General features: G+C 38.0%; 4 protein-coding genes and 1 pseudogene across 4 annotated transcripts in view; 1 reads left to right on the forward strand and 4 right to left on the reverse strand.

Moving 5' to 3' along the window:
• Window positions 1–10608, forward strand: part of LOC131823110 (olfactory receptor-like protein OLF4) — an 11351-nt gene extending 743 nt beyond the window's left edge. The window contains exons 1-3 of the mRNA XM_059159088.1: window positions 1–160; window positions 7143–7311; window positions 10499–10608. The exon at window positions 1–160 is cut by the window's left edge and continues 743 nt beyond it. Coding sequence (XP_059015071.1) covers window positions 1–160; window positions 7143–7311; window positions 10499–10608 — 439 coding nt within the window. The remainder of the gene's footprint in view (window positions 161–7142; window positions 7312–10498) is intronic.
• A 5322-nt stretch (window positions 10609–15930) lies between these two features.
• On the reverse strand, window positions 15931–60611 carry LOC131823111 (olfactory receptor-like protein OLF4; annotated as a pseudogene).
• Window positions 60612–70721: 10110 nt separating this feature from the next.
• LOC131823112 (olfactory receptor-like protein OLF4) lies at window positions 70722–71690 on the reverse strand. Its single transcript, XM_059159089.1, has one exon. The coding sequence runs from the start codon at window positions 71688–71690 to the stop codon at window positions 70722–70724; it is 969 nt and encodes a 322-aa protein (XP_059015072.1).
• A 21666-nt stretch (window positions 71691–93356) lies between these two features.
• Window positions 93357–94426, reverse strand: LOC131823663 (olfactory receptor 7A17-like). The gene is made up of 2 exons (XM_059160271.1): window positions 93518–94426; window positions 93357–93380 (listed from the first exon to the last, which is right to left on the reverse strand). The coding sequence occupies exons 1-2, from the start codon at window positions 94424–94426 to the stop codon at window positions 93357–93359; spliced, it is 933 nt and encodes a 310-aa protein (XP_059016254.1).
• Window positions 94427–116169: 21743 nt separating this feature from the next.
• LOC131823661 (olfactory receptor-like protein OLF4) lies at window positions 116170–117123 on the reverse strand. Its single transcript, XM_059160269.1, has one exon. The coding sequence runs from the start codon at window positions 117121–117123 to the stop codon at window positions 116170–116172; it is 954 nt and encodes a 317-aa protein (XP_059016252.1).
• Between the last annotated feature and the right edge of the window lie 27056 nt (window positions 117124–144179).

A 144179-nucleotide genomic window follows, 5' to 3' on the forward strand; every position in this document is an offset into this window, starting at 1 on the left:
CTCCTTATTTTATTTTACGAGCCTAGGAGCGTACTTTAGTTCTGCTGCTACCCAGAGCCCCCACTCAATTGCAATAGCCTCAGTGATGTATGCAGTGGTCACACCCATGCTGAACCCCTTCATCTACAGCCTGAGGAACAAAGACATAAAGAAGGCTTTGATGAGATTCTCTAGGATGACAGCTCTAAAAGGGACAATCACCCTGGAGTTGAATAAGTGCCCATAATTGCAAACCCCAATGACTGTGCCAAATGTTGAGATATTTTGATCTGATTATTTAAGTAGAACATACCCCTTTTATTTTTCCCTGGAATTTCTATTTTTTTTTTTAATTTTGACCTCTGTGTACTTATATCACTCACTTTATTAAGCTTTATGTATCTCTGATACCCAAGAGATTTTCCCTTCATCGTTTTCCTACTTTCTTAATATTTTTACTAACTGTGGATGTGAAATTTTTTGATATTATCAATTATTTCAAATGACCACATGGATTGTTATGAACAATTCTTCGCAAATAAAATATATCATAGTGAGTATTTTTTCTTTTGATTGACTGACTACTCCTATTGAAAATGTATTCTTGGCCATTTATATAAGTTTATAACAGAAATATCTGAGACTGTAGTTCCCTTTTGTGACCATCATTCCTTTGTATATCACTACATTAACTGCTGTTCCTGAGAATGCAGACTTCTGACATATTGAATGTTACAGCTGATCATGGGGATTTTTCTATACACTAGGATCCTGTTGTTACAAAGCATGTTGCCACCATGCCTGCCATAGACACTGGCAAAATAAATGATAATAAAATACATGTCTCCAAGTGGAATCTACACAGGAAGACAAATATGGAAAAAAACGGATTGACATAATATGGTCTAGAGTCAAACTTTAAGGATGATGAAGCAAAATATTAAAGTATACATTTATTGTTATGCAAAATATTTCTTTCTCACACTTCCTCTACCTATTGAATTATTGAATATCAGGGTCCATTTATAAGGTGTATTTATTATGATGAAAGACTGTTTTTATTAAACTATTTTCTGGTTTCTTGTTGAAAATTTCCAGTGTGGAATACAAATATGATTCCTTCCTTTTCTCTAAACAAAATATCTCCCACCATTTGAAATTTTGCTATGTAACCTCAAAAGGGGCAGTGAACAAATAGCATCAGTATCATCCATTATATATTATCCTCATAACCACAGGATGACTCACCAGCAAGTTTGGAATTCTGTCCAGGATGTCACAAATTTTGTGCAAATATACATGTCCTTCCAGTCTTTCCATGTTACCTCAAAGGGTTCTCAATGGACTCACTTTTTTAATCCAGTGACGTTCAATAAACTTGAAAAACAGAATAATCATGAAGGTGACTTTTGAGTATCAGATCTTTGTTGTGTACAAAGCATATAATAAAATTATATAATGTCTTTATTATTGGAGAGAATGGAAGGGTAGGGAGTTGTTATCTCTCCAGGGCTCCTCATGAGTCCTTAGTCAGGTGCAAATCTCTACTTTGTGTTTCTAAGACTTACCCATGAGGTACGTGGCTGTAGTGCTCTTCTGTCTTGAACAATATAGGTCATTTACTCTTTTTATATGTGTAAACTCATCTTCTAGGTATGAAAAAAACCAATAAGTTTATCAAATGTGAATTGTATTAGTCTAATTATATGAATTATATAATTATGTTGAATATATATGATGCAAATATACATAATTATATATTATATATGAATATATGTAATATGAATATAATTATAATAAATATAATTATATGAATTATATTATATGAACTTTTGCTTTTTCAGGGTTGGAAGACAACTCTCCCACTCTAGTAGGTGTGACTTAGCTAACTATGCTCCAGATATGACCCTGATTAATGCACCCTAGGATTTTAAATTTTATGAATACCTTGGAGCATTATTACATGTGATAAAAGTATATATTTAAGTTGTACAACTTTAGGAATTAAAAAAATTATTGAAAAGTGACCAGTACACATGCAATGATTACATTTCCATAGAAATCAAGAAAGTGCACAATAAGTCAAACTGTTTTGCTATACAATTGTTAGGGTGTAATCTCTCCACCTCTCATTTTCTTGGGAGCACCCTGTGGAATCATAAACATGACTTTAAGGGGTATTGTGAGAAAAGATGAAATGTGTGGAAGTACTTTTTTCACCAAAGTATGTTCAATAGTAGGGTTGTGTGAATTTAATTCTATGTTTATGTATACATATTTTGTTCAAACACATTCACATGCATATATATACATGCAGAACACTCCTAACATTCACTATAACTAATTACACCTGTCTATTGTGTTGAAAGAGAGCTCGAGAGAAACTTGGAGCCTAAAGAAATGAAAAGGATGAACTTTGGCCTTCACAGGATATTTTAGGAATGGTGAAATATAGACAAAATTTTTTTTTTTAATTTTTTATTTTTTATAAACATATATTTTTATCCCCAGGGGTACAGGTCTGTGAATCACCAGGTTTACACACTTCACAGCACTCACCAAATCACATACCCTCCCCAATGTCCATAATCCCACCCCCTTCTCCCAAACCCCCTCCCCCCGGCAACCCTCAGTTTGTTTTGTGAGATTAAGAGTCACTTATGGTTTGTCTCCCTCCCAATCCCATCTTGTTTCATTTATTCTTCTTCTACCCACTTAAGCCTCCATGTTGCATCACCACTTCCTCATATCAGGGAGATCATATGATAGTTGTCTTTCTCTGCTTGACTAATTTCGCTAAGCATGATACGCTCTAGTTCCATCCATGTTGTTGCAAATGGCAAGATTTCATTTCTTTTGATGGCTGCATAGTATTCCATTGTGTATATATACCACATCTTCTTGATCCATTCATCTGTTGATGGACATCTAGGTTCTTTCCATAGTTTGGCTATTGTGGACATTGCTGCTATAAACATTCGGGTGCATGTGTCCCTTTGGATCACTACATTTGTATCTTTAGGGTAAATACCCAATAGTGCAATTGCTGGGTCATAGGGCAGTTCTATTTTCAACATTTTGAGGAACCTCCATGCTGTTTTCCAGAGTGGCTGCACCAGCTTGCATTCCCACCAACAGTCTAGGAGGGTTCCCCTTTCTCCGCATCCTCGCCAGCATCTGTCATTTCCTGACTTGTTGATTTTAGCCATTCTGACTGGTGTGAGGTGATATCTCATTGTGGTTTTGATTTGTATTTCCCTGATGCCGAGTGATATGGATCACTTTTTCATGTGTCTGTTCGCCATCTGGATGTCTTCTTTGCAGAAATGTCTGTTCATGTCTTCTGCCCATTTCTTGATTGGATTATTTGTTCTTTGGGTGTTGAGTTTGCTAAGTTCTTTATAGATTCTGGACACTAGTCCTTTATCTGATATGTCGTTTGCAAATATCTTCTCCCATTCTGTCAGTTGTCTTTTGATTTTGTTAACTGTTTCCTTTGCTGTGCAAAAGCTTTTGATCTTGATGAAATCCCAGTAGTTCATTTTTTCCCTTGCTTCCCTTGCCTTTTGCGTTGTTCCTAGGAAGATGTTGCTGCAGCAGAGGTCGAAGAGGTTGCTGCCCGTGTTCTCCTCAAGGATTTTGATGGATTCCTTTCGTACATTGAGGTCCTTCATCCATTTTGAGTCTATTTTTGTGTGTGGTGTAAGGAAATGGTCCAATTTCATTTTTCTGCATGTGGCTGTCCAATTTTCCCAGCACCATTTATTGAAAAGGCTGTCTTTTTTCCATTGGACATTCTTTCCTGCTTTGTCGAAGATTAGTTGACCATAGATTTGAGGGTCTATTTCTGGGCTCTCTATTCTGTTCCATTGATCTATGTGTCTGTTTTTGTGCCAGTACCATGCTGTCTTGATGATGACAGCTTTGTAATAGAGCTTGAAGTCCGGAATTGTGATGCCACCAATGTTGGCTTTCTTTTTCAATATCCCTTTGGCTATTCGAGGTCTTTTCTGGTTCCATATAAATTTTAGAATTATTTGTTCCATTTCCTTGAAAAAGATGGATGGTACTTTGATAGGAATTGCATTAAATGTGTAGATTGCTTTAGGTAGCATAGACATTTTCACAATATTTATTCTTCCAATCCAGGAGCATGGAACATTTTTCCATTTCTTTTTGTCTTCCTCAATTTCTTTCATGAGTACTTTATAGTTTTCTGAGTATAGATTCTGTGTCTCTTTGGTTAGGTTTATTCCTAGGTATCTTATGGTTTTGGATGCAATTGTAAATGGGATTGACTCCTTAATATCTCTTTCTTCTGTCTTGCTGTTGGTGTAGAGAAATGCAACTGATTTCTGTGCATTGATTTTATATCCTGACACTTTACTGAATTCCTGTATAAGTTCTAGCAGTTTTGGAGTGGAGTCTTTTGGGTTTTCCACATATAGTATCATATCATCTGCGAAGAGTGATAATTTGACTCCTCTTTGCCGATTTGGATGCCTTTAATTTCCTTTTGTTGTCTGATTGCTGAGGCTAGGACCTCTAGTACGATGTTGAATAGCAGTGGTGATAATGGACATCCCTGCCGTGTTCCTGACCTTAGCGGAAAAGCTTTCAGTTTTTCTCCATTGAGAATGATATTTGCGGTGGGTTTTTCATAGATGGCTTTGATGATATTGAGGTATGTGCCCTCTATCCCTACACTTTGAAGAGTTTTGATCAGGAAGGGATGTTGTACTTTGTCAAATGCTTTTTCAGCATCTATTGAGAGTATCATATGGTTCTTGTTCTTTCTTTTATTGATGTGTTGTATCACATTGACTGATTTGCGGATGTTGAACCAACCTTGCAGCCCTGGAATAAATCCCACTTGGTCGTGGTGAATAATCTTTTTAATATACTGTTGAATCCTATTGGCTAGTATTTTGTTGAGTATTTTCGCATCTGTGTTCATCAAGGATATCGGTCTATAGCTCTCTTTTTTGGTGGGATCCTTGTCTGGTTTTGGGATCAAGGTGATGCTGGCCTCATAAAATGAGTTTGGAAGTTTTCCTTCCATTTCTATTTTTTGGAACAGTTTCAGGAGAATAGGAATTAGTTCTTCTTTAAATGTTTGGTAGAATTCCCCCGGGAAGCCGTCTGGCCCTGGGCTTTTGTTTGTTTGGAGATTTTTAATGACTGTTTCAATCTCCTTACTGGTTATGGGTCTGTTCAGGCTTTCTATTTCTTCCTGGTTCAGTTGCGGTAGTTTATATGTTTCTAGGAATGCCTCCATTTCTTCCAGATTGTCAAATTTATTGCCGTAGAGTTGCTCATAGTATGTTCTTATAATAGTTTGTATTTCTTTGGTGTTAGTTGTGATCTCTCCTCTTTCATTCATGATTTTATTTATTTGGGTCCTTTCTCTTTTCTTTTTGATAAGTCGGGCCAGGGGTTTATCAATTTTATTAATTCTTTCAAAGAACCAGCTCCTAGTTTCGTTGATTTGTTCTATTGTTTTTTTGGTTTCTATTTCATTGATTTCTGCTCTGATCTTTATGATTTCTCTTCTCCTGCTGGGCTTAGGGTTTCTTTCTTGTTCTTTCTCCAGCTCCTTTAGGTGTAGGGTTAGGTTGTGTACCTGAGACCTTTCTTGTTTCTTGAGAAAGGCTTGTACCGCTATATATTTTCCTCTCAGGACTGCCTTTGTTGTGTCCCACAGATTTTGAACCGTTGTATTTTCATTATCATTTGTTTCCATGATTTTTTTCAATTCTTCTTTAATTTCCCGGTTGACCCATTCATTCTTTAGAAGGATACTGTTTAGTCTCCATGTATTTGGGTTCTTTCCAAACTTCCTTTTGTGGTTGAGTTCTAGCTTTAGAGCATTGTGGTCTGAAAATATGCAGGGAATGATCCCAATCTTTTGATACCGGTTGAGTCCTGATTTAGGACCGAGGATGTGATCTATTCTGGAGAATGTTCCATGTGCACTAGAGAAGAATGTGTATTCTGTTGCTTTGGGATGAAATATTCTAAATATATCTCGGCTCCTCCGGGCCGGAGACCAGGAGGCCGCCGTTTGTATTCCCGTCCTCTGGAACTCTACGGAAAGCGCTCAGGGAACAAAAGCTCCTGAAAGCAAACCCGAGCGGATTACTCACCCCGGCCCCGGGTAAGGGCGGTGTAATTCCGCCTGGGGCAAAGACACTTGAGAATCACTACAACAGGCCCCTCCCCCAGAAGATCAACAAGAAATCCAGCCGAGACCAAGTTCACCTACCAAGGAGTGCGGTTTCAATACCAAGGAGAGCAGCAGAATTCCAGAGGAGGAGAAAGCCAAGCACGGAACTCATGGCTTTTTTCCTGTGATTTTTTTTAGTCTTGCAGTTAATTTAATTTTTTCTTTTTCATTTTTTTTTTTCTCGCCTTCGGGTAAAATTTTTTTTTTAACTGTTACCTTTTTCTTTTTTAACGATTTTTTACTAGTTTATCTAATATATATATATTTTTTTTTACATTTTTCTTAGGTGTTTTCTTTTTTTAAAAATTCTTTTCTTTTCTTTTCTTTTTTTTTTCTTTTTCTTTTCTTTTTGTTTTTTTTTTCTTTCTTCCTTTTTGAACCTCTTTTTATCCCCTTTCTCCCCACTCACGATTTTGGATCTCTTCTAATTTGGTTAAAGCATATTTTCCTGGGGTTGTTGCCACACTTTTAGTATTTTACTTGCCCCTTCATTTACTCTTATCTGGACAAAATGACAAGACGTAAAAATTCAACACAAAAAAAAGAACAAGAGGCTGTACCGAAGGCTAGGGACCTAATCAATACAGACATCGGTAATATGTCAGATCTAGAGTTCAGAATGACAATTCTCAAGGTTCTAGCCGGGCTTGAAAAAGGCATGGAAGATATGAGAGAAACCCTCTCGAGAGATATAAAAGCCCTTTCTGGAGAAATAAAAGAACTAAAATCTAACCAAGGTGAAATCAAAAAAGCTATTAATGAGGTGCAATCAAAAATGGAGGCTCTAACTGCTAGGATAAATGAGGCAGAAGAAAGAATTAGTGATATAGAAGACCAAATGACAGAGAATAAAGAAGCTGAGCAAAAGAGGGACAAACAGCTACTGGACCACGAGGGGAGAATTCGAGAGATAAGTGACACCATAAGACGAAACAACATTAGAATAATTGGGATTCCAGAAGAAGAAGAAAGTGAGAGGGGAGCAAAAGGTATACTGGAGAGAATTATTGGGGAGAATTTCCCCAATATGGCAAAGGGAACGAGCATCAAAATTCAGGAGGTTCAGAGAATGCCCCTCAAAATCAATAAGAATAGGACCACATCCCGTCACCTAATAGTAAAATTTACAAGTTCAATGACAAAGAGAAAATCCTGAAAGCAGCCCGGGAAAAGAAGTCTGTAACATACAATGGTAAAAATATTAGATTGGCAGCTGACTTATCCACAGAGACCTGGCAGGCCAGAAAGAGCTGGCATGATATTTTCAGAGCACTAAACGAGAAAAACATGCAGCCAAGAATACTATATCCAGCTAGGCTATCATTGAAAATAGAAGGAGAGATTAAAAGCTTCCAGGACAAACAACAACTGAAAGAATTTGCAAATACCAAACCAGCTCTACAGGAAATATTGAAAGGGGTCCTCTAAGCAAAGAGAGAGCCTACAAGTGGTAGATCAGAAAGGAACAGAGACCATATACAGTAACAGTCACCTTACAGGCAATACAATGGCACTAAATTCATATCTCTCAATAGTTACCCTGAATGTGAATGGGCTAAATTCCCCTGTCAAAAGACACAGGGTATCAGAATGGATAAAAAAACAAAACCCATCTATATGTTGCCTCCAAGAAACACATTTTAAGCCCGAAGACACCTCCAGATTTAAAGTGAGGGGGTGGAAAAGAATTTACCATGCTAATGGACATCAGAAGAAAGCAGGAGTGGCAATCCTTATATCAGATCAATTAGATTTTAAGCCAAAGACTATAATAAGAGATGAGGAAGGACACTATATCATACTCAAAGGGTCTGTCCAACAAGAAGATTTAACAATTTTAAATATCTATGCCCCCAATGTGGGAGCAGCCAACTATATAAACCAATTAATAACAAAATCAAAGAAACACATCAACAATAATACAATGATAGTAGGGGACTTTAACACTCCCCTCACTGAAATGGACAGGTCATCCAAGCAAAAGATCAGCAAGGAAATAAAGGCCTTAAATGACACACTGGACCAGATGGACATCACAGATATATTCAGAATATTTCATCCCAAAGCAATAGACAAAAAATTTTTGAGTAGAACATCTGGCTTTAACTTTAACAGTGAATCACTTTGCCTATCTTAATTTTCAGAGTCCTCAAAGACACAACCACACTGGGGCACCTGGGTGGCTCAGTGGGTTAAAGCCTCTGCCTTCAGCTCAGGTCATGATCTCAGGGTCCTGGGATCAAGCCCCAGGCTCTCTGCTCAGTGGGGAGTCTGCCTCCTCTCTCTGCCTGCCTTTCTGCCTACTTGTGATCTCTGTCAAATAAATAAATAAAATCTTAAAAAAAAAAGACACAACCACACGGACATTTATGCAAGGAGCTCTTCTCTATGCCATCTAATAGGGCTTAATATCTCCAAACTGAATTTAGATTTTTCTTCTACTTCAGATAGAGTTTTAACTCAAAGTGCCCTTACTCAAGGAAATTAAGTGAATGAATTGAGAGGTTTAAATTCAGTTTCTTCAAAGAAAATTTTATTGGGGAGATATCTTTGTTCAATTTTCTATTACTGCTATCACCAATACCTCACTGAGGGTTTAAAAAAAAACAAATTTACACTCTTCCAGTCATGAAGGTCAAACCAAAAATGAGTCTTATTGGGCTAAAATCAAGATATCTCTGCAAGACACAGAGATAATAAATTCCTGGCTAGTTATGTGATTCTGGGTCTCTATATTTTCTCCACAAAAATGCAAGTCCTTCCCTACTTGGTATCTGAAGAAGATTCTCCTTAGAGCCACCTTTTAACAGTTTTACAAAATAAACTGGAATAACAAATGATCATGAATATTGATGCATAACAACTCATCCTGAAAGCAAATGGCCTGCTTTAATGTTTTTAGGATCAATTGGAATTTTATGGTGGTGAGTTGTTCTAATATCTGTTGATCTCCTCAAGATTCTTGAGTCAGCTGTGTTTCAGCTAGGGGAGCTCTGATTATCTTCACAAGGCATTCTGATAAACCTGGGGCTTGGCTAGCTATCTATGGCTAGCCCAGGGTTGCCTTGACTTGGATAAGTGGGCTCTGTTTCACATGTCCTCACTTCCTCTGGCAGCCCACCTGGCTTAATGGGTTTTGGAGGCAGAGTTCCAAGACAGAGCAGAGAAATGCACCAAGGCTCTATGGTCCACTATCACTCCCATCATATTTTTCCAGCCACAGCAAATTAAAAATACTAATCTAGCCCAGATCAAAATAGAGGAATAGTTTTCACTACCTGCTGAAAGGTGCTGCACACATTGTCAAAAACATGGCTATGGAGAAATATGGGGATGTGAGGCCATCTGTGCAAACAGTCTACCACTGGTGTAAATTTTAATCAAAGTTTTCATGACCCTGTCCACCTTCAGCAGTGAAATGATCTCAGAGAAGACACTGAGATTAAGTTAGGTGTCCACTGGGAAGGTATGGAAATTCCACTCCAGAGGGTCAGGCTTTTCTCTAAAGGCAATATTTATTCCCACCTCATTGCCTGTTGATAACCATTCCTAGTCTAAGAAAAGATCAAAGAAATAAAAGTTTTTCTTTCCATATGCCTCAGAAAGATCAGTACCTCCTTTATAACTCAATGACTGATGGAGCTAAGAACTATTGTATCACTGATGTCGTCTTCATGGTATCCTTATGCATGCATCCTTATGCAGATACTGTTTTCCTATTGATTGATCTTCCCATTGACATATTCATAATGGTTTTCATCCTGGTATAGTGTCTTGTTTTTTATTGGAGAGGGTTCTGCTGGAAGGAGGTAACATCTGAAATGCAAACAATGGCTCAACTATGGTTTAAAATATCTCGTTCTGGGAATCTGGATTCAAAGACGATCCTCGGGAGAGATTAGAACCCATTTTGATCCAAGACACATTAAAAGCCAGGGTGAAAACTAACTTACAATTTCAATACCTTGAAGTAGACAGGAGTTTTTACTTCCAAGAATATTATCCTTTACATGTTTTTACATCCAAGAATATTATCCTGGCTCATAATCAAGAATGGAGACAGTCAGTATTGTACTCATTAGGATTCAATAGGGTGGAAACCTGTTTTTGGAGAAGATCATGACCTCTTTCTCTCTCACAGACACAGACACACACAGAGAAACAAACAGAACAAAAGAAAACAAAAAACAAGATACCATATGACAATTGATAACAATTCATACGATGGTTGGATGTTGGTGAAGCTCTCAAACTTGTGCCACCATTATCATTGTGACCAAAAAACTTCTGAAGGCCATGTGGTGATCTGTGAAAGATTAATTACTACTGTTAAAACCATGGTGAAACGACAGCAGCAGCATATCCACAAGGAATTAGAATTGTACATGAAACTTTTGATTTAAAAAAGCATCCTTACTCAATTTTTGTAGCCACATGGACGGACTGGAAGAGATTATGCTGAATGAAATAAGAGAGTCAGTTATCATATAGTTTCACTTATTTGTGGAGCATAACAAATAACATGGAGGACAAGGGGAGATGGAGAGGAGAAGGAGTTCAGGGAAATTGGAAGGGGAGGTGAACCCTGAGAGAATATGGACTCTGAAAAACAATCTGAGGGTTTTGAGAGAGTGGGGGGTGGGAAGTTGGGGAAACCAGGTGGCGGTTATTAGGGAGGGCACGGATTGCATGGAACACTGGGTGTGGTGCAAAAACAATGAATACTGTTACACTGAAAAGAAATAAAAATATTAAAAAAAATTAAAAAGCATTCTTTGATTTATAAACATGAGCCCACAATTTTACATGACAGCATTTGACCTCACATGCATGTCAAGAGCCACTAAAGCAAAGTTAATTGGGGATACTAAATTCTGTCATGTCCATTATAGTCACCAGAATTTTATCCAGCAAACTACTAGCTTTTTCATCATCATTTGAAACTTTTTAAAAGAAATAATGTATTTTCCCATTAAGAAACAGTAATTGGGGAGATATGAACAAGTTATATAGTCAAATAAATGACAAATTTTATAAAAGTGAAGTATTTAACCAGAACTAGAAGAAAATTATTAATGCTCATGATGCAATTTTGCTTGAATAAAACTTATGTTTAAAAAATTAAATGCATGTAGAAGACAGGTTTAGGAATATTTTTCTTTATTTATCCAGTTTTATTGAAATGTAATTGGCATATAAAACTATGGTGATCTCATTGCTCCAAACCCCAACCACCGGCAAATATCAAACTACTGTCTGTTACTAGGAGTTCAGATTTCTGTATTTCACATATAAGTGAGATCATACACTACTTGCCTTTCTCTGACTATTTCACTTAGTGTAATGCCCTCAGGATCAATCCATGTTTCAACAAAGAAAAGGATGCCTTGTTTTATTTGTTGAATTCCATTGTATGAATGTGCCTTCATTATTAATTCATCTGTAGATGGATACTAGGCTGTTTCCATAACTTTTCTATGGTGAATAATGCTGTAATGAATGTAGGGTACATATATCTGATATATTCACAAATATGTGGCAAGTAAACCATGCCAACCAGGACAGCTGATGGGTGAGTGAAGAAACCAAAAAAGACATTTAAAAATCTTGACTCAAATGAAAATGGAAATACAGCTTATCAAAACTTATGGGATTTTGCCAAAATTGCTTTAAGAGAGAAGTTTATAGCAATAAATGAGCATATTTATTATTAAGAGATCTTAAGTAAATAACCTAACTTTATGAGTCAAAAAACTAGAGAAAAGAACAAACTAAGTCCATAGCAGCAAAAGAAAAAAAATTTAAAAAAATTTCAGAGCATACAGAAATTATATATAGACCAGAAAAGTAATAGAAAAATTTAACAAAGCTAGGAGCCAAAGTTTTGAAAAGGTAAGAAAAGGAAGAAGGTGCAAATAAATAAAGAAGCAGTTGGGGCGCCTGGGTGGCTCAGTGAGTTAAGCCGCTGCCTTCGGCTCAGATCATGATCTCAGGGTCCTGGGATAGAGTCCCGCATTGGGCTCTCTGCTCGGCAGGGAGCCTGCTTCCTCCTCTCTCTGACTGCCTCTCTGTCTACTTGTGATCTCTGTCTGTCGAATAAATAAATAAATCTTAGAAAAAAAAGAAGCAGTGGATGTCTGGGTGGCTCAATTAAGAGTCTGACTCTTGGTTCTCACTCAGGTGATGATCTCAGTATCCTGAGATCAAACCCCACTTCCATCTCTATGCTCAGCATGGAGTCTGCCTCTGTCTCCCTCTCTCCCTTCTCTTTGTCTCCTTTATGAATAAATAATCTTCAAAAAAAATTCTTAAAGTTTTTTTTGTAAATAGCATAAGTTGATATCTTACAACCAATACCACAGAAATAACAGAATCATAGAGACCACTATGAACAAGTTACTCTGAAAAAATGGACAACCAAGAATACATAGATATATCCCTAGAAACATTTAACCTACCACAAATAAATCAGGTAGAAATAGGAAATATGAAAAAACCAATAATGAGTAAGGTGATTAAATCAGTAATCATGTGTCTCCCAGCAAAGAAAATAAATACAGGGCCAGAGAGCTTTGCAGGTGTATTTTACTACTCATTTAAAAAATAATTAATAAAAATAATTCTCAAGACTTTCCAGAAACTTAGAAAGGAGAACACATTCTCTAACTCATTTTACAGGACCAGCATTACCCTAATACCAAAACCAGAAAATGTCTATACAAAAAAAAAAAAAAAGAACTATAGACCAACATCCCTGATAAACATAGACATGATATTTAAAAAAAAAAAAACAAAAACAAAACCAAAAACATTAGCAAACTGAATTAAACAACACATTGAAAAGATTATGTTATGATCAACTGGTACTTATCCCTGGGACACAAGGATGGTTCAACACAAGCAAGTCAAAAAGTGTAATACACCCCATTAATAGCATGAAATATAACAATCTTATGATCATCTCAATACATGCAGAAAAGGTTTTGACAAAAACAACATACTTTCATGAGTTAAAAAAAATCTTCAACAAACTAGGTATAGTTGAGGAGGAACATACCTCAACATAACAGAAGAACATATCTGACAAACCCACAATGACGTCATACTCAAATGGTTAATGGTTAGAAAACTTTTACTCTGAGATCAGTAACAAGACAAGGTGTCAACTCTCACCATCCATTCCTATCCAACATAACACTGCAGGTCCTAGCCAGAGCAATCAGGGTAAATAAAGAAATAAAAGGCATCCAAATCAGAAAGAAGTAATAATGGAAGAAAGGAAGGAAAGAATACAGAGAAAGAAAGAAAAAGAAAGACAAAAAAAGAAAGAGAGGAAGGAAAGAAGGAAAGGAAAGGAAGAAAGAAAGAAAAGAAGGGAGAGGTAAAATTGTCTTTATTTACCGATGATAGGAACTAAATATGAAAATCCTGCAGACTCAACCCTTTAGAACAGTCTCCATGATAAACCCCTAGTCATGTGTAGAATTGTTGAATTACTGTAATAGTTGTTGTACTGTTGTACTGAATATATTCTTCTGTATGTTGATTTTGTGTCTTGCACCAATAAAACTATGTGGAATTGAAAATGACACTTGTGGTAGACCTTTTGCAGAGATGGCCCCCATTCACCACTTATCACTGAATCCATGTACTTTGCAAGGTGAATGTGAAGCTCCTTACATTGAGAGGTAGAATATATTTTTTCCGCCTTTGAATCTAGACTGAACGTAACATTTTATTTGCCTTGCCTAATAATGTATGATGAAAATAACTGTGTTTCAAGGGGCCTTGGTGTGTTTCTCCTGTTCTCTTTTAACCCTGCCTCTGCTATGTAAGTAAATCTAGGCTATTCTGCTGCAGGAGGAGAAATAATGTGAAGCAGAACCCAGAACCCAGTTGCTCTCACATTGGCCAAACTAAACCAGCATACCACCAGCAAGCACCCAAAATGTGAGAACATGGCCAGAATTAGCAGGGCATTTTTGGTGGGCCCACAGCTGACAGCATGCTCATGAAGAGACCAGGAGAGACAGAAAGACTTTTCCATCATAGACTCCCATAAAATTAAAATATATATGATATATATATATATATATATATATATATATATATATATATATATCATATATTGTTTCATTTTGGCTTGGCTTATTATACAACAATAGCTGACTGATTCAATAATCAATGTAAACAGAACTGAGAATATTAATAATCTACTGCTTCTTATTTTTGACATTTGTTCTGATATTTGATAGGAGTATGCATAATGGCCTGGTTATTCATATTTATTTCAGATAACTGTACTGAAAAGTGATTACTATTGAGATTCTTTTCTAGGTTACTGGTAGAAGTTGGAAAGACCTGTGTGTTTTTGCAGGAATAATTTGTGGGAACTTCAGTAACAAGTTTTCATTCCCAGACATTTATGAGCAGAAATTCCAGCTCTTTTCTGAGTCATCTTAGATCATAGTATTGGAGAGAGTTTATAATATAACAAAGAAATTAATGACAGAGTAAATACACTTATTGTTCACTCACAATACAACATTTATGACAACATTTTTAAAAGGGAAGAATTTAAGTTTAGGGCAATAGAGGGAGTAACATTGGTAGGTAGCACTGGAAATTTTCAAATGGAAATCATCCAATTAAATAATATAAAATCTGCCACCAAATTCTTCACTCCAGTTAAAACAAACAAACAAACAAAAAACCACCTCTAAACATGGATACCAAATATCCCACATTTGAGTAGATGAGTAGATGAACATCAGCGAACACAGGTTTTCTGCAATAAAATATGGTGTGATAGAAAATTTTACTGCTTCATATTTCGGGATTTCTCTGATACTGAGCCACATTTAGTCACTTCATTTATGCAAATTTGTCTTTCTGTAGATCACACTTGAAGGGTGTTTTTGTTTGTTTGTTTTTGTTTAAGATTTTATTTATTTATTTATTTATTTATTTAACACAGAGAGAGAGAGAGCAAGCACAAGATGGGGAATAGCAGGCAGAAAGAGAGGGAGAAACAGAGCAGGGGGAGTCTGATGTGGGACTCAATCCCAGGACCCCAGAATCATGACTGAGCCACCCAGGTGCCACTTGAAGGGTGTTTGGATAAGCATTTTTTGTCTTATTCTTCTCAGTACATTCTTCTTATTCTTCTGTGCCTGAGATACTGTGTATGCTGAGCTGATAAGAGAACAAGATCCTCTTGAGAATCATGAAGCCCCATGACTAGTTACAAAACAAACTAGTAGGTTAAAGTCTATATTATCAGGAAAACCATTTATGGTAATATAGTAGAAAGGAATGGCAGACAGAGAGTGAAAAACTGTGATCTCAAATTTCCTCTACAATAATATTATAAAAATGGCCTCAGTTGCCAAATGTAGTTTATTTCATCAAACTATGACAGTTCATCACCCTTGAAGCATGTATGAATCCCTAAACTGTTTCTGATTCGAGGTTGAACCAACTTCAGAAATTAAGAAAACAATAGGAAAAATTGTTGGCTATCAGAAGGAGCAGAGAGTTTAATAAAGCAGTTGAACTTCAGAAAAATCTGAAACTCTAGGATATAAATAGAGGGATTAAGTTCATCTTTCAGGATCTGATTAAAGAATCACAATTTCTGGCTGTTAAACATTAAGGCTGAAATCACAGGTATTTCTTTAAAAATGGTCCTTTAATGACTTCACCCTGAAAAGTACATTTAGAGCCTAGTTTATGTCTTTGTTCCTTAGGCTGTAGATGAAGGGGTTCAGCATGGGAGTGACCACTGTGTACATCACTGAGGCCACTGCACTTGTACGGGGGCCCTGGGTCTGTGTAGCAGCAGAGCTAAGGTACACTCCTGGGCTCAAACAATAAAATAAAGAGACAACTGAGAGGTGAGATGCAAAGGTAGAAAATGCTTTGTACTTTCCTTCTGCTGTTGAGATCTGATATGTGGAGGAAACTATCTTAAAGTAAGAGTAAAGATTCCCAGCAAGAGGACCACCACCCAGCAGGATAGCTGCAAAATAAATCACCACATTATTCAGAAAGGAATCAGAACAGACAAGTTATATCATCTGATTGAGTTCACAGAAGAAATGGGGAATTTCCAAGACTGTGCAGAAAGACAGCTACAACACAATTAGGTTTTCTAACAAGAAATGAAGGATGCTTATGATCCAGGATACCAGGCAGCAGTCCACAGAGCTGGGGGTTCATGATGACCATGTAGTGCAGGGGGTGACGGATGGTCACGAAATGGTCATAGGCCATCACAGTCAGGAGGAAGTTGTTCAAACCTACAAAAGATATGAAAACATTCATCTGCATGATGCAGACTTCATAAGTTATGACTTGGCTCTGACTCTGGATGTTCCACAGCATCTTGAGGGTGGAGGTGGAGGTGAAACAGATGCCTACAAAGGACAAGTTGACAAGGAAGAAGTACATGGGTTTGTGGAGGTGGGAGTCAGAGGTGATTGCTAGGATGATAAGCTGGTTCCCAAGTTTGGTGACCAGGTACACGGAGAGGAAAAGCTGAAGAGGAAGGGCTGCAAATCTGGTTCCTCTGAAGGTCCCAGAAGAAGAAATTCTGAAATTTGTGTATCGTTCTATAGTTCCATGTCATTGATATAACCAGCAAAATAGACAAAGAACATGACACAATCATGCATTATTAACCTGGCAGGTGAATTATTGTTTATTTTCTGCACTCAAGAAATTACCGTTTCTATTTAGGTATGGAACATGATAAAAGCACTAAAATTAGGAACAGAAGGAACTATCTCAACATAAAGCCATTTATGAAAACCCACAACAAAGATGATACTCAATGGGAATACAGTCAACATTTTTCTTCTTTGATCAAGAACAAGACAAAGATGCTCAGTTTCAAAAGTTCAAATCAACATAAAACTGAAATTTCTACCCAGAGCAATTAAGGAAAAATAAATAAATGGCATCCAAAATGGAAAGTAAGAAATAAACTTGTGTGTGCAGACAGTATGATCTTATAAGTAGAGAATCCTAAAGTTGCCACAAAAACAGTAATAGAACTAATAAACTAATTAGCCAAGTCACTGGATACAAAGCCAACCCTCAAAAAATCAGTTGCATTTCTACATATGAACAGTGAACATCTGAAAAGGAAATAAAATAATTCCATTTACATGACATCCAAAAGATTGAGACTATCACCTCACACCAGTCAGAATTGCTAATACAAAAGATAAGTAGTAACAAGTGTTGGTAAAGATGTGGAGAAGAGGTAAGACTCGTGCACTGTTGGCGGGAATGCAAACAGGTTCAGCTACTGTGGAAAACTGTATGGAGATTCCTCAAAAAATTAAAAGTCAAACCCCCTCCTGGTCAAGTAATGCTGCTTCCCAAAGAAGACAAAAACACTAATTTGTAAATATATATACACCCAATGTTTATTGCAGCATTGTTTACAATAACTAAGATATGGAAGCAGCCAAGGGTCGAGTGATAGATGAATGGATAAAGATGATTGGTTTGTAGGTATACATACAGCAGAATACAGCCATATTAAAGAATGAGATCTTGCTTTTAGAAACAACATGGATGGGTTCAGAGGTATATTAAGTGAAATAAATCAGACAAAGACAAATACCATATGATCTCGTTTATATGTGTAATCTAAAAAACAGAGCAAATGAACAGACAAATACAAAGAAAAAAACTGGTACTTACCAGAGGGTAGGCACTGAGGGAGAAGATATTTGTTATTAAGAGGTACAAATGAGATCTTGCCATTTGCAACAACATGGATGAATCTAGAGGATATAATCTTAAGTACTGTAAGATGCTTAGATTTGGAGCATGCATGGTCTCTAGTGACACATTCCCTATCTAATAGTCTAAAGTGTCTAGACATTGCTCAATGTCCCTGGGAGGAGAAAATTGCTCCCAATGGAGAATCAGCATTTTAACTCAATCTCAAAATATTTTTATATAATTGATATAATAGTAATTTAATGAGAAAGAATATGAAAAATCCTCAAAAGTGTGAATGACCCAGCCATACCCTGAAATATTATGCAATCACTGAAATAATGAATTATCATTATACTGGCAGACAAAACTGTAAGGTACTGCAGAGAGAAAAAGCTACCAAAAACAAAAACAAAAAAACTTTGTACAAGAGTTTAAGACTATTTCCAATGAGCATAAGATTATATGCAAGAACTTGTATAAAAGTGGGAGTTGGGGGAAATTGGAAGGGGAGGTAAACCATGAGAGACTATGGACTCTGAAAAACAATCTGAGGGGTTTGAAGTGGCAGGGGGGTGGGAGGTTGGGGGAACCAGGTGGTGGGTATTAAAGAGGGCACAGATTGCATGGAACACTGGGTGTGGTGCAAAAATAATGAATACTGTTATGCTGAAAATAAATAAGAAATAAATTTATAAAAATCTTAAAACTCAAGAGGATAATAACCAATAAATAAATAAATAAAATAAAAAGGGCACCTGGGTGGCTCAGTGTGTTAAGTCTCTGCCTTTGGCTCAGGTCATGATCTCAGGGTCCTGTAATCGAGTGCCATATCAGGCTCTCTGCTCAGCAGGGAGCCTGCTTCCTCCTCTCTCTCTTTATCTCTCTCTCTCTGCTTGCCTCTAGGCCTACTTGTGATCTCTCTCTGTTAAATGAATAAACAAAATCTTTAAAAAAAGTGTATGAACATTTGTGTGTGCATAATATAAAATGTAAGTTTTAAAAAGAAACTAACTGCTTATGGAACAAAGAATAGCAGTAGGAATGAGAATAGATTGGGTATGGAGCTATCTCAAATAACAGTCTGAAACACAAAGACAATATAAAATTAACTTTATAAGGGGCACCAAATAGTATTAATATAATGACATCAACATGGCTCACTAACTCAACAATTAAAGTTCTAAAGACTTGAAAACGATGGCGGGGAGGTGTCTGTCTCAATGGTACAGCATGTGGCTTTTGATTTTGAGGTTATGAATTTGAGTCCCATGAAGGGGTATAGATTACTTTTTAAAAATTTAGAAAAAAAGGAATATAACAAAAAGTCTTTTAAAAAGTGGGGAGGATATGGTCCATTTATACAATGGAATATTACACAGCCATCAGAAAGGATGCATACCCAACATTTATATCAACATGGATGGGACTGGAGGAGATTATGCTGAGTGAAATAAGTCAAGCAGAGAGAGTCAATTATCATACGGTTTCACTTACTTGTGGAGCATAAGAATAAAACGGAGGACATTAGGAGAAGGAAAGGAAAAGTGAATTGGAGGAAATCAGAGGGGGTGATGAAGAATGAGGGACTGTGGACTCCAGGAAACAAACTGAGGGTTTTAGAGGGGAGAGGGGTGGGAGGGTGGGTGAGCCTGGTGATGTGTATTAAGGAGGGCATGTATTGCATGGAGCACTGGGTGTGGTGCATAAACAAGGAATCTTGGAACACTGAAAAATAAAATGAAATAAAATAAAGTAAAAATTTTTTAAAAAGTGGGGATGAAGAATTATCTAACATTATAATTTCATCTTATATAAAGATGTATTAATTCATATTTGTTTAGGAAGAAAAAGTGAGCATTAGTCAAATGATAAAGAATACCTTTCAAATGAGGGCTGCAAATGATGTGACTTTGAGTGAAATAAGTCAAGCAGAGAGAGTCAATTATCATATGGTTTCACTTATTTGTGGAGCATAACAAATAGCATGGAGGACAGGGGGTGTTAGAGAGGAGAATGGAGTTGGGAGAAATTGGAAGGGGAGGTGAACCATGAGAGACTATGGACTCTGAAAAACAATCTGAGGGGTTTGAAGTGGCGGGGGGGTGGGAGGTTGGGGTACCGGGTGGTGGGTATTATGAAGGGCACGGATTGCATGGAGCACTGGGTGTGGCGAAAAAATAATGAATACTGTTTTTCTGAAAATAAATAAATTAATTTATAAAAAAAAGAAATAGATCTAATCACAAAAGGCTGAAAGAATAGGAAATAACAGAAGTGTGAACACATGTTGGAAATATGTATAAAATGTGATTTAATACTTCAAATGATGCCGAAGAACTTTCTACACTTAAACAAGCAAGAGGGAGGAGGAAAATATGACCTAATGATAGGTTTGAGCAAAGTATATTAACTTTCCTACTATCCTCTAATATACCTACACATACATAAAGGATCTAAAGGTCAAATGGCAAAGTTGGTGGGAAAACTCCAATTCTTATGTTTGAAAAAATGCAATCAAAAACAGGAATATAAACACTCCAACCCCACCAAAGAAAAGCAGAGAACTGTCACAGACAATTTGCAATATAGAAAGTAAACATCTAAGAAGCCCACAGATATAGCCATTCTCACCAGTAAGGAAATAATTGCAATGTCAAGCTATTTTAGTATATCCCCTCTCACCTATTAAATTAAAAAAATAATTGATTGGAATGGCCAGCATGAAAAAGGGCACTGTGAATTGTATGTCTCATGATCCATTGGTCTGTATCATTCATCAATATCTGGACACACTCAAATTATCCCTGGATCAAAATGAGTAAAAAGAATGCTGTCCCTTGAGCACATACCCTGTTTGTAGCTAATACCCTACATTTCTATTATCCTTAATTGCAAAGATTCTAGGACTGGTGTTCTACTTTGATGAGACCACTCTCTGAAACCCATCACCACTCTTCCATCAGCACTAGCTAATCCTCAACAATCCCCCCTACCTGGCTAATTTCAGTGTTTACTTTTTACAATTAAAAAATATATTAATAATTTATTCAAGCAGGTCTACGACAACAGTGATATGCCAGTGCTGGGCTAGGGTAGATTGCCTCAGGTGGCTTCAGGTAAATATTCTTACATCATCATCATCATTATTATTATTACCCTACACTAGTCCTTTCTTGTAGTACCTCCTGGGTTTCCAGACTTATCTGCATGAGGGTGCCTGTGTGGACATCCAAATTCCTCCCTCGATGGTTGATGATGGATATTAGGCTCTGTTTTCAAACAATGTAGCAGGAGTCTTCACCCAGACTTACAATTCCAGAAAAAGCCCATGTACCTCTCAGCCAAAGGTTGCACCTGCTGAAGGACAACAGCAGAAGAGATATTTACAGCTCCCTATCTGCTCCTTAGATATATTTCCCACCTGTTTCTCCAACCCCTGGTCACATCATCTCCCATAGGACATTGGTCTGCACAGATAGGAATTTCTTTCCTAGTTTCTTGTTGCCAAGACACCAGCTTACCAGTCAGGAGAATCTAGTTATTCCTCTTCCCTGAACTCACCTGCCTCCCACAGAGCTAACTTCCTAGCACCTTACCCCAACCCAGGGTTCAAGATTTCTCCAAATCTAAGACTGAAGGGTTTTCCTTTACTAGGATCCTTGGGTCTTGAGAATATTGACTCACGGTGTGGGTACAACACTGGTATCTCTAGTTGATTGCAATTCTCCCCTTCAAGAGATGAACTGTATTCCTTTGGCATAAAACCATGAGGACTACAGTTTTGCCTTCCATGACACTTTTGCCAAAACAGTTAAGAGTTCAATGCTTTAAGATAAATTAAGAGTTGTGACATCTTAATACAAAAAATATTGTATTAATTAAAAGATATATATCTATATATATAGAAAATGGTTAATATATACATTATATATATATATGAAAATGGTTAAGGGGCACCTGGATGGCTCAATTGGTCAATATATATAGATATCTATCTATATATAGATATCAATCTATAGATATAGATTGATAGATCTAGATCGATCTATATCTATAGATAGATTATAGATCAATAGAGCTAGATCAATCTATAGTTATAGATCGATTTAGCTCTATCTTTCTATCTAGATAGATATCTATATATATAAATATCTATATATAGATAGATATATCTATATATCTAGATCTATCTATCTATCTAGATACCTATCTAGATAGATATATCTTTCAAGATAGATATATCTATCTAGATAGGTATCTAGATAGATCTAGATATATAGATATGTCTATAGGTTCCCCAGCAAGCTGTGCAGTTAAAAATGGTTAAGGGGCACCTGGGTGACTCAATCGGTCAAGCCTAAGACCCTTGATGTAAGCTTAGGTCTTGATCTCAGGGTAGTGAGTTCAAGCCCCATATTGGGTTCTGAACTGGGCATGCAGCCTGCTTAAAAATAAAATAAAATAAGAAGTGAGTGAGAGAGGTCATTGGGATTGAGGAGCACACTTGCTGTGAAGATCACAGGGTAATGTAAGAAAGTGTTGAATCTCTAAATTGTACATGTGAACCTAATATTTCACTATATGTCAACTAACTTGAATTTTGTGTGTTTGTGTTAGGGGGGTGAAACAATTTACTTTAAAAAGTGTAAGGACAAAGTGAAGCAGAACTAACTTGAATTTAAATAAAAACTTAAAAAATAAGAGTATCCTGGGGTACCTGGATGGCTCAGTTAAGAGTCTTCCTTCAGCTCAGATCATGATCCCCAGGTCCTGGGATCGCATCCTATGTCAGGGTCGGGGTCACAGTCCCTAATCAATGAGGAGCCTACTTCTCCCTCTCCATCTGCCCTTACCCCTTCCTGTGTTCTCTTGCACTCTCTGTCAAATAAATAAAATCTTTGAAAAAAATGAGTATACTTAATGAATACTGAGAAATTTATAGAATTGTTGAAGCATTATATTATATCCCTGAAATGAATAAAACACTTTATGTTAATTACTGTTAAATCAAAAATGTTTTAAGGCAAAATAAAAATAAATAAGAAGACAAAAGAGAAAAAAAAAAGATTAGCTATGATTGTCCACAGGGGACTAAGGTAATCACAGTGGACTTTCAAATGTTGATGAGGAAGACAAAAATGTTGGTGTTGGAGAGACTTTCAAAATGCTGCCATGTTGGGTCTGAAGGTGGAGGAAGAGCCAGGAGCCCAGGAATGCAGGCAGCCAGCAAGAAGACTGGAATTGGAAAGGACATAGATTCTCCCTTGAGCCTCTGGAAGGAGCTCAACCCTGCAGACATCTTGCTATTAGCCCAATGAGACTTCTTCCAAGCTTCTGCCTCCATAACTGTAAGAGCACATATGGGTTTGTTTTAAGCAACTAGTCTGGGGATATTTTCCAGCAGCAGGAAGAACCTCATATGGACATAGTCAAATTATTTGAGGATATTAAATTTAATATTTCCAATTCATTTGTAGCTTTCCTTCGATGAGGGCAATTTACATTTAAAGAAGCCACATTAATTAGAAAAAAAGTAAATCAATTTGGAGACATTCTGTCCCATCAGCTGGTATAGTGAATTTCTTGCAGCATAAATGTGAGTGTGGTCTGACTCTGAGGCCTTTGAGGCAGTGACATAGGAAAGGAACTTATCACTATAATTAAGGTCATTCATTATAATTTACGTCTTTGTATTTCTGCATCTTTCATTTCACACGCATTAAGCTCTCAAGTTCCCTTTCAATAAAAAAGATGAGATTGTAAATGCATCTGTGTGCACAAATGTGAGTGAGCTTATTTGAAAGAAAATGTGTGCAAACACACACATATCTAAGACACAACCAGGTACCCTCAAATGTTTAATTGAGATAAAATAGGAAGTTCCATATATTTTATTCATTCCCCACGATGTCCATATGAAGTTATGGTCAGAATCCCACATAGCTTCAGAAATAGAGAAAATGGTGCTCAGGATGGTTAAATTTTAATAATCACCTAAAAAAAGTAAGAAAATTTTATGTATACTCTAAAATTACACACAAATAAAAACTTGCACTACATGTTTTCCATGTTCGTGTAGCTCCTTTAATTCACTAAAGCATGTCCTTTACATATGCAGGTTATTGTGTGTAATTTTACTCCAAAGATTAATTCAGTAGAACAAATATAATGGTGCATGGCTATGGGTAGGATCTAGACCACAGGTAGCTGATTCTCATTCATATTTTTAATTTGCTATCCCTTAGTATTTATGATAAATATTAGGAAAAGGAAGTTATTTCATGTACCAATAAAAGAGTCATACTAACAGTTAGCACTGGACGTTTTCAAATAGAAACAGGATTATAATTCTAAATTATAAAACATAGGACACACTAAGAAATTCTTCACCTCAATGAATAAACCCACTCAATTGCTGGTACCAGACATCTATATTTCAATAAATAGAGGCGCAATACAAAAAAGTATTTTGGATCATAATAAAATGCATGGTTTAGAAAGCTGCACCCTTGTAGTTTTTAATTTTTTTATTTCTTTAATGCCAGTATAATTAACATACAGTGTTATATTAATTTCAATTGTATAACATAGATTCAGCAAATCTATACATTACTCAGGGCTCACCAAAATAAGTGTACTCTTAATTCCCATGACCTATTTCACCCATTCTCCCTCCTCCCCTCTGGTAAACACCATCTCCTTCCTCATAGTGAAGAAACTGTTTTTTTTTTTTTAACCTCCTTTTTTTTTGTTTGTTTGTGTATTTTTTTCTTAAATTCCACATGAGTGAAATCATTAGGTATTTGTCTTTCTCTGGCTGACTGATTTCACTTAATATTATACCCTCTTAATCCATCAATATTGCAAAAGCCTACATCAAAGTGAAAAGCTTCTCCACAACAAAAGAAAATCAACAAAACAAAAAGACTACATACTTGGTAGGGGGGACAAGATGGCGGGGAAGTAGGAGGAGGTGCCTTTTCAACTTGTACCCCAAAGTGAGCTGATTACCTACCAAAGAACTCCAATCACCCACGAAATCAGCCTGAGATCAGAATTATACACATCTGGATCTCTAAAGGGGGAAAAGACGCCAGTGGGCAGGTAAAGCTGAGTGGGAATGGCAGACTGATATCTAAAGATAAACAAAACGGGGAGGGAGCCACCAGAAGGGACCAGTTGGAAAGTAATACCCCAATAGGAGCAGCATTAACTTGGAGACTGGTTGAAAGCACTCCAAAAGAGCAAAGGATCGCGGGGGGGTGGGGAAATTGTGGGTATCAGGACAGCTAGGAACAGGGACTTAAGTCCCCAGTCCCAGGACAGCCTCCCCTGTCACTGAGGCAGAGAGAGTGCGGTGGAGAAAGGAGCTCTTGGTCCCTAAGCCACCAGTGCACCAAGAATGCGTGGGGTCCATTTCCTGTGAGGGGATGGGAGCCATGCCGGGCGGCAGAATGTGGGAGCCCTGCTATAGAGCCCGAGATACTCCCCTGAGAGAGGTATAAAGGCCCAACCAGTGCCCTTTGATACATGCCATTGTTTCAGAGCCTGCACCAAACTCTGCCCCCAGAGAGGTGCGTGAAGGCCCAGCCTGGTGCTCCCTCGGACCTACACCCCATTCTCAGAGCCTGAGACCCATGCGTGAACCTCAACCTCCCCTGAAATTGGTGCATGCAGGCCAGGCACTCTTAGACCCAGAAAACCAGGCACTCCTAGCCCAGGCCAGCGGAAAAATCTCAGTGCATGATTGCTGCTTGGAACCTCTCTGGCAGTCTGGATCTGCCCAGACAGCTGCCACTGCCTTGGCTTTGGGTACAAGCAAAAGATCCTACGTCCACAGGGACGGCGACTTGGAACCTTCTCTGCCAGCAGCCAAGGGGGAACTTATTTAGGCTCTGCAGCCAGACTGAGGCTTCTCTATGAGAGGGAGATGAGGGTGTGGTTTGTTTTCCTCTAAAACTACAAAAACCATCAAAAGTTTTCAAAGTGAGAGGAAAAAAAAAGTGAACAAACATAAAAACCACCAGAGAACAAAAGCCTTAAAAAAAAAAAAAAAACAGTTTTTTTCAGAGCCCATCCTCTTGAGAGGGTCAGGAGGACTTAAGTCAGGGAACATCATTGACTGACAACCATGTGGAAGGCCCCTCCCCCAGAAAAGAAACCAAGAAAGAAAAAAACAAAAAGAGGGGAAAAAAAAGGACTATGAGAGAACAACCACTACTTCATAGGAAAACTTTTATTTTTCATTCATTCTCACTATTCTGGTTCATTTTTTTTTAATATATATATAGGTATTTTTTTAACCTAATAACCATCACAGTGAGCTGTCCAGTACATCAAATTCCATAGTAACCTTCTAACCTGAACTTTTTGATACATACACCAGTTTTTCTTTTGCATTTCTATTTTTAAAATTCCTTCTTTTTTTAAATTTTAATTTAGTTTAGTCTAGTTTATTCCTTTTTATTTTTATTTTCTAATATTCATATAGAGTAAAACTTCAAAGTAATACCCTTTCCCCAATCAATACTAGCCCTCTAGGTAAAGCAATTTTTAATCCCCCTTTATCTTAGGAAAGGTGAGTCCTTTAACAAAGGTATCAAGATACTACCAGGAAGAATCAAAACAACCTTCCTCAAACACACTGAGAATTTAAAACCACTCTCCCATCTTTTTCTTGCACAAGTGTTTCTGTGTTTTTGTGTTTGTCCTGATAGTATATAAATCTTACACTTGGGGTTCTTTTTGATGAGGTTCTTCTTTTATTTGCATATATATTTTTTCTATTGTCATATAATTTTATCAGTCTTTTTGTTTGTCTGTTTTTGTTTGTCTACTTCATACATCTTACCTTGGGGCCAATCTGGGCTGAACCTTCTCTTTCATCTTCCCTTTCATTCCTGTCTCTCTCTCTCTCTCTCTTTTTTTTTTTCCTTTTTCTTTTTTTTTTCTTTTGTCTCTCGTTTGGGTGGGTAATCCTGATTGCTCAGAAGTGTTCCAGGGTGCACATTGACTGCACCACGGTTAATACATCCAGCTACATCTGTTCAGTCATCTCCCACCAAAATGACTAGGAGGAGGAATGCTCAACAGAAGAAAAATGCAGGAGATGGACCTTCTGAAACAATAGCTAGGTTGGAGAAAGCCATGGATGACCAAACAGAATTGATTAGGGCTGAGCTGAAAGCGACCAGACAGAATGTTCAAAATGTTAGGGTGGAGCTTCAAGGTACCAGGGATGAGGTTCACAATGCTCTCAATGAGTTCCAATCTAATCTAAACTCTCTCAAAGCTAGGGTAACTGAGACAGAAGATAGAATTAGTGATCTGGAGGACAAAGAGATAGAGAGAAAAGATAAGGAGGAAGCCTGGAACAAACAGTGTAGAAGCCACGAATACAGAATCAGGGAAATAAATGATACCATGAAACGTGCCAACGTCAGAATTATTGGAATCCCTGAAGGGGAGGAGAAAGAAAGAAGTCTAGAAGATAGAGTGGAACAAGTCCTTTATGAAAAATTTTCCAATCTCGTGAATGGAACCAGTGTTCATGTACTAGAGGCTGAACGGTCTCCACCCAAGATTATACATTCCAAAAAAACATCACGACATCTGATAGTCAAATTGAAGAATTATAATTGTTGTTATAATCTCTTGAAAGCCGCTAGGGCAAAGAGGCTCCTTATGTACAGAGGAAAGCCCATCAGAATAACATCAGTCCACAGAGACCTGGCAAGCCGGAAAAGGCTGGCAAGATATATTCAGGGCACTAAATGAGAAGAACATGCAGCCAAGAATACTTTATCCAGGAAGACTGACATTCAAAATGGATGGAGAGATAAAGAGTTTTCAAGACCAACAAGGCTTAAAAGACTATGCAACCACCAAGCCAACACTGCAGGAAATATTAAGGGGTTGTTCTATAAAAGAGGAAAAGCCTAAGAATAGCATTGAACAGAAATATAGAGAAAATCTACAAAGAAAGAAAGACTTCAAAGGTAACACGATGTCAATAAAAATGTATCTATCAATAATCACTCTCAATGGGAATGGCCTAAATGTGCCCATAAAACAGCACAGGGTTGCAAATTCGATAAAAAGACAAGACCCATCAATATGCTGTCTACAAGAGACCCATTTTGAACCTAAAGATACACCCATACTGAAAGTGAAGGGGTGGAGAAGCATTTTTCATGCCAATGGGCCTCAAAAGAAGGCTGGGTAGCGATTCTCATATCAGATAAATTAGATGTTAAATTAAAGACTGTAGTCAGAAATACAGAAGGACACTACATAATTCTTAAATGGACTATCCAGCTAAATGATCTAAACAACTGTAAATAGCTATGCCCCCAATATAGGAGCAGCCAATTACATAAGAAAAATGTTAATCAAGATAAAGAGTCATATTGATATGAATACACTAATTGTAGGGGATCTTAACACGCCTCTCTCAGAAATAGACAGATCATCAAAGCAGAAAATCAATAAAGAAACAAGAGCATTGAATGACGCATTGGACCAGATGGACCTCATAGATATAGACAGAACATTCCACCCTAAAACAACAGAATACACATTCTTCTCAAGTGCACATGGAACCTTCTCAAGAATAGACCACATACTGGGTCACAAATCAGGACTCAACCGATGCCAAAAGACTGAGATTATTGACTGCATATTCTCAGATCACAATGCTTTGAAACTGGAGCTCAATCACAAGGAAAAGTTCAGAAGGAACTCAAACACCTGGAAGCTAAAGGCCACCATGCTTAAGAATGCTTGGATCAACCAGGAGATCAAAGAAGAACTGAAACAATTCATGGAAACCAATGAGAATGATGACACTTCTGTCCAAAACCTATGGGATACAGCAAAGGCGGTCCTAAGGGGGAAATACAAGGCCATCCTAGCCTCCCTCAAAAAAAATTGAAAAATCCAGAACACAGCAGCTGTCTCTACACCTAAAAGAACTGGAGAATCAACAACAAATCAAACCAACTCCACACATAAGAGAGGAAATCATCAAAATTAAAGCTGAGATCAATGAGGTAGAAACCAAAGATACAGTAGAATGTACCAATGAAACAAGAAGTTGGTTTTTTGAAAGAATCAATAAGATCAATAAACCATTGGCCACACTAATCCAAAAGAAAAGAGAGAAAGCCCAAATTCATAAAATTATGAATGAAAAGGGAGAGATCACAACGAACACCAAGGAAGTAGAAACAATAATCAGAAGTTATTATCGACAGTTATATGCCAATAAGATTAGCAACCTAGATGAAATGGATGCATTCCTGGAAAAATATAAACTACCAGACATGAACAAGGAAGTAATCGATAACCTGAATAGACTGATATCTAATAACGAGATTGAAGCAGTGATCAGAAACCTCCAAAAAAAAGAAGAGCCCAGGACTGAACGGATTCCCTGGGGAATCCTACCAAACCTTCAAAGAAGAAATAACACCTATTCTCCTGAAGCTGTTTCAAAAAATTGAAGCAGAAGGAAAACTTCCTGACTCTTTCTACGAAGCCAGAATTATTCCCAAACCAGGAAAAGACCCTACCAAAAAGGAGAATTTTAGACCAATATCACTGATGAATATGGATGCTAAGATTCTCAACAAGATCCTAGCAAACAGGATCCAACGGCACATTAAAAAGCTTATCCTCCAAGATAAGGTGGGATTCATCCCTGGGCTACAAGGATGGTTCAACATTTGCAAATAAATCAATATGATACAACAATTTAATATGAGAAGAGAGAATAACCAAATGGTCCTCTCAATTGATGCAGAAAAAGTATTTGACAAAATCCAGCAGCAGTTCCTGATTAAAACGCTTCAAAGTATAGGGATACAGGGAACATTCCTGAACCTCATCAAATCTATCTATGAAAGATGCACAGCAAATATCCTCAATGGGAAAAAGCTTGAAGCCTTCCCGTTGAGATCAGGAACACGACAAGGATGCCCACTTTCACCACTCTTGTTCAACAGAGTATTAGAAGTGCTAGCAACAGGAATCAGACAACAAAGAGAAATAAAAGGCATCCAAATTGGTAATGAAGAAGCCAAACTCTCTCTCTTTGCAGATGACATGATTCTTTATATGGAAAACCCAAAAGACTCCAGCCCCAAACTACTGGAACTCATACAGCAATTCAGGAACGTGGCAGGATACAAAGTCAATGTACAGAAATCAGTGGCTTTCTTATACACTAACAATGAAAATACAGAAAGGGAAATTAGGGAATCAATTCCATTTACTATAGCACCAAGTACCATTAGATACCTGGGAAGAAACCTAACCAAAGAGGTAAAGGATCTGTATTCGAGGAACTACAGAACGCTCATGAAAGAAATTGAAGAAGACACAAAAAGATGTAATACCATTCCATGCTCTTGGATCGGAAGATTAAACATTGTTAAAATGTCTATACTGCCTAGAGCAATCTATACTTTTCATGCCATTCCGATCTAAATTCCACTGGTATTCTTCAAAGAGCTAGAGCAAATAATCCTTAAATTGTATGGAATCAGAGAGACCCTGAATTGCTATGAAATGTTGAAAAACAAAAATAAAGCTGGGGGCATCATGTTAACTGATTTCAAGCTTTATTACAAAGCTGTGATCACCAAGACAGCATGGTCCTGGCATCAAAACAGACACATAGACCAGAGGAACAGAGTAGAGAGCCCAAATATGGATCCTCAACTGTATGGTCAAATAATCTTCGACAAAACAGGAAAAAATATAGAGTGGAAAAAGACAGTCTCTTCAATAAATGGTGCTGGGAAAACTGGACAGCTATATGTAGAAGAATGAAACTCGACCATTCTCTTACACGGTACACAAAGATAAACTCAAAATAGATAAAAGACCTAAACGTGAGACAGTAATCCATCAGAATCCTAGAGGAAAACATAGGCATTAATCTCTTCGATATCAGCCACAGCAACTTCTTTCAAGATATGTCTCCAAAAGGGAAAATAAACTTTTGGGACTTCATCAAAATCAAAAGAATCTGCACAGCAAAGGAAACAGTCAAAAAAACAAAGAGAGAACCCATGGAATGGGAGAAGATATTTGCAAATGACAGTACAGACAAAAGGTTGATATCCAGGATCTATAATGAACTTCTCAAACTCAACACACACGAAAGAGGCAAACATATCAAAAAATGGGCAGAAGATATGAACAGACACTTCTCCAATCAAGACATACAAATGGCTATCAGACACATGAAAAAATGTTCATCATCATTAGCCCTCAGGGAGATTCAAATTAAAACCACATTGAGATATCACTTTACACCAGTTAGAATGGACAAAATTAACAAAACAGGAAACAACATTTGTTGGAGGGGTTGTGGAGAAAGTGGAGCCCTCTTACACTGTTGGTGGGAATGCAAGTTGGTGCAGCCTCTTTGGAGAACAGTGTGAAGATTCCTCAAGAAATTAAAAATAGAGCTTCCCTATGGCCCTGCAATTGCACTCCTGGGTATTTACCCCAAGGATAGAGATATCGTGAAAAGAAGGGCCATATGTACCGCAGTGTTTATAGCAGCAATGGCATGTTCGCCAAACTATGGAAAGAACCAAGATGCCCTTCAACGGACAAATGAATAAGGAAGATGTGGTCCATATACACTCTGGAGTATTATGCCTCCATCAGAAAGGATGAATACCCAAGTTTTGTAGCAACATGGACGGGACTGGAAGAGATTATGCTGAGTGAAATAAGTCAAGCAGAGAGAGTCAATTATCATATGGTTTCACTTATTTGTGGAGCATAACAAATATCATGGAGGACAAGGGGTGTTAGGAGGAGGGACTTGGGGTAAATTGGAAGCAGAGGTGAATCATGAGAGACTACGGACTCTGAAAAACAATCTGAGGAGTTTGAAGTGGCGGGGGGGTGGGAGGTTGGGGTACCAGGTGGTGGGTATTAGAGAGGGCACAATTGCATGGAGCACTCGGTGTGGTGAAAAATAATGAATACTGTTTTTCTGAAAATAAATTTATTTAAAAAATTAAAAAAAAATAAAATAAAATAAAGAAGTTATTATCAACAGTTATATGCCAATAAGCTTAGCAACCTTGATGAAATGGATGCATTCCTGGAAAACTATAAACTCCCAAAATTGAACCAGGAAGAAATCGACAACCTTGATAGACTGATATCTAGTAATCAGATTGAAGCAGTGATCAAAAACCTCCCAAAAAACAAGAGCCCAGGACCTGACGGATTCCCTGGGGAATTCTACCAAACCTTCAAAGAAGAAATAACACCTATTTTCCTGAAGCTGTTTAAAAAAATTGAAGCAGAAGGAAAACTTCCTGACTCTTTCTATGAAGCCAGCATTACCCTGATGCCCAATCCAGTCAAAGACACTACCAAGAAGGGGAATTTCAGACCAATATCACTGATGAATATGGATGCTAAGATTCTCAACAAGATCCTAGCCAACAGTATCCAACAGCACATTAAAAAGATTATCCACCATGATCAGGTGGGATTCATCCCTGGGCTACAAGGATGGTTCAACATTCACAAATCAATCAATGTGTTAGAAAAAATTAATAAGAGAAGAGAGAAGAACCACATGGTCTTCTCAATTGATGCAGAAAAAGCATTTGACAAAATCCAGCAGCAGTTCCTGATTAAAACCGTTCAAAGTATAGGGATAGAGCGAACACTCCTGAACTCCCTCAAATCTATCTATGAAAGACCCACAGCAAATATCATCCTCAATGGGAAAAAGCTTGCAGCCTTCCCCTTGAGATCAGGAACACGACAAGGATGCCCACTTTCACCACTCTTGTTCAACATAGTATTAGAAGTCCTAGCAACAGCAATCAGACAACAAAGAGAAATAAAAGGCATACAAATTGGCAAGGAAGTAGTCAATCTCTCTCTCTTCGCAGATGACATGATTCTTTATATGGAAAACCCAAAAGACTCCACCCCGAAATTCCTAGAACTCATTGAAGAAGACACAACAAGATGGAAGACCATTCCATGCTCTTGGATCGGAAGGATAAACATTGTTAAAATGTCTATACTGCCTAGAGCAATCTATACCTCTTATTTATTTATTTATTTATTTATTTATTTATTTATTTATTTATTTTCATTTATTTATTTTCAGCATAACAGTATCATTATTTTTTCACCACAACCTGTGCTCCATGCAATCCGTGCTCTCTGTAATACCCACCACCTGGTATCCGAACTCCCACCCCCTCGCCACTTCAAACCCCTCAGATTGTTTTTCAGAGTCCATAGTCTCTTATGATTCACATCCCCTTCCAATTTACCCCAACCCCCTTCTCTCTAACTCCCCATGTCCTCCATTCTTTTTGTTATGCTCCACAAATAAGTGAAACCATATGATAATTGACTCTCTCTGCTTGACTTATTTCACTCAGCATAATCACTTCCAGTCCCATCCATGTTCCTACAAAAGTTGGGTATTCGTCGTTTCTGATGGAGGCATAATACTCCATAGTGTTTATGGGCCACATCTTCCTTATCCATTCATCCGTTGAAGGGCATCTTGGTTCTTTCCATAGTTTGGCGACCATGGGCATTGCTGCTATAAACATTGGGGTACAGATGGCCCTTCTTTCACTCCATTCGTATCTTTGGGGTAAATACCCAGGAGTGCAATGGCAGGGTCATAAGGAAGTTCTATTTTTAATTTCTTGAGGAATCTCCACACTGTTCTCTAAAGAGGCTGCACCAAGTTGCATTCCCACCATCAGTGTAAGAGGGTCCCCCTTTCTCTACATCCTCTCCAACACATGTTGTTTCCTGTCTTGCTAATTTTGGCCATTCTAACTGGTCAAGGTGATATCTCAATCTATACTTTTAATGCCATTCCGATAAAAATTCCACCAGTATTCTTCAAAGAGCTGGAGCAAATAATCCAAAAATTTGTATGGAATCAGAAGACACCCCGGATCGTTAAGAAATGTTGAAAAACAAAAATAAAACGGTGGGCATCACGTTACCTGATTTCAAGCTTTATTACAAAGCTGTGATTGCCAGCACAGCATGGTACTAGTATAAAAACAGACACATAGTCTACTGGAACAAAATAGAGAAACCAGATATGGACCTTCAACTCTATGGTCAATTAATCTTCGACAAACAGTAGAAAATATACAGTGGAAAAAAGACAGTCTCTCAATAAATGGTGCTGGGAAAACTGGACAGATTTATGTAGAAGAATGAAACTCGTCCATTTTCTTACACCGTACACAAAGATAAACTCAAAGTGGATAAAAGACCTCAACGTGAGACAGGAATCCATTAGAATCCTAGAGGAGAACATAGGTAGTAGCCCCTTCGGTATCAGCCACAGCAACTTCTTTCAAGATATGTCTCCAAAGGCAAAGGAAACAAAAGCGAAAATAAACTCTTGGGACTTCAAAATCAAAAGCTTCTGCACAGCAAATGAAACAGTAAAAAAACCAAAGGCAACCCACGTAATGGGAGAAGATATTTGCAAATGACAGTACAGACAAAAGGTTGATATCCAGGATCTATAATGAACTCCTCAAACTCAACACACACAAAACAGACAATCATATAAAAAAAAATGGGTAGTATATATGAACAGAGACTTCTCCAATGATGACATACAAATGGCTATCAGACACATGAAAAAAATGTTCATCATCACTAGCCCTTACAGAGATTCAAATTAAAACCACATTGAGAGGGGCGCCTGGGTGGCTCAGTGGTTGGGCCTCTGCCTTTGGCTCAGGTCATGATCTCGGTGTCCTGGGATCGAGCCCCGCATCTGCTCGGTGGGGAGCCTGCTTCCCCCCTTCTCTCTGCCTGCCTCTCTGCCTACTTGTGATCTCTGTCTGTCAAATAGATAAATAAAATCTTTAAAAACAAAACAAAACAAAACAAAAAAAAAACCACATTGAGATATTACCTTAGACCAGTTAGAATGGCCAAAATTAACAAGACAGGAAACAACCTGTGTTGGAGGGGATGTGGAAAAAGGGGAACCCTCTACACTGTAGGTGGGAATGCAAGTTGGTGCAGCCTCTTTGGATAACAGTGTGGAGATTCCTCAAGGAATTAAAAATAGAACTTCCCTATGACCCTGCCATTGCACTCCTGGTTATTTACCCAAAGATACAGATGTCGTGAAAAGATGGGCCATCTGTACCCCAATGTTTATAGCAGCAATGTCCCCGGTCGCCAAACTGTGGAAGGAACCAAGATGCCCTTCAGTGGACGAATGGATAAGGAAAATGTGGTCCATATACACTCTGGAGTATTATGCCTCCATCAGAAAGGATGAATATCCAACTTTTTAGGAACATGGACCAGACTCGAAGAGATTATGCTGAGTGAAATAAATCAAGTAGAGAGAGTCAATTATCATATGGTTTCACTTAGTTGTGGAGCATAACAAATAGCATGGAGGACATTGGGAGTTAGGAGAAGGGAGTTGTGGGAAATTGGAAGGGGAGGTGAATTACGAGAGTCTATGTCTATGGACTCTGAAAAACAATCTGAGTGGTTTGAAGTGGCGGAGGGGTGGGAGGTTGGGGTACCAGGTAGTGGGTATAATAGAGGGCATGGATTGCATGGAGCACTGGGTGTGGTGAAAAAATAATGAATACTGTTATGCTGAAAATAAATGAATTTAATTTAAAAAAGACAACATACTTACATGGGAGAATATATTTGCAAATTATATTTAACATAAGGGATTATTGACCAAAATATATAAAGAATGAAGTCAACACAAAAAATTTAATTTAAAATGGTCAGAATTTTATACAGACTTTCCTCCAACAACGACATACAAATTACCAACACACACATGAGAAGATACTCAACATTACTTATTGTCAGGGACATGCAAAGCAAAATCACAGTGAGATATCATCTCACATCTGTCAAAATGGTTAAAACTAACAACACAGGAAAACAATAGGTGTTGGGGAGAATATAGAGAAAGGGTAACCCTTTTGTACTCTTTGTAGGAATACAAACTGGTGCAGTCACTCTGGTCACTCAAAAAATTAAAATAGAGCTGACCTGTGATCCAGGGATCACAGTACTGGGAATTACCCAAAGAAAATTTATCCTCATATTTCTGGCCTTCTCTGACACTAACCACATAACAGGTCAATCTACTTATTCAAATTTATCTTTCCATGCAGACTACACTCTGGTTATATGTTTACTAATGAGTGTTTGGCTGTGACTATCATATGCAATCCAGACATGTCAGGGAATAATAGAATAAAACAAGGAAATTGTGTTTTGTTTTGTTTTGTTTTTCTTTAAATTAAATTAGATGATGTTGAAGAGTTAACTATGTTCTTCTCTCGGTTTTAGATGGCTTCCTCTCTCACATTGAGTTCTTTCATCCATTTTGAGTTTATCTTTGTGTATGGTGTAAGGGGATGGCCCAGTTTCATTCTTCTATATGTAGCTGTCCAATTTTCCAGGACCACATATTGTAGTGACTGCCTTTTTTCCATTGGATATTTTTTCCTGTTTTGTCAAAGATTAGTTGACCATAGAGTTGAGAATCCAAATCTGGGCTTTCTATTCTGCTCCATTGGTCTATATGTCTGTTTTTGTGCCAATACTATGAATCAGCCACAGTAACTTCTTTCCAAGTCACATCTCCAAGGAAAGCAAAACAGAAGTAAAAATGAACTTTTAGGACTTCATCAAGATGAAAAGCTTCTGCATAAGAAAGGTAACAGTCAACAAAACTATGAGGTAATCCACGGAATGGGGAAGATATTTGCAAATGGCTTTACAGACAAAGGGCTTATATCCAAGATCGATAAAGAACTTCTCAAACTCAACATTCAAAAAACTATAACCTAGTCAACAAATGGGAAGAAGACATGAACAGATACTTCTCCAAAGAAGACATACAAATGGCTAACAGACACATGAAAACATGCTCCACATTACTTGTCAACAGGGAGATATAAATCAAAACCACAATGAGATACCACCTCACACCAGTTAGAATGGCCAAAATTAACGAAACAGGAAACAATAAATGGTGAGGATGTAGAGAAAGGGAAACCCTCTTACACTCTTGGTGGGAATGGAAGTTGGCACAGCCACTCTGGAAAACAGCATGGAGGTTAATAAAGATGTTAAGAATAGAGATACCCTATGACCCAGCAATTACACTACTAGGTATTTATCCCAAAGATACAGAAGTAGTGAATAGGAGGTGTACATGTTCCCCAATGTTCATAGCAGCAAAGTCCATAATTACCAAACTGTGGAAGGAGCAGCAGTGCCCTTCAATAGACGAATGGGTAAAGAAGATGTGGTACCTATACACAAGGGAATAGCACTCAGCCATCAGCAATAATGAATACCTACCATTTGCATCAACATGGGTGGAACTGGAGGGGATTATGCTAAGTGAAGTAAGTCAAGCAGAGAAAGACAATTATCGTATGGTTTCACTCATCTGTAGAACATAAGTAATAGTACAGGAGACCAAAGGGGAAAGCAAGGAAACACACACACACACACACACACACACACACTGGCTAACTGAACACAGTAAAAATAATAAATAATAAAATAATTTCTCATATATAATAAATAATAAATTAATATATAACAAAATAATATATAAATATAATACATTTTATATTATATAAATGATAATAAATAGTAATAATAAATAATAAATAAATATGATTAGCCATCATACAGTACATCATTAGTTTTTGGTGTAGTGTTCAATTATTCATTGGTTTTGTGTAACTCCCAGTGCTCCTCATATCACAAGCCCTCCTTAATGACCATCACCAGTTATTCCATCATCCCACTCCTGCTGCTTTTCAAAACCCTCAATTTGTTTCCTGGAGTCAAGAGTCTCTCATGGTTTGGCTCCCTCTCGGATTGCTTCCCATTTAGTTTTTCCTCCCTTCCCCTATGATCCTCTGTGTTACTTCTTATATTCCACAGATGACTAAAAATAATTTTAAAGCACAGTAGCATGTTTGCAGGGAAAGCACCTGACTTGAAGTTTTGATTTTTAAGGTAGGCATTACAAAGATAACCATGCTGAATGAACATATTGTCTGGTGTAGGACACAATTACCAGAGAAGCATTCAGAGAAGCACTCAGCCTACACCAGACATAAGTACATTTTCAGAAAGATCTGGGTAACCTCAATATGACAAGTGAATGACAATGTTTTCCCTCCGTGCCAGAATTTCACTCTTATGTTTTAAACTTGTCAATAGAGACTGAACCTGCAAACCCATAGCCACTCTGACCATGGGCCCCAATAAAGGCAGGACCCTTAGTTATGGGTTTTCTCTCAGTGCTATGAATCTCTATACCACCCCCTAGGCTTTTCTTACTCTACCCCCCAGTAATAAGTAATAAGCCTGGTTTTGTTAGAGTTCTCTGATGGGCATTACTGAGGTGTGTATTGCAATCACAATAAGAATCCAAGGGCTGGTGCAGCCACAGAGATTCTGGTCATGGAAGTGTCTGTGGGAATGTCCACAAGTACAGGGGTGCAGGGGAGTGCCTGGGTTTTCCTGCCTGAGCACCCCGCCAGAAGCCTGACAAACAGAACAGTGTTAGGGTCCATGTTATTAGGAAGAGGAGTGAAGGTACTCATTGTAAAAAAAAAAAAAAAAAAAATCAACATCGGAAAGCCTCTGTTCATGATTAAAATGTATTACAAACTTCTGTTTATCAAAACATTGTGAAATTGACTTGAGCCTAAATTGTTGTCAAGACAGGTGGATACAAAAAACACAAATCCTATAAAATAAAAAGCTGTTCTATTTTAAAAGTCGAATCAAAACCTATGAGGAAAGCAAGGCTTTGGAAATAAATGGCATTTGAACTATTGATCCTTAGTTAAATAACATATATTTCTATCTTAATATCAACCATTCACTGGCATAAAGTGCCTGAAGATATAGAAAAATAAAGTGACTAAAATGAACTTGTAGAAAAAAATGTAAAATAGCCAGGGACATATAGAAGAAACATGAGATTAGTCCTCTGAGCATGAACCAGATGAAGTAAAAGAACTGAGAACATATTTTAGAATTGTCTTTTCCAGTGCTTTGAAAAATGTCATTGATATTTTGATCAGGAAGGCATTGAAAGTATAGATTGCTCTGGGCACTGTAGACATTTACCCATGTTTATTCTTTCAATCCATGAGCACAGAATCTTTTTCCATCTTTTTGTGTCTCCTTCAATTTTTTTCATGAGTGTTCTATAGTTACTAGAGTATAGATTCTTTATGTCTTTGGTTAGGCTTATTCCAAGGTATTCTGTAATTTTTGGTGGTGTTATAAATGGAATCAACATTTCCTTAGCGATTCGGGGTCTCTTCTGATTCCATACAAATTTTTGGAATATTTGCTCCAGCTCTTTGAAGAATACGGGTGGAATTTTGATCAGAATAGCATTAAAAGTATAGATTTCTCTAGGCAGTATAGACATTTTAACACTGTTTATTCTTCCGATCCAAGAGCATGGAATGGTATTCCATCTTTTTGTGTCTTCTTCAATTTCTTTCATGAGTGTTCTGTAGTTCCTCGAGTACAGATCCTTTACCTCTTTGGTTAGGTTTCTTCTCAGGTATCTTATGGTTCTTGGTGCTATAGTAAATGGAATCGATTCTCTAATTTCCCTTTCTGTATTTCATTGTTAGTGTATAAGAAATCCACTGATTTATGTACATTGACTTTGTATCCTGTCACATTGCTGAATTGCTGTATGAGTTCTAGTAGTTTGGGGGTGGAGGCTTTTGGGTTTTCCATAAAAAGAATCATGCCATCTGTGAAGAGAGAGTTTGATTTGTTTATTGCCAATTTGGATACCTTTAATTTCTCTTTGTTGTCTGTTGTTGCTAGGACTTCTAATACTCTGTTGAACAAGATTGGTGAAAGTGGGCATCCTTGTCATGTTCCTGATCTCAAGGGGAAGGCTGCAAGCTTTTTCCCATTGAGGATGATATTTGCTGTGGGTCTTTCATAGATAGATTTGAGGGAGTTCAGGAGTGTTCGCTCTATCCCTATACTTTGAACGGTTTTAATCAGGAACTGCTGCTGGATTTTGTCAAATGCTTTTTCTGCATCAATTGAGAAGACCATGTGGTTCTTCTCTCTTCTCTTATTAATTTTTTCTAACACATTGATTGATTTGTGAATGTTGAACCATCCTTGTAGCCCAGGGATGAATCCCACCTGATCATGGTGGATAATCTTTTTAATGTGCTGTTGGATCCTGTTTGCTAGGATCTTGTTGAGAATCTTAGCATACGTATTCATCAGTGATATTGGTCTGAAATTCTCCTTTTTGGTAGGGAAATTTGGGGCATCACGTTACCTGATTTCAAGCTTTATTACAAAGCTGTGATCACCAAGACAGCATGGTACTGGCATAAAAACAGACACATAGACAAGTGCAACAGAGTAGAGAGCCCAAATATGGACCCTCAACTCTATGGTCAATTAATCTTCGACAAAACAGTAAAAAATATACATTGGAAAAAGATAGTCTCTTCAATAAATGGTGCTGGGAAAACTGGGCAGCTATATGTAGAAGAATGAAACTCGCCCTTTCTCTTACACTGTACACAAAGATAAACTCAAAATAGATAAAAGACCACAATATGAGACAGGAATCCATCATAATCCTAGAGGAGAACATAGGCAGTAGCCTCCTCCATATCAGCCACAGCAACTTCTTTCTAGATATGTCTCCAAAGGCAAAGGAAACAAAAGCGAAAATAAACTTTTGGGACTTCATCAAAATCAAAAACTTCTGCACAGCAAAGGAAACAGTCAAGAAAACAAAGAGGCAACTCACGGAATGGGAGAAGATATTTGCAAATGACAGTACAGACAAAAGGTTGATATCCAGGATCTATAATGAACTCCTCAAACTCAACACACACAAAACAGACTATCATATCAAAAAATGGGCAGAAGATATGAACAGACACTTTTCCTATGAAGACATACAAATGGCTATCAGACACATGAAAAAATGTTTATCATCACTAGCCATCAGGGAGATGCAAATTAAAACCACATTGAGATATCACCTTACACCAGTTAGAATGACCAAAATTAACAAGACAGGAAACAACATGTGTTGGAGGGGATGTGGAGAAAGGGGAACCCTCTTACACTGTTGGGGGGAATGCAAGTTGGTGCAGCCTCTTTGGAGAACAGTGTGGAGACTCCTCAAGAAATTAAAAATAGAACTTTCCTATGACCCTGCAATTGCACTTTTGGGTATCTACCCCAAGGATACAGATGTCGTGAAAAGAAGGGCCATCTGTACCCCAATGTTTATAGCAGCAATGGCCACGGTCACTAAACTGTGGAAAGAACCAAGATGCCCTTCCACGGATATATGGATAAGGAAAATGTGGCCCATATACACTATGGAGTATTATGCCTCCATCAGAAAGGATGAATACCCAACTTTTGTAGCAACATGGACGGGACTGGAAGAGATTATGCTGAGTGAAATAAGTCAAGCAGAGAGAGTAAATTATCATATGGTTTCACTTATTTGTGGAGCATAACAAATATGGAGGACAAGGGTTTAGAGAGAAGAAGGAAGTTGGGGGAAATTGGAAGGGGAGGTGAACCATGAGAGACTATGGACTCTGAAAAGCAATCTGAGGGGTTTGAAGTGGCGAGGGGGGGTGGGAATTGGGGTACCAGGTGGTGTGTATTAAAGTGGGCATGAATTGCATGGAGTATTGGGGTGTGATCAATAAAATAATGAATACTGTTATTCTGAAAAAAAGAATGCAATAAATAGAAATAATAAATGAAAAAAATGGAATCAATTCTCTAATTTCTCTTTCTACAGTTACAATGTTAGTGCATAAGAAAGCCACTGATTTTTGTGCATTGATTTTTGTATCTTGCTACATTCCTGAATTGTTGTATGAATTCTAGCAATTTGGGGGTGGAGTCTTTTGGATTTTTCACATAACATATCATGTCATCTGCAAAGAGAGGAGGTTTGACTCCTTCTTTGACAATTTGAATACATCTTAATTCTTTTTGTTGTGTAATTGCTGTTGCTAGGACTCCCAGTACTACATTGAACAATAGTGGTGAAAGTGGGCATCCTTTTCCTGTCCCTGATCTTACAGAAAATGTTCTCAGCCTTTCCCCACTGAGAATGTTGTCCACCGTGGGTTTTTCATAGATAGATTTATTTGAAGGTGAGGAATGTTCCCTCTGTTCCTACACTCTGAAGAGTTTTAATCAGGAAAAAATGTATTTTGTAATATGCTTTTTCTGCATCAATTGAGAGAACCATGTAGTTTTTGTCTCTTCTCTTATTTATGTATTCTATCACATTGATTGATTTGTGAATGTTGAGCCATGCTTGCAACCCAGGGATAAATGCCACCTGGTCATGGTTGATAATTATTTTAATGTACTGTTGGATCCTATTAGCTAGGATCTTGTTGAGAATTTTGGCATCCATATTCATCAGAGATATTGGTCTGTAATTCTCCTTTTTGATGGGCTCTTTACCTTTTTTTGGGATCAAGGTCATGCTGGCCTCATTGAAAGAGCCTGGAAGTTTGTTTCTGTTTATATTTTTTGAAACAGCTTCAGGAGAATAGATATTATTTATTGTTTGGATGTTTGGTAGAATTCCCTTGGGAATCCATCAGCTCCTGGACTGTTGTTTTTTAGGATGTTTTTGATCACTCTTTCTGTCTCATTATTGGTTATGGGTCTATTCAGGTTGTCAATTTCTTCCTGTTTCAGTCCTTGTAGTTTATAAGTTTCCAGGAATACATCCATTTCTTCCACATTGATTAACATATTGGCATATAGCTGTTGATAATAATTTCTCATAATTGTATTTATCTCCTTGGTGTTAGTGATGATTTCTCCCCTTTCATTCATAATTTTATTAATTTGAGTCCTTTCTCTTTTCTTTTGGATAAGTCTGGCCAGTGGTTTATTGATCTTTCAAAGAAACAGCTTCTAGTTTCATTGATGCATTCTACTATATTTCTGGTTTCTAATTCATTGATCTTTGCTCTAATCTTAATTATTTCCCCTTATCATGTGTGGGGTAGGCTTAGTTTGTTAATAATCCAGATATTTAAGGTACAGTGACAGTTTGTGTATTCAAGATTCTCTATTTTTTTAAAGTGAGGCTTGGATGGCTATCTATTTCCCCTTTAGGACCACCTTTGCCATATCCCATAGGTTTTGGACTAATGTGTCTTTATTCTCATTCATTTCATGAATTCTTCAAGTTCTTCTTTTATTTCCTCATTGACCTTAAATAGCTTTGAACAAGATGGTCTTTAACTTCCAAGTGTTTGAATTTCTTCCAAACTTTTTCTTGTGGTTGAATTCCAATTCAAAACATTGTGGTTTGAGAATATGCATGAATAATCTCAATCTTTTAGTATCAGTTGAGACCTGATTTGTGACCCAGTATGTGGTCTATTCTGGAGAATGTTCCATGTGCACTCCAGAATTTGCATGGAAACAGAAAAGACCCTGATTAACCAAGAAATTGTTGAAAAAGAAAAACAAAGCTGGGGGACATCACATTGCCTGATTTCAAGCTATATTACAAAGTTGTGATCACCAAGATAGCATGATACTGGCAAAGAAACAGACACATACACCAATGAAACAGAATAGAGAGCTCAGTTGTGGACCCTCAGCTCTATGGTCAAATAATCTTCAACAAAGCAGGATAAAATACCTAATGGAAAAAATACAGTGTCTTCAATAAATGGTGCTTGAAAAATTGGACAGCTATATATTAAAGATTGAAATTAGAACATTCCCTTACACCATACACAAAAATAAACTCAAAATGGATTAAAGACCTCAATGTGAGACAGGAAGCCATCAAAAACCTAGAGAAGAACATAGACAGTAACCACTCTGACCTTGACAACAGCAACATCTTTCAAGACACACCTCCAAAGGCTAGGAAAACAAAAGAAAAAAAAAAAAACTTTTGGGACTTCATCGAGTTAAAAGCTGCTGCACAGCAAAGGAAACAGTCAACAAAACAAAGAGGCAACTGACAGAATGGGAGAAGATATTTGCAAATGACACTACAGGCAAAGGGCTGATACCAAGATCTAGAAAGAACTTCTCAATCTCAACACCCAAAAAATAAATAATCGAGTCAAAAATGGGCTGAAGACATGAACAAACACTTCTCCAATGAAGACATGGCTTCTTTGTCTAAATGGCTAACAGACACATGAAACTATGTTTATCATGATAAGTCATCAGGGAAATTTAAATGCAAATCACAGTGAGATACCACCTTACACCAGTTAGAATGGCAAAAATTAAGAAGGCAAGAAAGAATAAGTGTTGGAGAGGCTGTGGAGGAAGACGAATCCTCTTAAACTGTTGGTGGGAATGCAAGTTGGTGAAGCCACTTAGGAAAACACTGTGGAGGTTTCTCAAAAAATTAAAAATAGAGCTATCCTATGACCTGGCAATTGCACTCTTGGGTATTTATCCCAAAGATACAGATACAGTGAAAAGAAGGGCCATAGGAATGGTAATGTTCATAGTAGCAATGTCTGTAATATGCAAACCGTGGAAAGAGCCAAGATTCCCTTTAATAGGTGAATGAATAAAGAGGATGTGGTCCTTATATACAGTGGAATATTACTCAGCCATCAGAAAGGATGATTACCCAGGTTTTGAATCGACATGGATGGGAGTGGAGGAGATTATATTGAGTTAAATAGTCAAGCAGAGAAAGTCAATATCATATCATATCGTTTAACTTACTGGTGGAACATAAGGAATAGCAAGGAGGACATTAAAAGAAGGAAGAGAAAAATGAAGGGGAAGAAATCAGAGGAGGAGATGAATCATGAGAAACTATGGACTCTGGGAATCAAACTAAGGGTTTTAGAAGGGAGATGGGTGGAGGGATAGATGAGCTTGGTTATAGATATTAAGGTAGGGACAACGATTGGAGAACTGGGTGTTATACACAAGCAATGAATCATGGGACACTACACCAAAGTCTAATAATATACTGTATGGTGACTAACATAACATAATGGGAAAAAAAAGAACTGAGAATATAACTGATGGATTATAGGGCATGATTTCCATATTTTTCTAGTTTCCTGGGCTGGGATATCGCTGATGTAAATTCTAATAAAATTTAAAAAGAAGTGTAAAACTATAGAAAATACATAGAACATATATCCATATTACAAAAAAATAAAATGTAGACATGAAAAAAGATATTTTAAAGCAATTAGAATAAAAATACATAAGATGTGAAAAGATGTAAGCATGGAAACCAAAAACATAGGAAGAATATATGCTGATGTACTAAACTTTGTAACAACCCAATGAAGTGAAATTATAATACTAAGGAAACCTTAATCAGTCTCAATGTAGTCTGTGATTTATTTCTAAGGCTGAGCTCCCAGAGACAGAACACTTCTTAGCTGGAGTGCTGACATCTAGAAGCGGGCATTTATATTTTAGGCATTAAACTGTTATAATAAGATTTGATTGGAGGCAACATAACCTAATGCCTGAGAGAGCCTCAGAATCAGGCATCCCTCCATAGACATCAGAAGGTGTGAGCCTTTTCACCACAGCCTTGACCTTCAGAGAGTCAGCTACATACCATTAGCTCTACCTTCCCCTCCATAATAAACAGGGAATGATACTAATCACATGAGTATTTTTGGAAAACTTACATGAACTAATGTGTATAAACAATTTAAACAGTGTTGGAAGACTGCTATCATTATTTTCTGTTAACAAGATTCATATCAATAACCAAATTACTTGGGAATCTTGGTGGCTCAGTCAGATAAACCTCTGCATTCAACTCAGAACATGATACAGGGCTTTGTGGTGGTGCCTGGTTAGCAAGTAGTCTGCTCCTCCCTCTCCTCCACCATGTGCAGTCTCTCTCTCAAATAAATAAAATGACAGGGCCCATCCAATATGTTGTCTACAAGAGACCCATTTTGAACCTAAAGATGCACCCAGACTGAAAGTGAAGGGATGGAGAAGCATCTTTCATGCCAATGGGCCTCAAAAGAAGGCCAGGGTAGTGATTCTCATATCAGATAAATTAGATTTTAAACTAAAGACTGTAGTAAGAGATCCAGAAGGACACTACATCATTCTTTTTTTTTTAATATTTATTTGACAGAGAGAGAGAGAGAGAGAGAGAGAGAAAGAGATCACAAGTAGGCAGAGAGGCAGGCAGAGGAGGAGGGGGAAGCAGGCTCCCCATTCTGAGCAGAGAGCCCGATGCGGGGCTCGATCCCAGAACCCCGAGATCATGACCTGAGCTGAAGGCAGAGGCTCAAGCCACTGAGCCACCCAGGTGTCCCACACTACATCATTCTTAAAGGGACTATCCACCAAGATGATCTAACAATTGTAAATATCTATGCCCCCAATATGGGAGCAGCCAATGACTTAAGAAAACTGTTAATCAAGATAAAGAGTCATATTGATATGAATACATTAATAGTAGGATATATTAACATGCCTCTCATAGAAATAGAACATTGAAGCAGAAAATCAATAAAGAAACAAGAGCATTGAATCACACATTGGACCAGATGGACTGCATAGATACATACAGAACATTTCACGCTAAAACAACAGAATACTCATTTTTCTCAAGTGCACATGGAACCTACTGCAGAACAGACCACATACTGGGTCACAAATCAGGACTTAACTGATACCAAAAGACTGAGATTATTCCCTGCATATTCTCAGATCACAATGCTTTGAAACTGGAGCTCAATCACAAGGAAATGTTCGGAAGGAACTCAAACACCTGGAAGCTAAAGAACACCTTGCTTAAGAATGCTTGTAGCAACCAGGAGATCAAAGAAGAACTGAAACAATTCATGGAAACCAATGAGAATGAAGACACTTCGGTCCAAAACCTATGGGACACAGCGAAAGTGGTCCTAAGGGGGAAATACATAGCCATCCAAGCCTCTCTCAAAAAGATTGAAAAATCCAGAACACAGCAGCTGTCTCTACACCTAAAAGAACTGGAGAATCAACAACAAATCAAACCAACTCCACACATAAGAAGGGAAATCATCAAGATTAGAGCTGAGATCAATGAGGTAGAAACCAGAGATACAGTAGAACGTATCAATGAAACTAGAAGCGGGTTTTTTGAGAGAATCAATAAGATCGATAAACCATTGGCTACACTAATCCAAAAAAAAAAAAGAGAGAAAGCCCAAATTCATAAAATTATGAATAAAAAGGGAGAGATCACAACTAACACCAAGGAAGTAGAAACAATAATCAGAAGTTATTATCAACAGTTAGATGCCAATAAGCTTAGCGACCTAAATGAAATGGAGGCATTCCTGGAAAACTATAAACTCCCAAAATTGAACCAGGAAGTAATTGGCAACCTGAATAGACTGGTATCTAGTAACGAGATTTTAGCATTGATCAAAAAACTCCCCAAAAACAAGAGCCCAGGACCTGACGGATTCCCTGGGGAATTCTACCAAACTTTCAAAGAAGAAATAACACCTACTCTCCTGAAGCTGTTTCAAAACATTGAAGCAGAAGGAAAACTTCCAGACTCTTTCTATGAATCCAGCATTACCCTCATCCCCAAACCAGGCAAAGACCCTAACAAAAAAGGAGAATTTCAGACCAATATCACTGATGAATATGGATGCTAAGATTCTCATCAAGATCCTAGCAAACAGGATCCAATAGCACATTAAAAAGATTATCCACCATGATCAGGTGGGATTCATCCCTGGGCTACAAGGATGGTTCAACATTCACAAATCAATCAGTGTGATAGAGTAAATTAATATGAGAAGAGAGAAGAGCCACATGGTCCTCGCAATCAATGCAGAAAAAGAATTTGACAAAATCCAGCATCTGTTCCTGATTAAAACGCTTCAAAGTATAGGGATAGAGGGAACATTCCTGAACTTCATAAAATCTATCTATGAAAGAACCACAGCAAATATCATTTTCTATCGGAATAAGCTTGCAGCCTTCCCGTTGAGATCAGGAACACAACAAGGATGCCCATTCTCACCACTCTTGTTCAACATAGTATTAGAAGTAATAGCAACAGCAATCAGACAACAAAGAGAAATAAAAGGTATCCAAATTGGCAATGAAGAAGTCAGACTCTCTCTCTTTGCAGATGACATGATTCTTTTTATGGAAAACCTAAAAGACTACACCCCCAAACTACTAGAACTCATACAACAATTCAGCAACATGGCAGGATACAAAGTCAATGTACATAAATCAGTGGCTTTCTTATACACTAACAATGAAAATACAGAAAGGGAAATTAGAGAATTGATTCCATTTACTAGAGCACCAAGAACCATAAGATATCTGGGAATAAACCTAACCAAAGAGGTAAAGGATCTGTACTCGATGAACTAGAGAACACTCATGAAAGAAATTGAAGAAGACACAAAAAGATGGAAGATCGTTCCATGCTCTTGGATCGGAAGAATAAACATTGTTAAAATGTCTATACTGCCTAGAGCAATCTATACGTTTAATGCCATTCTGATCAAATTCCACCGGTATTCTTCAAAGAGCTGTAACAAATAATCCAAAAATTTCTATGAAATCAGAAGAGACACGGAATCCCTAAGGAAATGTTGAAAGACAAAAATACAACTGGGGCATTCGTTACCCGATTTCAAGCTTTACTACAAAGCTGTGATCACAAAGACAAAATGGTACTGGCATAAAAACAGACACATAGACCAGTGGAACAGAGTAGAGAGCCCAGATATGGACCCTCAACTCTATGGGCAAATACTCTTCGACAAAACAGGAAAATATATACAGTGGAAAAAAGACAGTCTCTACAATAAATGGTACTGGAAAAACTGGGCAGGTATATGTAGAAGAATGAAACTCGACCTTTCTCTTACACCGTACACAAAGATAAACTCAAAATGGATTAAAGACCTCAACGTGAGACGGAATCCATCAGAATCCTAGAGGAGAACATAGGCAGTAATCTCTTCAATATCAGCCACAGCAAATTCTTTCAAGATATGTCTCCAAATGCAAAGGAAACAAAAGCCAAAATAAATTTCTTGGACTTCATCAAAATCAAAAGATTCTACACATCATAAGAAACAGTCAAGAAAACAAAGAGGCAATGCACAGAATGGGAGAAGATATTTGCAAATGACAGTACAGACAAAAGTTTGATATCCAGGATCTATAGAGAACTCCTCAAACTCAACCCACACAAAATATATAATCATATAAAAAAAACGGGCAGAAGGTATGAACAGACACTTCTCCAATGAAGACATACAAATGGCTATCAGACACATGAAAAAATGTTCATCATCACTAGTCATCAGGGAGATTCAGATTAAAACACATTGAGATATCACCTTACACCAGTTAGAATGGCCAAAATTAGCAAAACGGGAAACAACATGTGTTGGAGGGGATGTGGAGAATGGGGAACCCTCTTACACTGTTGTTGGGAATGCATGTTGGTGCAGCCTCTTTGGAGAACAGTGTGGAGATTCCTCAAGAAATTAAAAGTAGAACTTTCCTATGACCCTGCAATTGCACTCCTGGGTATTTATCCCATAGATACAGATGTAGTGAAAAGGAGGGCTATCTGTACCCCAAAGTTTATAGCAGCTATGGCCACGGTTGCCAAACTGTGGAAAGAACCAAGATCCTCTTCAATGGACAAATGGATAAGGAAGATGTGGTCAATATACACTATGGAGTATTATGCCTCCATCAGAAAGGACGAATACCCAACTTTTGTAGCAACATGGACGGGACTGGAAGAGATTATGCTGAGTGAAATAAGTCAAGCAGAGAGAGTCAATTATCATATGGTTTCACTTATTTGTGGAGCATAACAAATAGCATGGAGGTCAAGGGGAGTTAGAGAGGAGAAGAAAGCTGTGGGAAATTGGAAGGGGAGGTGAACCATGAGAGGCTATGGACTCTGAAAAACAATCTGAGGGTTTAAAGGGGTGGTGGGTGGGAGGTTGGGTTACCAGGTGGTGAGTATTAGAGAGGGCACGGATTGCATGGAGCACTGGGTGTGGTGCAAAAACAATGAATACAGTTATGCTGAAAAAAATAAATAAATTTAAAAAAATATCTGTAGATTGCTTTGGATAATATGGACATTTTTACAATATTAATTATTAATAATTATATTAATATTATATTAACTTAATTAAGAATGAATATTAATTATTTCAATTAGTGAGCATGGTATTCCTTTCCCTGTCATCTTACTCATGTCACCTTCAGTTTCTTTCATTAGTACGTCATAGTTTTTGGAATAGGTCCTTTAACTCTTCGGTTAAATTTATTCATAAATATTTTATTTTCTTTGGTGCAGTTGTTAATGGGGTTTTTAAAATTATTTTTATCTTTGATACTTCATTGTTACTATATAAAAATATTACTGAATTCTGGGTATTGATTTTGTAACTTATATTTTACTGAACTCTTTTATTACTTCTAGTAGTTTATAGAGTCTTTAGGATTTTCAATGCATAATAATCATGTCATGTGCAAATAGTGACAGTTTTACTTCTTTTTTTTTTTCTAAATATGGACACCCCATATTCCTTTTTCTTGTCTGATTGCCATGGCTAGGACTTCTAGTAACATGTGAATAAAAGTGGTGAGGACATCTCTGTCTCATCCTTAATATTATGGGAAAAGGTCTCAGTTTTTTGCCATTTTGTAGGTTGTTAGCTGTGGGTTTATCATACAGGCCTTTTGATTCAGGTATGTTCTATCTATCTGTTCTTTGTTGACAGTTTTTTATTTTATCATGAATGAAATTAAATCTTCTCCAATGCTTTTTATAAATCTAATGAAATTATCATATGCTTTTCGGCCTAAATTGTGTTGATATGGTTTATGACACTGATTGATTCACAAATATTGAAACATTTTGGCATTCTTTAAATAAATCCCAAATGATCATGGTGAAGATTCCTTCTAATGTAATGTATGTGGTTTGCTAAAATTCTGTTAAGGATTTTTTCATTTTCATCAAGGATGATGGTCTACAGTTTTCGTTTTTGAGGTGTCTTAGTCTGGTTCTGCTATCAGGGTAAGGCTGGTCTTATACAATATATTTGCTTTTCTTTTTTTTTAAGTATAACTTTTTAAAAAAATTTCTTTTCAGTGTAACGGTAGTCATTATTTTTTAAATAAATTAATTTATTTATTTTCAGAAAAACAGTATTCATTATTTTTTCAGCACACACAGTGCTCCATGCAATCCGTGCCATCTATAATACCCACAACCTGCTACCCAACCCTCCCACTCCCCCGCCACTTCAAACCTCTCAGATTGTTTTTCAGAGTCCATAGTCACTCATGATTCACCTCCCCTTCCAATTCCCCACAACACCCTTCTCCTATCTCCCCTTGTCCTCCATGCTCTTTGTTATGCTCCACAAATAAGTGAAACCATATGATAATTGACTCTCTCTGCTTGACTTATTTCACTCAGCATAATCTCTTCCAGTCCCGTCCATGTTGCTACAAAAGTTGGGCATTCATTCTTTCTGATGGAGGGATAATACTCCATAGAGTATATGGACCACATCTTCCTTATCCATTCGTCCATTGAAGGGCATCTTGGTTCTTTCCATAGTTTGGCAACCGTGCCCATTGCTGCCATAAACGTTGGGGTCCAGATGGCCCTTCTTTTCTGTATCTTTGGGGTAAATACCCAGGAGTGCAATTGCAGGGTCATAGGGAAGCTCTATTTTTTAATGTCTTGAGGAATCTCCACACTATTCTCCAAAGAGGCTGCACCAACTTGCATTCCCACCAACAGTGTAAGAGGGTTCCCCTTTCTCCACATCCTCTCCAACACATGTTGTTTCTTGTTTTGTTAATTTTGGCCATTCTAACTGGTGTAAGGTGATATCTCAATGTGGTTTTAATTTGAATCTCCCTGAGGGCTAATGATGATGAACATTTTTTCATGTGTCTGATAGCCATTTATTAGTCTTGATTGGAGAAGTGTCTGTTCATATCTTCTGCCCATTTTTTGATATGTTTGCCTGTTTCATGTGCATTGAGTTTGAGGAGTTCATTATAGATCCTGGATATCAACCTTTTGTCTGTACTGTCATTTGCAAATATTTTCGCCCATTCCATGGGTTGCCTCTTTGTTTTCTTGACTGTTTCCTTTGCTGTGCAGAAGCTTTTGATTTTGATGAAGTCCCAAAAGTTTATTTTCGCTTTTGTTTCCTTTGCCTTTGGAGACATATCTTGAAAGAAGTTGCTGTGGCTGATATCGAAGAGATTACTGCCTATGTTCTCCTCTAGGATTCTGATGGATTCCTGTCTCACATTGAGGTCTTTTATCCATTTTTAGTTTATCTTTGTGTACAGTGTAAGAGACTGGTCGAGTTTCATTCTTCTACATATAATTCTCCAGTTTTCCCAGCACCCTTTACTGAAGAGACTGTCTTTTTTCCACTGTATATTTTTTCCTGTTTTGTCGAAGATTAATTGACCATAGAGTTGAGCGTCCATATCTGGGCTGTCTACTGTGTTGCACTGGTCTATGTGTCTGTTTTTATGCCAGTACCATGCTGTCTTGGTGATCACAGCTTTGTAATAAAGCTTGAAATCAGGTAATGCGTTGTCCCCAGCTTTATTTTTGTTTTTCAACATTTCCTTAGTGATTCGGGGTCTCTTCTGATTCCATAAAAATTTTAGGATTATTTGCTCCAGCTCTTTGAAGAATGCCAGTGTAATTTAGATTGGAATGGCATGAAAAGTATAGATTGCTCTAGGCAGTATAGACATTTTAACAATGTTTATTCTTCTGATCCAAGAGCTTGGAATGGTCTTCCATCTTTTTGGGTCTTCTTCAATTTCTTTCATGAGTGTTCTGTAGTTCCTCGAGTACAGATCCTTTACCTCTTTGGTTAGGTTTCTTCCCAGGTATCTTATGGTTCTTGGTGCTATAGTAAATGGAATACATTCTCTAATTTCCCTTTCTGTATTTTCATTGTTAGTGGATAAAAAAGCCACTGATTTCTGCACATTGACTTTGTATATCCTGCCACGTTGCTGAATTGCTGTATGAGTTCTAGTAGTTTGGGGGTGGAGTCTTTTGGGTTTTCCATATAAATAATAATGTCATCTGCGAATAGAGAGAGTTTGACTTCTTAATTACCAATTTGGATACCTTTTATTTCTCTTTGTTGTCTGATTGCTGTTGCTATTACTTCTAATACTATGTTGAACAAGAGTGGTGAAAGTGGGCATCCTTGTCTTGTTTCTGATCTTGACGGGAAGGCTGCAAGCTTTTTCCCATTGAGGATGATATTTGCTGTGGGTCTTTCATAGATAGATTTGATGAGGTTCAGGAATGTTCACTCTATCCCTATACTTTGAAGCATTTTAATCAGGAACGGATGCTGGATTTTGTCAAATGCTTTTTCTGCATCAATTTAGAGGACCATGTGGTTCTTCTCTCTTCACATATTAATTTGTTGTATCACATTGATTGATTTGCAGATGTTGAACCATCCTTGTAGCCTAGGGTTTCATCCCACCTGATCATTGTGGATAATCTTTTTAATGTGCTGTTGGATCCTGTTGGCTAGGATCTTGTTGAGAATCTTAGCATCCATATTCATCAGTGATATTGGTCTAAAATTCTCCTTTTTGGTAGGGTCTTTGCCTTGTTTGGGGATTAGGGTAATGCTGGCTTCATAGAAAGAGTCAGGATGTTTTCCTTCTGCTTCACTGTTTTGAAATAGCTTCAGGAGAATAGGTGTTATTTCTTCTTTGAAGGTTCGGTAGAATTCCCCAGGGAATCCGTCAGGTCCTGTGCTCTTCTTTTGTGGGAGGTTTTTGATCACTGCTTCAATCTCATTATTAGATATCGGTCTATTCAGGTTGTCGATTACTTCCTGGTTCATGTTTGGTAGTTTATATTTTTCCAGGAATGCATCCATTACACCTAGGTTGCTATACTTATTGGCATATAACTGTTGATAATAACTTCTGATGATTGTTTCTACTTCCTTGGTGTTCGTTGTGATCTCTCCCTTTTCATTCATAATTTTATGAATTTAGTCTTTCTCTCTTTTCTTTTGGATTAGTGTGGTCAATTGTTTATCTGTCTTACTGATTCTTTCAAAAAACCAGCTACTAGTTTCATTGATACGTTCTACTGTATCTCTCGTTTCTACCTCACTTATCTCAGCTCTAATCTCGATGATTTTCCTTCTTATGTGTAGAGTTGGTTTGATTTGTTGTTTTTTTTCTCCAGTTCTTTAAGGTGTAGAGACAGCTGGTGTATTATGGATTTTTTAATTTTTTTTTGAGGGAGGCTTGGATGGGTATGTATTTTCCCCTTAGTACAGCCTTTGCTGTATCCCATAGGTTTTGGACCGAAGTATCTTCATTCTCATTGGTTTCCCTGAATAGTTTCAGTTCTTCTTTGATCTCCTGGTTGATCCAATTATTCTTAAACAAGGTGTTCTTTAGCTTCCAGGTGTTTGAGTTCCTTCTGAACTATTCCTTGAGATTGAGCTCCAGTTTCAAAGCATTGTGTTCTGAGAATATGCAGGGAATAATCTTAGTCTTTTGGTATTGGCTGAGTCCTGTTTTGTGACCCAGTATATCGTCTATTCTGTAGAAGGTTCCGTGTGCACTTGAGAAGAATGAATATTCTGTTGTTTTAGGGTGGAATGTTCTGTATATATCTATGAGGTCCATCTGGTCCAATGTTTCATTCAATGCTCAATTCTTTATTGATTTTCTGCTTCAAAAATCTGTCTATTTCTGAGAGAGGCATGTTAAGATCTCCTACGATTTGTGTATTCATATCAATATGACTCTTTATCTTGATTAACCGTTTTCTTAAGTATGTGGATGCTCCCATAATGGGAGCATAGATATTTACAATTGTTAGATCATCTTGGTGGATAGTTCCTTTAAGGATAATGTAGTGTCCTTCTGTATCTCTGACTTCAGTCTTTAGTTTGAAGTCTAAGTTATCTAATATGAGAATCGCTACCCCAGCCTTCTTTTGAGGCCCATTGGCATGAAATATGCTTCTCCATCCCTTCACTTTAAGTCTGGATGTATCTTTAGGTTCAAAATGGGTCTCTTGTAGACAACATATGGATGGGTCCTGTCGTATTATCCAATCTGCAACCCTGTGCCTTTTTATGGGTGTATTTAGGCCATTCTTATTGAGAGTGATTATTGATAGATACGTTTTTATTGACATCGAGTTACCTTTGAAGTCTTTATTTCTGTAGATTGTCTCTATATTTCTGTTCAATGCTATTCTTGGGATTTTTCCTCTTGTATAGAACCCCCCTTAATATTTCTTGCAGTATTGGCTTGGTGGTTGCATAGTCTTTTTTTTTTTTTTTTTTCATTTATTGTGATGGTTGCTTCTTTTTTTTTTAATTTTTTATTTTTTATAAACATATATTTTTATCCCCAGGGGTACAGGTCTGTGAATCTTTTAAGCCTTGCCAGTCTTGAAAACTCTTTATCTCTCCATCCATTTTGAATGTCAGTCTTGCTGGATAAAGTATTCTTGTCTTCATGTTCTTCTCATTTAGTGCCCTGAATATATCTTGCCAGCCTCTTCTGACTTGCGAGGTCTCTGTGGACAGGTCTGACGTTATTCTGATGGGCTTCCCTCTGTAAGTAAGGAGACTCTTTGTTCTGGCGGCTTTCAAGAGATTATACCTACAATTATAATTCCTCAATTTGACTATCAGATGTCGTGATGTTTTTTTGGAATGTATAAACTTGGGTGGAGACCGTTCAGCCTCTAGTACCTGGACGCTGTTTCCATTCGCGAGATTGGGAAAATTTTCATGAAGGACTTGTTCCACTGTATCTTCTAGACTTCTTTCTTTCTCCTCCCCTTCAGGGATTCCAATAATTCTGACGTTGGAATGCTTCATGGCATCATTTATTTCCCTGATTCTGTTTTCGTGGTTTCTAAGCTGATTGTCCAGGCTTTCTCATGATCCTTTCTCTCCATCTGTTTGTCTTCCAGATGATTAATTCTATCTTCTGTCTCAGTTACCCTAGTTTTGAGAGAATTTAGATTAGATTGGAACTCATTGAGAGTATTGTGAACCTCCTCCCTTGTAGCTTGAAGCTCCGCCCTAACATTGTGAACATCCTGTCTGGTTGCTTTCAGTTTGGCCCTAATCAATTCTGTTTGCTCATCCATGGCTTTCTCCAACCTAGCTATTGCCTGGATAATTGTTAGCATGAATTCTCTTTCTGACATATTGTCTATGTTGAGAGCCGTAAGCTCTGTTGCAGAAGGTCCATCCTCTGTATTTTTCTTCTGTTGGGCATTCCTCCTCCTAGTCATTTTGGTGGGAGATAACTTTAGAGATGTATCTGGATGTATCAACTGTGGTGCAGTCAAGGTGCACCCTGGAACACTTCTGAGCAATCAGGTTTACCCACCCAAACAAGAGAAAAAAGAAAAGGAAAAAAAAAAGAGAGATAGAGAGACAGGAAAGAAAGGGAAAATGAAAGAGAATTTCCTCCCAGATGAGCCCCAAGGTTAGATTTATGAAGTAGATGAACTAAAAGATACAAAAAGACTGATACAAGTATATGACAAGAGAAAAAAAATATATATGCAAATAAAGGAAGAACCTTGTCAAAAAGAACCCCAAGTGTAAGATTTATATGCTATCAGGACAAACACAAACACTGGTTGAAGAAGAAGATGGTAGAGTTCTTATAAATTCTCAATGTGTGTGAGGAAGGTTGTTTTGATTCTTCTTGGATGTATCTTGATATCTTTGTTAAAGGACTCAACTTTCCTAAGAGAAAGGGGATTAAAAATTGGTTTACCGGGGCGCCTGGGTGGCTCAGTGGGTAAAGCCGCTGCCTTCGGCTCAGGTCATGATCTCAGGGTCCTGGGATCGAGTCCCGCATCGGGCTCTCTGCTCAGCAGGGAGCCTGCTTCCTTCTCTCTCTCTCTGCCTGCCTCTCAGTGTACTTGTAATTTCTCTCTGTCAAATAAATAAATAAAATCTTAAAAAAAAAAAAAATTGGTTTACCTATCATGGTAGTATTGATTGGGAAAAGGGGATTACTTTGAAGTTTAATTCTATATGAATATTAGAGGATAAAAATAAAAAGAAATAAACTAGACTAAACTAAACTAAAATTAAAAAAAAGAAATTCAAAAGATAAAAATGTAAAAGAAAGACATAGGTGTATGTATCAAAAAGTTCAGGTTAGGAAGGTATTATGGAATGTGATGTACTGTACAGCTCGCTTTGATGGTAAATAGGTTAAAAAAATTACCTATGTGAAAAAAAAAAAGAACAGGAATAGTGGGAATGAGGGAACAATATAAGTTTTCCTATTAATTAGTGGTTGTTCTCTTTAAGTCCTTTCTCTCTCTCTCTTTCTCTCTCTCTCTCTCTTTTTTCTTTCTTGGTTTGTTTTCTGGGGGAGGGGCCTGCCACGTGGGTTGTCAGTCAATGATGTTTCCTGAGTTAAGTCCTTCTGCTCCCCTCAAGGGGGTGGGCTCTGAGGAATCTGGTTTTCTTTTTCAGGCTTTTGTTCTCTGGCGGTTTTTATGCTTGTTCATTTTTTTTTCTCTCACCTTGATCGCCTTGGATGGTTTTTGTAGTTTTTTTTTTTTTAAACAGTATTTTTTTTTTAAAGATTTTATTTATTTATTTGACAGAGAGAGATCACAAGTAGGCAGAGAGGCAGGCAGAGAGAGAGAGAGAGAGGAGGAAGCAGGCTCCCTGCTGAGCAGAGAGCCCGATGCGGGACTCGATCCCAGGACCCTGAGATCATGACCTGAGCCAAAGGCAGCGGCTTAACCCACTGAGCCACCCAGGCGCCCCCTGGTTTTTGTAGTTTTAGAGGAAAACAAACCGCACCCTGATCTCCCACTCAGAGAGATGCCTCAGTCTGGGTGCTGAGCCTAAATAAGTTCCTCCTTGGCTGCTGGCAGAGCAGGTTCCAAGTTGCAGACCCTGGGGGCGCAGGATCTTTTGCTTGTACCCAAAGTCAAGGCAGGGGCAGCTGTCTGGGAGCTCCCGACCGCCAGAGAGGTTCCAAGCAGCCATCACACACTGAGATTTTGCCGCTGGCCCGGGCTGGGAGTGCTTGGCTTGAGTGCACCTCTTTCACAGGCGACTATGGGTCGGGAGCATGACTCGGGCACTGAGAATGGGGCGCTGGTCAGTAAGCACCAGGCTGGGCTTTTGTGCACCTCTGTCAGGGAGAGTTTGGGGCACGGGGCTTAGGCTTTGAAACAATGGCGCGGGTCAAAGAGCACAGGGCGGGCCTTTGTAACTCAGAGGAGCATGAGAGACATGCGCAAATATCTCAAGCTTTGTGGTAGGGCTTGTGCGTTCTGCGGACTGGCGTGGCTCCCATCCCCTCACAGGAGCTAGAACCCACGCATTCTCCGGCGTGCTGGTGCCCTAGGGACCAAGACCTGGTTTCTCCACTGCACTCTCTCTGCCTCAGCGCCAGGGGAGGCTGTCCTGGGACCGCCGTCTTAAGCCCCTGTCCCTAGCCGCCCCAATTCCCACAATTTCCCCCCGCGATCCTTTTCCTCATTTGGAGTGCTTTCAACCAGTCTCCAAGTTAATGCTGGTTCCGACACAGGGCACTCTCCCTTGTATTGGGGTATTACTTTCCAACTGGTCGCCTCTGGTGGCTCCCTCCCCCTTTTGTTTGTCTTCGGATATCAGTCTGCCTTCCCACTCTGCTTTACCTGCCCACTGGCATCTTCTGTCCCTGTAGAGTTCCAGACGTGTATAATTCTGATCTCAGGCTGATTTCATGGGTGATCGGAGTTCTTTGGTAAGTAATCAGCTCACTTTGGGGTACCAGCTGAAAAGGCGCCTCCTCCTACTCCCCCGCCATCTTGTCCCCCCCAGGTGTACGTATTTCTTTAAAAGATTTTTGATATTGGATGTATTTCTAGCAGTAGATCAGTAATATAGGAAATTGGATACTTACAATGTTCAGAAGAGCCAGAGGAATATATGGGATGCTTCCTCCCTCAGGTAAAAGTAGCTATCCCTTAGAGCATCTGCTTTGGGAGAAAATCCATTTATCACATCAGAGGTTATATAGCAGTTTCCAGGGGTTTCTTTCAATCCATCTCAGAAAGAGATCACATGTGCAACAGCAGAGGCACCTGGAAAACTGTGTGATGAAAATTACAATAACCCACATTCAATATGAAACATCCAGTTTTCAATTGCTCAGCCCAAAACATAAATTAAGTGTAGGTTTTAGAAATTACAGCACCTGATTTTCCAGGCACTGATGATGTCCTTCTCAATACTTACTCCAGAGATGCATCATTACTTTTCTTTAAGTATTTAGGGAGGCAGCAACACTGCCTGGGGTTTCCTTCAGCACCTCCTGCCATAAGAGTCCTTTCATAGATCACGAAAGCAGTATGAACATTCTACCTATTTCCAGCTAAGTCTTCATAATGATGCATCACAGAATATAGAGAGTAATAGCAGGATATATTCATGGACCTCACCTGTGCTTTGTGAGACAGAGTAAGACGAATGTCTTCTCATCACTTGATGCCAAAGCCTCCATGTGGATTTGTCGGCCATAAAGGTAACTTCCTATTATCTGGTTCATAGGTTTTTGTTTGTTTGTTTGTTTGTTTGTTTTTGGATAAAAGTCTACAGATCAATTTGAACACTAGTACTCAGAAAAATGTTTAAGGGTATCTCTCTCAAAAGAAAACACAAAGAAATAAAGGAAAGAAGATAGGCAGAAAATAAGATAAATTGTATAAAGCAGAGCACTTCTAGCATTTGCCAGTTTCCATAGTTTAATAACTTTCATCTTGCCTGATTTCTTTTTTACTTATTAATTTTCAGTGTAACAGAATTCATTGTTTATGCACCACACCCAGTGCTCCTTGCAATATATGTCCTCCATAAAACCCACCACCTGACTCCCCCAACATCCCACCCCCGCCCCCTCAAAACCCTCAGATTATTTTTCAGAGTCCATAGTATCTCTTGGTTCATCTTCCCTTCCAATTTTCCTCAACTCCCGTCTCCTCTCTATCTCCCCATGTCCTCCATGTTATTTGTAATGCTCCACAAATGAGTGAAACCCTATGATACTTGACTTTCTTTGCTTGACTTACTTCACTCAGCATAATCTCCTCCAGTCCCACTCATGTTGAGTTTTTAAAACACAAACAATATATGATAAAAAAATTAAAAAAAAAACACAAACAATATAATTTCTCTTAATGTATTAATTGCTGCTTGGGGCCAAATTTGCAACGTTCTCATCTCTATTCTAATGGTTTCAGCAGTTGCATGGAATAAAGAAAGCAAACCCTTGTTTCAGAATTTTTCCTCCTTGGACTCTAGGAAGAAAGGAAGCTGCATTTATTGGTCTTTTGGCTGTTTCTGTCCATGTACCTGGTCACCTTCAGTGGGAACCTGCTCATCATCCTGACCATTGCTGTGGACTCCTGCCTCCACACACCCATGTACTTCTTCCTCTCCAATCTGTCTTTTGTAGACATCTGTTTCACCTCCATCCTATCCCTAAGACGTTGAAGAATATCCAGACACAGAGCAAAGTGATTACCTGCACAGGCTTGCTCAGTCAGATATAGTTTTTTTTTTCATCATTTTTGGAATATTAGACAACTTTCTCTTGACAGCGATGACCTATGACTGGTTTGTGGTCATTTGTCACCCACTGCACTGCATGGTTATCATGAATCCCAAGTTATACTTCATATCCTGACTCTTGCATGCTGGTTACTGAGCATTCTGGAGTCTTTGTTAAAGGGCCTAATGATTTTACAACTGTCTTTTTACACAGAGGCATTTCACAATTTTTCCTTGCACTTAATCAAGTGGCCCCCCTTGCCTGTCCTGGCACCTTCCAAAATGATGAATTGTGATCAATTGTGCAACTGGTCTTCAGAAATAAAACTAGATTTTATTTCTCTCACTGGTATCCTTTTTTCTTACTCTGGAATTGTAACCTACATTTTCAGAATTTCCTCATCTGGAGGGAATCATAGAGCATTTTCCACATGTGGGTCTCATCTCTCAGTTGTCACCTTGTTTTACGGTACAAGCCTTGGAATGTATGTTAGTTCTGCTGTCACTCAAAACTCCAGGGCATGTGCCATAGTCTTAGTGAAGTACAGGATGGTTATGCTCATGCTGAACCCTTTTATCTACAATCTAAAAAAAAAAGGACATAAACTATTTCCTTTAAAAACATTAGTAAGATAAATGCAGATATCGTTCTACAAACTGCTAAAACTATTTTAATTTAGTTCTTCAAAACTTTTTAAGTCCTAGTGATCTAGTGATCATCTCTCTTATCCTGAAAACAAGAAATGTGTAGAGAATGTTTCTCAGCTAAAGAGGTTTTAAACATTGGGTATGATTAAGGGGGCAATGGAGAACATAAATCTATGGCAGTTTTATAGTACATCCTCAATAGCAGTGAGGATCCGGGTCACTGAAAAGTCTCAGGTCTGAGAATCAAGCGAGACATTGTTACTCACTTTGGTATCTCAGCCAAACTTCCTCAACTTAGAAGTAGTTTTTATATTTACATAGGTGGTTATGTCCTTGAAAACTTCTTATCTACTTTATTCACCGAAATACTATGATCAATTGTCTTTTCCAATGATCGCAGTGGTTTAATGTATTGGGAAAAATAAGCTAGCCCTGCTGCCCATCACATTAACTGTGAATGCCATCCTTTTGATGGTCAAATGATTCCCACATAGTATCCCACAGATGACATTCTCTCTCCTGGAGTCAGGAGGAACTCATTTCAACTTCAGCAGCCCCCATCTGAGCTCTATCATACATGGAAAACCACTACAGAGCTCTTCAAGGAGCTCTTCAAGGAAGCTGTTGCACACCATACAAATTACTTTCTCAATATCTTGGTGAATATAATGACCTCTGAAATCCTTCTGGGAGGGTATATGGGGAGTGAGTGACTTCACATAAGAGAAATCAACTGCCACATTCCTTTTGACTTGTACCTTGGTTTTCTTGCTATATTCTATAGTAATATACTTGGACACTGAACTTATTTTCGAACAGGCCACTTTGAATCCAAACATCAGTCAACTAAGTGATGAAAAGTATTTAAATATGTTCATTTGCTAAGCTCCCATAGAGACCTGGGTTTCTGATAGAGCACTCCATCAATATATTTGGTTTGCTCAAAAATTCCTTTCCATATTCAATCAAGTGTGACGAGTAGAATTCATTCTAATGCACACTCACTAAATTTTGATAGCATGGAGGACATGGGGAGTTAGAGAGGAGAAGGGAGTTGGGGGAAATTGGAAGGAGAGGTGAACCATGAGAGACTATGGACTCAAAAACAATCTGAGGGGTTTGAAGGGGCGGGGGGTGGGAGGTTGGGGTACCAGGTGGTGGGTATTAGAGAGGGCACGGATTGCATGGAGCACTGGGTGTGGTGAAAAATAATGAATACTGTTATGTTGAAAATAAAAAATAAATTAAAAAAAAAACTAGTGTCTGTTGGCACACGAAAGTTTTTAACATGGTTAAAAAATAACATTATTTTTTGTTGTTGTTGTTTTATGTACTTTGGGTGTCATATTTAAGAAGTCATTGCCAAAGTCCCTCTTTTTAAAAAATTTTTTAAATTAAATTTATTTATTTTCAGCATAGCAGTATTCATTATTTTTTCACCATACCCAGTGCTCCATGCAATTTGTGCCCTCTATAATACCCACCACCTGGTACCCCAACCTCCCACCCCCCGGCAACTTCAAACCCCTCAGATTGTTTTTCAGAATCCATAGTCTCTCAAGTTGCCCTTCCAATTTCCCCCAACTCCCTTCTCTTCTCTAACTCCTCAAGTCCTCCATGCTCTTTGTTATGCTCCACAAATAAGTAAAACCATATGATAATTGACTCTCTCTGCTTGACTTATTTCACTGAGCATGATCTCCAGTCCCGTCCATGATGCTACAAAAGTTGGGTATTCATCCTTTCTGATGGAGGCATAATACTCCATAGTGTATATGGACCACATCTTCCTTATACATTCGTCCGTTGAAGAGCATCTTGGTTCTTTCCACAGTTTGGCGACAGTGGCCATTGCTGCTATAAACATTGGGGTACAGATGGCTCTTCTTTTCATGACATCTGTACCTTTGGGGTAAATACCCAGGAGTGCAATTGCAGGGTCATAGGGAAGTTCTATTTTTAATTTCTGGAGGAATCTCCACACTGTTCTCTAAAGAGGCTGCACCAACCTGCATTCCCACCAACAGTGTAAGAGGGTTCCCCTTTCTCAGCATCCCCTCCAACACATGTTGTTTCCTGTCTTGTTAATTCAAAGTTCCTCTTGATCATGGTATAGAATCCTTCTAACATGTTATTGGATTCTGATCTCTAGTAATTTGTTGAGGATTTTTACATCCGTACTCATAATAAGAGTGGTTTGTAATTTACATTTCTTGTTGTCTTTGGTTTGGTATCAGGGTGATAATGGTATCATCAAATGTGCTTTGGAAGAGATGGAGACAATTTGGTGTAAAGTAGTATTTGATAGAATTAACCAGTGAAGCCATCAAATCATGGGCTTCCCTTTGATGGGAATTTTTCTTTTATTGCTCTAATCTCTTTGTTTCTTGTAGATATATTGAGATTTTCCGTTTCTACTTGAGCCAGTTTTTTAGTGTATTTCTACGAATTCACCTGTCTGGTGTAAAATGTTTCATAATATTCTCTTATGTTTGTTTTTATATGGTCCATACTAATGTTCACACTTTAAAAAAATAATGCAATCAATTAACATATAGCATATTTTAGTTTCAGAGGTAAAGTTTGTGATTCATCATTTGCATATAATACCTTGTGCTCATTTCATCGAGTTTCCTCCTTAATACCCATCAACCAGTTACACAAACCCCCCACTCACCTCTACTCCAAGAACCGTCAATTTGTTCCTATACTTAAGAATCTCTTATGGATTGTTTCCTTCTCTGATTTTGCCTTATTTTCTTTTTACCTCTTATATCAGTAACTTGAGTCTACTCTCTTACATCATTTCAGTTTAGGTTAACTTTTGTCAACTTTGTTAATGTTCTCAACAAACTGGATTTTCGTTTCATTGATTTTCTTTCTTGTATTACTAATCTACACTTTCTTTTTTTTCACATTCATTCTTTTTTTTTCTTTTTTTAAAAAATTTTTTCAATTTATTTATTTTCAGAAAAACAGTATTCATTATTTTTTCACCACACCCAATGCTCCATGCAATACATGCCAACTATAATATCCACCACCTGGTACCCCAACCTCCCACACCCCCACCACTTCAAACCTCTCAGATTGTTTTTCAGAGTCCATAGTCTTTTATGATTCACATCCCTTTCCAATTTACCCCAACTCCTTTCTCCTCTCTAACACCCCTAGTCCTCCATGATATGTGTTATGCTCCACAAATAAGTGAAACCATATGATAATTGACTCTCTCTTCTTGACTGATTTCACTCAGCATAATCTCTTCCAGTCCCGTCCATGATGCTACAAAAGTTGGGTGTTCATCCTTTCTGATGGAGGCATAATACTCCATAGTGTATATGGACCACATATTCCTTATCCATTCGTCCGTTGAAGGGCATCTTGGTTCTTTCCATAGTTTGGTGACAGTGGCCATTGCTGCTATAAACGTTGGGGTACAGATGGCCCTTCTTTTCACAACATCTGTATCTTTGGGGTAAATACCCAGGAGTGCAATTGCAGGGTCAAAGAGAAGTTCTATTTTTAATTTCTTGAGGAATCTCCACACTATTCTCCAAAGAGGCTTCACCAACTTGCATTCCCACCAACAGTGTAAGAGGGTTCCCCTTTCTCCACATCCTCTCCAACACATGTTGTTTCCTGTTTTGTTAATTTTGGCCATTCTAACTGGTGTAAGGTGATATCTCAATGTGGTTTTAATTTGAATCTCCCTGAGGGCTAAAGATGATGAACATTTTTTCATGTGTCTGATAGCCATTTATTAGTCTTTATTGGAGAAGTGTCTGTCTATATCTTCTGCCCATTTTTTGATATGATTGTCTGTTTTGTGTGTGTTAAGTTTGAGGAGTTCATTATAGATCCTGGTTATCAACCTTTTGTCTGTACTGTCATTTGCAAATATCTTCTCCCATTCTGTGGGTTGCCTCTTTGTTTTCTTGACTGTTTCTTATTCTGTGCAGAAGCTTTTGATTTTGATGAAGTCCCAAAAGTTTATTTTCACTTTTGTTTCCTTTGTCTTTGGAGACATATCTTGAAAGAAGTTGCTGTGGCTGATATCGAAGAGATTACTGCCTATGTTCTCCTCTAGGATTCTGATGGATTCCTGTCTCACATTGAGGTCTTTTATCCATTTTGAATTTATCTTGCTGTACAGTGTAAGAGAATGGTTGAGTTTCATTCTCCTACATATACCTGCCCAGGTTTCCCCGCATCATTTGTTGAAGATACTGTCTCTTTTCCATTGTATTTTTCCCGTTTTTTTTTTTTTTTTGAAGATTAATTGACCATATAGTTGAGGGTCCATATCTGGACTCTCTAATCTGTTCCACTGGTCTATGTGTCTGTTTTTATGCCAGTACCATGCTGTCTTGGTGATCACAGCTTTGTAGTAAAGCTTGAAGTCAGGTAACGTGATGCCACCAGTTTTATTTTCGTTTTTTTTCTACATTTCCTTAGTGATTCGGGGTCTCTTCTGATTCCATACAAATTTTTGGATTATTTGCTCCAGCTCTTTGAAGAATACTGGTGGGATTTTGGTCGGAATGGCATTAAAGTATAGATTTCTCTAGGCAGTATAGACATTTTAACAATGTTTATTCTTCTGATCCAAGTGTATGGAATGGTTCCATCTTTTTGTATCTTCTTCAATTTCTTTCATGAGTGTTCTGTAGTTCCTTGAGTACAGATCCTTTACCTCTTTGGTTAGGTTTATTCCCAGGTATCTTATGGTTCTTCATGCTATAGTAAATGGAATTAATTCTCTAATTTCCTAAATATTCTTTATCCATTTCTCTGTTGAAGGGCATCCTTGCTCTTCCCAGTTTGGCTATTGTGCACTTTGCTGCTATAAGCATTGTGGTGCATGAGTTCCTTCTTTTCACTACATGTGTATCTTTGGGGTAAATACCCAGTAGTGCAATGCAGGATCATAAAGTAGCTTTTTTTTTTTTTAAACTCTTTGAGGTTCCCATTTTCCAAAGTGGCTGTTTTCCAAAGTGGCTGCACCAATTTGCATTCCCATCAATGGTGCAAGATTGTTCCCATTTCTCCACAACTTCTTCAACATTCATTGGTTTTTGCCTTGTTAATTTTTGCTATTCTTACTAGTGTAAGGTGGTATCTCAATGTGGTTTTGATTTGTATATCCCTGATGGCTAATGATGATGAATATTTTTTTTCAGGTGTCTGTTAGCCATTTGTATGTCTTCTTTGGAGAACTGTCTGTTCATGTCTTCTGCCCATTTTTAAAAACATGATTATCTGTTATTTGGGTGTTGAGTTTGAGAAGTTCTTTCTCGATCTTGGATATTAGCCCTTATCTGTAGTGTCATTTGAAAATATTGTCTCCCATTCTGTGGGTTGCTTCTTTGGTTGTTGACTGTCTCCTTTGTTGTGCAGAAGATTTTGTTCTTGATGAAGTCCCAAAAGTTCATATTCACTTTTGTTTCCTTTGCCTTTGGAGACGTGTCCTGAAAGAATTTGCTGTAGCCAATGTCAAAGAGGTTACTGCCTATGTTCTCCTCTAGGATTTTGATGAATTCCTGTCCTTCATTGAGGTTTTTCATGAATTTCGAGTTTATCTTTGTGTATGGTGTAAGAGAAGTTCAAATTTCATTCTACATATAGCAGTCCAATTTTCCCAGCACCATTTATTGAAGAGACTGTCTTTTTCCATTGAATATTTTTTCCTGTTTTGTTGAAGATTAGTTTACCATAGAATTGAGGGTCCATATATGGCTCTCTATTATTTTCCATTCATCTATGTGTCTGTTTTGTCCTAGTACCACGCTGTCTTGGTGATCACAGCTTTGTAATATAGCTTAAAGTCAGGCAATGTGATGTCCCAGCTTTGTTTCCTTTTTCAACTTTTCCTTTGGTATTTGGGGTATTTTCTGGTTCCATAGAAATTTTAGGATTGTTTCTTCCAGCACTTAGAATAAAGGCTGATTTTATTTTGATCAGTATAGATATTTTGAAAGTATAAATTGCTCTGGTCTAATATAAATTTTGACAGTGTTTATTCCTCTGATCCATGAGCATGGAATATTTTTGTGTCTTCTTCAATTTCTTTCATGAGTGTTCTGTAGTTCCTAGGGTATAGATCCTTTATATCTTTGGCTTGGTTTATTCCAAGGTATCTTATCATTCTTAGTGCTATAGTAAATAGTAAATAAAACTGATTCTCTAATTTTCCTTTCTGTATTTTTATTGTTAGTGTATAAGAAAGCAACGGATTTTTTGTACATTGACTTTGTATCCTGCCACATTACTCAATTACTGTATGAGTTCTAGTAGTTTAGCGGTGCAATCATTTGGGTTTTCTATATGAAGTATCATGTCATATGTGAAGGGAGAGAGTTTTGCTTCTTCTTTGCCTATTTGAATAACTTTTATTTCTTTTTGTTGTCTAATTTCTGTTTCTAGGACCTGTAGTACTATGTAGAATAATAGTGGCAAGAGTGGGGATCCTTGTCGTGTTCCTGATCCCCAAACCAGACAAAGACCTTTTCAAAAAGGAGAATTTCAGACCAATATCTTTGATGAATATGAATGCCAAGATTCTCAACAAGATCCTAGCTAATAAGATTGAACATTAAAATGATTATCCACCACTGCAAGGTGGGATTTACCCGTGTGATGCAAGCTTGGTTTAACAGTTGCAAATCAATCAATGTGATAGGACAAATTAGTAGCAAAAGAGTGTAGAACTATATTGTCCTCTCAACTGATGCAGAGAAATAATTTGACAAAATACAGCATCCCTTCATGATTAAAACTTTTTAGAGTATTGGAATAGAGGAAATATTCTTCAATTTCATGAAATCCCTCTATGAAAAACCCACAGCAAATATTCTCAATGGGGAAAAGCTCAGAGCCTTTCCCTTAAGATCATGACTTTTGGTTTCATCTCAGGTCATGACCTTGTGGTGGTGAGGTCAAGAGCTGCATGGGACTCCAAGCTCAGTGTTGAGTCTGCTTGAGATTTTCTCCCTCTCCCTCTGCTCCTTTTGATCTGTTCTTTCTCTCTTAAACAAACAAACAAACAAACAAATCTTTAAATAAGACATTCCATTTATTCAAATATCTCTTTCCATGTAGACGCCACTGGTAAATATGTGTTTGATAATCAGGTCTGTCAGTGACTACTGTAAACAATGAGACTTACAGACTGAGCAGAGAGCAGGAATCTAGCTAGGAGAATAAAACCCATGAATTGTTATAAAACACATTATTATGCTTATGAGGAAGAGCAGTGAATGTAGGGATATACAAAAATGACAGACCCAAATTGAAAAACTGTGGTCTCAGATTTATAACAGCATGCCATAATGTAATGTAACATAATGTAATATAACATAATGTAATGTAACGTAATGTAACGTAACAACACAACAACAGTAAATAAATGGCCTAGTGGCCAAATGGAATTTTTTCCATCATGGTGGTTAACACGTGACTATTCTTTTAGTCAAACTAAAAACATATTTGTGCAGTGATTTTTGCCTTTAGGAAGAAATGAATCTTAGGAAATTCAAGCAGTTCCATGAGATAAATGGGTATTTCTAATTTTTTCATATTAAAGGTTGCACTTCTTGGCATTCTCCCAAAGGATACAAACATAATGATTTGATGGGACAGCAACACCCCATTGTTTATAGCAGCAATGTCCATAATAGCTAAACTTTGGAAAGAGCTCAAATGTCTATGGATATGGATAAAGATATTATATATATATATATATAAAATATCTTTATATTTATAAATATATATATTATATATTTGCATATATATTTATAAATATATATATATTTATATATTTTATATATTTGCAGTGATTTGGATGAAACTGTAGAGTATTTTGCTAAGTAAAATAAGTCAACCAGAGAATGACAAGTATCATATGATTTCATTCACATGTAGAATTTAAGAATATAAGAAACAAAACAGAACATCATAGGGAAAGGGAAGGAAAATAATATAAGATGAAATCAGAGAGAGAGAAAGAGAAACCATTGAGACTCTTAACTGTAGGAAACAAACTGAGAGTTGCTGGAGGGGATGTGGGTGGGGGGATGGGGTAACTGGGTGATGGGCATTAAGGAGGTCCTATGATGCAATGAGCACTGTGTGTTACATGCAACTGATGAATAACTGAACTCTAGCTCATTAATGATACACTCTTTGTTAGTTAATTAAATTTCAATAAAATAAAATTTCTAGGGGTTCTGATTTAGAGATGGTTAGAAGACATAAATAGACACTTCTCTAAATAAGGCATACAATGGCCAACAGACTCATGAGGAAATGCTTCACATCACTTCTCATCAGGGAAATACAAATCAAAAGCACAATGAGATTCCACCTTATGACAGTTAGAATGGCTAAAATTAACAGAGCAGTAAATAAATGTCAGTGAGAATGTGGAGAAGGGGAACTCTCTTCCACTGTTGGTGGGAATGTAAGCTGGTACAACTACTCTGGAAAACAATGTGGAGGTTCCTCAAGAAGTTGAAAATAGAGTTACCTCACAACCCAGTAATTGCACTACTGGGTATTTGCCAAAAAGACATAGATGCAGTGAAAAGATGGGGCACCTGAAACCCAATGTTCATAGAAGCAATATCTACAATAGCCAGACTGTGGGAGGGACCAAGTTGTCCTTCAATAGATGAATGTATAAATATGTAGGTCATATATACAATGTCATATTACTCAGCCATCAGAAAAGAGAATACCTGCCATGTATATCTTGTGTATGGAACTAAAGGGTATTATGCTAAGTGAAATATTCAGTAAGAGAAAGACAATTATCATGTGGTTTTACTCATATGTGGAATATAAGGAATGGCAGAGGATCATAGGGGAAGGAGGGAGAACTGAATGGGAAGAAATCAGAGTGGGAGACACTTTGAATGACTTTCAACTCCAGGAAACAAACTTAAGTTTGCAGAAAGGGAGGAAGGTAAGGGGATGGGATAACTGGGGGATGGGTATTAAGGAGGGCACATGATGTGATAAGCACTGGGTGGTATATTCAAGTAATGAATCATTGAACACTACACCAAAAACTAATGATGTACTATATGTTGGCTAATTGAACTAAAAACAATCAAAAAACAAACAAACAAATGAACAAAACAAAACCCTAAATTAAATTTAAAAACCCAAATTTTGGGAATAAATTAAGAAATAAAGGAAGAAAATAAAGTGAAAACAGTTGGATATCAGAGAATGGTAACTGTTTACTAAAATGCATAACTAAATTATACTTAGAAATTGAAAAAAATTAAAATTCTAAGAAATAACTGAAAGAAGCAAGTTCTACTTCCAGAATATGCTTTAAAAAATCATAACTTCCAACTCTAAGGCTTTGAGACCTGTAATTAAGGGAAATTCTTCAGTCCCAGGACAACTGGCCCTTTGATAGCTGTCATCCCAGAGAATCTCATCAGAACTCGTTTTATGTCTCTGTTCCTCAGGCTATAGATGAAAGGGTTCAGCATGGGTGTGACCACCGTGTACATCACTGAAGCCACTGCACTTGCATGGGAGCTCTGTGTAACAGCAGAGCTAAGGTACACTCCTAGGCCTGTACAATAAAATAAGGAAACAACTGAGAGGTGAGATGCACAGGTGGAAAATGCTTTGTACTTCCCCTCAGCTGATGAGATTCTATGTATACAGGAAACTATCTTAGAATAAGAGTAAAGGACCCCAGCCAAAGGAGCACCACCCAGAAGCATAGCTGCAAAATACATTACCACATTATTGAGAAAAGTGTCAGAACAAGCAAGTTGGATCATCTGATTGAGTTCACAGAAAAAGTGGGGGATTTCCAGCTCAGTACAGAAGGACAGCCGCAACACCATTGAAGTTTGTAAGAGGGAATGCAAGACACTCATGATCCAGGATGCCAGAACCAGCAATGCACAGAGCTGAGGATTCATGATGACTGTGTAGTGCAAGGGTTGGCAGATGGCCACAAACCTGTCATAGGCCATCACTGCCAGAAGATAGATGTCCAACCCTGAAAAGATTATGAAAAAGTACATCTGGGTGATGCAGCTTGCATAGGTTATGACTTGGCTCTGAGTCTGGATGTTCCACAGCATCTTTGGGACGGTGGTGGAGGTGAAACAGATGTCTGCAAAGGACAAGTTTATAAGGAAGAAGTACATGGGGGTGTGAAGGTGGGAGTCAGAGGCAATAACCAGGATGATGAGCAGATTCCCAAACACAGTGATCAGGTACATGGAGAGGAAAAGCCCAAATATGAGTGTTTGCAGCTCTGGTCCCTCTGAAAATCCAAGAAGAAGGAATTCTGACATCGTTGTATCATTGTTTGGTTGCATGTGGTTGCACTGACTTTTCAGGAAAAAGGAAAAGATGTCATTAATTTTCACATGAATAGCATTCCTCACATGCTTAAAATGCTACATTTTATATTTTGCAGTCAAGAAGTTAATTTCAGTATCTTGTTTAGGGATTGTCTTCCTTGAAGAGATTCCCTCCCATTCTATCTCTGATTAGGCTTTTTTTTTTTTCTCCTTTTCTCCATTCTCCACAGAGGTCATGCTTTCTACCGTTCTATTGAGAATATCTTTTGGGAAACCTGGGTGGCTGAGTTGGTTAAAGATCTGACTCTTGGTTTCAGCCGAAGTCATGATCTCAGTATTTTGAGATGGAGCCCTTCATCAGACTCTGCTTTTGGTATGGAGTCTTCTTGATGTTCTCTCTCTCCCTTGCTCTCTGTTCTCCCTCCATTCACACACACACTCTCTCTCTCAAAAAATTATCTTTCATGCATTCAAGGAGTTTGTATTGAGTGTCAAACATGTTCCTTGTGATGTTTGATCAATGAGTATATGATCCTTAAAATCAAAAGCCAGTATAATCCAGTGATGGAGAAGGAACAGAAAAAAATAAAAATATTAATAATATATGAGAGGCTATCATTGCTATAAAGAGAACAAGAGTAAGTATCAAAGAAAGAGAGGATATGAGTGTTATTTTGTAATTGGTGTTCAGTTAAGACCAGTAAATTAGGTGACATTTGAAGAAAGACCCTAAGTTAGTGAGAGCAGGATCCTTGGACAAGTCTGGGGAAGTGTGTGCTGGCAGAAGGAATGGCCTCTGTAGAGGCCCTGGGGATTATATTACCTTGAGCTACTCGAGTTCAAAAAAGGAAGTAAGTGTGGGAAGGGGAATGAGCAGGAGAGTGGTAAGAGATGGTGTCAGGCAATTTCAGAGATAGGTGACTTCACTGTAGTTAAACTCCAAGAAAAAGGAGTCAACAGTCCAAAGTGCATACTTCTTGTATTTTATAATCTACTTGCAGAGGTGTCCTGTAAATTGAAATGCAATCCCTCCCACATACCATCTGATCATTGAATTCTGACCTCTCTATTATGAGTCACCTTGGAATATGTTAAATTGTGAACCTGAGCTCTGTGGTCTCTTCTCACTCCACAAGATGCATACTCATGTGTGTGTGTGTGCGTGCGTGCACACACACACAAACAAACACACCCCAATTCATTGTCCCCTGGTCTGTGTTCTTACTATGACTCCTCACTCCTAACCCCAATGATGAAGTTGGAATGGCTGTAACTTAGGCTGGCCAGATCAATTATCATTCCTCTAAACAATGAAAATGCTACCCAACATTCCAGTTATTAAGTTTCACATGGATAAATAAAATTGACAAATCAGACTGGCATGCTCATTTTCTGTCCTGTATTTTTAAGGAAACACAAAGAACCTCTCAAAAAGCAGATAAAGGGAGAGAGAGAGAGAGAGAGAGAGAGAGAGAGAGAGAGAGAGAGGATCTAAAGAGGGAAATCAAACAGAAATGACAAAAAGATCAAATGGTTCAGGTGGTCCCTGAAACCTTAGAGACCAAGAGGAAGAAACCACCCTTTGTTCTGACAACATTCTAACTCTCGTTATTTCCCTGATGCCCCTCAAAATAATAGAAGGACAAAATTAAATCCATCCCAAAGACAAAGGTAGTGGTATCTTCATGGTGTCATTAAGCTTACAGAACGAATGAACCTAGAGAAGAGTGTGCTAAGGGGAGAAACAAGCACTTCAGCAGAGGAAACAGGCCAAGTACAGCATGGTTGGTCACAGTAGGATGAACTGTGTGGAGACTTGTTTCTCTGCACCTGTCACATGTTTGTTTGACTGATTGGGTTGGGATCTATGAGGGGGTGGGGAAAGTCCCTCTCCTTTCCTTATGTGACATACTTTCTTGGTTTTTCCTTGGCTTTGCATTCTGATCTTTTTTTGACAATCACACACTCTGATCCTTTTCTGGACACACTCTGATCCTTTTCTGGTCTTTGCACAACACCTAAGGCCAATTCAGACCTCACTCTAGCAAGTTCAGCACATGTCATGATAATCTGTCCTGTTTCTAAATGAAGGTCTTCATAAGATTCATGCCCGAGGGTTTCATATGACACGCACTTATGCCATTATACTATAACTTCACTATCATTTTGCGAGAACAAAAGGAGCAGGGCCTTGATAGACAATGCTTAGTATAAGTTTTCAAAATGGGATGTGGAGTATGCACACATATGGAAATAAATTTGAGAAAATGAGAAGTTCTGACCTAAAAGCACCGGCAGTGACACCGAAGACAGTTATGTAGAGTGGTTTCATGAAACAGTGTTAGACAAAACTGAATGGAGCATTAAAATGAACTAAGATAAGATGTGCAATAGTAGTAACTGAAAAATATCAACATGGGTCAGCAATTTACTTAGAAAAGACCTTGGTGTAAGAATATAGCATAGAAATTCCCTAGAACTCTCTGACCTGAGCAGATGCTTTGTTCATATTTGTTCATTGAATAAGGAATTAGGTTTCAGATCACTATGGACATTTCATATATGTCAAGGTTTTATTTCAATTTATTTGGTAAAGGTTGTTCCATACAAGATGGCACACATGTGATGCATCTGGAAGAAAATAAATTTGTTCTTAATTTCTCATATCTTAAATAATTCAGAGGGCTTACAGACCTCTATGTAAATGGGAAATGCTCATTCAGGTGAAGGTGTAAAATACTATAGATACAAGTTATAGGTTAACAAAACCATTTTTGTTGCAATTAATGTAATTAATTGTAATTAATTCTGTAATCAATTACAATTAATTACATTAATTAATCTTCTGATTAATTAATTAGAAGATAGACATATTTAACTATATAAAATTTAAAACTTTTAATGGAAAGTATATCCAACCAAATGTCAATGAAGGGTTAGTTCTAGGGAAGATGCCAGAACATTAGGGGACCCTTGTTTCATCTAGTCCCTTGAATTCAGCTAGGTATCTATTAAATCATATTGAACACCTGTGAACTCAATCTGAGATACAAGAAAAGAATTTCTCTAATTCTACAAATAGAAAAGTGACCACTTTTTGCAAGACAGGAGGTATGGAGAAATGAAGAGATGCATTTGAAGGTAAACTGTGGGGAAAGGGAGCCTTCATAAGCTGGCTACTGGAAAGTGATATAGCAGTGGAGTGCAAAATTGGAACTTTTAGAAGTCTGCTCCTAGAGGGATATCCTTGCCTGGAAGGTGCTTAAGTGGTGAAGCAGGGTAGAATCTCAAGTGGGACAATGTGGTCTCAGAATCTATAGGCTTCCAGAAAGAGTGGGGGTGACTGAGTGAGACAGAGTTCCCAAGCATTGAAGTGGGGAAGCCAGCTACAGTCAGCAAGCCCAGGAATGGGCTTTCAGCTCAGTGTTGCCATAAACCAGGAAGCACAGTAGAATTGGGCAACCACTGTCTGAGAAGGGGCCCAGTAAGCAGCAGAGCTGGGGTGAGTTCCTTCTCCTTCCCCCAGGAGGAGTGACACAGGTGCACACTATGGGAGTCTGCAAGGTTTTGAGACTTGAAATGGGGTTGCATGACTGAGATAGAAATGCAGATCACAGTCTGGGTGAAGACTGTGTGGATGGAAACCAGGGAGTGTGGATGGAAACCAGGGAGACAAAAATGATTGACTGCTTTTCTCTGAGGGCACACTGAAGAGTAGGAATTGAAACCTTTTAGTCCTGGGGCAGGAGAGTGGGGTGCTACCATTTTTATTTTCATCCTCTAAAACCATGTGGGAAATCCTTCAGGTAAGAAAAAAAAAAAAGAAAAAAAGAAAAAATGCCATATAGAGCAACCTGGAGCCATTTTACACTGAGTCTGGCCTCTTGGCAAAGGTATTACAACTGGACTGGGCAAAGACATCTGAGAATCAGTGCAACATCTCCCCCAGAAGACCAGCAGGAACATCAAGCTTATACCGATTCTACAGATCACACAGAACTGAACATTTCCCCAGTGCTAGGGAAAATACTGTGTAGAATTTGAGGTTTTTCCTTATGGTTCTTTAGTCTTTCAGTTTAAAATTTCCTCTTTTTTTCATTTTTTCCATTTTAAATCATTTCTTATTTTATCAATTTTTAAAAAGACTTTTAATTTTTTATTTGACATTTACATTTAATATATTCTTCATTGTATTCAGTGTATCCATTAATTGTATCCATTCACTGGGGTTGCTGGGGCTGTGGTTGGTATTTCTGTATTTTGTCTCTCATTCATCTATTGTTTCTGGATAAAATGACCAGAAGTAAAAATTCCCAGAAAAAAAGAAGAAGAGACAGTACTAACTGCATGAGACTTAATAAATATGGATATTAATAAAACGTCAGAGCTAAAATTCAGGATGACAGTTATTAAGATACTAGTGGGCTTGAAAAAACCATAGAGGATACTAGGGAATATGTTTCTGGAGAAAAAAGAACTAAAATATAATTAGTTCGAATTCAAAAAAGTTATTAATGAGATGCAATGAAAATGGAGGCTCTTATTGCCAGCATAAATGAGGCAGAAGAAAGAAACAGTGATACAGAAGATAAAATTGTGTAGAATAAAGAAACTGAGAAAAAGACAAACAACTACTAGATCACGAGGAGGGGATTTGAAAGATCAACAATTCCATAAAGTGAAACAATATTAGAATAACTGAGGTCCCACAGAAAAGGAAAGAGAGAGAGAGAGGGGCAGAAGGGATATTTGAGCAAATTATATCTGAGAATTTCCCTAATCTGGGGAAGGAAACAGCCATTCAAGTCCAGGAGGCAAAGAGAATCCTCCTCAAAATCAAGAAAAATAAATCAACACCTTGACATACAATAGTGAAGCTTGCAAATTTCAGAGACAAAGGAAAAAAAAATGCTGAAAACAGCTCATCTAACAGAGAGATCTGGCAGGGCAGAAAGGACTGGCATGATATATTCAATGTGCTAAACTGGGAAAATATGCAGTCAATAATACTTAATCCAGCAAGGTTGTTATTCAGAAAAGAATGAGAGATATAGAGCTTTCAGGACAAACAGAAACTAGAGGATTTGTGGTCACTAAACCAGACCTGGAAGAAATATTAAAGAGGATTCTTTAAGCAAAGAGAGAAACCCAAAGTAACAAAGACCAGATAGGGACAAAGACAGTCTCCAGAAACAGTGACTTTATGGGTAATACAATGGAATATCTTTCTTTTCTTTAATCTCTAAATTTTAAAAATTTTATTTATTTTTACATTTCTTTACAGTATTCCAAAATTTTTATCTTTCAATAATTACTCTGAATATAGGTGAGCTAAATGCTCCAATCAAAAGACACAGGGTATCAATTTGGATAAAAGAACAAGACCACTACTAGGTATTTACCCCAAAGATACAGATGGAGTGAAAAGAAGTGCCATCTGTACCTCAATGTTTATAGCAGCAATGGCCACAGTCGCCAAACTGTGGAGAGAATCAAGATGCCCTTCAATGGACGAATGGATAAGGAAGATGTGGTGCATATACACTATGGAGTATTATGCCTCCATAAGAAAGGAAGAATACCCAACTTTTGTAGTAACATGTACGGGACTGGAAGAGATTATGCTGAGTGAAATAAATCAAGCAGAGAGTGTGAATTATTATATGGTTTCACTTATTTGTGGAGCATAACAAATAGCATGGAGGACAAGGGGAGTTAGAGAGGAGAAGGGAGTTGAGGGAAATTGGAAGGGGAGGTAAACCATGAAAGACTATGGACTCTGAAAAACAATCTGAGGGTTTTGAAGGGGTGGGGGGTGGGAGGTTGTGGGAAGCAGGTGGTGGGTATTAAAGAGGGCATGGATTGCATGGAGCACTGGGTGTGGTGCAAAAACAATGAATACTATTACACTGAAAAGAAATTTAAAAAAATTGTATACCCCTATAAGTCAGTGACTATCTTAAGCAGATACTAGATGCTCATTGGCGAAAGATGGTCTATAGCTATTTTTTTTCAGGAAGGAATTTGAACAAAATAATGTCTGAGACACTGCTTTTGTTTAGTGGTGCTCTTATTTCAGGAATAAACTTAAACAGAACATGCCAAAAAAAAAAAAATCCATCAAAATCTTAGAGAAGAACTCAGGCAGAAGCCTCCTTCACCTCCTCTGTGGCAACTTCTTTCTAGACATATCTCCAAAGACAAGGAAAACAAAAGCAAAAATGAACTACCAGGACTTCATCAAGATAAATAGCTTTTGCACAGCAAAGAAAACAGTCACCAAAACCAAAAGACAACCTACGGAATAGGAGATGATACCTGCAATTGTCTTATCAGATAAAGGGCTAGTATCCAAGATTTATTTTTTTAAAGATTTTATTTATTTATTTAACAGACGGAGATCACAAGTAGGCAGAGAGGCAGGTGGGGGGGGGGGAGCAGTTTCCCTGCTGAGCAGAGAGCCTGATGCAGGGCTCAATCCCACCACGCTGGTATCATGACCTAAGCCAAAGGCAGAGACATTAACCCATTGAGCCACCCAGGTGACCCTGTATCCAAGATTTATAAAGAACTTATGAAACTCAACACCAAAAAAAAAAAAAATATCAAGCCAAGAAATGGGCAGAAGACATTAACAGGCATTGTTCCAAAGAAGACATCCATATGGCCAACAGACACATTAAAAAAATTCTCAACATCACTCAGCATTAGGGAAGTACAAATCAAAACCAAAATGAAGTACCACCTTACACCTTTCAGAATGGCTCATATTAACAAGTCAGGAAACAATAAATGTTGGCAAGAATGAAGAGAAAGGGGAACCCTCTTACACTGTTGGTAGGAAAGCAAACTAGAACAGCCACTCTGGAAAACAGTATGGAGTTTCCTCAAGAAACTAAAAAATAGAGCTATCTTATTACCCAACAATTATACTACTAAGCATTTACCCCAAAGATACAGATGTAGTGATCCAAAGGAGCAACTGTACACCAATGTTTATAGCAACAATGTTCACAATAGTTGAACTATGGAAAGAGCCCAGATGTCTATTGACAGATGAATGTATGAAGAAGATGTATTTATATACAATGGTATATTATTCAGCCATCAAAAAGAATGAAGTCTTACCATTTACCTTGACTTGGATGGAACTCGGGGGGATGTTATGCTGACTGAAATAATTCATTCAGAGAAAGACAATTATCATATGTCTCACTTATATGTGCAAGATAAGAAATAATGCAATGGATCATAGGGGAATGGAGTGAAAACTGAATGGGAAGAAATCAAAGAGAGAGAGAGAGAGAAACCATGAGAGGCCCTTAACTATAGGAAACAACTTGAGGGTTTTTGGAGGGATGGTCGGTGGTGGGATCGGGTAACTGGGTGAGGGGCATTAGGGAGGGTATGTGCTGTGAGGAGCACTGAGTGTTACATGCAAGTGATTGATAATTAAATTCTACATCTGAAACTGATGATGTCTTATATGTTGGTCAATTGAATTTAAGTAAAATGAAAACAAAAATAAGTCAATGAGCAGTCATGCCACAGGCTGCAGTATAGGCTGAGTTTATGGGCAGATAATAATGATAAGCATCTAAAAATGAACCTGGTAATAAAATATATAAATATCTGCTCAAGTTTAAAAATGATAAGAAAACAACAATAAATCTCTTGCACATCCATCAGCCTGTGAGACAATTTAAAGATTTTGGATTCTATGGTTTGTCTCCCTCCCAATCCCATCTTGTTTCATTTATTCTTCTACCCACTTAAGCCTCCATGTTGCATCACCACTTCCTCAGAAGTGTGTAAACCTGGTGATTCACAGACCTGGGGATAAAAATATATGTATATAAAAAATATATGTTTATAAAAAATAAAAAAAAAAATAAAAAAAAAACTGTCACTCTGTGATGTCTAACAGATATAAAGCAAATAAACAAATTTCAAAGTAAAAAAAAAAAAAAAAAAAAAAAAAAAAGATTTTGGATTCTACTTGGTTAGGAATTTTTCAACACGTAGCAAAAGAAGATTCTCTAATTTTGCTGGCAGAAAAGTGAACTGTTTCTATGCTGGGAAAAAAACCCCAAAGACAGCTATAAATATGAAAATACAGATATTCTTTAGTTCAGTGATTTTCAATCTTGGCACAATTGACATTGTGGTCCAGACCATTTTCTGTGTTATCATGTGTCCTAGGCTTTGTGAGATGTTAGAGAATCCCTGGCTTCTTCTGTCACCTCCCATATGACTCCAAATTGCTCAGTATTCCCCTGGGGAACATTATTTCCTTCAGCAGAAAAACAGAGTTTTAACATAACAATCTTAAAATATTTTTGCAGAATTGTTGAATGTAGTTAGAAAGAATAGAAAAAGCTTTCAAAGTGTGAATAGCATAGCCACATTGTGAAATGTTATGCTGACCCTGAAATAAAGAATCAGCATTTCCCTAGTTGATTGGAGGTGAGTCCATGAGGTATTATTGAATAAGAAGGAAGAATGGACACAGGTGGGAAAAAAGACTGCCCTAAAACTTAAAAGAACATTTATGATGACACAGGTACTACTCATCCATTTGTTTGTTGTATATATGTGTATGTGTGCATCATATAGGACCAAAAGTTTTAAAAAAAACACAAAGAATTTAAGAATAAAGATATTCAGGAGGAAAAAAAATAGGTCAAATATAGTGGCTTCAAAACAACTGTATGAGACAAAACTGCATGAAAATCTAAAACTAAGTGATATAAAGACATAAAATAATAATTGAGTGTTGTCAAGATGGGTCGCTTGTCCAGATTAAACTTCTGAAGACTTAAAAATAAAAGAATATTATGGAATTAACTTTATGACTGGAGAGGAAGTAGTATCAAAGTTATAACTTTTTTCTTATATAAAGATATATATGTTCAAATATGCTTATGTAAGGTAAAGGCAGTATTCAGTCAAATGTAAAGAAGAGAAGATGGTCAAAGATTATGCGACTTTTAGAGATTTGAAGGGACACCTGCACCCCAATGTTTATAGCAGCAATGTTCACAATAACCAGAATAAAGAAAGAGTGCAGAATTCCATCGACCAATGAATGGATAAAGAAGATACGGTGTATATATAGAACGGACTATTACTCAGCTATCAAATAGAATGAAGTCTTCTAATTTGCAATGATGTGGATGGAACTAGAGGGTATTATGCTCAGTGAAATAAGTTAGTGAGAGAAAGACAAATACCATATGATTTCATTCATATGTGGAATGTAAAAAGCAATACTGATGAATATAGCAGAAGGGAAGGAAAAATAAAATAAGATGAAAACAGAGAGGGAAGAAAATCATGAAACTCTTAACTCTGGGGAACAAACTGAATGTTCCTGGAGGGGAAGAAGGTGGGGGATGGGTTAACTGAGTGAGCAACATTAAGGAGGGCACTTGAAGTAATGAGTGCTGCTTGTTGTATGCAACTGATGAGTTAATAAATTCTACCTATGAAACTAATAATACAATATATGTTAATTAAATTGAATTTAAGTAATTTTTTTCTAAAAAGATGCAAGTTTCAGAAATAGATCTCATCACAAAGAGCCAAAAGGAAGCATGGGAAATAAGAGAAGTGTAAAAATAAGTGGAAAATATGTATAGGGGTGATTTATTAGCACTCAATGTACAAAATATTATTTTTTAATTTTTTATTTATTTTTTGAAATTTCTTTGCAGTGTTCCAGAATTCACTGTTTATGAACCACACCCAGTTCTCCATGCAATACATGCCTTCCATTATACTCACCACCAGGATCATCCAACTTACCACCCTCTAACCCTCCAAAACCCTCAGTTTGTTTCTCAGAGTCCACAGTGTCTCATGGTTCATCTCCCCATCCAATTTCCAACTAACTTCTCCTCTCATTTACTTTTTAATCTTGTTTATCTCAAGGGTGGGCAAGTGAAGAATATTAGTGACAGCTCAACTTTTCAGTAGGATAATAAAATTAAAAAATCTAACATAGAGAACAGCATATTACTGAGTGACAGACTTGGGTCCATATGGATAGTAAACACAACCCCCCACATTTATATCTATAGATAAGAAAATAGAACTCATTGCAAACAACAAAGCTGGTAAAACAAAAAACAAAGCCCTCCTTCAATTCCTTGTTTGAAAGAAGGCAATAAAACACGGGAATAAAATTCCCTGACCCCACTGTACAAATTCAAAGACCTGGTAGAGACAATGTACAATACACAAAACCAATGAATAACTAATCCACAAATATGTTCTGCTCCCTGGGTAATGAAATCATTGCAAAACAAAGCTTCTTCCGGTAGTTTATACTTGTCAGATATTTGTTTTCATATGATAACCCAGAGTAAAAGGGGATGCTGTGAAAATGTATGGTTCATGAATTACCACTGCAAGGTCCTACCTGCAAGCAATCAGTGTAGGTCTTTCTCATCAATATAGAAACAGAGTCCAATATGCCTCATTTTAAAGATGAAATAGAAATGCCCTTGTGGTTTTGATTTGTATTTCCCTGATGCCGAGTGATATGGAGCACTTTTTCATGTGTCTGTTCGCCATCTGGATGTCTTCTTTGCAGAAATGTCTGTTCATGTCTTCTGCCCATTTCTTGATTGGATTATTTGTTCTTTGGGTGTTGAGTTTGCTAAGTTCTTTATAGATTCTGGACACTAGTCCTTTATCTGATATGTCGTTTGCAAATATCTTCTCCCATTCTGTCAGTTGTCTTTTGATTTTGTTAACTGTTTCCTTTGCTGTGCAAAAGCTTTTGATCTTGATGAAATCCCAATAGTTCATTTTTTCCCTTGCTTCCCTTGCCTTTTGCGTTGTTCCTAGGAAGATGTTGCTGCGGCAGAGGTCGAAGAGGTTGCTGCCCGTGTTCTCCTCAAGGATTTTGATGGATTCCTTTCGTACATTGAGGTCCTTCATCCATTTTGAGTCTATTTTTGTGTGTGGTGTAAGGAAATGGTCCAATTTCATTTTTCTGCATGTGGCTGTCCAATTTTCCCAGCACCATTTATTGAAGAGGCTGTCTTTTTTCCATTGGACATTCTTTCCTGCTTTGTCGAAGATTAGTTGACCATAGATTTGAGGGTCTATTTCTGGGCTCTCTATTCTGTTCCATTGATCTATGTGTCTGTTTTTGTGCCAGTACCATGCTGTCTTGATGATGACAGCTCCTCACACCAGTCAGAATGGCTAAAATCAACAAGTCAGGAAATGACAGATGCTGGCGAGGATGCGGAGAAAGGGGAACCCTCCTACACTGTTGGTGGGAATGCAAGCTGGTGCAGCCACTCTGGAAAAAGGCATGGAGGTTCCTCAAAATGTTGAAAATAGAACTGCCCTATGACCCAGCAATTGCACTATTGGGTATTTACCCTAAAGATACAAATGTAGTGGTCCAAAGGGACACATGCACCCGAATGTTTATAGCAGCAATGTCCACAATAGCCAAACTATGGAAAGAACCTAGATGTCCATCAACAGATGAATGGATCAAGAAGATGTGGTATATATACACAATGGAATACTATGCAGCCATCAAAAGAAATGAAATCTTGCCATTTGCAACAACATGGATGGAACTAGAGCGTATCATGCTTAGCGAAATAAGTCAAGCAGAGAAAGACAACTATCATATGATCTCCCTGATATGAGGAAGTGGTGATGCAACATGGAGGCTTAAGTGGGTAGAAGAAGAATAAATGAAACAAGATGGGATTGGGAGGGAGACAAACCATAAGTGACTCTTGATCTCACAAAACAAACTGAGGTTGCCGGGGGGAGGGGGTTTGGGAGAAGGGGGTGGGATTATGGACATTGGGGAGGGTATGTGATTTGGTGAGTGCTGTGAAGTGTGTAAGCCTGGTGATTCACAGACCTGTACTCCAGGGGATAAAAATATATGTTTATAAAAAATAAAAAATTAAAAAAAAAAAAAAAAGAAATGCCCTGACTTCACTGCACATCCCTCCATCTGTAGTATTTCTACTCTCTTTAAATAAAAAATTGGTTGGGTTCTATTTTTACTGGAACTACTTTATGCCTCCTGCCCCCTGACTTCATTGTCAACAATCACCCATGTGCTGCCGAGCTCAACGTTAATTTCTTTTTTAACAACCTCTATGAATCCATTAATAGGGTTGTCAGGCAAGCAAATGAACATAGGTTTCTAGGTTCTGGGTTAAGATTGTGAAGGTCAGCTGACTTCAGGTATGTGGACCTGGCTTGGACTGTCTTCTGAATATTTCCTGCAGTATCTGGTGGGCTCTTAGACTCACCTGAATGGGAACTCTGAAGGAGGAGTCTCTGGTTGGCAGTTGTAATTCCTCTTGGATGGAGATGTTGGTGACTAAACTCTGTCCCCACACAAGATGGCAGAAAAGAGGCTGCTGCCAATCTCCCAGCCAAGCTTAGAACTCCAGAAGAAACAACCAGGTCCTGTGCATCCCAAGGTGGCATAGGTAGAAGGCTGCCACACAGGGGGATATTTAGAGCTTCCTCTGTTTGTTCATGAGGCATGTCTACTTCTTCTCCAATCTCTAAGCACATGATTTCCATGTGGGGCACTGGTGTGGACACACAAAAAAGTTTTCCTGGAGATTGTGTGTTCCCAAAAGACCAGGTTATAACCAAGGGAATCCACATCTAATTACTCTTTCCTTGGGAACTGTGCTGCACCCAGAGTTCAGACCTCCTGACACCATATTCCAACCCTGACTTCAACTTTTCCCTGAATTCTAGGCCTGAGAAATCTGTCTGGGTTAGATCCCTTGGATCTCCAAAATGTTGTGGTGCAGACACTGCCCTGCCATCTAAGAATATTGCTGTTTTCCTTTTCAACAGTGAGAATTGTTTATTTAATATAAACCCTGAGCCACAACATATCTGAGAAACAAACTGAGGGTTTTGGAGGAGGTGGGGGGATGGGGAAACCTGGTAGTGAGTATTAAGGAGGGCACCTATTGCATGGAGCACTGAGTGTGGTGCATAAACAACGAATATTGGAACACTGAAAAAATAAAATAATTAAAAGAATAAAAATCATTTTATTTATAATGGAAATTCTTATTGAATTGTCATGGGATCTTTGTTGAAAATTGATTGGCTATAAGTGTACTGGTTTATTTCTGAATTCTCAATTATATTCCATTGATCTATATGTCTATCCTTATGCCAATACCATGTTTAATTCCTGCTGCTTTAAGTTTTGAAATCCAGAAATGCGAGTTTCAAATTGATATGGGTACTTAAAACTCTTCATAATTTCACATGAATTTGTATATAAATTTTTAAGTCAGTTTTTATATTTCTGTAAAAATGGCTATTGGCATTTTCATAGGAACTGCCTTAATCTGTAGATCATTTTGGCATTTTTGACATCTTCACAATATTAAATCATTCTACATGAAAAAAATAAAACAATACACTTATAAAAAGGAATTTTCAGTAGCAAGCTAAAGAAGGTCCTCCTAAATATGGGCCCTCCCACATTTTTAATCCCTAGTATGATTAACGTGTTGTTATAGCAAAGAAAGTTTAAGGTATAGATTGTACATGGTTGCTAATCAACTGCCATTAAGATAAAAAAATTAGAAATGATTGTACTGGTGGGACTAAGGTAATCACAATGAGCCTCCAAATGTTGATGAGGGAGACAAAAGAGTTGGTGTCAGAGAGACTTTGAAACTGTTGCCCTGCTGACTCTGAAGGTGGAGGAAGAGTCAGGAGCCCAGAAACACAGGAAGCCAGCAAGAGAGACTGGGCTTGGAAAGGAAACAGATTCTCCTTTGAACCTCCAGAAGGAGCTCAAACCTGCAGACATCTTGCTATTAGTCCAATGAGACTTCTTCCATGCTTCTGACTCCAGAACTGTAAAAGCATGTATTTTTTTTTGTCGGATCACCTTATTTTTTTAATTTATTTTTTATTTATTTTCAGCATAACAGTATTCATTATTTTTGCATCACACCGAGTGCTGTATGTATTTGTTTTAAGCAATTACTGTGGGGAATATTGTACAGAAGCAGGAAGAATCTGCTATGGACATGGTCATTAACATTATTGAAGGAAACTGAGTTTAAGTCTCTCAATTCACTCAGCAACTTCCCTTGGATAAGGGCAAATGCATTTTTTTTCTTTTCTCCCTTTTTAAAAATTATGTTCAGTTAGCCACTGTATAGTACATCATTAACTTTTGATATAATGTTCCATGATTCATTATATGCAGTTAATCCCGTGCTTATTACAAAACGTGCCTTCCATAAGAACCTACACTAATAGAAAAAAAAATCTATTTGGAGATATTCTGCCCCATCACATGGTAGAGCAAATTCCCTTGGCTTAAATGTGAGTGTGGTCTGACTATGAGGCCTTTGAGACAGTGACATGGGAAAGGAACTCATGATCAAAATTAAGGTCACCCATTGTAATTTATAATTTTGTGTCTATATATTTTTTAAGATTTTATTTATTTATTTATTTGACAGAGAAAGATCACAAGGAGACGGAGAGGCAGGCAGAGAGAGAGAGGGAAGCAGGCTGCTGAGCAGAGAGCCCGAAGTAGGGCTTGATCCCAGGATCCTAAGATCACAACCCGAGCTGAAGGGAGTTTAGTCCACTGAGCCACGCAGGAGCCCCTTGTGTCTTTATTTTTGAATTTTTTTTCATTTTTTTTTATTGATTCAACCATTCATTTTCCCACAACCACTTGAATGTTTTCTTTGGAGTAAAAAATTATTTTCCACGTATTTCATTCTATTCTTACAATAGTCATATAAAGTTTTGCTTGGTATTCCACACTGGTTTCAGAAATAAGGAAGGAGGCTCAGGTGTCTGGAAATTTTTTTTCAATTTTCTCTATTTTTTAAAAGATTTTAATCTTATTTTTTCAGTGTTTCAAGATTTATTGTTTAGGCACCACACCCAGTGCCCCATGCAATGTTTCCTCCTTAATACCCACCACTAGGCTCACCTAACCTTACCCCAAACCCTCCCCTCCAAAACCCTCGGTTTGTTTCCCAGAGTCCACAGCCTCTCATGGTTTATCTCCCCCAATTCACTTTTTCTTTCCTTCTCCTAATGTCCTCCATATCTCTTATTCTCCACAAGTAAGTGAAACCATATGATAATTGACTCTCTCTGCTTGACTTATTTCACTTAGCATAATCTCCTCTAGTCCCATCCACGTTGATACAAAAGTTGGGTATTCATCCTTTCTGGTGGCTGTGTAATATTCCATTGTATGTATGGACCATACTGTCTTTATCAATTCATTTGTTGAAGGGCATCTCTTCTCTTTCTACAGTTTGGCAATTGTGGCCATTACTGCTATGACCATTGGGGTACAGATGACCTTTCTTATCACTACATCTGTATCTTTGGGGCAAATACCCAGTAGCACAATTGCAGGATCTTTAGGATAGCTTGAGGGATCTCCACACTGTTTTCCAACATGGCTGCACCAATTTGCATTCCCACCAAAAGTGTAGTAGTTTTCCCCTTTCTTCACATTCTCTCCAACACTTGTAGTTTACTGTCTTGTTAATTTTGGCCATTCTAACTGGTGTAAAGTGGTATCTCAATGTGGTTTTGATTTAAATTTCCTTGATGAATAATGATAATGAACATCTTTTCATGTGTCTGTTAGCCATTTGTATGTCTTCTTTGGAGAAGTAACAATTACCTAACAATACAGGTAAGGTTTATGGAACTGTCTTAAATTATACACAAATGGAAACTTGTGCTAATCACTTCATTTTTTCCATTTTTATGTAGCTCCTTTAATTCACCAAACTGTGCACTCTAAATCTGAAGTTTATTGTGTGTAATTATACTCCTGTGACTTAATAAAGTAGGGAGATATCTGTGGTGCATGGCTAATGGTAGGATCTAGAGCATAGGTAGCTGACTCTACATTGAAGGTCTGGGAGAGAGCTCTTCTAACAGGGAAGAAAAGCAAGAGTTGTATGGATGTAGGAACAGTGGGCAGAAAGTAAAACAATCCACAAGAGTTCATTTAATTTGTAATAGAAGGGTATGTTACATATAGAAATGTGGCAATAAGGCCATAAATTGGCTGAAAAAGAAGAGCACTATAGCTTCATATAACATCACTTATGAACCTTAGAAATGCAACATAGATTTCACACCTGACTCCAGACCCATGAGGAGCTCACCAGAGATCCAGAATATAATGCCATTTGATTGTAAATGTATTAGTTATGAGGAAAACAAAGGCAAGAAAATGTAGGCAAAAGTCAATTTCCTTACATCCTGCAGCCCCTGATGAATCCCTGAGACATGGAGAACGTGACACTCCTCCAGGAATCATGTCTGCCTTCATATTGATGTTTTATTATAGACTAAAAGCAACCATATCTTGGCAATAATCCAAACTGCAGGGTTCTGTAAACCTCATGTTCAGCATAAATTCCATAGAAACTTATATCACCTCTAACCCTCCTTCTACAAACTCCAAAATAAAAAATCAGTCACTTTTCAGAATCCTGATCCACCTCTTTATGCCCATATAACTTGCCCACATACTATAATAAAATCACATTTCTGCATGATAAAATGTCTTAAGAATTCTTTCTTGACTGTTGTGTTCAGCCACCCCACTTCAGTATGATATCCCATTTGACAAGGAGAGTCTGTTATACAGCAAGAGCTGACTGACACAATAATCCAAATGAACAGACCTAAGGCAGTTAGAACATGTGCTGCATTCTATTTGCGGCTTATGATCTGATATTAAGGAGAGCAGTCATGATCATTGTTATTCAAGTTTATTTCTGGTGACATTATGAACAAGTGACTATATGCGGGCTCCTTTTTGGGTCACTGGGACAGTCTGAAGGACATGGTATTGGTGACTCTGAACCACACAATCGGCAGGGCGTCCAACTTTCCAGTGAATCATCTTCTGATCATGCATGTGGAAAGATTTATGAGTAGGAAGGAGGCACAAAATGGATGATGCTGATAATGTTCTTTCACCATCTCTTAGCATTTGTGACAAATATTAGGAACGGAATTATTTCATGAATGAAAGAGCCATATTACCATGTAACTTTGTAAATTTTCAGTAAAAAGAGGAAGATGATTCAATGATAAAACATTCAATGATAAAACTAACAAACCCTTTGTCTCAATGAATAAATCCCTTCAAATGTGGACACCAATTTTTCTTGCTCTAATAAGCAGATGCACAACATAAACTTTGATGTAAAAGAAAGAAAGAAAGAAAAAGAAAAAAGAAACATTTTGTGTAGTAAAAAAGGGGTGTTTTGAAATTTTGCTTCATCATATTTATGGTCATCCTGACACTAAGAACAAACCATCTTTTTTTTTTTTTTAATTTCTTTTCAGCATAACAGTATTCATTATTTTTGCACCACACCCAGTGCTCCATGCAATCCGTGCCCTCTCCAATACCCATTATCTGGATCCCCCAACCTCCCATCCCCTGCTCCTTCAAAAACTTCAGGTTGATTTTCAGAGTCCATAGTCTCTCATGGTTCACCTCCCCTTCCAATTTCCTCCAACTCCCTTCTCCTCTCTATCTCCCCTTGTCCTCCATGCTATTTGTTATGCTTCACAAATAAGTGAAACCATATGATAATTGATTCTCTCTGCTTGACTATTTCACTAAGCATAATCTCTTCCAGTCCCGTCCATGTTGCTACAAAAGTTGGGTATTCGTCCCTTCTGATGGAGGCATAATACTCCATAGTGTATATGGACCACATCTTCCTTATCCATTCGTCCGTTGAAGGGCATCTTGGTTCTTTACACAGTTTGGCGACTGTGGCCATTGCTGCTATAAACATTGGGGGTACAGATGGCCCTTCTTTTCACTACATCTGTATCTTTGAGGTAAATACCCAGTAGTGCAATTGCAGGGTCATAGGGAAGCTCTATTTTTAATTTCTTAAGGAATCTCCACACTGTTTTCCAAAGTGGCTGCACCAACTTGCATTCCCACCAACAGTGGAAGAGGGTTCCCCTTTCTCCACATCCTCTCCAACACATGTTGTTTTCTGCCTTGCTAATTTTGGCCATTCTAACTGGTGTAAAGTAATATCTCAATATGGTTTTAATTTGAATCTCCCTGATGGCTAGTGATGAGGAACATTTTTTCATATTTCTGATAGCTATTTGTATGTCTTCACTGGAGAAGTGTCTGTTCATATCTTCTGCCCATTTTTTATATGATTGTCCATTTTGTGTGTGTTGAGTTTGAGGAGATCTTTATAGATCCTGGATATCAAACTTTTGTCTGTGCTGTCATTTGCAAATATCTTCTCCTATTCCGTGGGTTGCCTCGTTGTTTTTTTTTTTTTTTTTTTTTTTGACTATTTCTTTTGCTGTGCAGAAGCTTTTGGTCTTGATGAAGTCCCAAAATTTCTTCTTCACTTTTGTTTCCTTTGCCTTTGGAGACATATCTTGAAAGAAGTTGCTGTGGCTGATATCGAAGAAATTACTGCCTATGTTCTCCTCTAGGATTCTAATGGATTCCTGTCTCACATTGAGGTCTTTTATCAATTTTGAATTTATCTTTGTGTACAGTGTAAGAGAAAGGTCGAGTTTCATTCTTCTACATATAGCTGTCCAGTTTTCTCAGCACCATTTATTGAAGACACTGTCTTTTTTCCATTGTATATTTTTGTCTGTTTTGTCGAGGATTAATTGACCATAGAGTTGAGCGTCCATATCTGGGCTCTGTATTCTGTTCCTCTGGTCTATGTGTCTGTTTTTATGCCTGGGCTACAAGGATGGTTCAACATTCGCAAATGAATCAATGTGATAGAACAAATCAATAAAAGAAGAGAGAAGAACCACATGGTCCTCTCAATTGATCCAGAAAACACATTTGACAAAATCCAGGACCCATTCCTGATTAAAACGCTTCAAATTATAGGAATAGAGCAAATGTTCCTGAACTTTATAAAATCTATCTATGAAAGACTCACAGCAAATATCATCCTCAATGGGAAAAAGCTTGCAGCCTTCCCGTCGAGATCAGAAACACGACAAGGATGCCTACTCTCACCAGTTTTGTTCCACATAGTATTAGAAGTCCTAGCAACAGCAATCAGACAACAAAGAGAAATAAAAGGTATCCAAATTGGCAATGAAGAAGTCAAACTCTCTCTCTTCACAGATGACATGATTCTTTTTATGGAAAACCCAAAAGACTCCACCCCAAACTACTGGAACTCATACAGCAATTCAGCAACGTGGCAGGATACAAAGTCAATGTGCAGAAATCAGTGGCTTTCTTATCCACTAACAATGGAAATACAGAAAGGGAAATTAGAGAATTGATTCCATTTACTATAGCACCAAGAACCTTAAGATACCTGGGAAGAAACCTAACCAAACAGGTAAAGGATCTGTACTCGAGGAACTACAGAACACTCATGAAAGAAATTGAAGAAGACACAAAAAGATGGAAGACCATTCCATGCTCTTGGATCGGAAGAATAAACATTGTTAAAATGTCTATCCTGCCTAGAGCAATCTATACTTTTAATGCCATTCCGATCAAAATTCCACCGGTATTTTTCAAAGAGCTGGAGCAAATAATTCAAAAATTTGTATGGAATCAAAAGAGACCCTGAATTGCTAAAGAAGTGTTGAAAAACGAAAATAAAACTGGGTGCATCACCTTACCTGATTTCAAGCTTTTTTTATATCAAATTTTCCTTTCAAGGTAAACCCCACTGGAGAGATATGTTTGCTAATCAGTGCTTGCCAGGGTCTATGGTAGGCTCTCTGGAAATTGGCTGAATCACAGACTAAAAACAGGAGACTTATTAAGAAACACTGGGGCATGTTTGTAGAGTAAGTGCCTGACATTAAGCTTTGGATTTTTGAGACATCCATTTCTTTTAAAAAAAAATTATTTTATTTTCCTAGTGTTCCAAGATTTATTGTTTATGTACCACACCCAGTGCTCCATGCAATACGTGTCCTCCTTAACACCTACCATCAGGCTTACCCATCCCCCCAATACCCCCCCTTCCAAAACCCTCAGGTTTTTTTTCTCAGAGTTTAGTCTCTCATGGTTCATCTCCCCTTTTGATTTCCCCCAATTCACTTTTCCTTTCCTTCTCTTAATGTCCTCCATGTTATTCCTTATTCTCCACAAGTAAGTGAAACCATATGACAATTTATTCTCTCTGCTTGACTTATGTCACTCAGCATAATTTCCTCTGGTCCTGTCCATGTTGACATAAAAGTTGGGTATTTATCCTTTTTCATAGCTGTGTAATATTCCATTTTATATATGAACCATATCTTCTTTATCCATTCATCTGTTGAAAGACATCTTTTCTCTTTCCATACTGTGGCGATTGTGGCAATTACTGCTATAAACATTGGGGTACATATGACCCTTCTTTTCAACTACATCTGTATCTTTGGGGTAAATAGCCAGTAGAGCAATTGTAGGGTTATAGGGTAGCTATATTTTTTTATTTTTTTGAGGAATCTCCACACTGTTTTTCAAAGTGGCTGTACTAACTTGCATTTATATAAACAGTGTAAGAGGGATCCCCTTTCTCCACATCCTCTTCAACACTTGTTGTTTCTTGTCTTGTTAATTTTTGCCATTCTAACTGGTGTAAGTTGGCATCTTAATTTCATTTTGATTTGAATTTCCCTGATGGCTAATGATGATGAGGCAATCATTTCAAAGAAAAAAAAAAAGGTGACTAAACTTATTATCAGGTGTGGGACACAATTACCAGAGAAGAACTCTGACTGCTCCAGCCATGCAGTACGTCTTCAAAAAACCCTAGGTAATGTCTATACTGACACATGAGTGACCCTGCTTTTCCTCTTGAGCAGCTGAATTATAATCATATAAAATTCTCCAATAATGAGTGAACCCATAAACCTCTAGCCACTCTGGTCATGGACCCCAATAAAGGCAGATCCCTCAATGACAGTGCTGTGTCTCCCTCTCAACGCATCTCTTCACCTCTGAGACCTTGTCCAATGACCTCTGGGATTCCATGTGTCCTTCAGGATTTATAAGGGATAAATCTGGTTTTGTTAGAGTTGTCTTTGGGTGATGCTGAGCCATGTCTTGAAATCAAAATGAGAACCCAGGGGCAGGTGCAGCCACAGCAGAAGCTCTGGTCAGGGAAGCATCTGTGGGAATGTCCACAAGCACATGGGTGCAAGGGAGTACCTGGGCTTTCCTAGTCTGTACACTCCTATCAGGAGCCTGAGACTTAAAGGGAGCCATGTTAGAGTCCACATTATCAGAAAGAGACATGAAGTTGTGATGGAAAAGATCTCAAAGGGAAAACTGTAATTTTGTATTTTCATCAACAATAAAGTTATGTGAAGGGCTTAGTGGACAAGTATATTTTCTTCCATATGAAAGAAAATATGATTATTCTTGGGAAATTTGGGGAAAATCTATATTACATGGTGTAAGTCATTTGAAATGAGATTAGTTTTAAGAATAGAACTTGTGCCATATAAGATACAGACAAAGGGGAATACAAAGTGATTTCCTTAACAACATGTAGAAGGAGCAGATTCTACTCCCACAGCCTGTTCAAGGAATAGCAGTTCTTGGCTCTGAGGCCTTGAACCCTGCAAGCATGGATGCTTCTTCAGCCCCAGAACGGTTGGTCCTCACATCGCTGGAACCCCAATGATAGTTGTGTGTTTTTTAAATTTAATTTCAAGTTATTTAACATACAGTATATTATGTGTTTCAGGGGTAGAACTTGTGGTTCATTAGTTGCATATAACACCCAGGGCTCATTACATCAAGTGCCCTCCTTAGTGCCCATTCTTTTCAGAGCCCTTGTTATATCTTTGTTCCTAAGGCTGTAGATGAAGGGGTTCAGCATGGGTGTGACCACCGTGTACATCACTGAGGCTACTGCACTTGAGTGGGAGCTCTGGGTGGCAGCAGAGCTAAGGTACACTCCTAGGCTCGTACAAAAAAATAAGGAGACAACTGAGAGGTGAGATGCACAGGTGGAAAATGCTTTATACTTCCCCTGGGCTGATGAGATCCCAAGTATGGAGGAAACAATCTTAGAGTAAGAGTAAAGGATTCCAGCAAGGGGAACACCAACCAGCAGGACTGCTGCAAAATACATCACCATGTTATTAATGAAGGTGTCAGAACAAGCAAGTTGGATCATCTGATTGAGTTCACAGAAAAAGTGGGGGATTTTCACCTCTGTACAGAAGGACAGCTGCAACACCATTGATATTTGTAAGAAGGAATGCAAGACACTTATGATCCAGGACCCCAGAACAAGCAGTCCACAGAGCCGGGGGTTCATGATGACTGTGTAGTGCAGGGGGTGACAGATGGCTACAAAGCGGTCATAGGCCATCACAGCAAGGAGGTAGATGTCCAACACTGAAAAGATTATTAAGAAGTACATCTGAGTAACACAGCCTGCATAGGTTATGACTTTGCTCTGAGTCTGGATGTTCCACAGCATCTTGGGAACAGTTGTAGAGGTGAAACAGATGTCCACAAAGGACAAGTTGACCAGGAAGAAGTACATGGGTGTGTAGAGTTTGGGGTCTATGCTGACAGCGAGGATGATGACCAGGTTTCCAAACACAGTGATCAGGTACATGGAGATGAAAAGCCCAAATATGAGGGGTTGCAGTTCTTGGTCCTCTGATAATCCCAGAAGAAGTAATTCTGGAATTTTTGTATCATTTCCTTGTTCCATGTGGTGGAGGTGACTTTTGGGAAAGAAGGAAACAACATGACAGACTTTTACACAAACTGTATTACTCACATATTTGAAATGTTACTTTTTATGCTTGGCAGTCCAGGAATTTATTTTAATTTTTTTTGCATGGATATGGCCCCCTTTAAGGTAACCCCTGTGTCATGTCTGATATAGTTGTTTCTCAATCAGTTTCTTCCCTAAGAACTCATATATTTCATAGGGTTACTAGGAAATTCTTAAAGTATTTTAGGAATATAAATTGACTGATGACCATGTTTCAGGCATTACCTAAGCAATGTGCATAGGGTGCTAAAGAACAAAAGTCCCTACAGTGATGTAGAAAGAATGTATAAGCATATAAGAGACTTACATAACTTTGCAGATGATGAGGGGTGCTAGAAAGAAAAGGAAAACAGGGATAAAGCAGACAGACAATTGGACATTGTATTTTTTGTGAGTATTTAGGCTAATTCTGCAAACAAGGTGACACTGGAACACAGAACTCAAGAGAAAGATTGATGCAGGGTTATGTGTGGAAGTGTGTGCCCAGAAGAGGGAATGGCCAGTACAAAGGTCCCAAAGAAGGTACTTGCTTCCAATGCTCATATCAATGAAGCCAAGCTAGTGCTGCAAGGGGAATGAACTGGAGAGAGACTGAGAACAGACGGCATCAGACATGCTAAGGAAGAAAGTGGCCTCTCTTCTACCTCTGAAACCTCTAGTCACAGGGACTTCTTTGTCCACACTGCCTCTCACATTGTATGCATCATGTTGCAAAGGCATCCCCAAACTGAAACACACCCCCTTCTTAGTGATCTCTCTTGATCGAGTTATGGGCCCTGTGTTGTGTCACCTTGGGATTTATGAGTCCTGGGGCCCTGTTGTGGGGACTGCTCACACTCGGTAGGTCACACACATCCAGGACACCATGACTCTTGGATTGTGTTATTCCCTTTTTTCAGTCCCCACCAATGGATCCAACCCAAGAAGGACAGGTCATTAATCTTTCCCCTGCAGAGTCCAGAAATGCAAATTCTTAAGTCTTCCATGGAGAAATAAACTGGAGGTTCCATATTGGGATAGCCATTTTCTGCTGTGATTTACACAAACATAAAAAATCTAGTGAATAAACAGAAGACAGAGAGTGAGATGGGGGGGTGAAATGAATGAGGGAGAAGAATGATTTAATAAGCTCAGGTGGTCCCTGAGAGACTCTGAGGAAGAAAAAGCCCCCTTGATTCTGGAAGCTTCCTACCCCCTGATTACATCTCCCAATGTCCAGCACTAACAAGTGAACAGAGCAAACTTGTTCCAAAGACACTTAGTGATGTATTTTTAATGTATTCACACATTGATAAAATATAAATGTATGTAGATATTAACATATCTATATCTATCTATCTATCTATCTATCTATCTATTCCTATTATATATCCAAGACAAATGAGCAAATGGATAAACCAAAACTTGACAAAAGGAAGTATTCACAACACAATAAAAAGTGGACGTTTTTGTATCAAGCATAGAAGACTTATTTTTTCTGTCCCTCCTGTACCATTATTTGACTAATTCATTTCTATGTGGTATGACAGAGGATGAGATTTCCCCTTTCTCCATTCTCCTATGTGATATCTTTGCATTGATATTTTTGGGCTTTGGGTATTAATCTCTTTTTGACAAACCCAATGGGCACACTCTAATCCTCATTCTGGATTTCATACCACATGCGAAGGTGTCCCCAGACTATGCTCTGTAATCCAGCCCACACTATTACAGTATATCCCTTTTACTGAATAACTTGCTTCATATGATGATGCCATATGATTACGCACATTTATTTCATTGTACTCTGTCCTCACTGTAATGAAACATCCAAAAGAGACAGGACTTAAGCTTCTTGGTTCATTTTCTTTTTTCCACCAAGTTATCTTGGTGAAATATATGTTTAAAATAAAACGATGTAAGGATATGAAAAGTTAAAATGAAAAGAATAAAGGGATCACAAAATCATGTTGGAATGAATAGTTTTAAAACAACTGCTATAAGCCAAATTCTATGAAAAATCAAAATGAACTAAAATAGATAAATAAATAAATAACAAAAATTAGTGATGGCAGCAAATAGCAATAATTAGTGATTAATAATTAAATTGGGCAAGGCCTAGACATAAAATAATACAAAATTTAATGTTCCTAGAGTGTTCTGGCCCAAGTCAGATGCTCAGTTTTTATTTGTTAAATCAGTCAAGAATTAGATCTCAGTGTATACGGATATTTACCCTATGGCAAAGTTGTATTTCAGTTTTGCTGGAAAAGGTTGAATTCATAAATAAAAGCTTGCATAGAGGGACATCTACCTTGAGGAATATGAAATTGATCCCTTCCATCAGACATTTCACCAAATTTGGGAAGTTTATAAACCCAGTGTAAGTGTAACCGTACAATATGGTAGCATATCAGGAAAACTATGTATGAAATTTACAGGTGGGAAGCATCACTTAAATAAAGTAAGAAACCCCAAAGCAAGAAGATAAGCAAATTTAAATAAGATTTAAAATGTTTGGGTGAGTTAGAATGGCAAAAATCGGGGCAAGAAGCAATAAATGTTGGAGAGGATTTGGAGAAAGGGGAACCCTCTTACACTGTTGGTGAGAATGCAAGGTGGTGCATCCAGTTTGAAAATCAGTATGCAGTTTCCTCAAGAAATTAAAAGTAGAGCTATCCTATGACCCAGTAATTGCACTACTGTGTATTTACCCCAAAGATACAGATGTAGTGAAAAGAAAGACCATATGCACCCTTATGTTCATAGTAGCAGTTTACACAATAGCCATACTGTAGAAAGAGCCAAGATGCCCTTCAACAGATGAATGAATAAAGAAGATGTGGTCCATATACACAATGGAATATTACTCAGTCATCCAAAAGGATGAATACCCAACTTTTATATCAACATGGATGGGCTGGAGAAGATTTTGCTAAGTGAAATAAGTCAAGCAGAGTAAGTCAATTGTCTCATGGTTTCACTTATTTGTGGAATATAAGGGATAGCATGGAGGACATTAGGAGAGGGAAGGGAAAAATGAAGGGGGAGAAATCAGAGTGGAAGGTGAACCACAAGAGACTATGGACACTGGAAAACAAATGAGGGTTTTAGAAGGGAGGGCTGTGGGGAGCTGGATAAGCCTGGTAATGGCTATTAAGGAGGGCATGGATTGTGTGGAGTACTGGGTGTTGTATGCAAACAATGTATCATGAAACACTACATCAAAAACTAATGATGTACTGTATAGTGACTAATATAACATAAAAAAAATAAAATACAACAGCAACAACAATAAAAATGTTTTGGTGAAAATATGTTCCAAAAGTCAACTCAGAAGAAATGATCTGAGGAAATCATCTGAAATCCTAGTAACTGCAAAAAAAGGGAAAAAAAAGGTGAAGGAGAGTAATATATGGGGGTGCATAATAAAGGCCAATCAGAATGGTCATCAAATATATAATGTGTGCTGATACTGAGGGATAGATTAAGAAAACAACAAGAAATATCTCTATCACCAGCAACCTGGATGAAAAAAAAAAAAAAAGAAAAACACTTACAGAGCTGTTACATTGTTTGTGGTTGGAAATTTTAAACTGGTAGCCAAGGATTTACTCTGAATTTCATGGCAGAAAAGCATTAGATGATTGAAGGCAGAACCTGAAGGCAGCTGTGATCCAATACTAATATTATTTACCTCTGGGTTTCTCTGTCTCAGTGTCTTGGACATTCTGGTCAGAGAATGCCCTGGGGTGAGGGGTGTTCTGTGCATTATAGCGTGTTTAGAGTATCTTTGACCTTCATGCACACCTCTCCAGTATGCAAAGCTGGCTCCAGACAGTGATCAATGATTCCCCAGGGGACAAAATCACAGCTGATAAGAACCACACATTGAGTGTAACAACCTCAGCATATTTTTTCTAGCATTGCTATAATAGCAATTTATTAGTAAAAAATATGAAAGACCTTAAAAGTGTGAGTGGGAGTCACTTTGTGAAATTGATATTAGTACTAATAATACATTAATTACTTAATCAAGCAAACAAATAAACACAGTGATCATTTGATCTGGACTAAGTTGAATTGGCTCTCAGGTGATGATGGGCCAATTTTCCTGTCTTCCATTCTCTCTGCCCCTGTTACCCAAGGTCCACAGGGATGCTGGACTCACCTGGCTGGGGTATCAGACAGGAAGGTGTCTTTGGGGAAGTCTGAATTCCTCCCTGGATGACAGATGACAGGGACTAAATCTCTGTCCTCAGCTGAGACAGCAGGAAGGAGTGAAACAAAAGGCCCCAAGCCAGAATACGGACTCAGAACAAACAGAAAAAATGCATGGCCCTTTCTATCCAAGACTGCACAGGCTGATGGATGAGGAGGTATTTACAGCTCTCTGTATCTGCTCATTAGGAACATTTCACTCTTGTGATTCCAAACTCTAAGCAAATGATTCCCATGTGGAAAATTCCTCTGGGCAGAAAAGAATGCTTTCATAATGAGTCTTCATTCCCAAAAGACTAGGTTAGATATCAGGTGAATACAGTTCTTTTTGTTTGTTTGTTTTTCGTTTTACTGATTTTCCATAACCTTGCCCCCCTTCGGGATGTGGAATGTTCTAGCACCTTATCTCATCTCTGACTTACAGTTTTCTTCAAGTCTGGAACCTGCCTAGATTAGGTCTCTTTATCTTCAAAGCATTGTCTTGTGGTGAGGACCCAGCCCTGCAACTCCTGACCGGGTCTATTTTTCTTTTCAATAAAGCAGAGAAGTGGATTCTTCTGATAATGAGCCTTGACCACTATACAGATTGACTTTCAGACACATTTGCTGTTATAATTGGGAATCTTTACTTTATACAAGTTAAGAGCTGTGGTTTAGGCTCTTATTATAAAATGGTTGTTTATTATAACAGATGTATTTAGATCTTATGAGCTTCACATCTCATAGGGATTCTTTGATTTAATTTTTATAATCACCTTATCTCTGCAGAAGTACACTTAAGAACTCCAATCTACATTGTAGAAATAGTGCTTGGTTCTGCCTAGTGATCTGTGTAATTTAATATCAAAGTATTCTGTAGGTCTTGAGTGTCATTCTCTCAGGATCCTTATAGTTCTCAAGCTCTGGGGCAGTGGTTCTCAACCAGAAATGAATTTTCCCCAGGTTACTACTGATGATATCTGAAAAGATGTTGCTGAACAGCTACAATATGAAGGAAAGAATCCCCAATATATTATCCTGCCACAAATGTCAACCGTTAATGGTGAGAAATCCATCTATACCTGCATCATTGTGCCTCTGAATCCACACAGATCCCACTACAGATGTATAATTTGATCACAGGTCCAGGGAGACCCAGTGATTATGCATGTCAAGCAAGACACTGGGAGATGTTGATGTTCAGGCCTTGTTGTGTGGACCACTCTTTGATTAGCAAGGCTGTGATCCTGCATTAGAGATGGTGTAGGGAGTTTTAAGTCTTTTAACCAAATATTGACATTGAATGGAATTTGAAGGAATAGTGTATTCACCCATTCTTGAGGCTATATAAATTCTGTGTTTATTGCTTTTATAAGTGACCAAAATAAGAAACTTGTGAAAAATATTTTGTAGTAGTAAGCTGAAGAAGACTTTTAAATATAGGTCCTCTCACCTTTTAATACCTAGTTTTGTTATGTGTTATTTTTTATAGCAAAGAATTGTTATGATAACAGATTTTACAGGGTTGCTAATCAGCTGCCATTAAGATAAAAAGATCAGAAATAATTGTACGGGTGGGGATAAGGTAATCAAAATGGTCCTCCAAATGTTGAGGGAGATGAAAGAGGCGGTGTCAGAGAGACTTTGAAAATGGTGCCCTGCTGGCTATGAAGGTTGAGGAAGAGCCAGGAGCCCAGGAAAGCAGGTGGTCAGCAAGAGAGACTGGAATTAGAAAGGAAACAGATTCTCCCTTGAGCCTTGAGAAGAAGCTCAAACCTGCCGACATCTTGCTATTAGCCTGATGAGACTCCTTCCAAGCTTCTGCCTCCAGAATTGCAAGAGCAAGTGTGGTTTTCAGCAACTGGTGTGGGGTATGTTTTACAACAGCAGGAGGAACCTCATATGGACATAGTCATAAAATTATTTGAGGAAACTGAATTTAAGCCTTTGAATTCATTCATCAGTCTCTCTTGGGTAAGGGCAATTTCTTCTTCTTTATTTAAAAGATTTTATTTATTTATTTGACAGACAGAGATCACAAGTAGGCAGAGAGGCAGGCAGATAGAGAGAGGAGAAATCAGACTGCCCACAGAGATGAGAGTTGATGTGGGGCTCGATCCCAGGTCCCTGGGATCATGACCTGAGCTGAAGGCAGAGGCTTTAACCCACTGAGACACCCAGGCACCCCAGTTAAGGGCAATTTCTATTTAGAGAGCCCACATTAAGTATAATACAGTCTAGTTTCATCCATGGTTGCAAATACCATATGATTTCACTAATATGTGGAATTTAAGAAAAATAACAGATGAGCATAGAGGAAGGGAAGGAAAAATAAAATGGGGTAAAAACAGGGAGGCAAAACATAAGAGACTCTTGATTATGGGAAACAAACTGAGGGGTGATGTAGGGATGTAGGTGGGGAATGGGGTAACTGGGTGATAGTTATTAAGGAAGGCACTTGTTGTGATGAGCAGTGGGTGGTGTATGTAGGTGATAAATCACTAAACTCTACCCCTGACACTAATATTACACTATTTTTGAACTAACTTGAATTTAAGTAAACTCTTGAAAGAAAAATTAATAAAATGAAAGCAAGCATGTCTTAATTAAGTAGAAAATAAATTAAATAATCCTTTCAAAGAAACTGATCCTAGTTTTGTTGATCACTTCTACTGTTCTTTTAGTTTCTATTTCATTTATTTCTGCTCTGATCTTTATTATTTCTCTTCTCCTGCTAGACTTAGGCTTTATTTACTGTTCTTTTTCAGCTTCTTTAGGTGTAGAGTTAGGTTGTATTTTTGAGACCTTTCTTGTTTCTTGATAAAGGCTTAGATTAAGAGAAAAACTATTGATATATCTATAGTAATCAAGGATCCAAATAAAAGATAATAAAATAAAAAAAAAACCCACAAAGGCTTGAATTGCTACATACTTTTGTCTCTGGACTGCCTTTGCTGCATCCCAAAGATTTTGAACAGCTGTGTTTTCATTTCACTTGTTTCCATGAATTTTTTAAATTCTTTAATTTCCTGGTTGACCCATTCCTTCCTTAGTAAGATGCTCTCTGGCCTCCATGTATTTAAGTTCTTCCCAACTTTCCTCCTGTTATTGAGTCCTAGTTTCAGAGCATTGTGGTCTGAAAATATGCAGTGAGTGATCCCAATCTTTTGGTACTGACTGAGACCAGTATCAAACTGGTCTCATTTGCAACCCAGGGTGTGATCTATTCTGGAGAATGTTCCATGTGCACTAGAGAAAAGTGTGTATTCTGTTGCTTTGGGATGGAATGTCCTGAACATACCTGTGAGGCCCATCTGGTCCAGCGTGTCCTTTAAAACCTTTATTTCCTTGTTGATCTTTGATTAGATGATCTGTCCATTTCAGCAAAGGGGGGTATAAAATTCTCCTACTATTATTGTATTACTGTCAATGTGTTTATTTGATTTTTTAAAAATTTATTTTTTATTTATTTTCAGCATAACAGTATTCATTATTTTTGCACCACACCCAGTACTCCATGCAATCCATGCCCTCTATAATACCCACCACCTGGTACCCCAACCTCCCACCCACCCGCCCCTTCAAACCCCTCAGATTGTTTTTAAGAGTCCATAGTCTCTCATGATTCACCTCACCTTCCTTTTGTTATTAATTGGTTTATATAGTTGGCTGCTCCCATGATGGGGCGTAGATATTTAAAGTCGGTAGATCTTGTTAGATAGACCCTTTAAGTATGATATAGTGTCCTTCTTCATCTACTATTATAGTCTTTGCCTTAAAATCCAATTTTTCTGATATAAGGATTGCCACCCCACCTTTCTTTAGATGTTCATTAGCATGGGAAATTATTTTCTACCCCCTCACTTTATTTTTATTTATCTTTTTGGCACATAACTTACTATTTTTTAAATTTTTATTTATTTTTAAAATTTCTTTTCAGTGTAGCAGCATTCATTGTTTATGTACCACTGTTCCATGCAATACATGCCCTCCATAATACCCACCACCAGTCTCACCCAACCTCCTACACCTCTCCCCTCTAAAGCCCTAGTTTGTTTCTCAGAGTCCACAGTTTCTCATGGTTAATATCCCCCTCCAATTTGCCCCAACTCACTTCTCCTCCCATCTCCCTCACTTTAAGTCTGGAGGTATCTTTGGGTCTAAAATGAGTTTCCTGTAGACAGCATATTGATGGGTCTTGTTTTTTTATCCACTCTGATACCTTGTGTCTTTTGATTGGGGCATTTAGTCCATTTACATTCAGGATAACTATTGAAAGATATGAATTTAGTGCCATTGTATTGCCTGTATGGTACTATATATTTTCTCTATTCCTTTCTTGTCTGTTACTTTTAGGCTCTCTCTTTGCTTAAAGGACCCCTTTCAATATTTCCTGCAGGGGTGGTTTGGTGTTTGCAAATTCTTTTAGTTTTTGTTTGTCCTGGAAGCTTTTTATTTCTCCTTCTATTTTCAATGACAGTCTAGCTGGATACAGTTTTTTTTGATGCATATTTTTCTCATTTAGGGCTTTGAATATATGCCAGTCTTTTCTGGCCTGCCAGGTCCCTGTGTATAAGTCTGCTACCAGTCTAATATTTCTACCATTTTACATTACAGACCTCTTGTCCTGAGCTACTTTCAGGATTTTATCTTTGTCTCTGAGACTTGGAAGTTTTACTGTTAGATGAAGGGGTGACCTATTTTTATTGATTTTGAGGAGGTTCTCTGTGTCTCCTGGATTTTGACGCTTGTTTCATTCCACAAATAAGGGAAATTCTCTGCTATAACTTGCTCAAATATACCTTCTGCCGCATCTGTCTTTCTTCTTCTTCTGGGATCCCAATTATTCTAATATTGTTTTGTCTTATGGTATCACTTATCTCTCGAATTCTCCCCTCGTAATTCAGTAGTCGTTTATCTCTCTTTTTCTCAGCTTCTTTATTCTCCATCATTCGGTTTTCTATATCACTAGTTCTCTCTTCTTCATCACATATCCTAGCAGTAAGAGCCTCCATTTCTTATTGCACTTCATTAATAGCCTTTTTTTTTTTATTTCAACTTGGTTAGATTTTAGTTGTCTTATTTCTCCAGAAAGGGACTTTATTTCTTTAGAAAAGGTTTCTCCAGTATCTTCTATGCTTTTTTCGAGCCCAGCTAGTATCTTTATAACTGTCATTCTGAGCTCTAGTTCTGACATCTTACTTATGTCTTTATTGATTTGGTTCCTGGCAGTTGGCACTGGCTCTTGTTATTATTATTATTATTATTTCTTGAGGTGAGTTTTTCCACCTTGTCATTTTGTCCAGAGAAGAATAGATAAATGAAAGAACAAAACACTTAAAGGGCAACAACGTCCCCATAAAATATTCACTAAACAAATCAGAAGAGACCTGAAACCAGGGGGAGAAGAAAGGAAAAGAAAAATATGATTAGGCTGGTGAATAGAACAGAGCCACACCCTTGATTTTGGATGTATTTTCTTTTTTCTTAATTTATTTTTTATTTATTTTCAGCATAACAGTATTCATTGTTTTGTACCACACCCAGTGCTCCATGAAATCTGTGCCCTCTCTAATACCCACCACCTGGTTCCCCCAACCTCCCATCCCCCCAACACTTAAAACCCCTCAGATTGTTTTTCAGAGTCCATAGTCTCTCATGGTTCACCTCCCCTTCCAATTTCCTCCAACTCCCTTCTCCTAACTCCCCATGTCCACCATGCTATTTGTTATGCTCCACAAATAAGTGAAACTATATGATAATTGACTCTCTCTGCTTGACTTATTTCACTCAGCATAATCTTCTCCAGTCCCGTCCGTGTTGCTACAAAAGTTGGGTATTCGTCCTTTCTGATGGAGGCATAATACTCCATAGTGTATATGGACCACATTTTCCTTATCCATTTATCTGTTGAAGGGCATCTTGGTTCTTCCCACAGTTTGGCGACCGTGGCCATTGCTGCTATAAACATTGGGGTACAGATGGCCCTTCTTTTCACGACATCTGTATCTTTGGGGTAAATACCCAGGAGTGCAATTGCAAGGTCCTAGGGAAGTTCTATTTTTAATTTCTTGAGGAATCTCCACACTATTCTCCAAAGAGGCAGCACCAACTTGCATTCCCACCAACAGTGTAAGAGTGTTCCCTTTTCTCCACTTCCCCTCCAACACATGTTGTTTCGTGTCTTGCTAATTTTAGCCATTCTAAGTGGTGTAAGGTGATATCTCAATGTGGTTTTAATTTGCATCTCACTGATGGCTAGTGATGATGAGCATTTTTTCATGTGTCTGATATCCATTTGTATGTCTTCATTGGAGAAGTGTCTGTTCATATTTTCTGCCCATTTTTTATATGATTATCTGTTTTGTGTGTGTTGAGTGGGAGGAGTTCTTGATAGATCCTGGATATCAACCTTTTGTCTGTACTGCCATTTGCAAATATCTTCTCCCATTACGTGGGTTGCCTCTTTGTTTTTTTTGACTGTTTCCTTTGCTGTGCAGAAGCTTTTGATTTTGATGAATTCCCAGAAGTTTATTTTGGATTTTGTTTCCTTTGCCTTTGGAAACATATCTTGAAAGAAGTTGCTGTGGCTGATATCGAAGAGATTACTGCCTATGTTTTCCTCTAGGATTCTGATGGATTCCTGTCTCACGTTGAGGTCTTTTATCCATTTTGAGTTTATCTTTGTGTATGGTGTAAGAGAAAGGTCGAGTTTCATTCTTCTACATATACCTGTCCAGTTTTCCCAGCACCATTTTTTGAAGAGACTGTCTTTTTTCAATTGTATATTTTTTCCTGTTTTGTTGAAGATTATTTGATTATAGAGTTGAGGGTCCATATCTGGGCTCTCTACTCTGTTCCACTGGTCTATGTTTCTATTTTTATGCCAGTCTCATGCTGTTTTGGTGATCACAGCTTTGTAACAAAGCTTGAAATCAGGTAACATGATGCCCCCCATTTTATTTTTGTTTTTCAACATTTCCTTAGCAATTTGGGGTCTCTTCTGATTCCATACAAATTTTAGAATTATTTGCTCCAGCTATAAGAATATGGCTGGAATGGTGGAATTTTTATTGCAACGGCATTAAAAGTATAGATTGTTCTCGGCAGTATAGACATTTTTTTTTAAATTTTTTATTTTTTATAAACATATATTTTTATCCCCAGGCAGTATAGACATTTTAATAATGTTTATTCTTCCGATCCAAGAGCATGGAATGGTCTTCCATCTTTTTGTGTCTTCTTCAATTTCTTTCATGAGTGTTCTGTAGTTCCTCAAGTACAGATCTTTTATCTCTTTTGTTAGGTTTATTCCCAGGTATCTTATGGTTCTTGCTGCTATAGTAAATGGAATTGATTCTCTAATTTCCCTTTCTGTATTTTCATTGTTAGTGCATAAGAAAACCACTGATTTCTGTACATTGACTTTGTATCCTGCCACATTACTGAATTGCTGTATGAGTTCTAGTAGTGTATTTTCATTTGTTACAAGAAACTGCATCCCAAAATTTTAAAGAAAGAAAAGATAATATATAAAACATATATATTTTATATACATATATATACACACATATATATGTACATATATAATTTTTATTTCATATATATGGTAAATATAATGAAGAGATGGAATATGACTGTAAAGATAAAAATTCAAAAGAGATTAAAAAAAGATTTAAAAAAGGAATTGATAGGAAGTGGTTGAAAAAAGAAAAAGAATGTGATCCCGCTGAGACTAGAACAAAGCCATATGCCAGATTTAGGGTATATTCTCGTCTTTTAGAAGAAACTGTATCCCAAAATTTTAAAGAAGGAAAAACTTACATTTATACAAAAAAATAATGTTAAATACAATGAAGGGATATAATCTGACTATAAAATGAAAATTAAAAAAGATTTTAAAAAAGATATTGATAAGTAATTAGTTAAAATATGTTAAAATAGGAAAGGGGAAACATTCAGAAAGACAATAAAAGAAAAAAAAACACTGAAAATTTAAAAAAAAATTACTTTGAAAGGCTAAAGGATCATGGGGAGAAAAGCCATGAATTCTCTGTGTTGTATACCCCTAGCACTGACGTTTTGCAGTTTTCATTGACCTGTAAACTTGGTCTTGGCTGGATGCTCTTGCTGATCTGGGAGATGGACTGTTGCAGTGATTCTCAAATGTCTTTGTCCAAGGTGGAAATGTGCCACCCTTGCCAGGAGCCAGGCTAAGCAATCTGCTTGGGTCTGCTCTTGGTAGCTTTTGTTTCCTGAAAGCTTTCCATACAGCTTTAGAGGATGTGCCCAATTTCTGGCCCCTGTTGAGCTGAAAACTCAGGACTCCCCCTCTTCAGTGCCCCCTCAAAGAAAAGAAGTCAATCAAGCCTATCTCCCTGGTCTCTGGCCACACTCTGAGCTCACCCAACTCATGACCGAGCATTTCTATCTCTGACATATGGCTCCATTTGGGGTCTCCAAACCCAGCAGATTCCTGAAAAATTCTCCCACACCACTCCTCCTGGGGGAGGAAGGGGGGGTCTCCCCAGATCTGCCACTTGTGGGGTCCCTCCTTGAAGAGTAGTGGCTCAACTGTGCCTCAGATGGTGGTTTTAGGTAATCCTGAGCTGAGAGCCTCTTCCTTGGCTGTCTCTGCAGCTGTCCTCCCCACTCCAATAGAGCTCTGTTGCACTCAGGCACTCCTGGTCTTTTTGTGACCCCATAGGTTCTGAGACCGCACTGTCACATGAGGGTTCCAACCTCCTCCCCCGCCCTTAACCTCTGGAGTGATGCCCCTCAGTGGAGCAGACTCTGAAAGTTCTGATTTTGTGCTTCACTACTCTATTGCTTGCTGGGAGTGACCCCTCCCCTCGCCGTCTATCTTGTTATATATCTGCTCAGATTCACTTCTCTACACATCTGACCTTTCAGGAAGTTTTCACTTTTCTGTTCATAGAATTGCTGCTATTCTTCTCTACCATCTCCTGTTGAGTTTGTTGGTGTTTATAATGGTTTGATAACTATCTAGCTGAATTTCTGGGACCAGACAGAATTCAGGTCTCCTACTCCTCTACCATCTTGCTCCGCCCCCTCATTATTGGTTTGTTAATATTCCCTATTTGTTCCTAATTTTTTCATAGTAAATTTGACATTTCTAGAGATTTATCAATTTCTTCTAGGTTTTCCAACTTGTTGGAGTGAAATTATTTATGCTTTGATTCTTTGTATTTCTGTTGTGTGAGTTGCAATGTATCATCTTTTGCTGTTAACTTTATTTATTTCCAGATTCTCCCTGACTCCTTTTCTTTGGCCTAACTAAAGTTTTGTCAATTATGTTTCACTTTCCAAAAATCACATCTTAGCTTTGTTAATCTTTTCCTTTTTTTAAACTCTAATAATACTTTTTTTTAAATTTATTTTCAGCATAACAATATTCATTATTTTTGCACCACACCCAGTGCTCTGTGCAATCCGTGTCCTCTCCAATTCCCAACACCTGGTTCCCCAACCTCCTACCCCCCCTTCAAAACCCACAGATTGTTAATCTTTTCTGTTGGCTTTTTGGTCTTACCATTTATGTTAGCTCTGGTATTTATTTCTTTTCCTTTGTTGCTTGGGACTTAGTTTGTCCTTCTTTTTCTAGGTCTGTGAATCATAAAATGAGGTTATTTACTTAAGGTATTTATTTATTTATTTATTTATTTTTAAATTCTTAAGGTATTTAATTTTTCTTAATGTAGGCATTTATTGCTATAAACTTTCCTCTTAGAGTTATTTTGCAGTATCCCATAAGTTTAGATATATGTGTTTCCATTTTCATTTGATTCAAGATTTTTGGTTTCTTCTTTCACCCATCAGCTATTCATGGTTGGTGTGGTTTAATTCCCACATACTTGCTAATACCTCAGATATTTGTACTCTTATATTCATTGCAGCATTTTTTCACAATAGTCAAGACATGGAAACAGCCCAATATCCATTGACAGATAAATTAATAATGGTGGCATATCTATACAATGGAGTTCACTAATAAAAAAGGAGAGTATCCTTTCTTTTGCTAAAACATGGATAGACCCCAAGGACACTAGGCTAAGTGAAATATACAGAGAAAGACAAATACTGCATGATCTCACTTATATGTGAAATAAAAAAATCTGAACTCGTATATACAGAAAGTTGATGTTTACCAGTGGCTGGGGTTTGGGAAAATGAGAAAATTCTGGTGAAAATCTACAAATCTTCAAGCATAAGGCAAGTTCTGGGACCTTAATGTACAACCTGGTCATTATGGACAAATATATTGTGTTGTATATTTGAATGTTGCTAACAGTGTATACACATCAAATGTTCTTACAAAAAAAAAATGGTACCTATGTGAAGTGATGGATGTACTCACAAACCCATCGTGATGATCATTTAACAACATACATGTATATGAAATCATAAAGTTGTATGCTTAAGCTTTCACAGTTTTGTATGCCTGTTACTGTACAGAGCAAAATGGAATCTCTCATTTCAAGCCAGAGCCTGTGTCAGGTAGGGACCCATGTCAAACAATGATGTAAGTGGTTAAGTTATCCCTGGGACCAATGTCAGCTCACACTGCAGAACTGATAATAAGAACCAGAGGAGTTCTTCAAGAACCTGAGAAGGATTAATCTCGTAAAAAATGGAAGGATTTTGGCATTAAATTATTAGACTCTTCAGACCTGACCCCTCTATGTCTGAGCCTTATAAAGGGAACTTCCCCCAGAGGCTCTGCCCGATTGATCTCTGAACAGAACTCAGATCCTTCACTTTTTGCGCTTTTACACAAGAATCTGTAAGTGCCAAGAGGTGACCCAGACCAGTTTGAGTCCTTATCTCAACCGTGTAGCCACAGAATGACTTTGCATTTTGTTCTCTAACTTCCTACACCCTTCTGTTATCTTGTTTAGTGTGTGGTTTGTCATCTGTCCTGCTTTGAGTGCTATTGAAGAAGCCAAGTTTAATCAAATGATGAATTGTCATTAAGTTTGGAATCCTGAGACTACCTTAATTATGATTTAACTTTACCTTATGATTGAATAAAACTGACATTGTGGAAAAACACACTTGTGTGTGCACCTTCATAGTGTGCTCAAGACAATTACATTTCAGTAAAATTGGAAAAATGAAGAAAAAATATTTTCTTGTCTGTCTTCTATTTGCATTTCAAATGTAACCTCTTTCTAGTGGAAACCTCCCCATAAAAAAAAAAAAAAGGTAAAACACAGTACCAAGATGAAATCCATTATGAATATTTCAATGGAAAGGTCAATCAATGGGAAAACAGTATTTATATAAGGACACCATGAAGATAGTATCAGTGATATAACAGCTTTTAGCTCCATCATTCAGTGAGTTACATACAAGGTCCCTGTCTATCTGAGGCATCTGGAAATAAACTCTTTTATTTTTTAAGATTTTATTTATTTATTTGACAGAGAAAGATCACAAGTAGGCAGAGAGGCAGGTGTGGGGGGGAAGCAGGCTCCCCGCTGAGCAGAAAGCCTGATGTGGAACTTGATCCCAGGACCCTGAGATCATGACCTGAGCTGAAGGCAGTGGCTTAACCCACTGAGCCACCCAGGTGCCCCTGGAAAGAAACTTTTTTATTGCTTTGATCTTTTCTTAGACTAGGAATGGTGATCTACAGGCAAGGGGTGGTAAGAAATAGTTACCTTTAAAAGAAAGTCTGACCCTCTAGAGTAGAATCTCCATAATTGTCCAGTAGACACATGATTCAATCTCACTGTGTTCTCTAAGATCATTCCACTGGTGAAGGTGAACATGGACATGAAAAATTTCAAATTAAAATTTACACCAGTGATAGACTGTTTGCAGAGTTGGTCCCACATCCCCGTCTTTCTCTGTAGCCATGTGTATGACAATGCATGCAGTACCTTCCATCATGTGGTGGGGACCCTTCATTAACCTTTTTTATCTGGGATGGATTAGGATTTTTCATTTGCTGTGGCCAGCAGAATATGATAGGAGTGACAGTGGACCTTAGAACCTTGATGTATTTCTGCTGCTCTATCTTGGAACTCTGTATCCAAAAAGTGAATTAAGCTGGATGGTCTGCCAGAGGAAGTGAGGACATGTACAGCAGAGCCCAGTTGTCCAAGCCAAGGTCACTCTGGCTAGCCAAGCCCCAGTTATATTAGGATGCCCTGGAGAGATCAGCAGAGTACCCCAAGCTGACACTCAGCTGACTCAAGACTCTTGAGGAAATGAATGGAGATTAGAACAACTCATTGCCAACCATACAATTTCACTTGATACTGAAGACATTATATCAAGCCATTTACTTTCAGGATGGCTTGCTATGCAGCAACATTAATTATCATTCTGTTATATGTAATTTTTTTTGTATATATATATACATATGTATATATGTATATATATATGTATATGTATATATACATATATATATATGCCAGGATCAAACAACTCATCAGGAATTCATGCTTTCTTTTGACTATAGAAACATGTTGACTTTGGCCCAATGACACTCATTTTCAATTTTGACTTCCAGAACTGGAAGAGTATAAATTTGTTTCTTTTAAACCCTCAATGTGGTAACTGGTGATAGTAGCAATAGGAGAGTGACAAAGGTATTTCTCTGATTAAATTCTCTTTGGATAAACTGATTTTTTAAAGATTCTTTACTCGGGCACCTGGGTTGCTCAGTGGGTTAAGCCTCTGCCTTCAGCTCGGGTCATGATTTCAGGGTCTGGGATCAAGCCCCGCATTGGGCTCTCTGTTCAGTGGGGAGCCTGCCTTCCCCTCTCTTTCTGCCTGCCTCTCTGCCTACTTGTGACCTCTGTCAAATAAATAAATAAAAGCTTTTTTTTTTAATATAATTTTTTATTTTTTATAAACATATATTTTTATCCCCAGGGGTACAGGTCTGTGAATCACCAGGTTTACACACTTCACAGCACTCACCAAAACACATACTCTCCCCAATGTCCATAATACCACCCCCTTCTCCCAAACCCCCTCCCCCCAGCAACCCTCAGTTTGTTTTGTGAGATTAAGAGTCACTTATGGTTTGTCTCCCTCCCGATCCCATCTTCTTTCATTTATTCTTCTTGTACCCATTTAAGCCCCCATGTTGCATTTACTTATTTTCCAGAGAGAGAGAGAGAGAGAGAGAGAGCGAGCGAGCAGGGGTGGGGGAGGGCGAGAATACAAGCAGGGAGAGTGACAGGCAATGGGAGAAGCAGGCTACCCCCCTCGTTTTTTAAAGATTTTATTTATTTATTTGACACAGAGAGAGAGAGATCACAAGTAGGCAGAGAGGCAGGCAGAGAGAGGGTAAGGAGGCTCCCGACTGAGCAGAGAGCCTGACACATGGCTTGATCCCTGGACCTCGGGGTTATGACAAGAGCCAAAGGCAGTGGCTTAACCCACTGCACCACCCAGGTGCCCCCAGGGTCCCTTTTGAACAAGGAGCCTGACGTGGGACTTGATCCCAGAACCCCGGCATCATGACTCAAGCTGAAGGCAGATGCTCAACTGACTGAACCACCCTGGTGTCCTTAAGAAACCAAATTTGGTTAGAGAGGAGAAGGGAGTTGGGGGAAATTGGAAGGGGAGGTGAACCATGAGAAACTATGGAATCTGAAAAACAATCTGAGGGTTTTGAAGGGGCGGGGGAGGTGGGAGGTCGGGGTACCAGGTGGTGGGTATTATAGAGGGCATGGATTGCATGAAGCACTAGGTGTGGTGCAAAAATAATGAATACTGTTATGCTGAAAATAAAAAATAAATTAAGAAAAATTAAACAGGAGAAAGAAACCAAATTTAAGCCTCTCAATTCATTCACCTAGCTTCTTTGGGAAGGGCATTTGTGTTGAAACCCTACCATAAGTAGAAGAAAAATTTAAAGTCAGTCTGGAGATATTCAGCCCTATTCACTGGTACAAATAATTTCTCTTTGCATAAATGTCAGTGTGTTTTTTTCTTGAGGCCTCTGGGCAATAAGACAGGAAAACCAATTCATTGTTAAAATTAAGACTACATGTTATACTCTAAGTTTTTTGTCTAAATTTCTACATTCCTAGAATTTCTTGTACATGCAAATCTTTATTCTTTTCACTTCTTTACCCTTCAAGTTTCCCTCAAGCTTTCTTTCAACACAAATGATAGGTTGTAATGAGTTATAATTAGGGTTCTGAGCCTTGTGCATGTACATCCATGCATGTGATTTTGTTTCCTTGAGATAAAAATGTACATGAATATACATACACTTCCATATACACAATTCTTATTCTTGAAAAATCTTTGCACCCAACAATGTCCACTCATTTCATCTCTCCTCACAGCACCTCTTAAATTTAGGTTTATGATTCCTCATTGCCTTTAGAAGAAAATGAAGGCTGGAAGGGTTATACCTTAACAATTGCCTAACAAAGCAGTTAGATTTATTATGCACCTTTTTGGAGTTCTCTGGTAGTGGAACAATGAAGTGCATCTCCTGATATTTCAATGACTCTTTCAATTCTTAGAGTTGTACATTTTAATATGTACAGTTTATTGCATGTAGTAATGCTACAGTAAATAAATTGGAATTTAAAAATCCTAGTGAAGCATGACTCAAGGTCAGAAATGGTGCATGGTTAATTGTCACACTTATTGGGGTGGGGGAACTGCCTTCCAACTGTGAAAAAGCAAATTCTCAATGTGGATATTAAAATAGTGGGTTAAATTAAGACAATTCAGTTTTGATAAACTCATTTTTTTGCAACTAGAAGATTAGCCCACATATATAAGAGGAGTAAAATGACATAAATTGTTCAAGACAGAAGAACAGTACAGCCAAACACCTCATGGATGAACCTTAGAAACACAGTGTAGAGATTCCCAACTCACTTTAAACTCATGAGGAGCCCTGAAGATTTCCGAACAGCTCTCTAGACTACAATCCTCTTCAATAATAAAGACTTTATGTTAAGCCATCTTATTTTAACATGCTTTGCATGCAGCAATAGCTAACTGATAATGATCAAATCAGGAGGAATTGAGGGCATTTGTAACAATCTGATGCTTTTTACTCTAGGCATTTTTCTTTTCTTTTCTTTCTTTCTTTCTTTCTTTCTTTTTTTTTTTTTTTTGCATTACCTTGTTTTATTTTTATTTGAATTTTAGGTCATTAACATAGAGTCCAGTATTGGTTTCTGGAGTGGAATTCAGTGATTCATCACTTACATACAATACCCAGTACTCATCCTCATCATCAGGGAGATAGAAATCAAAACCATGATGAGATACCATCTTATACCTGTTAGAATGGCCAAAATTAACAACACAGGAAACAACAGGTTTTGGCAAGAATGCAGAGAAAGGGGAACCCTCCTGCACTGTTGGTGGGAATGCAAACTGGTACAGCCACTGTGGAGTACAGTATGGAGGTTTCTCAAAATATTAAAAATAGAACTACCCTATGATCCAGCAGTTGCACCACTAGTCATTTACCCAAAGGTTACAAAAATACAGATTTGGAGGGATACATGCACCCCAATGTTACTAAGAGTATTATCAACAGTAGCCAAACTATGGAGAGAGCCCAACGTCCATTGTCTAAAGAATAGATAAGGAAGATGTGGTGTACATATACAATGGAATATTATTCACTGTTTCCTTTGAAAAATGTGTCTTCTTGAACAACAAATACAAATACTAAGCCTACATTTTAAAATGTTCTTTGCCCTTCAGTGTTTTTATAAATATCCAAGTGGATACACAATTGTAAGTTTATCAATATATAGTTATACACACCTTCCCATTTGTTTTATTAATAAGACATGATTAGTGAGAAAGAAAAAAAAATTGAAATAGCAGAGGTTACTGTGCCCTTCACTCCACTCAATAATTCAGTGAGCTCATACCCTGCGCTGAAACATGAACCTCTCTGGTTTCTGCTGTGCAGAGATCTTGGTACAATAGAGCAGAGCAGGGCCCAGAACACTAGCTAACCACTGTATATGGTGCTCAAATGGAGAAAAATAATCATCTGCTCCAACACTGCTGGAAGACTTGTTTGTGCTTGGCTTAATGAAAAACTATGTATCTAGGCATTTTGCTGAATACTTGAAGGTAGCCTTCATAACTACTCTTTTCTACAACATTATCTCATGTAACTGTATTAAAAAATTACTCCTTTGAGGCCTCATTGAGGTAACATGGAAAGGCTGAAAGGACATGTTTGTATGTACACAACTTGTTACTCTGAATCACATACCTGTACGGGAATCTAAGCTTGCTGGTGAGTCATCCTGTGATTATAAGGATCATATACAGTGGATAATACTACTATTGTCCATTTCCTGCCCCTTTAGAGGTTATGACAAAATTTTAAAGACTGAAGATATTTCATTTAGAGAAATGGAAAAAAATCATGTTTGTATGTGGCACTGGAAAATTTCAATCAGAATCCAGAAAATAATAATATAACCCCCCAAATGCTACCAATCTTACATACTAATGAATATACTTTATAAATGGACCCCTGATATTCTATAATTCAATGAGTGGATGAAATGCATGATAAAGAAATATTTTGCATAGCAATAAATGTATGATTTAATATTTTTGCTTCATCATCCTTAAAGTCAAGTGAGATTTTAAGGCCATATTGTGTTCATTATTTGTTTTTCCATATTTGTTTTTCTGTGTAGTTCCACTTGGAGACATAGATTCTATTGTTTCTTTTGCCAGTGACTGTGGTATGCATGGTGGACACAAGCTGTGTAACAACAGGATCCTAATGTGTAGAAAAATCCGCTTCATCAGCTATAACCACCAGTATGTCAAAGTTTGCATTCTCAGGAAGAGCAGTTAGGGTAGTGACAAGAGGAGTTAGAGAGGAGAAGGGAGTTGAGTGAAATTGGAAAGGGAGGTGAACCATGAGAGACTATGGACTCTGAAAAACAATCTGAAGGTTTTGAAGGGGCAGGGGGTGGGAGTTTGGGGGAACCAGGTGGTGGGTACAGATTAAAGAGGGCACAGATTGCATGGAGCACTGGGTGTGGTGCAAAAATAATGAATACTGTTACACTGAAAATAAATTAAAAAAATGAAAAAAAAGGAAAAGAAAGGAAAGGAAAAATGATCACAAAAGTGAAACACAGTAGTTTCAGATTTGTCTCTTATAAATTTATATAAATAGCTGTGACTCACTATGATATATTTTATTTGAGAAGAAATTATTCTTAGCACATCCATGTTGTCCTTTGAAATAAGCAAGAATGTCCAAATATTTCACACCCAAGGTTAGGAACAACATTGAGAGACTAGGCTAATAACAAAGAAAATCTCTTAGGTATCAGAGGTCACACAAAGCTTAATAAATTGAGTTACATATATTGTAGTAAAGGTCAAATTTAAAAAGTAGAAATTTCAAGAAAAGAATTAGAAGAGGTGTTCTCCATTTCCACAGTCTGACCAAAGAATCTCAACATTTGGGTCAGGCAATCATGGGCACTTCCTCAACCCAGGACAATTGGCCCTTTAACACCTGCTATCCCAGAGACTCTCATCAGAGCCTCCTTTATGTCTTTGTTCCTCAGGCTGTAGATAAAGGGGTTCAGCATGGGTGTAACCACCGTGTACATCACTGAGGCTACTGCACTTGAGTGGGAGCTCTGAGTAGCAGCAGAGCTGAGGTACACTCCTAAGCTGGTACAATAAAATAAGGAGACAACTGAGAGGTGAGACACACAGGTGGAAAATGCTTTGTACTTGCCCTGAACTGATGAAATCCCACATATGGAGGAAACTATCTTAGAGTAAGAGTAAAGGATCCCAATGAAGGGGCCACCAGCCAGGAACATAGCTGCAAAATACATCACCATGTTATTAAGAAAGGTGTCAGAACAGGCAAGTTGGATCATCTGATTGAGTTCACAAAAGAAATGAGGAATTTCCAAGACTGTACAGAAGGACATCCTCAACACCATTAAGCTTTCTAACAAAGAATGTAGGACGCTTATGATCCAGGACCCCAGAATCAGAAGACCACAGCGCCGGGGGTTCATAATGACTGTGTAGTGCAAGGGATGACAGATGGCTACAAAACGGTCATAAGCCTTCACAGTCAGGAGTAAGACATCCAATCCTGCAAAGAGTATAAAAAAATATATCTGGCTGAGGCAGCTTTTGTAAGTGATCAATTTTCTCTGAGTCTGGATGTTCATCAGCATCTTGGGGACAGTGGTGGTGGTGAAACAGATGTCTACAAAGGAGAGTTTGGCAAGGAAGAAGTACATGGGAGTGTGGAGGTGGGAATCAGAGCTGACAGCCAGAATGATGATCAGGTTTCCAAACACAGTGATCATGTACATGGAGAGGAAAAGCCCAAATATGAGGGGCTGCTGTTCTGGTCTCTCTGAAAATCCCAGAAGAAGAAATTCTGAAACTCCTGTAAGGTTTCCGGGCTCCATGGGTTGGGAGTAACTATCAAGATATAGAAAACAAATGACCAATTTCACACAAACAAGTGTTTTTTAACGTAGTGTAATTGTTACCACTTATATTTTATAACCAGGAAATAAACTTCAATGTATATGTGAGGTCTCATCCCATGAGGACATCACATTAAAAAATTCCATTTCCATCTTAGTCTGTTTCCCTAGCATAATATAAACTCTCTTTTTACTGATAATACTTTTCATTCCTTGAGAAATACATGTTGAGTATTTATCATGTCCCAGGCACTGTTTAGGTGATGAATATAGGGTGCTAATGAACAATATCCTTATAATCCTATGATAGAGAATGTAAGTGAATACTTAAAATCAAACAAGATGTCAGATAGTGACAGGAGTTGTGAAGACAAGGAAAGCAGGTATAAAGGAGAGAATTGATGGGGTGTTATTTAATTTTTTTTTATACTGGACCTCCACGCAAGACCTGCAAAGAAGGTGACATGTAAACAGGACCTTGAAGGAGACTGAGGTTATATCAGGAAGTGTGTGCCCAATGGGAGCAAAGGTCAGTGTCAAGGCCCCAAGGAAGCTGCTTGATTCAGAAAATCAAGACTCAAACAAACAAACAAATAGAACTTCCCTATGACCCTGCAATTGCACTACTTGGTATTTACCCCAAAGATAAAGATGGAGTGAAAAGAAGGGCCATCTGAATCCCAGTGTTCATAGAAGCCATGGCCACAATCACAAAACTGTGGAAAGAACCAAGATGCCCTTCAGCAGACAAATGGATAAGGAAGATGTGGTCCATATACACTATGGAGTATTATGCCTCCATCAGAAAGGATGAATACCCAACTTTTGTAGCAACATGGACAGGACTGGAAGAGATTATGCTGAGAGAAATAAGTCAAGCAGAGAGAGTCAATTATCATAGGGTTTCACTTATTTGTGGAGCATAACAAATAGCATGGAGGACATGAGGAGTTAGAGAGGAGAAGGGAGTTGGGGGAAATTGGAAGGGGAGGTGAACCATGAGAAACTATGGGCTCTGAAAAACAATCTGAAGGGTTTTAAGGGGTAGGGGGGTGGGAGGTTGGGGTACCAGGTAGTGGGTATTATAGAGGGCATGGATTGCATAGGGCACTGGGTGTGGTGCAAAAATAATGAATACTGTTATGCTGAAAATAAATAAAAAATAAATTAAAAAATAAGATAAAACAAACAAACAAACAACAACAACAACAACAAAAAACAAAACAAAGAAAGAAAAAGGCAGGGTATGGAGTGGAAGAAGCAAGAAGGAAGATGATGACAGATGAATGACACTGTGTGTTGAGGAATGAAGCAGTCACCCCAGATCAGCTGAAACTTCAAGATACAGGCTATCCTTCATTGTATTAATTTTGTAGGACTTTCTTAATTTTGTTATAAAAATATGTCATGAGTCGAAATGGACACCCCCATTAGTAACTTCTGTTGCTTGAGTTCTGGGCTCTGTCAATAAGAGTCACCTTGGAATATATGAGCCCTGGTGCCCATGCTCTGAATACTGCCCTCAGTTCATAACACACACGACTTCCTGGACTACTGGTTGCCTTGCCTTTTTCACCGCCAGGCACACTCCTTAGACCAGCAACAGATACATGTCAAGGTCACCACATCTTGTTATCTTTCCCCTAAAAAATGCAGAAATGGTACCCAGGAATTACTATGGACAAATAAACTAGGGGACAGCTATTAGTATGCTCATTTTCTGATATCAGTTTAAAGAAACGTGGAGCCCTGGGTGTGGCACATAAACAATGAATCTTAGAACACTGAAAAAAAAAATTTAAAAAATGAACATAGGCGTTCTGATCAGTAAAGAAAGAGATAAAAGGGAGGAGTGACATGGACAAGAGAGAAAAAAAAATAGATCTAATAGTGCAGGTGGCCCCCAAAATCACCAACCAGGAGGAAGAAAAAGCATCTTTGGTTCTGGTGACATTCCTGCTTTCATTAGATCCCTTGATACCCAGCAAAAATAATAAAGGATCAAAAAGATTAAAGTAGGGGAGCCTGGGTGGCTCAGTAGGTTAAAGCCTCTGCCTTCGGCCCAGGTCATGATCCCAGGGCCCTAGGATCAAGCCCAGCATCAGGCTCTCTGCTCAGCAGGAAGCCTGCTTCCTCCACTCTCTCTCTTTGCCTGCCTCTCTGCCTACTTGTGATCTCTGTCAAATAAATAAATAAAATCTCCATGTATATATATATATATATATATATATAGTAATATTTTCATGGTGTGAAACATATTATAGATGGAATGCTCCAAGAGAAAAAGAGCAAAATGTATAAACCAACACTTCATAACAGGAAATATTAAAGGTAGAACAGCAGGTGGTATGTTTTAATATCAAGGAGCAGAAGGCTTTCTTTCCTGGTGGCTAGTCCATATTTATTTGACCAATTGCTCTTTATTTGGCCTGATGGGGGGCTGAAGCAGGCTCCTTCCTCACTTGTCTCATGTGAAATTTTTTATTTGTTACTTCTTTTTTTGGGGGGGGGGTTCTGATAGTTTTGACAAATCCGATGGACACTCTCTAGTCCTGGTTCTGGTCTTCATCCCAGATCCTGCTCTATACATCCGGCATTTGCCATGACAATCCATCCTCTTATTCAAGGTAGCTTCTCAATGTGGTTTTTCTGCAATGACATTATATCACACACACATTTATTTTAATCCCCCAAACTTTGGCCATCTGTGCAAGACCAAGTGAGCAGGCACCTTCTGTGCATTGTTCCCTTTGTTTTTCCCAAGCTCTGGTAGTATATGTGCCCTTATGTAAAAACACATTGAAGAAAATGAGAAGTTACAGAACAAGAGGAATGGCAAAGGAGATGAGACCCAATAACTTGGGTCATTTGTTTATATTAAACAAACTAAAAGGAATATCAAAAACAAACTGACACCACACACCCATTGAATAGTATCAACATCAGCTAGTAGTTAACTTTGCAAAGAGAATACAACACAAAATGTACCTAGAACTTTCTGGCACACGGTGGTTGTTCTGTAATTATTTGCTGAATGATTTAGAAATTAAGTCACAGTAAACATGCACATTTAACAGATGGGGACATTGTACTTAAATTGGAACAGACTGGATTGTGGAATAAAATCTGGCACAAATGGCTGTCTGGAAGGAAGTGATTTTTTTAAAAAAATAAGAGGTATTAAAGACACCAGAGTAACAGTAAACAATCTTTTGTAGATGAACATAGGAAATAGTGCATATGAAATCTACTGGTGGGTAAAACCATCATGATTAAAGTGAGAAAATTGGAAGCAAAAAAGGAAGGTGTATTTAACTCCATAAAACTTAAATTTTTTTATGTTCAAAAATACCCAACCAAAATCAGTTGAATGTTAACAACTTTGTAAAAATCATTTGAGATGTTGTTTAGTGTGGAAAATAGGCATGAAATGTATGGAAAAATAATAATAATAACAGACAAGTGAATGGGAATCCTATATATGAATCTGCTCAAGGTGAATGATAGTTTGAAAAAGCAAAGAAAGATTTTTTTCTCACAACAATTAGCTGGGAAAACCTGCTAAGATCTGGCTTGTTGATTGGGGCTGGAACTTCTTAACTGACAGTGAAAGGGGCACTCTCTAATTTTGGAGGCAAAAAAGGGGTGGTGTGGCATGATGAGGAAACAACCTGAAGGCAGATATTCTTTAACCTAGGGTTTCTTAGTCTCTGCATGACTGACATTCTGGGCCAGATCATTCTCTGTGGTGGGTCTCCCTCTGCACTGCAGTAAGTTTAGCAGCACTCTTGACCACCACCTGCCCCTCTCCAGTGTGACAGTGAAAACTCCCTGGATATTGCTTCAATGTTCCCTGGATAAAAAGATTGCCTCTGGTTGAGAAGACTGGTTTTAACTTACCGATCTCCAAATATTTTTGTAGCAGTGACACAATAATCTTTCTTTTAGAAGAAATAGGGGCAATCACTGATTGTGTGAATAGCATGGCCACACCATGAAATGTTACACAGACATTGAAATAGGAGCAAGAATTTTATCAGTTGATTAGAGGCAAGTTCAAGAAAAATAGTTGAGAATAAAGGAAAGGTGGGCTCAAGGAGAGAACAAAGACTGCGCTAAAACATAAAGAGCATTTATGCTGTGCATAGGGTCCCAATGAACCATTTGTATGAAAGTGCACAAATATTATTACATGCATAATATGGAAAATGAAGTTGTAAAAGAAATTAGAATTTATGGAATAAAGAAAGTCAGTGAGGATGACATTAGGTTAAGTCTATTGTTTCTAAACAACTGTATTGAGTGAAAACAGTAAAATGGAATGAAAACCTGACACTAACTTATATAAAGACCTACAAAAACAATAACTTAATGACACCAACATGGGTCACTAATTCTGATTCAAGATTATATCACCAAAGTAGGGAAATCAAAGGATATATTGGAATGGCACTTACAATGTGGGGAGGAAGCAGTGACTAATTTTAAATTTATCTTACATAAGGATCTACAGATTCAAACAGGATTATAGAACGGAAAGGTGATATTTAGTCAAATGGTAAAGAAAAAAAAAAAAAGTCTTCCAGATGATGGCCAAGGAGCATGCAAGCTTCAGAAACAGACCTAATCACAAAAGAAACAGACCTAATCACAAAAATCACAAATGAACAATAAGAAATTATGGAGACATGAAAATAAGTTGGAAACGGGTATAAAGAGTAACACTACATCAAAAACTAAAGATGTATGGTTATATGTTGTCCAATTGAACATAATGAAAAATGAAAAAAAAGGTAATTTATCACTGCTAAGGATGGAGCATTCTTTTTGTGTGTGTATAGCAAGGACCAACACATGAAGGACATTGAAAGGCCTGCAGGACTCCTTTAGTAAGAAAAAGAAAAAGGAAAAACAGTGCATAAGAAGGAATGTACAGAGTGGTGATTACATTAATAACACTGTGTTGCTGATTGAAAAGTCACCAATAAAGTAAAGCTTAAAAGCCCTCATCACAGAAAATTGTTTTGCAATGATGCATGGTGACCACAGTGGCAATCATTTTGTAATATATTACAAGTATGGGATCATTATGTTCTACATGAAAACTAATAGAATGTCATATGTCAATTATACCTCAATTTAAAAAATTAAGCAACTGAGAGAGCACAATATGACTTGACTGCTAGATATGACTGCATAAAATACTTGAACTTCCTTTTTATTATGTTATGTTATGTTAGTCACTATACAGTACATCATTGGTTTTTGATGTAGTATTCCATGATTCATTATTTGCATGCTTTTATACATTCCCAACAAAAACATTTGTATAGACATAAAAGAACTAAGTGGCTAACCATTTGTATGAAACTCCAATTGCTTGTTAGAAAAGACCAAAAATTTTTGAAAGATTTTATTTATTTGTCAGAGAGAGGAGAGAGAGAGAGAGAGAGTGTGCACAAACTTGGGGAGCAGCAGGCAGAGGGAAAGGCAACTGACCAAGTTGCCTACTGAACAAGAATCCTAATGTGGGATTGGACCCCAGGACCTACTGAGACACCCAGGTGTCCCAGAAAGGACCATTTTTTAAAATTTTATTTTTGAAAAATATTTTATTATCAAGCAATCTCTATACCCAATATGGGGCTTGAACTAACAACAAGAGTCACATGCTCCACCTACTGAGCCAGCCAGACATCCCAAGAATCACATTTAAAAAACAAAACAAAACATTCTTGTAACACTATCTAAAAGCAAAAGACTTAAATAGACAATTTTTAACAGAGAAGCTACCAAATGGCCAAATAACCCATAAATAAAATCAACATCACAGGTTCTGCACAGGTTCTAAAATAATGCAAAATAGAGCTTATTAGCATACCCATTTTCATCCACTACATTTTTTTCCATGTGAATTCCCAGAATGAGAGAAGATAATGTATGTATGCTTCATGCACTGCTATTGCAAGGATGTATTTGTAATCATCCCTTGATCTGGGTCTTTTCATCCACGTGGAAGCATAGTATAAGATGCTGCAACTTAAAATAAAAGGACATGCCCTCACTTCACAGTATATCTCTGCAAAACTAATACCCTCATTTGTTGATTCTTGTTAATAAATAATATCCTTGCACTTCTGTTGTACTTTTACTGGAAGCACTTTATGCTTCCCCATTCTTTCTAACTGGGTTTTATACCATTTAATCATCAACATTACTACTTCCACTTCTGATTGCAAGGTTTACTTTTCTTTCCAGCTTCCTAAGTAAATAAATTCATTTGTTGGTAAAGCCAGAAAGCAGCTACAGTGATCTCTGGCATCTGGGCCATGATGGATGGATTCTCAGTGACCTTAGGTACAAGTTCTTTGCTTCTGTTTCCTCTGATTGTTTCCTACAGTGCCTACTGGGCTCTTGAACTCACCTGCATGAGAACTCAGAGAGCAAGTTTTCCCTTTACAAGTCACAATTCCCTTTGTAAATCACAATTCTTCCCAGTAGTTGATGATGGAGATCAAACTGTGTGCAGACAAGATGGCAGGAAGGCATCAAGCATTGGTCTCCCAGCCAGACTTAGGACTCTAAAAGGAGCAATGATGTTTCATCCAACCAAAATGCACACCTTGTTGTTATACAGCAGAAGAGGTATTTACAGCTCCCCATGTTTGCTCATTAGGCACATTTATGTCTTGGCGCTCCAATCTTTAAATGCATGATTTCTCCTGGGGATACCGGTCTGGACAGAATGGAGATATTTTTAGTTGATTCTCTGTTCTTAGGAGACCACGTGGTATGCCAGATAAATTCAGTTTCTATTACTGTTTCTCCATTAATTTTCCTGTTTCCAGAGGTCTAAACTTCCCATCACTTGATCACAACCCTGACTTAAAGTTTTCTCAAAAGTCTAACACTGAGGGGGTGCCTGGTTGGTTCAGTGGGTTAAGTCTCTGCCTTCAGCTCGGGTCATGATCTCAGGGTCCTGGGATTGAGCCCTGCATCGGGCTCTCTGCTCCGCAGGGATCCTGCTCCCCCCCCCCCCCGTCTCTCTGCCTGCCTCTTTGTGTACTTGTGATCTCTGTCAAATAAATAAATAAAATCTTAAAACAAAACACCATTCCTTATTGCTTTATACATTAGAACAGACTATAAATCCCTATGAGGCCCATTTCTACAGTAGAGAATGGAGTTCATAAAAGTACTACTAAACCAAACGTATATTTGTCAAAAATAAATTTAACACTCCTTAAAGTGTGCTAAGCTAGGTCGTGGTGCATGAAATGTAGATGTTATCTCTTACAGTTAATGAACACTTCATAATGAGGGACTGAATGCCAGATCTTAACTTGTGATCTATGATATTCCTAATTGTTTTGGCTGAACTATCATGAAGCCAAGGAGTGCAGTAATCAAGATTTTATAATAAAGGAACAAATGTCTTACCTTTCCCAAGGAAAGAAATAGTAATTTTCTAGAGATATCAGGGGTTGTGTCCCCACCATAAGTAAGTGTTTTGAAAGCCCAAGGGAATGAGTCAGATGAATTCCTCAGTGTTAGACTTTTTTTTTAAGATTTTATTTATTTATTTGAAACAGAGAGAGAGAGATCACAGGTAGGCAGAGAGAGAGAGAGGGGGAAGCAGGAACCCCGCGGAGCAGAGAGCCCAATGCGGGGCTCAATCCCAGGACCCTGGGATCATGACCCAAGCCAAAGGCAGAGGCCTCAACCCACTGAGCCACCCAGGTGCCCCAGGAATGGTGTTTTGATTAGAATTATGTCAGGATGCTTTTAGTTCTGAAATTCTGGCACAATGGTTCTCAACTGGGGATAATGGCCATGTCTGAAGGGCTGCTGCCAAACCCCTGTAACCCTCAGGCCAATACCCAACAAGAATAACTATCCAGCCCAAGTGTCTACAGTGAGAAGTGAGAAATAGGATTCTAGACCAGCTCTTCCCTACCTGCATTGTGCATACAAATCACTAAAATTTATAGTTAAAATGCAAAAGCTGACTCATCAGGTCTCCAGTGGGCCCAGAATTTCTTCACTTTCTAAAAAGTTTTAATTAATTTATTTCCTTAGAGAGACCATGAGTGTGGAGATAGGCAAAAGGAGAGGGAGAAGGGGAATGCCAACCTGACTCTGAGCTGAGGGTAGAACCCAATGTGGGGTTTCATCTCCCGACTCTGAGATCATGATCTGAGTCAAAACCAAGAGTAGACACTTAAAGAACTGAGCCTGAAGGACCCCCTAGAGGATATGCATTTCTAATAAGCTCCCAGGTGTTGTTGATGGTGTAGGTCTTGGTCAGTTGAGCATCATTGTGGAGCAAGGCTGTTGTCCTGTGGTAGAGTCACCTTCAGGTAGTTTTTGGTCTTTTCCACTGGGATCTTTGTTGCACATATTTTTGAAAAGAAAAGTTTTTCCCTCACTCTTTAGGTGGCAAAGAATTCTTTACTTATTTATTTATTTTTTAAATAGAAGGGTTATTGAGAGATAGCAAATAATATATAAAGAACACTGGGTGTGATGCAAAAAATAATGAATACTGTTATGCTGAAAATAATAAATAAATAAATAAATAAATAAATAAGCCTGAATAGACCGATATCTCGTAACGAGATTAAAGCAGTGATCAAAAACCTCCCAAAAAACAAGAGTCCAGGACCTGACGGATTCCCCGGGGAATTCTACCAAACTTTCAAAGAAGAAATAACACCTATTATCCTGAAGCTGTTTCAAAAATTGAAGCAAGAGGAAAACTTCCTGACTCTTTCTATGAAGCCAGCATTACCCTGATCCCCAAACCAGGCAAAGGTCATACCAAAAAGGAGAATTTCAGACCAATATCACTGATGAATATGGATGCTAGGATTCTCAACAAGATCCTAGCAAACAGGATTCAACAGCACATTAAAAAAATTATCCACCATGACCAGGTGGGATTCATCCCTGGGCTACAAGGATGGTTCAACATTTGCAAATCAATCAATGTGATACAACAAATTAATATGAGAAGAGAAAAGAACCACATGGTCCTCTCAATTGATGCAGAAAAAGCATTTGACGAAATACAACATCTGTTTCTGATTAAAACCCTTCAAAGTATAGGGATAGAGGGAACATTCCTGAACCTCATCAAATCTATCTATGAAAGACCCACAGCAAATATCATCCTCAATGGGAAAAAGCTTGCAGCCTTCCCGTTGAGATCAGGAACAATACAAGGCTGCCCACTTTCACCCCTCTTGTTCAACATAGTATTAGAAGTCCTAACAACAGCAATCAGAAAACAAAGAGAAATAAAAGGTATCCAAATTGGCAATGAAGAAGTCAAACTCTCTCTCTTCGCAGATGACATGATTCTTTATATGGAAAATCTAAAAGACTCCACCCCCAAACTACTAGAACTCATATAGCAATTCAGCCACGTGGCAGGATATACAAAGTCAATGTGCAGAAATCAGTGGCTTTCTTATACACTAACAATGAAAATACAGAAAGGGAAATTAGAGAATTGATTCCATTTACTATAGCACCAAGAACCATAAGATACCTGGGAATAAACCTAACCAAAGAGGTAAAGGCTCTGTACTTGAGGAACTACAGAACACTCGTGAAAGAAATTGAAGAAGACACAAAACGATGGAAGACCATTCCATGCTCTTGCATCGGAAGAACAAACATAGTTAAAATGTCTCTACTGCCTAGAGCAATCTATACTTTTAATGCCATTCCAATCAAAATTCCACCAGTATTCTTCAAAGAGCTGGAGCAAATAATCCAAAAATTTGTGTGGAATCAGAAGAGACTCCAAATCGCTAAGGAAATGTAGAAAAACAAAAATAAAACTGGGGGCAATAAACATTCGGGTGCACGTGCCCCTTTGGATCACTACATTTGTATCTTTAGGGTAAATACCCAATAGTGCAATTGCTGGGTCATAGGGCAGTTCTATTTTCAACATTTTGAGGAACCTCCATGCTGTTTTCCAGAGTGGCTGCACCAGCTTGCATTCCCACCAACAGTGTAGGAGGGTTCCCCTTTCTCCGCATCCTCGCCAGCATCTGTCATTTCCTGACTTGTTGATTTTAGCCATTCTGACTGGTGTGAGGTGATATCTCATTGTGGTTTTGATTTGTATTTCCCTGATGCCGAGTGATATGGAGCGTATCATGCTTAGCGAAATAAGTCAAGCAGAGAAAGACAACTATCATACGATGTTCCTGATATGAGGAAGTAGTGATGCAACATGGGGGCTTAAGTGGGTAGGAGAAGAATAAATGAAACAAGATGGGATCGGGAGGGAGACAAACCATAAGTGACTCTTAATCTCACAAAACAAACTGAGGGTTGCTGGGGGGAGGGGGTTGGGGAGAAGGGGGTGGGATTATGGACATTGGGGAGGCTATGTGCTTTGGTGAGTGCTGTGAAGTGTGTAAACCTGGTGATTCACAGACCTGTACCCCTGGGGATAAAAATATATGTTTATAAAAAAAAAAAAAAAAAAAAAAACTGGGGGCATCACGTTACCTGATTTCAAGCTTTATTACAAAGCTGTGATCACCAAGACAGTATGTTACTGGCATAAAAACAGACACATAGACCAGTGGAACAGAGTAGAGAGCCCAGACATGGACCCAAAACTCTATGGTCAACTAATCCTCCACAAATAAGTGAATGCTCCACAAATAAGTGAAATTTTTTGAATTATATATAAATGGACTCAGGCAGTATGTACTCTGATGGATACCTGTCTCACATTGAGGTCTTTTATCCATTTTGAGTTTATATTTGTGTATGGTGTAAGAGAATGGTCAAATTTCATTCTTCTACATATAGCTGCCCAGTTTTCCCAGCACCATTTATTGAAGAGACTGTCTTTTTCCACTGCATATTTTTTCCTGACCTCCCACCACCCTGCCACATTAAACCCCTCAGATTGTTTTTCAGAGTCTATAGTCTCTCATGACTCGGGGAGGTGAGTCATGAGAGACTATAGACTCTGAAAAACAATCTGAGGGGTTTGAAGTGGGGGGCCTGTGGGAGGTTGGGGTACCAGGTGGTGGGTATTATAGAGGGCACGGATTGCATGGAGCACTGGGTGTGGTGAAAAAATAATGATACTGTTATGCTGAAAATAAAAAATTAAAAAAAACATTTAGAGAAAATCATATAAAAGGCTAGCCAAAAATATTTTCTGAAGAAAAGATGGAGGAAAAGAGGAGTATGGAAAAAGAAATGCAGAAAAATAAGATACTAATAATATGTGACTAATTTTCAAGTTTACTACTTCAAAATGGTCACCAAAGCTTCTTCACAAGGAAAGTTTGTGTAGATAATAATGACTGACAGTATGGGGACATTAAATTTGAGAAAGGATAGTCATAGAAATAAAATATAATTATTATCAAAAATTTATTATATTCCAGAACCTGGACTAGAAGTTATTAGACTGAAATACTCTCACTTATTTAATATACATTAACTTCTGTGAAAAGATTGTTATCATATTTATTTTTTTAAATTATGTTATGCTATTCACTATACAATACATCATTGTGTTTGTTGTAGCATTCCAATATCATTGTTTACATACAACAGAGACTGTGGAGTCTGAGAAACAAACTGAAGGTTTTGGAGGGAGGAGGCTGGGGGGATGGGTGAGCCTGGTGATGGGTATTAAGAAGGGCACATATTGTATGCAGCACTGGGTGTTATATGTAAACAATGAATTTGGGGACACACATTATTTTAGTCCATGGGACCCATTTCATGCTCTGATTTCTAGAACTTTTATAGAACTGCTTGTTTTGAGACACTAGTATGGGTATTTGTGACAGCACTGAAAGAAATCTAATACAGAAATTTATCCAATAAGACATTGTTTGCAGGAACTGAGTTTGAGCCTCTAAAATCATTCAGTTATCTTCCCTTAGGCCAAGGAATTTTGTGTTGAAATCCCACACTAAATAGAGAAATTGGAGTTAATTTAGAGATATTTGGTCCCATTAGGTTTCAGAGTATTTTCTAATGTATAATGTATAATGGTTCTGATTTTAAGGCCTTTGAGGCAGGATTATTATAGGAAAAGTAATTCATTATTAAAATTAAGTCACCCTAAAGCTTTTTTTTACATATTTATTTATTTGCTTTAGAGAGAGTTAGGGGAGAGGGACAGAGAGGGAAATAGAAACTCAAGCAGACTCTGCAGTGAGTGTGGAGCCTGACAGGGGGCCAATTCCAGGACCATGAGATCTTGACCTGAGCTGAAATCAATGGGCAGACACTCACCAACTATGCCACTCAGGTGTCTCATAAAGAAATTTTAAATTAATGTAACTCATTCTACTTTAAATCTTTGTGTCAAAATTTCTACATTCTTTCTATTTCATGTTCATGCAAATATTCCTTTTCACTTCAATATTCTCCAAATTTCTCTCATGTTTTCTTTCAATGAAATTGTTGAGATTGTAAATGAATAAGTGTATGTATGCACATGTTTTGTGAGCATGTTTACTTGAAAGAAAGATGTGCATGAGTGCACAAACTCACGTACACACACCCACTTCTCACTCTCAAGTGTTTTCTATGGGCTCAACAGAGTGTATCAAAACTTTATTTATTCCTCACAGCAGCCATTTCAAATTCCACATTTCTTCAGAAATAACGAAATGGATGTTCAGGTGAATTACATTTTTAATGATAACAAAAATGCAGATACAACTTTCTGTGCCTCTTTTCAAGTTATTACAAATGGACCCATACAGTATGTATGTTTAATTCAAGTATGATGCTTTTAATTCAGCAAAATGTACATTCAACATATGTGCAGTTTACTGTATGTAGTTATAGTCCCAAAATTAGTGAGAATTTAAATTCTGATGCTGTATGACTCATGTTGAATCAAAAGCACATGTAGCTGAGTCACACCTGATGGAGTGGGAGAAATGTCTCATAATGGGGAAAAAGGCAGCGTCACATATGGATATAAAAATAGCAAAAATCAATTAAGACAACTTACATTTGGTAAATTATATTTTTTATAAACTATGAGATTAACCTACATATATAAATGGAGTAAAATGGATTAGTTGAAGAAAGAAGTGAACTATAGCTCCACATATCATCGTGAATGACCTTTAGAAGTACAATACAACATGGAGGCTTAAGTGGGTAGAAGAAGAATAAATGAAACAAGATGGGATTGGGAGGGAGACAAACCATAAGTGACTCTTAATCTCACAAAACAAACTGAGGGTTGCCGGGGGGAGGGGGTTTGGGAGAAGGGGGTGGGATTATGGACATTGGGGAGGGTATGTGCTTTGGTGAGTGCTGTGAAGTGTGTAAACCTGGTGATTCACAGACCTGTACCCCTGGGGATAAAAATATATGTTTATAAAAAATAAAAAAAAAAAAGAAGTACAATACAGAAACTGTTAAGTAGCACAAAACACATCAGAACAGCCCACCAGACAATCTCATTCAAAATTAAAGGCATTATATGAAGACATGAGTTTTCAGAATGGCTTGCATGCAGTCCTAGCAAACAGATATGATTATAAAGAAAATCAGAATTGAGAATAGGATGATAATTTGGTGATAAAACATACAAGACACTAAGCAGTCCTTCATCTCAGTAAATAAACATTCTCAGGTGTGGACACCAATCTTCTATGTTTCAATAAAGAGATGCACAGCATGAACTGTGATATAATAAAGGGTAAAAAAAAGAAATATTTTGTATAGTAAGAAAATTACTTTCTTCATGTTTTGAGATTTTGTTTTGTCATATTTATAGTCATCCCGACACTAGGAACATAGCAGGTTGATCTGTTTATTCAAATTTGTTCTTCCATGTAGACTCCACTGGGAGAGATATGTTTGCTAACCAGTGCTTCCTAGGGGCTATGGTAGATTTTGTGGACTTGAGCTGACTCACAGAATAAAAGCAGGAGACCATAAACTCATGTTTATGGAGTAAAGGTCTGATATTAAGCTTTTGATTTCTGAAACATTCATTTCAAAGACAGCCATGGTGAATAAACAAATTGTTTGGTGGAACACAATTACCAGATAAGCATTCAGGCTGCCCCAGCCATGAAATACCTCTTTAGTAAGCTCTGGTTAACCTCCATACTGTCACATGAGTAACCCTGCTATCCCCTTCAGCACCCGGTTTCTACTCATTTAAATTTTCTGATAAATCCTGAGCTCACAATCCCCTAAACATTCTGACTATGGACACTAATAAAGGCAGATCCCTCAGAAGAACTCACTTTCTCTTTTCCTCTCAATGCATTTCCCCTCCTCTGAAGCCTCTCTGAAAGGCCTTTGGGCAATCCCTGTGCCCCCAGAACCTGAGTAATACACGTGGTTTTTGTTCTTTAGTTCCTCCCCCCGCCCCCGTGTTCCAAAATTCATTGTGCATCACATCCAGTGCTCCATGCAATACGTGCCCTCCTTAATACCCACCACCAGACTCTCCCATCCCCCACTCCCATCATCTCCAAAACCCTCAGCTTGATTCTCAGGTCCACAGTCTCTCATGCTTCATCTCCCCCTCCGATTTACCCCAATTCACTTTTTCTTTCCTTCTCCTAAAATCCTCCATGTTATTTCTTATGCTCCACAAGTATGTGAAACCATATGATAATTGACTTTCTCTGCTTGACTTATTTCACTCAGCATAAACTCCTCCAGTCCCATCCATGTTCATACAAAAGTTGGGTATTCATCCTTTCTGATGGTTTTATAAATGTTCTCTGATGGGTGTTGCTGAGGTGTGTCTTAAAATCTCAATAAGAACCCATGGTCAGTGAAGCTACAGCAGAGGGGCTGGTCTGTGGTAGCATCTGTGGAAGTGTCCACAAGTACAGGTGCAGGGGAGTGCCAGAGTTTTCCTAGCCTGAGGCACACTGCCAGTAGCCCAAGATGTAAAGAGAACAGTTTAGAGTCCACATTATCAGGAAAAGGAGTGAAGTTGATGTAAAAAGGTCAGCAGACTGTAGGTGAAACTTGGGCTTTTGTATTTTCATCTATAATAAAGTCATATGAAGGGATTAGTGGCTAAGTGTAGCTTCTTCCATATGAAGCATACAACTCATGATTATTCTTTGGGGAAATCTAGAGAATATTTACTCAGCATGATATAAGTCATTTGGAATGAAAGTATTTTTAAGAAATCCAATCTTCTCCATGTAAGATATAGAAATTTCCAAGCATTTATTATCCAGGACTGGGGAAAACATTAGGAATATATAAAAAGGACAAACGGGAAACTGAGTATCATATAGAGTAGAAACTTAGTCAAGTGAGTTACTTAAATGTATAGGAAAGTTGAATTGAAACAAATGGAATTTCCAGGAAATAAATAGAAGGAGCAGATTCTATTTCCACAGACTGGTCGATGAATAGCAGTTCCAGCTCTGAAACTGTGACCCTGCAATCAGGGGTGCTTCTTCAGCCACAGGACCATTGGCTCTTATGTCACTGGAATCCCAGTGATTCTTTTCAGAGCCCTCTTTATGTCTCTATTCTTCATGCTGTAGATAAAGGGGTTCAGCACGAGAGTGAACACTGTGTGCCACAATGAGCTACTGCACTTGAATGGGAGTTCTGGGTAGCAGCAGAGCTAAGATACACTCCCAGGCTTATACAATAAAATAAGGAGACAACTGAGAGGTGATATACACAGGAGGAAAATGCTTTATATTTGCTCTGATCTGATGATATTTTACATATGAAGGAAACAATCTTAGAATAAGAGAAAAGGATCCCTCCCAGGGGAACACCCACTAGTAGCACGATTACAAAATACATTACCATGTGATTAAGAAAGGTGTCAAGGGCATCTGGGTGGCTCAGTCATTAAGCATGTCCCTTCAGATCTGGTCAGGATCCCAGGGTCATGGGATCGAGCCCCATATCAGGCTCTCTGTTCAGCGGGAAACCTGCTTCTCCCTCTCCTACACCCCCTGCTTGTGTTTCCTCTCTCCACTGTGTCTCTCTGTGTCAAATAAATAAATAAAAATATTTAAAAAATAAAGGCTAAGGAAATGTTACAAAAACAAAAATAAAACTGGTGGCATCACGCTACCTTATTTCAAGCTTTACTACAAAGCTATGGTCACCAACACAGCATGGTACTGGCATAAAAACAGACACATAGACCAGTGGAAGAGAGTAGAGAGCCCAGATATGATTCCTCAACTCTATGGTCAAATAATCTTTGACAAAACAGGAAAAAATATACAGTGGAAAAAAGACAGTCTCTTCAATAAATGGTTCTGGGAAAACTGGGAAGCTATATGTAGAAGAATGAAACTCGACCATTCTGTTACACCGTACACAAAGATAAACTCAAAATGGATAAAAGACCTCAACGTGAGACAGTAATCCATTAGAATCCTAGAGGAGAACATAGGCAGTAGCCCCTTCAATATCAGCCACAGCAACTTCTTTCAAGATATGTCTCCAAAGACAAAGGAAACAAAAGTGAAAATAAATTTTTGGGACTTCATTTATTCTTCTTCAAAATCAAAAGCTTCTGCACAACAAAGGAAACAGTCAAGAAAACAAAGAGGCAACCCACGGAATGGGAGAAGATATTTGCAAATGGCAATACAGACAAAAGGTTGATATCCAGGATCTATCAAGAACTCCTCAAACTCAACACACACAAAACAGGCAATCATATCAAAAAATGGGTAGAAGATATGAACAGAGACTTCTCCAATGAAGACATAAAAATGGCTATCAGACATATGAAAAAATGCTTACCATAACTAGCCCTCAGGGAGATTCAAAGGAAAACCACATTGAGATACCACCTTACACCAGTTAGAATGGCCAAAATTACCAAGATAGGAAACAACATGTGTTGGAGAGGATGTGGAGAAAGGGGAACCCTCTTCCACTGTTGGTGGGAATGCAAGTTGGTGCAGCCTCTTTGGATAACAGTGTGGAGATTTCTCAAGAAATTAAAAATAGAACTTCCCCATGACCCTGCAAATGCACTCCTGGGTATTTACCCCAAAGATACAGATGTCGTGAAGAGAAGAGCCATGTGTACCCCAATGTTCATAGCAGCAAGGGTCACGGTCACCAAACTGTGGAAAGAACCAAGATGCCCTTTAACGGATAAATGAATAAGGAAGATGTGGTTCATATACACTATAAAGTATTATGCCTCCATCAGAAAGGACGAATACCCAACTTTTGTAGCAACATGGACGGGACTGGAAGAGATTATGCTGAGAGAAATAAGTCAAGCAGAGATAGTCAATTATCATATGGTTTCACTTATTTGTGAAGCATAACAAATAGCATGGAGGACATGAGGAGTTAGAGAGGAGAAGGAGTTGGGGGAAATTGGAAGGGGAGCTGAATCATGAGAGACTATGGACTCTGAAAAACAATCTGAGGGTTTTGAAGGGGTGGGGGTGTGGCAGGTCGGGGTACCAGGTGGTGGGTATTATAGAGGGCATGGATTGCATGAAGCACTGGATGTGGTGAAAAAATAATGAATACCGTTATGCTGAAAATAAATAAGAAATAAATTAAAAAAAAAAAAGAGATACCAAAAAAAAAAAAGAAGAAAAAAAAGAAAAAGAAAAAAAGTAAGGTGTCAGAACAGGCAAGTTGGATCTTCTGATTGAGTTCACAGAAAAAGTGGGGGTATTTCCACCTCTGTACAAAGGACAGCTGAAAAAGCATTGAGCTCTTTAATGAGGAATTCAGAACATGGATGACCCAGGACACCAGAACCAGCAGTCTACAGATCTGGGGGTTCATGATGACCATATAGTGAAGGGCTTGACAGATGGCCACAAACCAGTCATAGGCCATGACCATCAGGAATAAATTTTCCTGACATCCAAACACAATTGAAAAAAAAATCTGACTGAAGCAGCCTTCATAGATTATGACTTTGCTCTGAGTATGGATGTTCCACAGTATCTTTGGAACAGTGGTGGAGGTGAAACAGATCTCTGCAAAGGACAAGTTGGCAAGGAAGAAGTACATGGGGATGTGGAGGTGGGAGTCAGAATGGACAACCAGGATGATGAGCAGGTTTCCAAACACAGTGTTCATGTACATGGAGAAGAAAAGCCCAAATATTAGCAGCTGCATTTCTGGTTCCTCTGTTAAGCTCAGAAGAATAAATTCTGAAATCCATGTTATCATTTCCTGATTCCATGTGGTGTAGTTGACAATCAGGAAAGAAAAATATAACATAATAATTTCCAACAAATGGGCTTCATTTATTTATTACATTTTTTATTTTAATTTTTAAAAAATTTTATTTTATTTTTTCAGTGTTTCAAGATTCATTGTTTATGCACCACACCCAGTTCTCCATGCAACACATGCCCTCCTTAATACCCACCACCAGGCTCTGACATCCCTGTCCCCATCAGTTTGTTTCTCAGAGTCCACAGTCTCTCATGGTTTGTCTCCCTCTCCAATTTCCCCAAACCTACTTCTTCTCTCCTTTATCTATTGCCCTTCATTATTCCTTATGCCCCACAAGTAAGTGAAACAATATGATAATTGACTCTCTCTGCTTTACTTATTTCACTCAGCGTATGCATCCTTTCTGATGGAGGCATAATACATTTCATTGTATGTATGGACCATATCTACTTTATCCCTTTTTAGGTTTTTATTTAAACCCAGTTAGTTAACAGAGAGTGTAATATTAGGTTCAGGTTCACCACACAGCGATTCAATATATCTATATAACACCTGGTGTTCCTTAGAAGTGCCCTCCTCAATCTGCATCACCTATTTCCCCGCATCCTCCACCATCTCTCTTCTGGTAACCAGGAGTATATCTCTATTTTATTTTATTTTTTTTTACATTTAAATTTTTTTTTTCAGTGTAACAGTATTCATTATTTTTGCACCACACCCAGTGCTCCATGCAATTCGTGCCCTATCCAATACCCAACACCTGTTTCCCCCCACCTCCCACCCCCCACTCCTTCAAACCCCTCAGATTGTTTTTCAGAGTCCATAGTCTCTCATGGTTCACCTCCCCTTCCAATTTCCAGCAACTCCCTTCTCCTTTCCATCTCCCATGTCCTCCATGCTATTTTTTATGCTCCACAAATAAGTGAAACCATAGGATACTTGACTCTCTCTGCTTGATGTATTTCACTCAGCATAATCTCTTCCAGTCCCGTCCATCTTGCTACAAAAGTTGGGTATTCATCCTTTCTGATGGAGGCACAATACTCCATAGTGTATATGGACCACATCTTCCCTATCCATTCGTCTGTTGAAAGGCATCTTGGTTCTCTCCACAGTCTGGTGACCGTGACCATTGCTGCTATGAACATTGGGGTACAGATGCCCTTCTTTAAACTCCATCTGTATCTTTGGGGTAAATACCCAGTAGTGAAATTGCAGGGTCATAGGGAAGCTCTATTTTTTTAATTTCTTGAGGAATTTCCATGCTGTTTTCCAAAATGGATGCACCAACTTGCATTCCCGCCAACAGGGTAAGAGGGTTCCACTTTCTCCACATCCTCTCCAACACATGTTGTTTCCTCTCTTGCTAATTTTGGCCATTCTAACTGGTGTAATTAAAACTATATTGAGATAAACATGTGTTCTTAAGTAAGGTGGTCTTTAGCTTCCAGGTGTTTGAGTTCCTTCTGAGCTTTTCCTTGTGATTGAGCTCCAGTTTCAAAGCGTTGTGATGTGAGAATATGCAGGGAATAATTTCAGTCTTTTGATATCGGTTGATTCCTAATTTGTGACCCAGTATGTGGTCTATTCTTGAAAAGGTTACATGTGCACTTATGAAGAATGAGTATTTTGTTGTTTTAGCGTGTAATGTTCTGTATATATCTTTGAGGCCATCTGGTCCAATGTGCCTTTCAATGCTCTTATTTCTTTATTGATTTTCTCCTTTGATGATTTGTCTTGTTTCTGAGAGAGGCAAGTTAAGATCTCCTACTATTAATGTATTTATATCAATATGACTCTTCATCTTGATTAACAGTTTTCTTATGTAATTGGCTGCTCCAGCATTGGGGGCACAGATATTTACAATTGTTAGGTCATCTTGGTGGATAGTCCCTTTAAAAATTTTGTAGTGTCAAGCAGAGAGAGTCAATTATCATATGGTTTCACTTATCTGTGGATCATAACAAATAACATGGAGTACATGGGGAGATGAAGAGGAGAAGGGGCTTGAGAGAAATTGGAAGGGGTGAACCATGAGACACTATGGACTCTGAAAGCAACCTGAGTGTTGTGAAGGGACAGGGGGTGGGAAGTTGGGGGAACTAGGTGGTGGGTATTAGAGAGGGCACAGATTGCATGGAGCACTGGGTGTGGTGCAAAAATAATGAATACTGTTATACTGAAAATAAATAAAAAGTAAATAAATTAAAAAAAATTATGTAGTGTCCATCTGTAACTCTGACTACAGACTTTAGTTTAAAATCTACTTTGTCTGATATGAGAATCACTACCCCGGCCTTCTTTTGAGGCTCATTGGCATGAAAGATGCTTCTCCATCCCTTCACTTTCAGTCTGGGTGTATCTTTAGGTTCAAAATGGGTCTCTTGTAGACAACATATGGATGGGTCCTGTCGTTTTATCAAATTTGCAACACTGTGTCATTTTATGGGCACATTTAGGCCATTCGCATTGAGAGTGATTATTGATAGATACGTTTTTATTGACATCGTGTTACCTTTGAAATCTTTCTTTCTGTAAATTGTCTCTATATTTCTGTCCAATGCTAGTCTTAGGATTTTTCCTCATTTATAGAACCCCCCTTAATATTTCCTGCAGTGTCGGGTTGGTGGTTGCATTGTCTTTGAAGCCTTGCCGGTCTTGGAAACTCTTTATCTCTCCATCCTTTTTGAATGTCAGTCTGGTGGATAAAGTATTATTGGCTTCATGTTCTTCTCATTTCGTGCCCTGCATATATCTTGCCAGCCCGTTCTGGCTTTCTAGGTCTCTGTGGACAGGTCTGACGTTATTCTGATGAGCTTTCCTCTGTTAGTAAGGAGTCTTCTTGTCCTAGCAGCTTTTAAGAGATTATATCTACAATTATGATTCCTAAATTTGACTATTAGGTGCCTTGATGTTTTTCTGGAATCTATAATCTTGGATGGAGACAGTTCGACCTCTAGTACATGAATGCTGGCTCCATTCTGCTGTGCAGAAGCTTTTGATTTTGATGAATTCCCAGAAGTTTATTTTGGATTTTGTTTCCTTTGCCTTTGGGGACATATCGTGAAAGAAGTTGCTGTGGCTGATATCGAAGAGATTACTGCCTATGTTGTCCTCTAGGATTCTGATGGATTCCTGTCTCACTTTGAGGTCTTTTATCCATTTTGAGTTTATCTTTGTGTATGGTGTAAGAAATGGTCGAGTTTCATTCTTCTACATATACCTGTCCAGTTTCCCCAGAACTATTTATTGAAGAGACTGTCTTTTTTCCACTGTATATTTTTTCCTGTTTTGTTGAAGATTAATTGACCTTAGAATTGAGGGTCCATATCTGGGCTCTCTATTCTGTTCCACTGGTCTATGTGTCTCTTTTTATGTCAGGACCATGCTGTGTTGGTGACCATAGCTTTGTAGTAAAGCTTGAAATCAGGTAACATGATGCCCCCAGTTTTATTATTGTTTTTCAACATTTCCTTAGCAATTCAGGGTCTCTTCTGATTCCATACAAATTTCTGGATTATTTTCTCCAGCTCTTTGAAGAATACTGGTGGAATTTTTATCAGAATGGCATTAAAAGTATATATTTCTCTAGGCAGTATAGACATTTTAATAATGTTTATTCTTCCGATCCAAGAGCATGGAATGGTCTTCCATCTTTTTGTGTCTTCTTCAATTTCCTTCATGAGTGTTCTGTAGTTCCTCAAGTACAGATCCTTTACCTTTTTGGATAGGTTTATTCCCAGGTATCTTATGGTTCTTGGTTCTATAGTAAATGGAATCGATTCTCTAATTTCCCTTTCTGTATTTTCATTGTTAGTGTATAAGAAAGCCACTGATTTCTGCACATTGACTTTGTATATCCTGCCACGTGGCTGAATTGCTGTGTGAGTTCTAGTAGTTTGGGGGTGGAGTCTTTTGGGTTTTCCATATAAAGAATCATGTCATCTGCAAAGAGAGAGAGTTTGACTTCTTCATTGCCAATTTGGATACTTTTTATTTCTCTTTGTTGTCTGATTGCTGTTGCTATGGCTTCTAATACTATGTTGAACAAGAGGGGTGAAAGTGGGCATCCTTTTCTTGTTCCTGATCTCAATGGGAAGGCTGCAAGCTTTTTCCCATTGAGGATAATATTTGCTGTGGGTCTTTCATAGATAGATTGGATGAGGTACATGAATGTTCCCTCTATCCCTATACTTTGAAGCGTTTTAATCAGAAACAGATGCTGGATTTCGTCAAATGCTTTTTCTGCATCAATTGAGAGGACCATGTGTTTCTTTTCTCTTCTCATATTAATTTGTTGTATCACATTGATTGATTTGTGAATGTTGAACCATCCTTGTAGCCCAAGGATTAATCCCACCTGGTCATGTGGATAATCTTTTTAATCTTCTGTTGGATCTTTTTTGCTAGGATATTGTTGAGAATATTAGCATCCATATTCATCAGTGATATTGGTCTAAAATTCTCCTTTTTGGTAGGGTCTTTGCCTGGTTTGTGGATCATGGTAATGCTGGTTTCATAAAAAGTGTCTGAAAGTTTTCCTTCTGCTTCAAAGTTTTGAAACAGCTTCAGGAGAATAGTTGTTATTTCTTCTTTGAAAATTTGGTAGAATTCTCCAGGGAATCTGTCAGGTCCTGGGCTCTTGTTTTTGCGGAGGTTTTTGATCACTGCTTCAATCTCATTCCTAGATATCGGTCTATTCAGGTTGTCGATTTCTTCCTGGTTCAATTTTGGGAGTTTATAGTTTTCCAGGAATGCATCCATTTCATCAAGGTTGCTAAGCTTATTGGCATATAAATGTTGATAATAACTTCTGATGATTGTTTCTACTTCCTTGGTGTTCGTTGTGATCTCTCCCTTTTCATTCATGATTTTATGAATTTGGGCTTTCTCTCTTTTATTTTTGATTAGTGTGGCCAGTAGCTTATCGATTATTAATTCTTTCAAAAAACCACCTTCTATTTTCATTGATATGTTGTACTGTATCTTTGGTTTCTACCTCATTGATCTCAGTTCTAATCTTGATGATTTCCCTTTTTATGTGTGGACTTGGTTTGATTTGTTGTTGCCTTTCCAGTTCTTTAAGGTGTAGAGAAAGCTGTTGTGTTCTGGATTTTTCACTTTTTTTGAGGGAGGCTTGGATGGCTATGTATTTCCCCCTTAGGACCGCCTTTGCTGTATCCCATAGGTTTTGGACCGAAGTGTCTTCATTCTCATTGGTTTCCATGAATTGTTTCACTTCTTCTTTGATCTCCTGGTTGTTCCAAGCATTCTTTTTTTTTTTTTTTTTTTTTTTTAATGCACAGAAGAGTATTTATTAGCTCACGAAAGGAGGAAGTCCGAAAGATAGAGTCACGCATGGCTGGGCAAGGGGCTCAGGTGGGGCTGTCAGGGCTTTTCCTCTACGTCTTTCAGCTCTTCTTCTTGTCTGTTGTTTTGAATATTGGCCTTTCAGTATGCCTCCTGTTTTTTTTTTTTTTTTAATTTTGGCATATTCACTATTTTTTTACCACACACAGTGCTCCATGCAATACGTGCCGTCTATAGTACCCACCACCTGCTACCCCAACCTCCCACCTGCCCGTCAATTCAAACCCCTCAGACTGTTTTTCAGAGTCCATGGTCTCTCATGGTTCAGCTCCCCCTCCAACTCTCCCCAACTCCCTTCTCCTCTCTAACTCCCCATGTCCTCCATGCCATTTGTTATACTCCACAAATAAGTGATACCATATGATAATTGACTCTCTCTGCTTGATTTATTTCACTCAGCATAATCTCTTCCATTCCTGTCCATGTTGCTACAAAAGTTGGGTATTCGTCCTTTCTGATGGCGGCATAATACTCCATAGTGTATATGGACCACATCTTCCTTATCCATTCTTCCGTTGAAGGGCATCTTGGTTCTTTCCACAGTTTGGAGACCGTGGCCATTGCTTCTATAAACATTGGGGTACAGATGGACCTTCTTTCCACGACATTTGTATCTTTGGGGTAAATACCTAGGAGTTCAATTACAGGGTCATAGGGAAGTTCTATTTTTAATTTCTTGAGGAGTCTCCACACTGTTCTCCAAAGAGGATGCACCAACTTGCAGTCCCACCAACAGTGTAAGAGGGTTCCCCTTTCTCCACATTGGCTCCAACACATGATCCAAGCATTCTTAATCATGGTGGCCTTTAGCTTCCAGGTGTTTGAGTTCCTTCTGAACTTTTCCTTGTGATTAAGTTCCAGTTTCAAAGCATTGTGATCTGAGAATGTGCAGGGAATAATCTCAGTGTTTTGGTATCGGTTGAGTCCTGCTTTGTGACCCAGTATGTGGTCTATTCTGGAGAAGGTTCCATGTGTACTTGAGAAGAATGAGTATTCTGTTGTTTTAGGGTGGAATGTTCTGTATATATCTATGAGGTCCATCTGATCCAATGTGTCATTCAATGCTCTTGTTTCTTTATTGATTTCTGCTTCAATAATCTGTCTATATCTGAGAGAGCCGTGCTAAGATCTCCTACAATTAGTGTATTCATATCAATATGACTCTTTATCTTGATTAACAGTTTTCTTATATAATTGGCTGCTCCCATATTGGTGGCATAGATATTTACAATTGTTAGATCATCTTGGTGGATAGTCCCTTTAAGGATTATGTAATGTCCTTCTGTATCTCTGACTACAGTGTTTAGTTTAAAATCTAAATTATCTAATATGTGAATCGCTACCCCAGTCTTCTTTTGTGTCCCATGGCATGAAAAATGCTTCACTATCAGTCTGAGTGTATCTTTAAGTTCAAAATGGGTCTCTTGTAGACAACATATGGATGGTTCCTGTAGTTTAAACCAATCTTCAACCCTGTGAAATTTTTTGGGCATATTTAGACCATTCACATCGAGAGTGATTATTGATAGATACGTTTTTATTGACATCAAGTTACCTTTGATGTATTTCTTTCTGTATTGTCTCTAAATTATTTTTAATGCTATTCTTAGGATTTTTCCTCTTTTATAGAGCCCCCCTTAATATTTCCTGCAGTGTCAGCTTGGTGGTTGCATAGTCTTTGAAGCCTTACCGGTCTTGGAAACTCTTTATCTCTCCATCCATTTTTAATGTCAGTCTTGTTGGATAAAGTATTCTTGGCTTCATGTTCTTCTTATTTAGTGCCTTGAATATATCTTGCCAGCCTTTTCTGGCTTTCCAGGTCTCTCTGGACAGGTCTGAAGTTATTCTGATGGGCTTTCCTCTGTAAGTAAGGAACCTCTTTGCCCTAGCGGCTTTCAAGAGATTATACCTACAATTATTATTCCTCAATTTGACTATCAGGTGTCGAGATTTTTTTTGGAATGTATAATCTTGGTTGGAGACCGTTCAGTCTCTAGTACATGAACGCTGGTTCCATTCATGAGATTTGGAAAATTTTCATGAAGAACTTGTTCCACTCTATCTTCTAGACTTCTTTCTTTCTCCTCTCCTTCAGGGATTCCAATAATTATGACGTTGGAACATTTCATGGCATCATTTATTTTCCTGATTCTGTTTTCGTGGTTTCTAAGCTGTTTGTTCCAGGCTTCCTCCTGATCCTTTCTCTCTATCTGTTTGTTCTCCAGATCACTAATTCTATCTTCTGTCTCAGTAACCCTAGCTTTGAGAGAGTTTAGATTAGATCGGAACTCATTGAGAGCATTGTAAACCTCCTTCCTGGTAGCTTGAAGCTCCACCCTAACATTGTGAACATCCTGTCTGGTCGATTTCAGCTCAGCCCTAACCAATTCTGTTTGGTCATCCATGGCTTTCTCCAACCTAGCTATTACCTGGATAATTGTTAGTTTGAATTCTCTTTCCGACATATTGTCTATGTTGATAGCTGTTAGCTCTGTTGCAGAAGGTCCATCTTCTGTATTTTTCTTCAGTTGGGCATTCCTCCCCCTAGTCATTTTGGTGGGAGATGACTGATCAGATGTAGCTGGATGTATTAACCATGGTGCAGTCAATGTGCTCCCAGGAACCCTTCTGAGCAATCAGGATTCCCCACCCAAATGAGAGATAATAGAAAAGAAAAAGAAAAAGAGATAGAGAGAAAGAGACAGGAAAGAAAGGGAAGATGAAAGAGGAGGCTCAGCCCAAATGGGCCCCAAGGTAAGATTTATGAAGTAGACAAACAAAAACAGACACACAAAAAGTCTGATACAAGTATATGACAAGAGAAAAAAATATATATATGCAAATAAAGGAAGAACCTCGTCAAAAAGAACCCCAAGTGTAAGATTTATATACTATCAGGACAAACACAAAACCACAGAAACACTGGTTGAAGAAAAAGATGTGAGAGTGGTTATAAATTCTCAGTGTGTGCAAGGAAGGTTGTTTTGATTCTTCCTGGATGTATCTTGATATCAACTATCTAAGATAAAGGGGGATTAAAAATTAGTTTAACTATAGGGGTAGTATTGATTGGGGAATGGGGATTACTTTGAAGTTTAACTCTTATATGAATATTAGAAGATAAAAATAAAAAGGAATAAACTAGACTAAACTAAACTAAAATTTAAAAAAAAAGAAGTAATTGAAAAATAGAAATGCAGAAGAAAAACATAGGTGTATGTATCAAAAAGTTCAGGTTAGAAGGTTACTATGGAATTTGATGTACTGGAAAGCTCGCTGTGATGGTTATTAGGTTAAAAAAATCACCTATATATATATAAAAAAATGAACCAGAATAGTGGGAATGAATGAAAAAAAAAAAAGTTTTCCTATGAAGTAGTGGTTGTTCTCTTGTAGTCTTTTTTTTTTCTTCTTCTTTTTTTTTTTCTTTCTTGGTTTGTTTTCTGGGGGAGGGGCCTACCACGTGGGTT

Source organism: Mustela lutreola, chromosome 2 (genome assembly GCF_030435805.1).
Source record: "Mustela lutreola isolate mMusLut2 chromosome 2, mMusLut2.pri, whole genome shotgun sequence".
Classification (NCBI taxonomy): Eukaryota; Metazoa; Chordata; class Mammalia; order Carnivora; family Mustelidae; genus Mustela; species Mustela lutreola.

Bases quoted from the DNA above. Each gene is read 5' to 3' on its own strand.
- LOC131823663 (XM_059160271.1), bottom strand. From the start codon at position 94,426: ATGGAACAAGGAAATGATACAAAAATTCCAGAATTACTTCTTCTGGGA. The intron at 93,381-93,517 runs ATGGGCACTAAG...AAACACACAACT, and splicing joins TAACAAGGGCTCTGAAAAGA to ATCATTGGGGTTCCAGCGAT.
- LOC131823661 (XM_059160269.1), bottom strand. From the start codon at position 117,123: ATGGAGCCCGGAAACCTTACAGGAGTTTCAGAATTTCTTCTTCTGGGA.
- LOC131823112 (XM_059159089.1), bottom strand. From the start codon at position 71,690: ATGCAACCAAACAATGATACAACGATGTCAGAATTCCTTCTTCTTGGA.